General features: G+C 41.9%; 2 protein-coding genes across 2 annotated transcripts; both read right to left on the bottom strand.

The window, feature by feature from the left end:
* Window positions 1-26,517: 26,517 nt before the first annotated feature.
* On the bottom strand, window positions 26,518-119,221 carry Cpe (carboxypeptidase E). The gene is made up of 9 exons (XM_050138692.1): window positions 118,797-119,221; window positions 52,094-52,290; window positions 50,425-50,592; window positions 43,289-43,406; window positions 41,524-41,706; window positions 39,194-39,333; window positions 31,579-31,678; window positions 28,776-28,894; window positions 26,518-27,195 (listed from the first exon to the last, which is right to left on the bottom strand). The coding sequence occupies exons 1-9, from the start codon at window positions 119,101-119,103 to the stop codon at window positions 27,097-27,099; spliced, it is 1,431 nt and encodes a 476-aa protein (XP_049994649.1). The 5' UTR covers window positions 119,104-119,221; the 3' UTR covers window positions 26,518-27,096.
* Window positions 119,222-141,054: 21,833 nt separating this feature from the next.
* Window positions 141,055-141,694, bottom strand: LOC126499470 (60S ribosomal protein L9-like). Its single transcript, XM_050138694.1, has one exon. The coding sequence runs from the start codon at window positions 141,692-141,694 to the stop codon at window positions 141,134-141,136; it is 561 nt and encodes a 186-aa protein (XP_049994651.1). The 3' UTR covers window positions 141,055-141,133.
* Between the last annotated feature and the right edge of the window lie 2,485 nt (window positions 141,695-144,179).

Here is a 144,179-nt window from a genome sequence, read left to right on the forward strand (position 1 = left end):
CTTGGAACACTCAGCACTAAAAAGGATGTCTCCATCAGATCCTTCCCCTCAGGGCTCGGGGAACTCTGGGGAAGAGAATGCGGAAAGAGAGTAGGAGCCAGTGTCGGTGGTGGCTCACGCCTTTAATCCCAGCACTCGGGAGGCAGAGGCAGGAGGATCTCTGTGAGTTCGAGGCCAGCCTGGTCTACAAGAGCTAGTTCCAGGACAGGAAGCAAAAGCTACGGAAAAACTCTGTCTCAAAAGTCAAAAAAAAAAAAAAAAAAAGAGTGTAGGAGCCAGAGAAGATGAAGGACAGCAAGGAATTAAGGTCTTCTATACATACCAGGGCTGGCAAATAGGTGACCTCACAGACTGTAGCATAAAACACAGGGCCTGCACCAGATAATGTCCTAGATCTGAAGGGAGACACAAGTTATCGCCAATTGGTAGACATTTGCAAATGAAAGATTAGCTTTCTACAAGGAAGTCTCACTGGGGAAACAAACTCTTAAGGGCACTGGATGGCCAACAGAAAACTAATTCCAGGGCATTTTTTGAAAGTCCTTTATTTCACAATGTTAAGTTGGGGCTCCAACTGTGAAACTTCCATTGTCTTCAGGTTGTCCCCTTCTCAGCCTTGTTTATGACAGAACACACAGCGTACCACCAGCAAGTCAAGCTGACCCGTGTCTCCACAGGCAGAATTTTATTGAGGACTTATTTGTTAGGCTTGAATGATTTATTGATTGATTAGCTACACAGTAGAAGCTCAACCTTCAGCTTGGCTGATCAGTGACAAAAGTTCAGTCCTCCAACCACAAGGTTGATCTTTCTCGAGTGACTTGACACCATCCAAAGCTGTGAGCCATAGCCAGGCCCCTCCCCAAGCACAGATAGTTTCACCATGTGTAGTGTAGATCAGGGCTTCTTGAGGTCTCCCCATTTACAGTACCTTTCTTCCAAAAATAATCTTTATTCAACCCTGGCATATAAGTATACCAATTAAACATTTACTGATAAAATTAGTCATAAAGAAATTTATTTGAAAATAATTCTTTGGTACACATTTAATTTTACAACTTATTAGAGATTATAGAAAATTTGCATACTAACAAATGCTGTGCTTGTTTATTTTTGCAAAAAGAATTAAATATTGGTTGATATGGAAAAATAATAGAATATAGAGTACCTTCAGTGTTTTTCAGACTTGATTAATATTTTAGCTCTATAATTATTAAGGTTGACAACACTGTTTCATATAAATACATCAGTTCCTAATCCCAAGCCAAAATTTAACAATTTTTATGAAACTAGGTCGGCAACTCTGTCATTTTTAAAATCAAATATTCTAATACAATACAATCCTCCAAAGAGAAATGAATACAAACAACTCTTACATGTGAAAAAAGAGGGTAGATAAATATTTAAAACCCTTGTTTTTCATAATTAAACCAAAATTATGCTTCTGTAAGAGAAGAAAAACTTGTATGAACAGCAAAACCACTGCAATTTATAATTTACCATAATTTCTAAGCTGAGCAGAGGTGTCTCAGACAGTGTTCACTGCACATGAGTGGTTTGGCCCCCATGTACCATGATCAGCCATGTGCTGTGTGCTCAGAACCAAGGCCAAAGCAAAGTCAACACAAGAAGGAAGGGGGAGGGTACATTTGAAGTCCCCCCCGCCCCCCAGAACTCCCAAGTCCCTATACAATCAAAATATTTCAGGGCCACCAGGGCCACCAATTTGAATATTTCATGGTTCACTGGGGAAAAGCCCTTGTGGGATAAGCCTGCCTACCTGCCTTTAATTCCCAGAACACAGAAAACATGGTGGAAAGACTCTTGAAAGTGTCTTCGGGACTCCATGAGACCAACAAAGCTGCACACACATGCACAGACACACACACACACATTGACACACACAGACACAGACACTCACATACACTAAATAAAACGCATCTTTAAAGATGTCTGTTTGTACAAGCCAAGTTTCACAGGCAGTAAAGCCACAGAAGCCATCCTGCAGAACCACTGCACTCCATCCTCAGTGCCCACAGTCTGCTGACATGCCTTCTCTCCCAACCCTGATCTTTACCTGCAGAGAGGATGAACGAGGCAAGAAAAGAGTGAATATGTTTTGCTGCAGGTTTTGCCGTCAGCAGGCGGGTAAACTTAGGACGTATGAGAAGGCTTGGGTGCATGGGATCAGGGAGGCCCTATCCCATCCATTCTCAGAGCCCCAGAACCTCTGATCTGAGAAAATGTTACCCACCTCAGAGCGCTGAAGTGGCTGTTTTGAGCCAACCCAGAAATGCAATTTTTTTTTTTCATTTTAATCAATAAATTTTGAGTGGTGTGATTCTAAATTGCACAGAGGTCAATGTCCTCACCAGGGCCACTGCAGAGGAGAGTTGGTGAGTTTTCAAGGAGAGGACGGATAAAGCATAAAATAATTCTTGCAAGAAAAGCCAATCCCCAAGGCCGTTGCTGTTTCCCTGAAAAGAAACCCAAACACTAAGCAGAAGGCAGCTGTGTGTCTTCACGGGTGTGGCCCGGTGCCAACCTGTCAGAAACCTCATCTGCTCATTTAAGCAAGGGGAAGCATAAATTTGAAATACAGGGTTTTTTTTTTTTTAATGCAATTTAAAGAGACAAACAGACTTCCGTTCCTAAACAAAGGATCCCTGTGTTTCAGCATCATATCCATCAAGGCCTAGCAAAGAGGAGAGAGCAACTGGCTGAGAGACTGACACAAAGAGGCAGATGAAGCTCAGGGAAACAGTTTGGAGGGTGTAGTGCTATGCCGCGGTAGCAGAGCACATGCCTGGCTGGGAGCCGCAACAGAGCCTGTGCCCGGCTGACAACTGCTCAGATGGAGGAACACAGCTGATTCGCAGTAGCTGGCAGGTTAGAACATAGGAAAGGAACACTGTGGTCTCAGCTTCCCCCTCACCTCGGCCTCTAACCTATGCCCTCCCTGAGCCTCACACAGGGAAGTCTGAAGACAGGGGAGGCATGGACACGGCCCAGAGCAGAGCACGTAAAATGGAGACAAGTTAGCACAGACCATCCATATTCAGCGTTTTGTGGGAACGAACACCGTGTTGGCGCTGGCCCTGGCCTGTACTACTAACCACCCAGGCCTGACCTACCTGGGCCAGGGAATTGAGAATCGTTATTGCCATTGGCCAGGCCAGAGGAACAGCAAGTAGCAACTTAAGTTCTGGGTGTCAGCCCACCAGAAGGAAACTCTCTGATGGGTCAGTCTCATTTTGGCCATGCCACAGGACTGCAGACTCTGGAAAGTCTTCTGCTTCTGCTATGCCTTTACATGTTTGCTGCTGCTCTCTTTCTCTGGTGTCTAGCTTGGTGTGAGTGGATGTGGGGAGACCTCCACTGCCTGTAATAGAATGTGTTTATCTCTTGGAAACTTTTACCTGTGGATTGTCAAGAAGAAGACCCGTCCCTAAAAAGTCCTGTCTAATTCGATGATAATAATGGTAGCCTATACAGAGTTTTCATGAATAAAAATAAATACAAGAATATGTTTCACAGTTGGGGCCTATGAGTTCCACCGTAGGGGCTACCGAGTCCCAGAGCCAGGCTGGTTCTGATTCTCTTAATGTTGAAAAGAGATAGTCATGGCCATTAACTAATATAAAGCTTCAAAATAACTTCAGGTTAGATCACATGCCTTGCTAATAGTTTTAAGATAAATAACCCCAGAAAACAAGCAAAAGTTCACAAAGACACTTAGCTGAACTGTCTGACTCATTAAGATAAGGTCGAAAATACAAACGGCGTGATTCTTGCTAGCTCCCCCTACGAGGTCTGGTTGATGACTAAAGGTGATGATTAAATCCGTATACCCATTTCTGCCTTCAGTCTCCTGGTATAAAAAAATTATTGATGAGTGGGTGTGTACCCTAAAGATTTAAGTAGAACTGACTGATTCTTTTTCATATATAAAAGTTTAGGTTTGTAATTTGTAGTGATGAGGCAAGCGGTAAGGGAGAATTATCTGTATTCTGTCAATCATGTATTTTAATAAAATGCTGATTGGCCAGGCAGGAAGTATAGGCAGGTCAACCAGACAGGAAGTAGAGGTGGGGTGATGAGAACAGGAGTATTCTGGGATGCAGAAAGCTCCCTCTGCCACTTCTGCCCAGGCCACCGAAGAAGGAAGATGTAAGCTACCCCACTGAAAAAGGTACTGAGCCAGGTGGCTAACATAGATCAGAATAATGGGTTAATATAAGTTACAAGAGCTAATAAGTAGCCTGAGCTATGAGCCAATCAGTTTATAACCTAATGTATACTCTGTGTGATTTTCTTTGGGGCTTGCCGGTTGTGGGGAACTAGGCAGGGCAAAAACCCCAACAAGCCAACCCCCTCATCACTACAGTGATTCCTTTATGATTCCTTATAAGAGAAACATTCAAGATAAGTAATAAGTAATTAGCCCATTCTTTGTAACTACAAAATGTAGCCCTCCGGTAAAAGACTTGACAAGAACTCCTTCCTTGCCCACACAGTTAATCTATAACAAGTTGCTTGGGTATGAATGCATGTAGATTCTTGGGATAATTTGTTTTTCACCTATAGTATGTAAAATGTTTAATCATGTAAGGGATATGGAAAGCATGTTGATGTTTATTGTTTGTTCTGTATTCATTGTAATCATTCACTAGAAAAACAAAATGTAACCACATTGTAATTCCTACATTCCCTGAAAAACTTTGTTGGAGTGTATAAGCTGTAGAAAAGAAGCACATGGTAGTGAAACATAGAGAAAGAACATAGAAAGAACACGAGAGAACAAAGAACAAAGAAGGAAGCCATCCAGAGAGTGAGTGTTTCTTTCCTAAACCCCCCTCAGATAGAATAGTTTACACGGACTGTGTTGGATTACTTTCGAAGCCTGTGCTACTGGAGGCTGGCCCCTCAGATAGCTGTACCTTGTGCCTCGTGACTATCCTTCGTGGATACAAACTGGGTCATCTTTGAATTGCTGGATATTTTTTAAATCTTCTTTGTTCAAAAGTTTGTATAAAAAAATCATTTTGTGAATTTAAATCTACTAAGACTGGAATCTCTTATATCTGACTTATGTGTGATTTTCTGAGAGGTTTTTTTTTTCTTCTTCTCTTTAACAGACATTTTGACAACACTGATAAGATCAGGCTCCATTAGCTAGCTCCATTAGCTCGATTATGTGAAGAGAGCCCTGGTAAAACTCAGTGAGTCATAAAGCAAAACATGTAGAAAAAGACCTGTGAGGATGAGGGTGGACAACAGTGAAAGAGAGATAAGAGAGGGTGGGATGAAAATATTCAGAATGTATTGCATATATATATAAAATTGTCAAAGAAGAGATTTAATTAATAAAACAATTATAGAATTAAATAACAAAACAATTTTGACCTGCTCTATTTCAAAACTACCGTCCCCAAACCACTACAAAGATATAAACACTTAACCTATTTTTAAATCACATCACCTCTGTAGTGTATTAAATGGGGGTCTTCTAAGAAGATGTGCCCTGTTCTAATCCCTGGGACTCATGGCTGTTACCTTATTTGAAAAAAAGTATCTTTGCAGACATATTAAAATTTGGACCCTAGATATGAAGAGATTATACTGGATTATCCAAGGGGGCCCTAAGTCAAGTGATGAAGGTCCTGGTAGATAGGAAAAGAGAAGGTACCGACATAGAGAGATGGCCACAGGAAATAAGAATACAGCTTCGGTTACATCCACAAATTCTTGTAGCATTTACTCCATGATAAAAGAATGCATCCCAAAGAAAGAAATATCCAAATGCCAGTCTCTAAAGCCTAAACTGTGACCTTATTTGGAAATAGGGATTCTATAGATATTGTCAATTTAGAGTGATGTCATATTTCATTAGTGTGTTCTAACCTAATCCTTATAAGGACTGGCATCCTTACAAAAAGGAGAGAGGGAGATCTAAACAGACAGAGCCAGAGAGAATTCCATGTGCCTAAAAAAGGGGAGGTTGGAACCATGTGTCTATAAGACAAGGAAGACCTGGGTATTTCCAACACCAGAAGTTAGGGTCTTTCCTTTTAGTCTTTGAAGGATTCACAGCCTGGCCAATACCTTGACTTCAGACTTCTAGTCCCCAAAAATGTAAGAGGATAGATTTCTGTTATTTCAAACCTTCTACATCTGTATCAATTTGTTCCAGGTACCCTAGAAAACTAAGATTGTGTATGTAATACACCTAGAACCTGTGTCGGCATCGACATGCAGATGTTACCATGTGTGTTACTTCTCTCTTCACTCAGACAACCAGCAGCTTAGAAGATGAAGGGTTTGTGGAGTCAAGTCTACCACACAGCAGGGAAGGCATAGGTGGGAAATTGTGAACACTGGCCTTATTGTGCCCACTCATAGGAAGCAAGGGATGGTTTCCTGTGCTCCGCTGGCTCTCTCATTTTTTTCAGATTACCAGATCTGCAATTCAGCCAGTGAGATGGTCCCTACTGCATTCGGTGAGTCATCTCAGGTAAGCTTTTCTGGAAACACCCTCAGAGATGCCACCAGAGTATGTCTCCTAGGTGACTTCAAATCCTTTCAAATTGATAATAAAGATGAACCGTCGCATCATCCTATAAAACAAACATCACACATGGAAAAAAAAAAAGTCCCTCCAGGTGCTGTAATTTCTACAGGGATGATTTGCCTTTTAAAAGTGACAAGAGACAATAACACTAAGAGCTACCAGTGTTGAAGCCGGAGAGATGGCTCAGAGGTCATGAGTGCTGGCATCTCTTCCAGATAACCCAAGTTTGCTTCTCAGCACCTCATTCAGGTGGTTCCAGGGAACCTTACAGTTCCAGGGAATTCAATTCCTTCTTCTGGTATCTACACACACACATACATATACCGTACACACACCATACACCACACACACACACACACACACAAGTAATGAAGTCCCCTTGTCTTTGAATTAAGAATGTGAAATAGCACTGAAGACAGGAAAAGAAAAAAACCTAGCATGTGAGCTCACCACAGTTTCTGCGTGTAAACAGAGACTGCCCGCTCATTCCCAGATGTCCAGACCTGAATAATCACACAGAAACTATATTAATTACAACACTGCCTGGCCTATTAGCTCAGGCTTCCTATTAACTAACTCTTACATCTTAAAATAACACATTTCTATTAATCTGTGTATCAGCATGAGGTTGTGGCTTACTTGTAAGGATCCAGCATCTGTCTTCTTAGGCAGCTGCACGGCATCTCCTTGACTCCATCTACTCTCTCTCTCTCTCTCTCTCTCTCTATATATNCCGGCTGCTGGTTTGCATCTGTCTCCTCTAGTGGCTCCATGGCTTCTCACTGACTCTGCCTTCTTTCTCCCAGCATTCAGTTTGTTTTCCTGCCTGGCTTTATTCTGCTAAGGCATTGGCCAAAGCAGCTTATTGTTCTATTGTTTTGTAACCAATGGTAACAAAACATATTAACAGCATAGAGAGGGGACTTGCATATCCCTACCCACAGTGACTCAGCAGTAAAGTTAACTGCTACCATCATACTGTTTTTTGGACTGCTGCCAACTGAGTCTTGGGTTAGTCCCATTCACCCCACCTCTCCTTTGCCTCCAAATAACTCATATCCTTTCTGCCTTGACGTTACTTGATTCATTGAGATCTCTAGGAAGACAAATTTCTTGTTTTAGGTAACATAACCTAAAAACAACTGAAAAACTATTTTCATAAAATATATGAAAATGAAACTAGAAACACTCTCCTTGTATTGCCGAATATGATTACCAAGACAGCAGACTTGTATTCCTCCTCTCTCTTTCTGTCTGTCTCTGTCTCTCTGTATACATGTGTGTGTGTGTGTGTGTGTGTGTGTTAGTTTGAAAAAAATTGTTCCCATAGTCCTATAGGGAATGGCACTATTAGGATGTGTGGTCTTGTTAGAGACTTGTATCACTGGGGGTAGAATTTGAAATTTCAATGATAAAGCCTGGGCCACTGCTATTCTCTTTCTGCTTCCTACAGATTCTGATGTAGGACTCTTAGCTATCTCTTCAGCATCATTTTTGCCTGCATGCCACCATATTTTCCCTCATGACAATAATGGACTAAACCTCTGAAACCGTAAGCCATCACCAATTAAAAGTTTTTCTTAATAAGAGTTTTTGTCTTCATTGTGTCTTTTCACACCAATAGAAACCTTAATTAAGATTAGATAGATAGATAGATAGATAGATAGATAGATAGATAGATAGATAGATAGATAGATAATACATACATAGATTAAAAAAAAGGAGATGGGGCTCTCTACCCCTTTATTGGTTTCCTCTTCATTTGGCCAGAATAAGTTTGAATTTCTCACTACCCAGCCATGTGTCTAAGAAGTACTTCTATTATTTTATATAAAATAAGCTGTTTTCAGGATTGTATAAACATACTTAAGTATGTTTACCTTATCCTAAGACTTTTAAAAGCACTGAAGTCTACTGTCCCTAAACTGTGACTTTGTCTAGGAAAAAGACACTAGTCTGTTGGGCAACTTATTCATTTCCCAGCTGCACAGACTCCCGAAATAACCACACAGAAACTGTATTAATTAAATCACTATTTCACATATTAGCTCTAGCTTCTTACTACCTAGCTCTTACATCTTAACCTAGCCCTATCTGCCTCTGGGTTTGATTGACAGGTCCTGTCTTGTTGAATAAAAGCCATTTGTCTCTTCCCAGTGGATACATGGCATCTCATTGACTCTGTCTACTCTCTTTCTCTCTCTCTCTCTCTCTCTCTCTATCTCTCTCTCTCTCTCNTATTCTAGTCTGGCTATGTTCTGTTAAGCCATTGGCCAAAAGTAGCTTCTTTATTCATTAACCAATAAAAGAAACACATAGACAGAAGGACTTCCCACACCTTTTCCCCTTTTATATTTAAATAAAAAGGAAAGTTTTAATTTTAACATAGTAAAATTACATGTATCAAAAACAAGTATCAAGCAAGAATTACAGTTACAACATTTAATCTATTTTATCTTTTATCATAACTAAGGACAACTATATCTATCTATTCTTCAACTCCATCAAAGACTCCAGAAGGATGTTATATTACCTAAGTAAACAGAAAGTGCATTGTAAGCAACTTCCAAAACTCTAGAATTGACTGAGACATCTTGCTACCTGGACAGTCACACAAAATTTTTCTGTACCATTGAGGCATCCATCTTCAGCCTATAGGCCTGTAGTATCCAGCAGACTTTCCCATGAAGCAGGAAATTTGAAGATCTGTTCTGTCTTATAATGGCAAAGTCTACCAGTTGCTTTCTTCCATGTCCTGCAGAATGTCTGGAAGACTCTTTAATGTAGCAGGAACACTGAAGGATCATATCCCCTTTAGGCAAGTTCAGCAGTTATTTCTCTCTCCAGATTATACAGCATAGCATCAAGCAGTCAGGCACAGTTTCTTACCCAAATGGCTAACCAACACCATAAGGAGCCTCTTCAGTGTCCATCATCCTCTTGAAGTAGCTTGGTGCTACCAAAAGCAGATATGCCTCATTGACATAATAAGTCCTAAATTCTCATAACATTTTTAATACCATATTCTGAAGGTCTCTGAAAAATATAAAGAATGCATATCTAACTGAAATATATCTCTATATATCTAGAAAACCTAACATGACTAGAAGTTTGATAAATGATTATCTATTAACCTATATCTCTTAATTATATATTACATTTTAAATCAGTTGCACAAACACAATACCTTAATCAAGAGCATATATATATATACATATATATAAACAAAATTGACCTTAAGTTTGTATCAGTACACCAAGATCCATGCCAATGCAAGTATTGATCTCTATAGCATATCCCCCTTTAAATATAAAAAACACATATAAACAATGTTTGGGAATTTGGGTGTAGTTTTCCCCAAACTGCTTCCTGCTTTTGTTCAGTGAAGTAAATTTTTAGGATTGTTCACGACAACCTTTCAGGGGCTCTTGGTTTATCAAACAACATTAGTCTTGAAGAATTCCACAGGTTCTCATCCTCTGTAGAAACAAAAGCAGAACCTCTTTTCTAAAACAACAAATCCTTAGACCCAAATTTTGAAGTCAAGATAGCTTTATGTTGGTTTATCTTAGCAGCCCCCAGAATCAAATATCTCTCTGTAGCCAAAAAATTCAAAGAAAACACAATAATATACATAATCCAGACTCTGTCTATATTCCATCTTTACATGGCTTATTTTTCTTACTGTATTACTTTTTCTACAAGTTTAATATTTAATCTATAACTGTCTGTATTCTTTATATTACATTTACTATCTCTTTACTCTTTTTCTTTTCTCTCCCAAGCCTACATACATTTTTTAAACACACTGTGTCTTGTTTAGAGGTCTTTTATGTCCGACTATGTCCTATTGTGTATCTGAAATCCTTTTCCATCCAGGACCGCTTCTTAAAATGCTAAGCTGCAGCATGGCTAGGACTAAGGCTGCTTTGCCTTTTGGCTCCGCCCAGTCCAACAAGGTGGAGGCATGTTTACTGCCTCTGTGAGCTGTGCACACCACCCCAGTTCCAAGTATGAGTCAGGTCTATGAGCCATTAAGCAATTTGTAACATGCTGCTTACAAACCCTGTTTAAATGCTCCTTGGTCAGAAATCTCAAAACACTCAGAGCTGCTTGTGCTGGCAAACCAGGATGCCACCATTTTGAAACCACACATTTTGGTTGGTTTTTTTTTTTTTTTCTGCTACCGCTTAATCAGGAAGACTTCTCTTAAATGAGATGCAGCATGCCGCCAGCAAGCAGAGTCCATCGGGAAAAAAAAAATGCAGCTAAACTTTTTTAGTGTTTAGGATTCCTTTCCAAGCCCTCTCAAGTTTCATATGGATTTAGCTAGCACATGTTGGAGCACCAAGGTCTAGAGTAACTGACAGACAATTTTCAGAGGCAGGAAATTTTTCAAAACCATCTTACCCTATCTTAGCAAGATTTGGCAGTCTTTTTTCTTATATCCTGTTTGTCCTATGTGAACATCATGCATCGATTTTGTATGCCTGATTGCAAGGGAGTTTCAGAACCACCAGGCAAGGCAGGGTCTTTAATTTTGGTTTTTTGAAATTAAGTCTGAGAGAACTTCTGGTTCATCAGGTATCTTTGAGGGCTAAGCAAGTGGTCAACGCTGGATTTCAATCCAGGCGTGGCTCGCTCCAAAGCCAATGTCCTTCCCAGGGCTCTCCAGTTAGCAGTCTGACCCTGGCACCTGGGTCTTTGCTAAGAAAGGACATCTGGAGCCAATTAGGAAACTGTAGGTTGCTGGAGTAAGTAACCCTCATGGACTCTGAGGTTCTGCCCAAGCCTGCTGTGACTAAAACTCGAAAAGGCATTTGCTTCTCTAACCAGAGTCTTCACTTCCCGTGACCTTAAAAACAAATATGAGGTGCAGAAAAGATGGCTCAGTCAGTAAAGTGCTTGTCATACAAACAGTAACCCAGAATTCAGTTCCCCAGAACCCACGTGTAAGTAGTCTGGCATAGTCAACATTCCATCAGGAACTGGAGAAAGGCTCATGAGGCCTCACCCTTGCTGAGAGCTATCAGCAATTGCTAGCTGCTGAGGGAAAGGTTATTTTTCTTCTGGATTGTAGCCACTGGTAAGTTGCCCATGCTCTGGAAGATGACCCCAATGTACATGCACACTCAGGTAACACTAACTGGACTCAGTAGGGTATAAAACCTAAAATTTTTTAAAAGAAGAGGAACTCAAAGTTGGGGTGGTAGTATTTTGGAAGTGGTAAGGTATGCCACACAATCAAGATACATCATACACACATATTAACTTTTCAAGAAATTAACTTTGAAACTCCTTTTAAAAAGAGAAGAGGAGGAAGAGGAAGAAGAAGCACCTAACATTGTGGCACATATCTGTAGTCCCAATATTTCAGGGGCAGGTGCATCCAAGGGGCTCATTGGAAAACAGAAGTGGCAAGATCCAAGGAAAAGTCTCCAAAAAGAAGATGGGAAGTGTGACCTGCAACCTCTACACTCAAGAATTCATATGGGCATGCATGAACACTCAGGCACACATATTATCTGGTCACTCACACACACACACACACACACACACGCACACACACACTTGAACTCTCCCACCCAGTCCTGGTCCTACCACTCCTCTGGCCTTGTCTTTCATGTGCTGCTTGTTTCACATACTCAGCCATCCCTCTAAGTACCGCTTGTCTTAGACATCAGAGAGAGGAAGTCCCTACTGGTTGAATGGGCTCATTGCTCAGAATGGAGATTTCAAAAAGGCCAGTCAAACAAAATCCAATCCAAGGGAGACAGCAGAAGGGACTATCTGTCTTTGTTCCCTCGTGTTCTCCGATGAGTTCATTCTCTCACATCTTAATTTACTTAGGCTTCGAATATATTCCTGACAGATTCTGTTAACACTTTTGTATGTGGTATAATTCACTATTAAAATAATTGCTAAGCTCTGTGACCAACCAGACACAGACTCAATAGTATTTGCTGAGCATGTCACCATGCTAAACACCATCTGTAGACCATCAACACATCTGTAAGATGAGGAGAAAAGCAGAATTCTGAGTATAGCAACTGCAAAGAGCTAAGAGCTACCTGCCCTCAGCAGAGACCTGCTATGAGCAGGTTTACATCCGCAGCCTGCAGTACTTAGTTACAAGTTACACTAGGACACAGTGGGAAACCCTGCAAGGAGGCCAGGCAAATTCTGACATTAAAAAAATTATCTCTTTAGTTGTGAGCCTAGCCTTTAATGGCTGAGCCATCTCTCCAGTCCTCAGAAGTCTGCATAAATGGCAATATACTTTTAAACCTAAAAGGTCACATGCTCTAAATTCTACAAAGTACCTGACCCATGTGGAATCTTTGTGGCCACATGTTCCCACAAAGCAGCTAGAGACAGTGTCCTTTACCTACTTGGACACTGTTACACTTGCTTTTGTCATTGAGCAAAGCAACCAACTAAGAGAAACCCCTCTTTAAATGTAAGAAAACTTTTTCCCCAAGAAATTAAGCATAATCCTCCCCAAGGATCTTAACTGTTTGCACACGAAAATATGTTGGCACATAATCACCTGCGTCAAGGGCACAGGTGCGTCTTCACAGGGTTTGCTTTGTCTTTCAGTAGTAAGTAGTAATACAGTTTCACATGCCGCCAGCCAGGGGAGTTCACAATAGTGCTGTTTTCAGTTTTCACATTTACCCTGAGATTGTTAAAAATGAAAGCTAGCAAGCCTATTTAACACTGAGAAATTTTAAAGACGGCAGCCTACCCCACCTTCCTCTCCGACCTGAGATTCCGGGGAATGGTCCACCCCGGGCTCCAATCCAGCCCACTTCACCCCCACCTCCACGCTTGCCAAGGAAGAGATGCTAACAGCTCCTAGAAATAGTTGCACATGGTTTCATTTATAAATGTTAATACAGGTCTAGATAGCGCTCCTTTCTCAAATATAATTGTTCTCTTTTTTTTTAATTTTTTAAAGGAACTTTTCAAGTAGTTCCCATGATGGCTGTACTCATTTTCATCCCTTCCAACCACTGATAAGAATTTCCATGTCACCCTGCCCTCCGTTTTCAACATTACTGTAAAGATTTTAGATCCAAGGCTGGAGCAATGGCTCCATGGTTGAAGAGCTTGCTGTGGAAATATGAGGAGTATAGCGCAGATCCCTCGGAACCCACCTAAGTGCTAGGTGGGTGTGACTTCCTGTCTGAGTCCAGCCCTGGCAGGCAGAGGAGGGTCCCCAGAGCAAGCTGGCTAGAAACACTAGCCCTATCTGCCTCTGGGTTTGATTGACAGGTCCTGTCTTGCTGAATAAAACGAAAACCGAGATGAAAGATGATTCTCAGCATTTCCCTCAGGGCTCCACATGCATGCATGTGCATGTTCACGTCACCCACACATGTGCCACACGCAGGCAAATATACAAACATATGCCCGAACACAACACGCATGAAAGTGGAGAGCAAGAAAGATAAAATTGAGTTCCCTTTCTATTTTCACTTTCACTTACGTTCCATGGGAAATTTCCTGTATGACTTAGGAGACTACAGGGAAAGACCTTTCATAAGTACCCCAGACTTCCAGATATCCATGCAACACTAAGTACCCCAGACTTCCAGTTATCCATGCAGTGCTAAAGTACCCCAAGCCTCCATCTATTCTTCTGGCAGAGGCACTTACAGCTGAACAACTTGAGTTCACTGGTCTGAGCCCCATCAACTCTCCTATGCTGACTGGAATTCTGAGCTATTCCCCACCCGCTTCTAGTCAATTAGTCAACTAATTAATTAGTAAGTTAGTTGCAGTTTTGCATGTTCTTTAACAGTGAAGGGAGCATCCTAACTCTTTCTTAGATTTCTGTTTCATTAGGAGATTTCAATTAGGCTTGGCAGAACTCGGAGTCGGGACGTTAGCTCCTGTGGTCAGGGCGTGGGGTTGTAGCTTTCTGAAGGTTATGGACAAGGTCAAGGTAGTCTCCAGCAATCAAGCTACTCTGGGAGAGTCTGGAGGTGGAGCAGTGGAGTTCCTGTGCCTATTTGCAAGGTAAATTTAGTTTTAACACAGAGAAGTCTAGAGAAGCAGAGGGAGAGGACACGAGGGAGAAAAGAAGACAGAAGAGAAGGAAGGAGAGATGAAGAAGGGAAGGTATGGAGGTTTCTGGTGAAAAATATACACCCAAGGGCTAGGTGAGTGGGATACGCAAACAAAATCACTACCATCGCACATGCTGCAAAAAATCACAATAATGTGTTCAGGTTTGGATGTGGGTTAGGGAAAACCACAGAGTTTTTTTGTGCTAGACGCTTAGTACTAGAGCCTTAAAGAAGTGGGGAATGAAGCAGCTTAATAAGACCATCGGGAGTGTGCTAGTCTAGAACCTCGAGGAAGTGGACACAGGTGCAGAGTCACTACACCATCGGGAGTGTGCTAGTCTAGAACCCTGAGGAAGTGGAAACAGGTGCAGGGTAGTTACACCATCAGGAGTGTGCTAGTCTAGAACCTCGAGGAAGTGGAGAAGGCAGGGTAACTACATTATTGGTAGTGTGCTAGTCTAGAGCCGGGAAGAAGGGGGAAATGGGTAGCATAGACAATCAGTAGTGTGCCTCAGGAGAAATTTACAAGGACACTCTTTTAGGAGCCCAGTTAGTTCCTGACAGGGGGTTTGTTATAGAAGATCATGATGCACGTCCCACTCTCTGACTTCCTGTTGGTCAGGTGACATCCAGACCCAACCCCCACACACAAGCAGTGCTGCCAGGGTGCCCTCTGCTACCAGGTCCTCTCCAAATCTCAACAGATTTCAACATCTTGCACTTGAATCCCTCGAGCGGTTTAATAAAAAAAATCTGATTTTTACAATAAAGTGCCTAGCATGAGGAATTTTATCATAGCAGCGGTTGAAAGACTAACATAAGACTAGGTTTGAAAGTGACTCCTGGGTAGGAAAATAATGACTTCTCCCTCCCCCTCTTTTTTTCTTTTGTTTTCTGTTTGTTCACTTGGGTGCTGCTGCTGTAAGGCTCACTCAGGAACTGGGGAGGAGGCCTGAGCTGGCAATCACACAAATGACTTTTTTTATGTGAGGAGATAAAACTTAATTTTCTGGGGACATCGAGCAAAGTGGGTAATATCTCTCTCTCTCTCTCTCTCTCTCTCTCTCTCTCTCTCTCTCTCTCACACACACACACACACACACACACACACACACACACACACGCACCTTCAAAATGTTAGGGTCTTTTTTTTTCTTTATTTTTTCCTTACCTCTTTTCTGATGTCTTCCTTCTAGTTTTATTTTTTCCCTTACATCTTACATGCCCCAGCAAAATATTTAAGTCATATAAGAATTACAATGTGATTGCACTCTATTTTTTTGAGTGAATGATTACAATAAATACAAGTAAAAAAAACAGCATGTTTCTTATTTCCCTTACATGATTAAACATTTTACATAGTACAGGTGAATAACAAATTATTCCCGAGAACCCACATACATTCACATCTAAGTAACTTGCTATAAGTTAACAAAGTGTAAGCAAGTATATGTTTCTCAATCAGTTCTTTTACTGGCAAGCTGCATTATGCAGTTACAAAAAAAAGGATCAATCATTTTATTATTTATCTAAAAAGGATAATCTTATAAAAAATCTTAAATCACAAATCTAAACTTTTATTTAAGAAAACAGCCAGGGATTTCTACTTTAAATCCTCAGGGAGCACACCCACTCTTCAACAGTTTTTGATTAAATCATATCAGGAAGCTGAGGGCAAAACTGGATACAAGGTATGAATCATAGCCTTGGCTCACCAACCCACCTTGAGCAAGAAAGGCATGCCAGCCGGTAATAACCTGGCTGCCTTTGTTCTTGTCCCTTGATTTCAATGAGTCCCTCATTCAACTATTAAAAGTGTGCCCTTCTATACTTTAAATTGTTTCCCAAGATTTTCTACATCAAAGCCATTAGTAAAAACAACTTATCTTAACTTCACTAACAATCCACATGTCAAAAATCTTTCTAAGGGTGGTGGTTGAATCACTAATCTGCTCCAGCAGCAATTCTTGGGAAAAGTCAACCACTATTATTTTAAGAACCAGTGGCAGTGCCCAGTGAGGGGCTAGAAACTTCCTCAGAGTTTCCATACAACTCAGAGATTAGGAGGGACTTGGTACCCACTAAGGCAATAAGCAGAGCTATGGTCAATAGCATTTGGAGAGGTCCCCAAGACGAGTCCTCGGTGGTTCTGCCTCTCTGCAACTCCCTTGGCAAGATTTTGCCGTGTTCTGAATTCCAAAGCTGCTTGTTGTTCCTCCCTCATGGCCCCCGACAGTGAATCTCAAGGAATCCAAGTTATGTCAATAGCTGTCAGGCTACCTCTTCACCTTCAGTAGGTCACATGAAGCTCCCTACAAGTCAGCTCTGTCAGCCCTGGCATGAAGTTGAGAGTGCAGACTCCTGTAAGGTGATTTCCAGAACCAGATCCTCCCTTCTATATTACTGAGGGAAAAGAAACATGAAAACCAAGTTAGCGGTGCTGGGATGGAATGCAGTGGCAAAGTGCGGTGTTTGTCTTGTAGGTGAAACCCTCCCTGTGTTCAATCCCAGCACAGCAAGAAAAGAAAAAGGAGGAGGATGGGGGGGCAGCTGGCAGTGTGAGCACAATCCTGTAGGACCTAGTTAAGGATGACTGAACCAAAACGTCCAGCAAGTAATCTGTCTCCTCGTATCTGCCTGTCAGCTCAGTATCCTGAACCCCTCCAGCGGCTTCACCGAGTGCTATCCAGTGTGGAGCTGGAGGCCCCTTCTTGCCTTCGTGACAGACAGTCTTGGCTCCACACTAGTTCTGTGTGTTTAATACACACCGCAGTGCATCTTGGGTTTTAAGCAAAGAATGCCATAGAGAAAGCTTGCAGCTTTAATTAGACCCAAATCTCACAGTAGTGGTTTAAGAGACCCAGAGAAGCCATCGCAACAGTTACACAAAGCCCTGATAAAATGTGATATTTTCTCACCATCTTGCTCTTTAAAGTCAAGATTTAAAACCAACCAAGGTAAAAGCTGAAGAGATTTCTATAGCAAAAGACAGCAGTGGGTGACTGGTGGGGGTGGCTACTGTGTCCCCTCCCTAGATAGCCCCACTGCAGGGAACAGAACTGAGGCTGCCAGGGTAGGTCTGACTTTTCAGAAATTTCTAGAATAGCCATAAACTGATGTAAGAAGAAGGAGCATCTGTAGTCAGAGTCCAGCAGAAAATTCTAAGTAACATTTTTTTTGTTTTTGTTTGTTTGTTTTGTTTTGTTTTGTTTTGTTTTTTGGTTTTCGAGACAGGGTTTCTCTGTGGTTTTGGACCCTGTCCTGGAACTAGCTCTTGTAGACCAGGCTGGTCTTGAACTCACAGAGATCCGCCTGCCTCTGCCTCCCAAGTGCTGGGATTAAAGGCATGCGCCACCACCGCCTGGCCTAAGGAACATATTTTTATTCAAACTCGGGAAATTTGACCCTCAATCCAGTGATTCAGCTGCCCATAAGAGGTCCTATCATTTTCCCTGATGTGTGTTGTTTCAGGGTAATAAACTAAAATTTATTATCTCTGGCTTCCCAGGGATTCACTAAATACAGTGTTAATTTGTCAGTTGGTCCTTGGCTGATTTGAAGAGAGGGAGTCTGTCATGCTTTCACTTTGGGAAAAAAAAAAAAAAAAGCACATGGAAAAGACTAAAGCTCTCCGTTTTACAACAAAGATGACAGGTGCATGCTAGGTGTCACGGGGGGAGTTTGTGAAGTAAAACAGGGAGAGCCGTGGCTGCGTCCGTGTCCGATTATTGGTTGGTGATGAGGCTCTGGATTTATTTAAAGTTCACACTGGTACGTCTTTGTTTAGATGTGTGCTGCTCATCGCCGGCCAAACACTCTTCCAGCACTCACTCTCTCAGCAGCAACTGCAGGTAGACATCACATTCCAGGCACACGGAACATCTGGACAAACTTCCTCCTCTTATACCCGTTCATCTCCAGTGGGTGCTTGGGTGACTGTTCTGCAGAAACACCGACTTATCCAACAATTGAACTCTCTCTCTTTCCCTCTCTCTCTTTCTCTCTCTCTCTTTCTCTCTTTCACTCTCTCTTTCTCTCAGTCAGGGATATTTAAGTAGAAGCAAGAGAGAAAATTGGCTTTTTTTGTTTTTAAGCACGCTCACTCTGTAGCCCAGGCTGGCCTGAAACTCAGTACGTAGTCCAGGCTGACCACAAATCCACAGTGACTAGCCTGTCTCAGCTTGCCAAGCGCTAGGATTACAGGAATGAGCCACATTCCTCTTTTTTAAGACTGCTTCTCTCTTTTTTAAACGTGTTTCTGTCTTGATATTAAGTAGTAGATGACTAAAGAATAGGAAATAGAAAATATACGTCTCATTTTCCAGAGGCTTCCAAGGACTGCTGTGAGTGGTACTTGGGTTTATGACGGAAAGCTAAAATCGTTCTGCATGAAATCCCGCCAGTGTCCTTATGTTGTCCTCACTGCTGTTTCTTCAAGGCTCATGGCAGGCTCATCAAGTGCAGGGCATTGAACTCAAGCTGATCTATAGCAGGGATATCTAAGTGGAACCAAGTACTCCTTATACCTCAATATTATGCCACATCCCTTTTCCAATAAGGAAACATTTACCTCATATGCACGTACTCCCAGCTGTAAGCCTTTAGCATCCTAGATCAGGCCCAATTTCTTAGTATCAAGGCATTTCATTTATTTTTTTAACTATAAAAATGATAGTGTTTCAGGGAATAATGAAGTGGCCTCCGACAACAGTGTGCTTGGCACACAAGCAATTGTATCTGAATTCAGATTCCAAGAATGCACGTTGGAGGAAGGAAGGAAGGAAGGAAGGAAGGAAGGAAGGAAGGAAGGAAGAAAGAAAGAAAGAAAGAAAGAAAGAAAGAAAGAAAGAAAGAAAGAAAGAAAGAAAGCTGGAAGTGCATGTCTGCAACCCCAGGGCTAAGGGCACACAGGAAAATCTCAGGACTGCTACTCAGCTAGCCTTGCTCAGCCAGGGAGCTCCACATTCCAATGAGAGATATGAGGTGGGGAGGGATTGAGAAAGATTGTAAAGTCACACTCCGGTCTCCACTCATTCTCACACAGAGATGCATGCACATCAGCACACACACATGCACACACCATCAGGTACACACACCCAATAGATAAGAGCATAGCATTAAATGATAGCGGCATCCTGAGAGATAGAAGTGCTAATAATAACCTTGATTTCATTTTGAGCACGGTATATGCAGTCCATTCCTAAACGCTTTTCATATACTGATATGTTTAACATGTGTTACACAGGACCCTCGCAGCCAGCCTTCTTTCTAGGTTATTCACTGAGCAGCAGTTTCACTGTGCACAGCTGTGAGAATCTGACTTTGTCTTCAGGTCTTGTTGGCACCAGTTTTCCACCTGATTTAAGACTCCTGTTCTTCATTTTGGGCAGTTTCCCCTGACTATAACTGTAAGACAAGATTTCGACCAATACCAGCATCTGTGTGGCTTCCCAGGAAATCCCTCCCTTCACTTGGGAAGCTGGGAGACAGTGGGAGGGTGCAGTTCTGGGTCTTCCTCTCTTGGGATGATGTAAGTGCCTGGCCTGCCCTGTAAATCCTGAAACATGTCTGTCTTCAGTAAGGGTAACATCTGTGCCAAATATCACCATTTCCATGCGGAAATTGGTTGAGCTAATTAGATTCCCAGAAATTCTCATGGCAAGAAGCTATGATATAAGATATTGCACCTATTTAAATGGTGTTTTTTAAACATCTTCTTTTTGAATAGCTAATAAGGAGTTACCTGGCACCAGAGTATACCCATTGACATCTGTGAAAATGTCAGCTGAATGCATTAAATAGAAAAATAAAATCATGCCAAAAAAAAAAAAAAAGCAAGCCAGGGTAGGCTCAAAGACAGGTTGATGGAACTTTTAATCTTGTACCGCTGTTTACCAACTTATTGAGGTAAGGAACTTCATTTGAAGTTATTTTGTTCATTAGTTACATGAGAATACTGAAAGAGTTCTTACCAGAAAATGTGCTCTGAAAATGGTGCATTTCAGTGCTCTACATGAAATGTGGCACAAGATACTTGCTCAGTAGCGGTGAAGAAGAGAAAGATGGTGAGGATAGTGACAGACAGAAGTGGATGCTCATGAGGCTTCTCCTAATCAGGAAGAAGAAAGTGATGGTGGTGAGGATGATTGAGATGGTGAGGATGCTCACAGTGATGGTGTAGGAGGTTTTTCTGTCTATGTGTTGCTTTCATTGGTTGAGTCAAGAAATTGCCTTGGCCTTTTTGATAGAGAAGCATTTAGGTAGGCAGAGTAGACAGAACTGAATGCTGGGAAGAAGGGTAGAGAGAGAGCCACCATGGAGCTACCAGGTCAGACATGCTGAATCTTTCCCGGTAAGCCACAACCTCGTGGTGATATACAGACTATTAGAAATTGGTAAAATCAAGATGTGAGAGTTAGCCAATAAGAGGTTAGACATAATGGGCTAGGCAGAGACTTAATTAATACAGTTTCTGTGTGATTATTTTGGGTGTAAGCTACCTGGGTGGCTGGGACAAACAAGGAGTCTTACTCCCAACTACACAGTGATGGTGGTGAGGAGACTGAGATGATGAAGATGCTCACAGTGATGACAGTAAGAATGATAATGACAAAAACAGTCATGGTCATAATCCCTCACTTCAGGACAAAGCAATTTTCCAATTACAGGAAGAGAACTCAACACCTAGTAATTACTGAATGAATCTTCGAAAGCACTGGGTGAATGGAGGAAAGGACATGAAGAAAGTACAAGCAGAACCAAAGTAGCTTAAAATCATAAAAAAGAATAAAACTACAGAATCCCTCCAATACTTTAGAGTCTTATAGCTCCTGACAAAGGAAAACTTTTAATAAATTTCATCAGTGTGATTTTTCTCTTCAGAGTCACCATTACAGATTATATCCAGCATCAGCTTGTATCATTCTGGTGGCCTTTACCCTACGAAATCCAGATAATTGTCCTGTTTCACAAACACAGATCCCTGGGGAATTTTACGCTGACATAAATTAATCATATAACACGACACATATCCTGGAAACTAAGTCATAATTGAGTCAATTCATTCACACAGCAATCATTTTGAAGGAAGGGAGGGCAAGAGAGGCTAGAAAGGAATTGCAGCACTTATAAAAAAACCTAGACTGTCATTTATTTTAAAATATCTAAACCAGGATTTTGTATATGTTCAAGGTGAGACACAAAACTCAGAGAACATTCTATCTTGACATTTTTGAGGCAGAAATACCAAATGCCTTCCAATTTTAACCACAGAAGACAATCCTCATGAGAACCTTGAAAAGAGGAGCTGAACAACTTGTATTAAATGATGGGTTTTTTTTTTCAACTTTCCCACATGAAATCATGGGAAGATTTCAAAGACTGTCTGTATAAATAAAATATGAATACCAAAGTTCAGAGTTCTGTTTCTGCAAATAATGTTTCTCTTTGTTTATGTCAAGAACTGGAAATCAGTCTATGTAGCTATTCCCTGCACAATGACGTGTCTGGTTTTCATTGTCCATGAGAAAAAAAGTTCAAAAGTGTTATTGAATTAAAATCAACTTCTCAGGCCCCTCCCTTTCTGATTTTTGGTACCTAGAGCAACATGACTTGGCTGCTTTTAACCCACATGTGTGTGACCCTTCACTTACATCTCCACTAAAAACCACATCGCATATTTTAGTTTGTTTTTACTTATGGTAAGTTTAGCAACAGTGTGGAAAAACATTCCCCAAATGACCTATAAACCAGGTTTATATTTTTTAGTAAGGTTTTAAATTTTGTTTTATTGTTATATTATTATTATTACTATTATTATTATTATTATTATTATTATTATTATTATTATTGAGGCAGGGTTTCTCTACCTGGCCCTGGCTGTCCTGAAACCTGCTATATTCAGACCTGGCTGACTTCAAACTCCTAGAGACCCACCTGTATCTACCTCCCACGTGCCAAGATTAAAGATTGTGTCACCACATCAAGCTCATCCAGGACTATAGTAAGAGGCGTGAAACACTTGAAAGACGGTGATGATGTTTAAAGTTCACTTTTGAAAAAAAGATGTGATGCAAAACTACTGAAATGTTATGTCCCTGAGGAGTTTAGGGGTTCAATACATAAGACCTATATCTTCCATTTCCTTATTTAGAACCAGCTGGAAAATAGACTAGGTGTATACTAACACAACTTTCTTACTAATAAATTATTTAAAGAAATTGTTAGCTCTATTAGTTACTCTATTAATTCTCTGTGCTCATCTGCCTGGCCTCCTTCACCACACCAGAAAAGTCCTCAAAGTTTAGAAGACCTCTCCAGGGGAAAGTTTGCATCTAACTCTAGGAAGGAAATGGGGGTTGGGTACTTAAGGCCTTTGATAAACTTGTTCCCCTTGATTGGCATACCTGGCGTTACCTAACAATTAGATAAGCAAATTCTCAAAGAATGAGTGAAGTTTAAGACTTAAGGTTGGGTGTCTTGTTCCAGTATTGCTACCTCACCACATTGCCATGAAGCCAGGGCAACCCCATATAATCTACCTCCCATTAGGTAAAATTGAAAGACATTAAAACCTTGATAATGAAGGATTGCTTTCAAATCAAGGACAGTTTGGGTTACATAGTAACTTCAAGGGCAATCTAGAAAATACATTTATGTATGTGCATATGTACAAGTATATTATGCATGCATGTGTCCAAAAAGTTTGCATTGAAGTGATGTGCTTGGGCACCCCAAATGATGAAAAGGCACAAGACCACCCAGAATTCACTCCCAGCTTCTTGTATATGTGTGACTATTCCACTTGGTCTCTAGAGGCAGTGATGTTTCTCCATGGATTTGGTTCAGCTAGGCAAGGCTGTGTCACCAACCCCAATCAAGGATATGTGAGCAGAATGGACGCGTTACCTCCAGACAAAGTAATGAGTTCAATTGGTTCTATGCTCTAGTATATAGGGTGGGGCCTCCTCCAATCTAGGTCCTGAGTGAATGGGAAAAAGAGCCCAAGAGAACAAAATTAGTCCCCTCAAGAATAATAACAACAAAAAAAAAAATAGAAGAAGAAGAAGGGAGAAATTTCCCCACAGTGAGTAATCAATTCCAAAACCATGGAATGGTGTTGAAATATTTATCTACACTGCAAATATGTGTCTCTGCATGAGGTCCCACCAGATTGGTTTAGTAAAGAGCTAGATGGCCAATAGCTAGGCAGGAGAGGATAGGGGGGACTTCCGGACAGAGAGAGAGAGAAACTAGGAGAAGGAATCCAGGCATGTGATTTCACAGGCAGACTTGAAGCAAGTCAGACGTGCCAGCCTAAGAAGAGGTAACCAAGCCACATGGCAGAACGTAGGTTTAAAAATATGAGTTATTTAAGTTATAAATTACTTGGAGAACAGCCTAACGTAAGGGAAGCTTTCATAGTTAATAAGTCTCTGGGTCACCGGGTCATTGTGAGTTGGTAGTCCCAAGATAGACCGACAAGAAAGCTTGTTACAAGGAGTGCTTTCAACCCTCAAAACAGTGGTCTATAAAAATGTCTGTCTAAACGTGGGGCGTCTATAACATAAGGCACAGGAAAGATCACGGGAGAGAAGGCAGAAAGATTGTTAAGAAGCAGAGGTCAGGAAGGACGGGGGGGGGGGAACTCTCTTGTGTTACATGGAAACCATGGGCAGCAGAATCTTGATTTTCCTTAGGGTTCAGCCCTATTGTTTTTTCTAACTCTAAGGGCTCCTCGTGGGAGATTATATGTGCTTGAATGGTTTTAGAAAGCATCTCCACAGTGCTGACAAGAGTCCACAGACTACCCAGAGAGCACTGAACCAAATTGTCTGCACATAATTAGTGTGCTCTTTTTCATTCTCACGTGTTCCAATCGGGATGATTAAGTTTTGAGCCCATGCCAGTCACGTCCATATCTCTATGTCCAATCTCAAATCTTTTTTTTTGGAAACTTTTAGCATGGAAAACCCAGCCACTGACTCAGCACCTCCATTTGTCTATCATCACAAACTTGACATCCCTGCACTGAAGTTACTTGCTTCTCACACTTCCCAATCCGTTTCTTTTCACTGGGTCACATAACAAGCACCCAGTTACTCAAGCACCGACTCCTCTCTCATAACAACCAATCCTCACCATTCACACGGGTTCCTCATTAAGACCTGTCAACCCTACTTATGAAATACATCCCAACCCACCACGTCTTTACCTTCACTGTCACAGCCTTACCTGGCACCTCCTTTGGATCCCTACAGTAGACTCCTTCCTGGTCCCTGTTCCTTCTTCTATTTGCAACACGGTAGTCAGAATGTTCTTTAAAGTATAAACTAGGTCATGTTCCTTCCCAGCTAAAGAATGTTCATTTAAGATCAAAATTCTGTTCTGTGAGATCACCTGTCTCCCAGGCTCTACTTACCACTACGCGCATCTCTCTGCTGCTGGCCTTCTTTCTGCTAAGTCCTTCAAAAATGCTGTTCTTTCCCATTTTTCTTTCATCTGTGGGCCCAGCCAACTGACAGACTGTTAGCTCTTCATGCCATCTGAATTCACCTCACCTCTTTAGGAATACTGCTAGATGACATTTCCCAGGCGCCTTTGCAGTTAGGAATATAATTCTAAGCAATGTGTAACAGTATATGCTTTCTTGCCTCTCTAGTTATACTAGTAGACTACAATGCCCAGATTCCCTTGCAATCAGGAATGCAATTCTAGGCCATGTTATTTAATCAGTGCATAGCATCCTCAGGCCTATTGGTGAAACTATACTCATATACCCTTCTGGGTGTTTCCCCCTTTCCCAGTGGCTGTGCTGAAGAAGACCGCCCATGCAACTTTGATAGACAGCACAAGATGATGGCATATCTTTCACAAAAAAGGGTCATGGACTCTGGTCTCACAGAGTGTGGAGAAAGGCCACCTCATTTTTGTCTTCTGCTCAGTTCAGAACTGCTTAATAAGCATTAAACACACTTTTGTTTTGTTTGAGCCACTAAGTATTTGAGTTTTGGTATCATGGCAGTTGCTGGGTTTTTGTTGCTGTCGTTGTTGTTTTGCTTTTGGTTTTTCGAGACAGGTTTCTCTGTGTAATAGTCCTGGTTGTCCTGGAACTCACTTTGTAGACCAGGCTGGCAGTTGCTGTTATTTTAATACAACCCTTATTATACCTGGAGCATTAACCAACCACACCACAACTGTTGCCAGTGGAACACACACACACACACACATTTCTATACTCAGTCTCCACATTGCTCCTACATAGTGTAAGTCTGGATTTGTGTGCATTAAGAGGCCACCACTGACTCCTTTCACCCAATCTCAGCTAGGATGCTATATCGTCCTTTCTTACCACATCCTTTCATTTTCCTCATGATAACACACACTTACACAATAACTGTGTATATGTTTCTTTAAAGTCTGTATCCACAAGTGATCCACTAAGATCCACAGAATCAGGGGGTTTGAGCAATGGCTCAGCAGTTAAGAGTACATATTGCTCTCCAGAGAGGCAGAGCCATATTCCAGAACCTATGTTTGGAGACAGCGACCACCTGTAACTCCAGCACCAGGGAATCTGAAACCCTTTTCTTGCCTTTGTAAACCACTCAGGTGTACAAACCCACACAGACACATACATGTAGACATAATGAAACATAAAAATAAAATCTTTTTTGGTAAACTCTATGAAATCAGAACCTCTCGCTCAACATGATAATGTACTCAAAGCCTGCACACAGCTTCGCATAAATTTTTTCCAATGTAAAAACTAAACAAACAAGAGGCACTGTGAAGGAAATACTTTTTTCACCATGAAACCATAGTGTTAGACAAAACAAAATCATAGAGAAAACAAACACCACGGATTTTTTTTTAAACCTTTATTCATTCACAATGCAATTCTGGGCCAATCTGCAATCAAGACAAAAACCCCAAACGCTGAAGGGGCATTCACAGGCTGACTAATAAAACGACACCACTCTTCGAAATACAAGCAGGAAGTGGGTTTTCATTCTGTTCAAAACCGCTTTGGAACACGTCCATTTTCTTCCCAGCAAAGGTACATTAGCAGGAGCATGCTTATACAAGCGCGTCGGCATGGAGACAAACGACAACTTATATGTAACTACGTGATTCTGGCAGCACAGTGCTCACAACGCCACGCCACATCCGTTGGCTTCTTCACGGCATCCTCCTGGGACGTTGTCACCAGGGACATTAAAAGAGCTCTATTTTTTCAGCTACATGGGGAAGAGAGCGCTAATGGGAGAACAAAGTCGGTCAAGACCGTATGTTTTCGTCTGAGTATACTCAAGTAATATCAGTTACTACTAAAATGATTAAACATAAATCACTGTTAAATATTAACTGCACACAATCTAAAATAAAAGAGGCGCATTGCATCTTACTACATTAGATAGATAGACTGAAGCAATCAGTTGGAAGCCTTTCTTAAAAATTTAAAGTTTCGGACATCATCTTCCACCATTCCATCAATTCCCCCTTCTCCTCCTCTTTCCTCTCAGAGAAAGACTCCAGCGCAAAGTCAACCTGAAGAGGGGAAAGATAACAGATTGCCATCAGATAAGGCAATTTTTACAGTACAGTAGAATAAATGTAAGATTTTTTTTAATCTGTCATAAACAAAATGTACTTTTATAGGAACAAAATTCAGAAGTCAGTTCTGTTCAGAAAGTGCTTAAATGTGAGAGCTTCAAAAGGCTCCAGTTTTGTGAGATCCACACCCATCTTCTACCCTCCAGGATGGCCCTTTATCTCATAAGCTCTGTCTGTCAACCTCGAATTCTGTCCTGGTTGTGGCTTGAACTGATGGAATGCAGCTCAGTGTGCTGGCGAGTTGTCTACAGAACGCTGTGAATGGTGGTGGGGGGGGGGGGACTGCTTCCAGTCTAAAGAGAACCTGCCCACACACAATGAATGAATGCTGATCTGATCACAGTCTCCAAGTCTCCACCCACTCCTCCTCCGCCTCCCATGCTACATGGAACTAAGTGTTCCCTGATACGCCTACTTCAGGTATAAGATTATTTTAGGTATAAGATTACCCTCGCTACATCCTTGGACTATTTGAAAAACTAGGGAGGAAAAGAGTTGAACCTTTCCCAACCTGTGCCTAAATCTGCTTCCTGCCTTTCACAGTACACAGCCCCATGTACATACACACACAACCAAATTTAATAAACTGTTTTCAAAGCTCAATATCCTTTGTTTGCAAAGACTAGTGTGAGCCCTTGCTCAGCAGGTCTGAAGGACAGTGACGTGAGTGCACCACACAGCACACACACAAAATAGCTATGTATGATCTGAATCCCTAGTATGGAAACAAAATACAGTGAAGTTTCCCCCAAGCAAGTCGTATTACTGGAAACTCTGCAGGCTACCATATGGTCCTGGGGCTGACATCAATAGTCTTCCATCGTTCTCCACCTTACTCTCTGGGGCAGGATCCAGAGGCAACTGAAATGCCAGTCTATCTGGCAGCTTGCTGAGGCTCCCTCCTTCCAAGCACTAGATTCCAACAGGGTACCCATGTCTGCTGGGCATGGGTCCCAGGTGGCTGACATGTCTGTGAGACACCCTCTTGGATTTGGGGATACAACTCTGGTCCTCACACTTGGGGAGCAAGTGCTTTCCTGTGAGAGTCATCTCCCTAGCCCTCATCAAGGGTTCATAACAGATGTCAGTTAATGCCTAAGGTTATCTTACTGGCATGTTTTTCCCGTACATATTGAGTAAGTAACCATGCTGGATGCAACAGATAGAGAGATAGCCAGCACAGAATTCCATTTATACTGCAATCAAAGTTAGAAAATAATTAAAATTAATATTTTAAGTATTGCTTTTGTGTTCTTATGAAACTCTTCGAGAATCAAGAGACTATGATCAAGTCACCTAACCTTATTAGACCTCAGTTTTCTTGTCTGTTAAATGGAGATAATAATGGGTGCCTACCTTGTAAGGCTAGAGTAAAGATTAAATATAAATTCTTAAATGAATTAAATAATAAGTAAAAATTAAATATAAATTTCTTAAATGTGTTTGACAGTTGCAAGTGCTGAGTTATTATTAGATTATGGCTATTATTATCAGCTGTTTTAATGACAACTTACCCCAACAGCAGGGCTGAAAGGAACCGCCACTTTCTTGGTTATTGCCAGGTAGCCAGGAGCTGAGGCTGTAAGTTTGTAATTGCCAGGCGCAAGCAATCGCCAATAATCCCCATCCTTGGCTGCAGAAAACAGAACATCAAAGCCAGGCACACATGTGAAAGGGTAGTCACACCAACGAAGGATGTTGGTAGTCACACCAACTCAGGATGGAGTATGTCATTAGTGTGGTTGACTTTCACCGAGGAAATTCTAGGCCAAAGACTGCAAATGTCTCCCCACCAGCCTCATGTCTGAGAGCTAGATCAGAGACACCCATGCTAAATATTTAATAAGCCTTATCATGTATGAATTTTCTCATCACATCAGGAGTAGCATGGGTAAGAAGAAGCATAAATTCCCCAAACGGTAAGTATCACCTGGGCACCATATCTTCATTCTTACCAGGTAAAGACCTCAGGTCCCAAGGGTCTTCTAGATTGATGTTTCACAAAGCATAGCCCAAGATAACCTCGTTAGAATCCTCTGGGTCCTTGACAGTAATCTCAAGTTCAAAAGGTTTATAAAGATGTATAAGACATCGATCTGCAATGTCGTTCAGGAACTGCACTTGGAATTCTTAAGGAAAGCTATGAGTCAATCTCATCCACCCTCCCCGGGTTTCTTCTAAACCTAGGCTGAGTCCCATAGCCCCTTCACTGAACTCATGCATGGACCTTAGCTCATCTGTCTTTCTCCTTTGATCTAAGAACCATGGCAAACAACCACTCCGTACTCTGCTTACATCAACACTGCTGTAAGAAGTTTGGGCAAACACCAACAGTGGCCACTTTCTAACCCTAAACACCACCCTTGCTCAAGCAGATGGTGGTAGCTTTCTCCCACGCCTCTCTGGCCCATCAATCTCCCATTTTCTGTGTCAATTCTTCTCATACTCAGATACATGTCAATCAAACAGGAAAGCTGATTTAAAAAAAAAAATACAAGAGCTGATTGACCAGCTCAGGGCTGAGGCCTTGGACTCCGCATACCTAACCCTCAGGATGATGCTGAAGTCTCTAAGCGGTTCACACTTTGAGTAACTACTACTGGGTCCTCTGGGCAGTTTACACTCTCCATTCTGCCTGTGCCTCTAACACATCCCCCTCGCCCTCACTCTCAATTGGCATTCTGTAAGTTACTTTGTCATTAAAAAAAAAAAATAAGAAAAAAATTCTCTGATTCCTTGTCTCCCTGCATACCCAGCACTTCCCTTCTGTCATTAATGCATTTATCCTCTGCACTTCACAGCAAAGTTTGACTAAAATGTCAATGTTTTCCAGCCCTCACGGCTCTCTCCCTGGTCTGCCCTGGACCAGTTCCACTCACATCACCCGCTTTGTAGATAGAGGTCTAGTCAAGAGTCTCCGTGCTGCCAAATCCAGGGACTGACTCACAAGCTCAAGCTTACTGGACATCTTTGACCACTCTCTCCCTCTTGAAGCATCTCTGGGCATCGAGCACAACACACTTGATTTTCTGGGTTAGGGATTCATTTCTCATTCTTTTGTATGCCATTAGTTTCAAAAGGGCACTATCGCTCCAGCCCAAACTGTAGGATAAAAGATCTGAGCTCACTTGAAAACCCACCAATCCCTGGGCTCAAAATTCCAACAATTCCTAGGCTTGCCCTAAGCTCAGGACTTGAAATCTCACCTTCCCTACCCTGGAAAACTCTTCCCTGAGGGGAAAAAAAAAAAAACAACCTAGAGGCACCTGTCTCCTGCTCGGTTCCTTTCTGCTCCTCACCTGAGCAGAAGCAGCCACCTTCCTGTGTCTTGCCCAGTAAAGCTCTTGTGTGAGGTTTATCAGGAGGGTAACTCTGTGGTATTCCTTGGCTAATGATGGGTAAGACACCTTTCCCTTCAGAGCTGAAACACTTACATAAGGAAATCCTTTCCCCTCAGAGATCCCACACTTTATTGAGGAAGCCACTCCCCTTAGAGCTGTAATACCTGGGTTGGGAATTTCCCCTCAGAGTTCCAACACTTAATTAGGGAAAACTTTCCCGTCCGAGCTGTAACGCTTACAAATCCTCCGTTTCATTCCTTTCTAGGAATTGTTCCCTAGATTAGATTTACCCCCACAGTTTTGCATCCTGGGATGCAAAGAAAAGAGCATCCCCGAGTTAACAGAACAGATATCGTATGGCCCGAGGACATCAGGCTTGGGTCCTACCCTTGCTAGGGGCACAGGGGAGTAGGATCCTGGCATGGTTTCTAGAATGCTGGCTGGAAAAGCATCCCGAGACTTGGTGGGACAGTGATGCATATTGTTGAGTAAATGTATAAATTAATTTTACAGGACAACGGGGCTTTGGAAAATAAAGTAACGGTTAAATAATTCTAAGGACCAAGAAGAGAGTTCTTGTTCCTATCCTTGTTCTGTGGTTAAAGGATTCCAGTGGGTGGTGGTTAAAGTAAAGTGAGCTTAATAGATGTTCATGATGGGTACTCAGACACACCAAATGCTGGGAACTCAACTTCCACAGCTTGCAGCAACAGGGCAGGGTGCAGACAGGGCTGCCTGCTCTGGGGAAAGGGCGCCACCTGCTGGTTCGAGACTTCTACATGCCGCAGACTTCCTGGGTTTCTGTTTATTCTCACAGAAAGAATTGGGGGCTCCGAGGAGGAGAAAAGGCAGATGAATCAATTAACTGCTATGCTTAGAATTAGCACATAATTATAATTATGATAATTAGTAGTTTAGTCCAGATCAAGGCAAAATAACAGTGACAACAACAACAATAATAACAGTAGATACACACCCGAAGTGACATCGTGGTCTATCCCATCCACAGAGATGGTGGCATTGGCAATCGGTTTACCTTGAAGGTCACGGACAAATCCTTTAACTCCTCGGTGTATCTGTGAAGGTCAAAAACAGCCAAAAAATTCATAATAGAAATGGCTTTACAATGCGTTTCGTGTCAATCATCCCCTTGTTTTCTAGTACACCGAAACCTCACTGTTTAAGAAACAAGAACAGGCACAAACCGCCCGCCCGCGAGTGTTTGTGCACACTCTTCTCTGGGCTCTTCCACAAACAAATGAGAAGTCACCTTCTGAGAATGAATGCCACGTTCAGTGTCAAACGAAGATTTTAGAGGACATTCTGAATAAGACAAAAACCTGCTGTGTTGGTGACATTTTAGCCTGCGCATATTTTAGTAGTATCTCTCTATCTCTCTTACAAACAGGGTCGGCTGTTCAAACCTTGTGTAGTGCTGTTAGTTGACAAGCGCGACACAGCCGATTAATGCTACCTGAGCTGGAAGAAAAGACAAGAAGTACGCTGTGTCCGCCTTTGCTTCAAGCTCCAGCACAGTTTTGACTGAAAATAAGGGCATGATAGGTCAGTGAACTCAGACTGAAAACTGAATACCAATTCAGGATGGAAAGGAAAACGCTTCTACGGAGAACAATCCCTCTGAATTAAGTCAGCAGCCAATTACTGCGATGCAAGCTGCAAAACATCTATATTATAATCTTTATAACATGACTTATCTAAGCCTGTATTCTGTATGCATTCAGATGCAAGTGTGCAGACACGCATGCCTGGGGAGGCTACAGGTCCACACCAAGTGTCTTTCTCTGCCGTATTTTGAGACAGAATTTCTCACTGAACATGGAACTCACCATTGGCTACAGCGATTAGTCATTGAGCTCTGGGGATCACCCTGTCTGTACTGCCCCGGCACTAGGGTTCGCAGTGCCAGAAACCTTGCCTTTACATGGAAGATCCAAACTCGGGCATCGTGCTCGCCCAACAGACATTTTACCAACTGCCCTCTCCCTAGACCAATTCAAACCTGTAGGCAGTACAGCTTCTAGAAAATCAAATGCAATTAATTATTTTTGATACTTTAATATCTGAAACCACAGCATTGCATAAACTGGCATAGAGTACACGCCTGTAATCCCAGGCGGAGAGAGGTGGACTCAGGAGAGCAGCTTAGGTCATCTTCAGGAACAAATGGAATTTAAAGGCCAGCCAGGGTTACAGGAGACATTGTGTCACATAAATAAAGTGAAATCCCTTTTCTCCCTGAGATGTTTAAATATTTTCCTACAGAGCATAAACTAAATCCCAGACATCCCTTTTATTATTGAAGAGTAAACCTGGAAGTCAAGCATGATTTTGCAGTTCTCTATAAAAATTTTTTCATTTTTTTAATCTCTGAAGCTCTAAAAAATAGCATGTAGGTTTTTTTTTTCCTCTTAGGGCAATTTCTAGTTTTGTTTTATTTTGTTTTTCTTTTAAGCTGCATTTGTCAGAAAGAACATTTTCAATGGTAGCTGGTTTAGTAAGAGGAGAATTTACAACTTCAATTTTTGTTCAGGGCCTAGAGAATCTCTTACTTTTTTGGTTCTGAACTAGGCAGCCAAAACTGAAATACTGAAAACCATTGACCCTGAGCCAGGAAACAGGAAGGTTAGGTTTCTGAATGAAAAGTGAGCAAGTCATTCCTCATCAGACGGACTGTAGAGAAGGCCGAGGAATATATCCAGACAGCTCCGAGAACTAGACATATCACAAATCAGAAATTTCCCAAGTACGATGAGGGTTTTTCGTTGAGAACCGATGAGCAAAATTTGAAATGACCCCAGCCTGTGAGAGCAGGATTGGATGCCCAGAAGCGCTTTGTCCGTCTTGAGACACTGTGACTTTGACATCCCAGATATTTGTGAAGCTTCAAAAGATGAAACTTTTAATCTCCCTTATCGTTTAAAAGTAGTTCTTGCAATCATTCCCCAAAAGCTGAGATTAGTCTGCAGTAGGCACAAATATGCTGAGTTAAAGTTCATGACTTTTTCTATTTGTATCAATCACACAGAACTTAGAATATGCAGTGAAATACATGATCAAATAATAAATGTCTTTCCCCATTTTAGACTTTTTTAGTGTGTGTGTGTGTGTGTATGTAAATGTTTACAGTTGCAAGCTGTCATATGGGTGCTGAACCTGGGTCCTCTGTAAGAACAGCAAGAGCTCTTAACTGCGGAGCTGTCTCTCTAACCTCAAAAGCCAAAGATGACGCTGAACTCCTTTGCTTTTCTCTAGACAGAGTCTCACCACGTACTTTGCTAGTCCTGGAACTCGCTCTGCAGATCAGGTCAGCCTTGGACTCACAGATATCCTCCTGCCTCTAAACATCTTCTTCTTACATATCAATTATGAGCAATTTTTCTGATATGTCAATGTTTTTACTATTCTTTAAACTTTGTTATTTTTTTCTGACGTAGAAAATTTTCTTGAAAATTCCTGCTGTAGCACAAATAACCGGAAATGTTGCAAGTCACCGTAAGTGCGTAGATGGGAATTCAGACTAGGAACCTCTATCGTTTTATGGTTTTTGCAAAGAAAACCACGAAGCTCGCATTTCACTGCGGCTTGGAGAAACTGCTCTTGTCCCCTCCTGTTTTTCTGGTCCCCTTTTGTGGTAATCTCTCCCCAGACTTCAGGACATTTCCATTCCCCAGGGAGATTCTCCCGGAGATCCTAAGGTCTATTTGTAACAGCCTCTGAAGTGTCGGTCCCCCAGAACTAACACAATGTAAGTTCTGCAGAAAGTGTAAGCCTGAGACAGGACAAAAGCTCATTGTTACCAGGATTCTTAGATGGCTGTAGGGACACACACAGACGTGAGCCTGTTCCATCTTGTCTGGAAGTCAGAGAGTTTGAACTTAACAGATGTGGCTAATAATGAGAAATTCTGGCTCTTTTATAATAATGGGGAGTGGATAACTAGTATTTAGAGTGTGAAGTAGATCTGCTCCTCCAGGACCAAAGGTTAGAGATTTTAAGTCTATTCCTTGTGCCATGCTAATGAAGCCTGTTGCCCCCACTACACCCCATTGGAGTATTTAAGCATGTGGAAGGATACATGAGGGGGATTTAGTATTCACTGGGTGTCCCTGCCGGTACTCTCCTGTGTTCCAGTCTCTTATTTCTCCTATATCCCTGTTCCTTTTGCCTAATAATTCTAATCCGCACGGTCCTACCCTGGAACTTAGACATTTTGTCGAAACTGGTCATCGGCAGATGGTATTAATTCGAGTGTTCCCGGGAGCAGTCTGAGACACTCTTTGAGAATGTTTGAGATCTAAGCTCTTGCAAAGCGATTGACTGCGGAGCTTTTCCAGCCATTGGCTCTAATTATCTTTACACGTTTAGTTCCTGCAAACATCCCTGTTGAAACTCTGCAGGAAATGTCCTCTGCACCAACGGCAAAACCAGACCTAATCACCTGTTTGCCTGGAGGTGGGAACATAGGCCTTACTTAGATCTCAGGCCCAGGTGTTCATTCCCTAATCAGCACCATTGTCAAGAAAGCGATTGTGGCGGAGAACTGCCGGCAGTCTCCATGGGGTTTCATGGGCCCTTGATTCCTAAACCGGAGCATCCCGTGGTGCAACCTGAGCGCTTTTATCATAAGGGCCTTTCTCTTCCTGTCTCTACACAGCTTGCACCATAGCACTGATGCCAGATCGGAGCAAATCCTCCTTCCAGCTGTCCTGAAACGCCACGTGACTCCGTCCCTTCTGTTCTCAGCTGGCTTCTGCCATAAGACGAATCTGCAACGTGGAAAGGACAAATATTCCCTCTCCCGATAGGATGGATTCATGTTTTATTTAGCTTTGGATTATACTTTTTCTGAAGAGGTAGGCATCAACAGAACCTGTTTTTTTTAACTGTGGTTCGACCACAGGGCATCTTCCAAACAGCTCTAAGCCCCCGTGACTGAGTTAAGGAGCCTTCTGTGTCCAACCTTTGCAGTGATTCCTGTAGTTTTCCCTTATTTCAGCATTTACAGCCTCTCGTGATTAGGTACTCACTCGTGTTTATGGTTCCACTCACTACTTCAGACCCTTCTGAAAGACGGTCTCTGCAACTGACACTGTTTGGTCCAAAGCGTCACCTCAGCTCGCTGGAACCACTTCATACAAAAATTCTGGATTGTTTGCCTGGGGGCTTCACCCCAGCTCCTGGCATAAGCTCCCTCCCCTTGGAGTGGTCCCGGTCCACCAAATGGTGACCCCCATCCCTAAGGAGGGTCAAGAAAGCCCGCCAAATGGTAACCCTCCCCAGGGAAGGTCGAGACCACTCCCACAGGCTCTTTAAACTGCCCCCCACACACACACACACCCAGAGAATGAATACATGGTCTCCGGGTTCTCGGTAGTCTCTCCTTTTTCCTCTTCCCTTCTCCATGTTTTCCAGGGGCCACCCAGGAGTATTGTCATCTACTAAACCTCGGTATCTTTTAATTCGATCTGATTTGGTCTCATTGGGATTATTTGCACTGGTGGAGAGGTCTGTTGGCCAAGAAAATACATTACAGAAACCTCCCAGGGTTTCTGGGATATAAAAGTAACTTTATACATTTCTGATGGGGGAAAAAATGGGCAAATGAAATCTAAATGTTTCATCAGGAATGGATACTTTGATATCTAACTAGAGAACACAAAGAGCCCATCTGACGTCTTCTACCAAAATTAATAATAAAATAAAACAGTTAATTTTTGACCTCAGAGAAACAGTTCTCCTGACAAAACATTCTGCAGACTTTTCTACTAGAGTTATTAGAAAGTCAATATGACTCACTATTTTCAAATGTAATTTATCCAAAAACATTAATGGTTAAATGCAACAGAAAAGTCTTTTGATCTCTTTTTAAAAATCTTATATAATAGGTGTTCTTTACCAAAAGTCATCATTGATGGATCTATTTTATGAATCTTGTTTGATAAGGTATTATATTTGATACCTGATATTTGTCAAATAATCCATAAAAAATTTCTTTTTAAAAACCATTGGTTTTTTAGAACATAGTGACACACACCTTTAATTCTAGCATTTGGAAGGCAGAAGCAGACCGATCCCTGAGATTGAGGCCAGCTGATTGGTCTACACAGTGAGTTTCAAGATAGCCAGAGCTACGTAGTTAAGATCCTGTTTAAAACAACAAACAGGCCAGGTGGTGGTGGCGCACGCCTTTAATCCCAGCACTCAGGAGGCAGAGGCAGGTGGATCTTTGTGAGCTCGAGGCCAGCCTAGTCCACAAGAGCTAGTTCCAGGACAGGCTCCAAAGCTACAGAGCAACCCTGTCTCAAAAAAACAAATAAATAAATAAATAAATAAATAAATAAATAAATAAATAAATAGAGCAAAAATAAGCATTGGTTTTATGTGTACATTTCTATATGTATTTATATTTATAAATCACTCTGATCACTAGTTTCAATTGTCAACTTCATGAAATGTAGAATTATTAATTTCATTAAAAATTATTCTCTTAAAGAATTAAGAATCATTCTCTTAATGAGAAATTACTTGAATCGGGTTGGCCTATGAACATGACTCTGCCAGATTTTCTGGATTATATCAATTGATTATATTGATGTAATAAGCCCTAGCCTAAAAGTGGAAAATGCCATGCTGTAAGTTTGGGTCCCGAGCTACCTACAGATGCATGCATGCATTCCCTCTGCCCCTGACTGTGGACATGAGGAGCTGTTTCATATTTCTGCCTCCTGACTCCCTCACAACATTCCATGACCTGGAATTCTGAGACAAAGTAAATTGTTTCTCTCCTAAGGTGCTTGTATCAGGGTATTCGGTCATAGGAACAGAAAAGAATCCAGGGCATAGCTAAATGTTTATTTGAGGATATTTGTTTATAATGAATCCATTTGATGAGTCTAGACTGTCTGAGGTGTGTTGTCGATTATAATAATTAAATAATCCCCTATTAGCTCAGAATGAAGCATAATACAGGCTTCTTTATTGAGGGGTAGACTCACAGATCTGTGGTCATCTGTATGAGCAGGGAAACAGGAACTGAATCCAGCAGTCAAGGGGCCATGCACATTTTTATATCTGTATATATAGTATATTGACCATGGCCAAAATGAGCTGGTATCTTAAAGGCTATTGGCTGAAAGAGTTCCCATATCACCTTCCCCTTTTGTCTAAAATAAGAGTGCTAAGCCTAATACAATACTATATACACTAAGAATAAATATTAAGTATAAAAATGGAAATTACAACTAGCATAAACAAATGAAGCAAAAAACATATGCTAAATGTTTCAATAGTTATCCTATCCTAAGGAGTCAAATCTTGTATTAGAAATAACTTGGTTAAATCATGAGAAGAAAGTAACTACAACGATCTAGTCTTCAACCCCATCAAAGACCTGAGAAGGGAAATAATATTACTTGAGTAAACAGGAAGTGCAATCAAGCAACTTCCAAAAGGTGCAAAACTGACAGAGACAACTGGCTATCTGAGCAGGGATGTGTGAAATAAACATCATTTAAGTGGATTGCAGGTGAAAATTGCCACATGGAGAATAGAATTTGAAGACAGTTGGGTCTCTTGGGCAAGGAGTGATATCCACTATTACTGTCCACTATTATTCCCTGGTACCAGCATCCATATATACTATAGAAGGGATAGAAACGCTAAGACCACTCTGAGTAGGTAACTGATTTCATTTTGACAGACTGAGATACCCTGAAATTCTGTACCAACATTTTGCAATGATATGTAGATCATCTACAATCAGACATGTAGGTGACTCTGATAAAGATTTTTGTCTTGAGAGACAATGACAGCAGGACAATTCTAGAACAAGACTTCCAGGATTCAGGTCTTTAGTGCATAACCTAGCAAAACTGGTCAACCTCTTTGGTATCAGATTCTTCATCTAATTCACAGAAGAGGGTGGTGGTTGTGATCTCATGTGATTCCCAGAATTGCTGCAAGGATCCACTACATAATTATTACGTGTAAGGCATTCAGAACAATGGCTGAGAAAGACTAAGCGCTCCGTAAATTATCACCTGTGATCCAGTTGAGTATACCAAGAAGTGAGTGAGGCATTTGGGGCACACAATCCAGGAGACTCACTCAGCAATCGTCCTACACCTGCCTGACTCATTCACCTCACTTATATCCTGGCTCTGCCCTGCACCCTTCAAAGCCCAAGGTGATCCGCTAAGGGAGTGTCTTAAGACTGTCCTTGCTTGACACAGTATGAATAAAGGAAACCAAGATGTCTCCTTTGTATGTTCTCCCATGTAGTCAGTTCTCAGTGATCAGGCATGAACCATAAGACCTAGCATATAAACCTCTACTGAGACACCACAGACATCTGTTTCTCGTAGTGACATCCCCATTCAGATGGACCAGCAAGAAATCATGAACCATAAGGCCTATGGCATATAAACCTCTACTGAGACACCACAGACATCTGTTTCCCATAGTGGCACCCCTATTCAGACAGACATCCCCAAACAGAAACCATTTGATGAGTCTAACATACTACAAGGTTAAAGATTCCTCCATCAGCTGATGCTGGATGCTGGGTTTACCTGCTCCATGTAGCTGATGAGGGAGTTTTTGTTGTCTTCCCAGTAGCTTTTGAGAGTCTCTTCAGGTGGGAACTTCTCACAGCTGAGCTCCACAGTGATCTCAAAGCAGTTGCTGCTCAGATAATTGAAGTCTTGCATTCCTGCACAAGCACCAGATGGGGAGTCAATATGTACACATAGTGGTGGTAACTCTCCATGTGCTGTCCTGATCAGCTAAGAGCTTGAGTTGAAGACTGGCCCTGTAGGAATCTGCACAGAAATGTCCTCCCATGGAGGAACCGAAAACATACTTGGCAGATTCTTGTTTTAAAAGAACAACCTCTTGTGTCTTAAATGATCATTTAGCTTAACGCATCCACATTGTAGGGTGGGAGCAAAAGCAGATGCCCTCCACACCCCACAGTTCTCAGTAGACTTCAGGAAAGACAAGCTGAAAGATTGTATCCCTTGACCTAGTAAAGAAATGTGCGCCCCTCTAAGCTGCCTTCCTATGAGGCAGGAACTGGGAGAGTCTAATGAGGCAACATGGCATGCTATTATTTTCTAAACCCAACCAACATCAAAGTGCATTCCTGAGGGATTAGGACTATATCATGGTGTGTGATTTATAAGATATATCATAGTATATGATATGTAACATCATATATTAATTCAATAAACATGGCATATCTACATTGTATTAGACATAATGTGAATTGTATTGCAAACCAGACAACAGACAAGATTTGATATTCAGAATAATTTTAATGAGACTATCGTTCAGATTCACTGGGTATGTTGTTGCCTACAAGACTGCTTTCCTGAAGCCAAAGTACCAACCTTCAAATTGCTGTGTTGGCTTTTAAGAATTGACAATTGTCCCAATCCCACCCCCACTTCCTGGAGAATGGCTGATAGCAGCTCCCAGAAACAATGGAGCAGCCCAAGATGTCTCTCTTCTCTAATAGAGATGACCTCCTGTCTGGGCCCTTTACAGAGAGCATCAGGCCAAGGCTAGAAGCATCTCTCTGCTCCTGACAGGGGAAGTGATGCTTTAAGCTCTGGCCTGGACTGCCCACAATAATGGGCTGCAACCCAGAACTGTAAGCCAAATGAACTCTCTTCCCCGGGCTGCTTTTGGTCAGCAGATCTGTCATAACAATTGAAATAAAATGACGACAGGGAGCTAAAGATCTTCCAAGCTTTCCTTGACTGTTTACTGCGGAGTGTAATGATTGGCTAATGCATTGCTATGTTTACTGTGAGTATTATCAGTGCTTTACTAGTGCATATTAGTTCATATTATGCAGATGATATGCTACTAGCTTAGCAAATTTGCTCCAAAGAAATCATTGAAGATTTCTTTTTTAAAACTAAATGAATCCACCTTGTGCCTGCCGAGTCTCTTAGTTTTCTCCTGTCTCACCTATCTCAGGACTCTCCATCTTGGGAATATCCCACCCACAACAGGATGGATCTTCCCACATCAACTAAGAATCCAGACAGTCGCCACAGACACGCCCCCAGGCCAATGTGATCTGGACACTCCCTCAATTGAGGTTCTCTTCTCATGCGATTTATGCCAATTCTCATCTCGTGAATAAAGCCAGTATCTGGGGTCAAAGTACAAAATTACTTACAAATATAAAATGAAGATATATCACTCTCCACCAGATGTATTTGATGTACTTCAAATCCTAAATTTCACGTAAACCATACTTCTCAACTTATCAAGGGAAGGAGAGGAGACTATACCAGATACACCAGATCTTATCTGTCCAAATGCAAAATATATGAGTGAAAACAGAAGAAATGTGTGCAATGGAAAGCTGGAGAGCATGGACATTTTCTTAGGGAATTATGAAATTCTCTCTCTCTCTCCTCTCTCTCTCTCTCTCACTCTCTGTGTGTGTGTGTGTGTGTGTGTGTGTGTGTGTGTGTGAGCTTATGGAACCATACAATGGTTCCATACAAGGAACCATTAAAGCCACCCTACAAGGTCTGCTAAAGACTGCTGCACAGTCTCTAAGATGCACACGTGCTTGCAATGAAAGGCATAATTAACCTGATATAAAGATGTTCTCTTACCGCAGAAGACGGAACTTGAAAAGTGGCCCCTTACCACCATTCTCTTTCTAGTTTCTCAGCGTACTCCTTTAGATATTAGCACACCAATTTTAATTCAATAAAAACAAGGTAATGTGTAACAATGACTTTGCTGAGCCACCTGTCAGTTTCACCTACTTAAAACAGCTGGGGAACAATGAAAATTCTATAGATGGAAATCCCTTTCTGAGTCTACATGGTAATGAAAGGAAGCCAAGTTCACATAATCAGAGAGCAAAACTCACCCCCCGGGACACTGTACCATGCACCCCCATTGGTCGTTCCATCGACAAAGCTGCTGTCATCGTCATTCTTGCGACAGGGAGCTCTATTGGGGTTAGACATGACGGGGTTGAAAGAAGAGTATGCGCGAGCCAGGCTTTGGAAGATCGCATCGTCAGGGCAGGAGCTGTATTCGTGAGCGGTACCTAGAAAATGAATTCACAAGATGGGAGAAGTGGACAGCGACCGAGAGTGATGGTTGTTGACTGAGAGCCCTTTAACATTGAACTCTTGCTGATGTAGCTCTCGGGAAGGTAGAAGCTTTCAGGAAGATGAAAGTTAAAGTGTCAACCAGACACACTTAGGTTTCAGGCTGTATGACTTTCATCCCTAACACGAAAATATAGAGATCAGGCAGAATGCCTATGGCCATACCACCCTGAATGCCCCTGCCTCAGAGGCTAAACAGGGTGGGACCTGGTGAGTACTTGGATAAGAGATGAGATAGAGTACACACCCCACTGAGAGCCTCACAAGAAGAGCTGATGAGGCCACAGTAGACCTGAGAGGATAGAAACATTTCTGTTATTAAAATTGTTTAGTTTAATGTTTGCTAGTAGGGCACAGTGCCTGTGGTACCAGGACTTAGGAGACAGAGGTGAAAGGGTCAGTAGCTCAAGGCCATCCTTGGATTCATCAGCATTATGAAGTATTGACACCCAGACCAGCCAGTGTTTAATTTCAGGTGTTTCTAAACTTTCCCTGTGTGTACTGTAGAAGAGGATATTTCTTTTGATACCCTGTATTCTTACTCATGTGTTGTAAAATATACCTGGCTGACAAGTTGCCCAGGTAACAACAAACCACAGAATCTCAAGTTTATCTAATAATACCCTCCAATCTGACTTTCTCCAAACCTGAGTTTTCGGTCCCTAAAACTACCATCCTGTACAAAGATCTTACCCTTATGAGTTCTCGGCGAAGGGATCGAAGCAGGAATTTCACTCACTCACTTGCTGTACCTCAAGCCTGACTGAAACACCTTAGAGAAAAGTCAGAGTGCTGTTCCACCTCTCTGGCACTAGCAGAAGAGGACCCCAGGGCTGAAACACGAGAGCTGGCTATGTGTGTGGATTTGCACAGCAGGGTGAAGTGTCAAGGGCTACCTCCATTATTAAGCCATGTTGTGCATGAATCTATCTAATGTCTATATGCGGTCCACCTTACCAGAGGCCAGGACTGGCTTTACAGTGCTTCTCAACCTCCTTGTCCTGTGACCCTTTAATACATACAGTTCCTCATGCTGTGGGGACTATAATTTTGCTACTGTTATGAACTGTTATGTAAATATCAGATATGTAGGAGATCTGATACACGCTCCCAAAGGGGACGTAACACACAGGCTGAGAATTACTCTTCTAGGGCTCCTATTCTATTTCCTCCCTAAGAGTTAATTAAGCTTCTATTTTCCTTCACAAAAAAAAAAAAAGCATTATAACCACTTCTGCTGCTTTCCTCTCTACGCCATTACCATGTGAAATGCTCATAAATGCAAGCACTTATATGAGCTGGTTCCCTAATAGAGTATGGAGCATAGTGGCACACACCTATTATAATGCCAGCACCCAGGAGGCTGAAGCAGAGGAATTGAAAGTTCAAGGCCATCTCAGCTTGCAGAGAAAGATTTTGTTTTAAAGAACAAAACAAAGAGTAGCATGGAAATCATGCTGTGATTCCTGTCTGGAACCTACAGGCCTTAAGCCACTTAGAGGAGAGGGGACTACCTACCGCTTCTTGTCTCATCATACGGGTAATTGGCCACGACGTCTCCTCCATGCAGGTTGGCCGACAGCACAAAGGGAATGTCCATAATCCAATGGATGACAGCCTTCGTCTCGGGGGCAAGCTGCGTCAAAGAATAAGGGTCACATGGATCAGAAGCTGATAATTGTCATTGGTGACATCCCAGGAAAGACACAGAAAAGACAAAGTATCAGAAACTGCTCATAGTTCAAACATGTTTGGGTTCACTTTACAGAGGGAGAAAAGTTTGCATAGGAACAACAGTCAATATTTCCACATTTATTATGAAAAATATTTTTGTCACGTTTACATTTCCTTAAAAGATCTACTTTGGGGAAATGCACATGTTTCTCTCTTAGGGTTTGAAAATAATATATAAATCACATCAGGACCCCTTCTTCTGTCAGCCATAAGCATTACAGACTTATAGTAATCCTTAGCAGATGGAAAAATCCTGTTGAACCAAAAATCAATGCTTTTCTCCCTCAGTGGCTCAAACACATGATAAATTTTATTTCCCATTATTTCTTATTTTTTCCCATTTCCTTTCAACCATTTCAGACATTGTCTTTATGAAAGAAAATAGATCAAGTCTCACTGAGAACTAACCACAAAATGTCAGTTTACTTTGGAATGGGCATCTTAAAATGTAGACAGAAGCCCAAGTTTCAGGAATTCATGATATTTTCAATGATTCATGGTCTTTCTTGGAAGAAAATTAAAAGAAGAAATTATTAACAAAATAATCTGGAGCAAAAAAGAAAGAAAGAAAATAAAAACAAAACAAAAAACCTTGATTTTTTTTTTTATGTAATGTGATGAGCCATTAACAACAAGTAGACGGACCTCAGACCTCCAAACACTCTGATGAAAAGGCAAGGGTTTACTGAGATGCACTCTGTCCTGCTCTTTCAGGATGGAAAAATCTAGTTGTATTGCTTGTTAAACTTCTGCATTTCTGTACTTTTACACTGGGTGAAGATATGCCACTGTGATTGAGTTAATAAAAAGTAAATTAGCCATTTACTAATTAAAAAGTAAGAGAGGTAAAAGCCATGAGCCATGTGACAGGATATAGATGGGTTAATTTAAGTTAAAAGAGCTAGTTAGAAACAAGCATAAGCTATCAGCTAAGCTTTCATAACTGATAATAAGACTCCATGTTGTGATTTGGGAGCTGGTTGGCAGGAGGGAGAAAAACTGGCTATAAACGGTATCCAACACCTGGGCACATATTTCCACATAAGACCTGAGAAAGCTTTAAAAGAAAGGCTTCAAGCATACAATAAAAGAGCCAAATGCATGCTGTACAGAGATGGATCTCTCATCCATTGCCCTTGGGCTTGAACAGCCGGCACACCATGAGTTAAACTGTGTCACTATTTGAGATTTTGCTCATGCAGACAGCAAAGGTTACAGATAGACTGTAAAGCAGGCACAGATGGAAAAAAAACTGCAAACAGGTTAGTGTGCTTAACAATGTGTAGAGGCTTTAAAAAAAGAAAAAGGATATAGACAGTCATTAAATAAATCGTTAAAATAATAGAGTAAAGCTTTTAAAAAAAGAAAAACTAATTTTTTAAAAAAAATGAATAAGCCACTTAGAAATTGAAAATACTTAGGGTTCTGGATTCTGTGTGTTACTGTGCTGCCTTTGAATTGCGAGCTTGATCATTATCCTAATTTTCTCAGGGTCCCTTAAAGATGCCAGCACCCTAAACAACGGGAAGCAGTCTAGAAAACACAATACCCACATTCCTAAAAGGTAGGGTGGGTGGTTTTGGTCATTTGGTGGGCTATGGATGTTTGTCCCTATTTGGGGGGGGGGGGAGTTGGCTACAAATTATTTTTGGTCATGGTCAAAATAAACTGAACAAAGGAGACTAAGAGATCTCTTTCTGAAGAGGAAAAAAGGAGGTATAGTATGAAAATAATGAGATAAAGCATAGATTGTTGAGTCTTCTTTTGAATAATTACTAGTCTCAAATATTTTACATTGGAATAGACTTTTGTATATTGATACAAATTTAAGGTTATTTTATTAGGACATATTATACATACATGTCTACTCTTATTTGACATAGTGTGCCTATGCAGCTAATTTAACAGTATAGTGTAAATTTCTAGTTCTTGAAGGTTATTATTATAAACTATTTAGGATAATAAAGAAATGCAGGTTAGTAGTTAGTCACCTATAACAATATAACTTATAGTAATTTTAGATATGTTTTCAAGGTTAAACAGATATATTTAGATAGATGGTGTTTAAACACTTCAAAGACCTACAGAATACGTAGTACTTATTTACTTCATAGAAGATGATGGGCATCAGAGAAGTTGCATATGGAATCTGATTTCCATATGGCAAAACTAGCCAGTTGGGCAAGAACCTGCCCTTGCCTTGACTGTTGACAGTATGCTGTACAAACTGGACAAGCAGATCAAAAAGGGAAAAAAAAACTGCTGAACTTTGCCAAGATAAGGCAAGACAGTCCTTCAAAATACCTGCTTCATAGAAAAGTCTGCAAGACATTCGGCAGGACACACAGGAAAGTGACCATTTAACTTTGCCAAGACTAGTGGTACAGTCCTTCAAAATTGTGCTTCATAGGAGAATCTGCCAGATATACTAGGCCTGTAGGCTGATGATTGGATGCCCCTCCATTGCAGAGGAACCTTGAGTGACTAACCAAGTGGCCAAATGTCTGCCATTTCTATAGGTTTGGAAAGCAGCTTACACTGCACTTTCTGTTTACTCAGGTGTGAAGTCTTTGATGGAGTTGAAGACCAAGTAGTTATAATTTCACTTTTCCTCATTTGTGATAGAAGTAAATTAAGTACAGAGCTTTGGACTCATCAAGATAGAAAAAACAATGAAGTATTTTCTTCAAATATGCCAAATACAAATGGACTGGACATTGTAAATATAATTCTTACCTGAAAATTGTTTTTATTGTTTATAGTTTTATTACATTAGAGTTAAAACTGTTTCTTTTTATTTAGACAAAAAGGGGGAAATGTTGTAGAATATTCCTTTACACTGTGTGAAGATATGTCACTGTGATTTTTAATAAAAAGCTAAATAGCCAATAGGTAGGCAGAATTTTCAGGGCAGAGAGAAGCTGGGAAGAAGGTAGAGTTACCAGCCAGATGGCAAAGAAGCATAAAATGTAGATGAGTCACATGGCAGCATGTAAATTAATAGAAAAGAGTTAATTTAAGTTATAAGAGCTAGTTAGGAATAAGCCTAAGCTATAGACCAAGCTTTCATAACTAATAATAATTCTCCATGTTGTGTTTGGGATCTGGCAGGCAGGACAGATTAAAAAGTCCCTCCATGTACTGTTTATGATGATGTCTTAGATACAACGCTTTTACTGAGGACAGCAGCATCCTCACTGGATGTGCAGAAACTGATTGCCATTTCATAGCACAGAGTGTGAAGACCAAGTACAGTTAAGTAACATATACATCCAAGTTCATTAGCCAAGGATTCAAACCCAGGCTGCAAAGTTTAGGGACCACACTGACTTTAGATTACCCGTTGTTCAGTCTTGAATATATTCTGATTTCCACATATGAGAAAGTACGATTTAGAAGAAGATGTAGTTAGCTGATACCAAAGGATATTTAAAGAGGGCAAATAAGTTCTTGTCCCCAACACACAACCTCCTGTAACTCCAGATTCAGGGAATCTAACACTCTTTTTAGGCCTCTGTAGACACTATGTGCATATCACACACAAAAAGTATAAATAACACTAATAAATAAGAAAATTTTAAAACAATAAAAGAATTAGAAGAGTGATGCTTAAGGATTCTCATGACAAAGAGATAACAGAGGTCTAAGGAGTGGAAATGCTGATCACTCTCCTTGATCACCCCACAAATGCAAAATTATGTGTTAAAACCAAAAAAAAAAAATTGTGCACTATTTTTATTATTTGGGTGGTTGGTTTTATCTGCCAATAAATTTGGGATGTAGAAAGTATAGTAAAGACATATATGCGCAAAGTGGAAAATTTAAGGGACTCCATAATTTTGCCACCTAAAGACTCCTACTGCTAACGTTTTGTGCTAGATATGTCAACTTAACACAAGCTAAAGTCATTTGAGAGGAAGGAACCCCACTTGAGGAAATGCCTCCATAAGAAGACCCAACTGTAGCAAGCCTGTAGGACATTTTCTTAATTCATGATGGATGGTGAGTCCAGCCCATTGTGGGTGTGGCCACCCATAATCTGGTGGTCCTGGGCTCTACAAGAAAACAAGTTGAGAAGCCATGAGGAGCAAGTCAATAAGCAGCACTCCTCTGTGGCCTCTGTGTCACCTCTTGCCTTTAGGTTCCTGCCCTGTCCTGACTTCCTTTGATGATGATATAGAGGAGTAAGATAAATAAACCCCTCCCTCCTCAAGTTGCTTCGGTCATGGTATTTCATCACAGCAACAGTAACCCTAACTAGGACACATTTCATATATGTCCTTTAAGGGTTTTTTTTTTTAAACAATCTATTGTTTTATTTTTGAGACAGGGTTTCACTCAGACCAGGAACTCACTATGTTGCTGATGATGACTTTGAACTTTTGATCCTCCTGCTTCTACTTCCCAAGTGCTGGAATTACAAGTATGTCAAGTTTGTGCAATGTTGGGGATCAAACCCAAGGCTAAGGCATACTTGGCAAGCAGTCTATCAACTGCACTACATCTTACACAATATTTATACCTAAGTGATATTTTAAATGTGATCGTTTCTATGTGTGATTTCTTTTCTTGATGCATACAGATAACAAATAACGTTTGTCAATGAATACCATTCTAAAACAGTAGACTTAGTGGATGAGTGTGGGTGGGAGCTATTTACTGAAGCATGAGCAAGACCAAGGACTCACATTCTCCCTCACATAGGGACCCTACATGAATTGTTAGAGTATTGTGTATAGAAACGCGTTTAAAGAACACAAACCAACGTGTGAATCGGGATTACTGAAAACTACAACACTTGGGTTATTTTTCTTCTTATTTACATCTGCCTTATCCTTTGTAACAATATATTAATTTCAATACTTAAAACCTTAAAAAAGCTCCAATGTTGTCATGAACACCCTAAGTTTCATGCAGTTGCTAGATATTTCCATAAGCTCTCTTGCTATATGTACACTACGGCCAACGTGCATGTTACTGTTTACAGCAGCAATCAACAACAATCTCTTTGACTTTAAACAGAGTCGTTCAGCCTGATTAAATGCTGAGAGTTCCTGGGTCTGTCTAATCGATCCACTCTATGGAGCGCCCCCAAAAAGCAAGAGCCTGGAAAATTTCAGAACTGTTTGTGACTTATCTTCAAAACTTCTGTCAACGTGCTAGCAAGATGGCTCAGAGGGAAATGGGCAGGGGGACGACTTACTGCTGAGCATGATAATCTGAGTTTATGCAAAGAGCACACAAGGCAGAAGAAGATAACCGAATCCCCAAGGGGTCCTCTGACCTCCATGCACACATGTAAGCTTGCACACACACACACACACACACACACACACACACACACGTAATAACATTTTTAAAACTTCTGAGCCTTCCCATTTTACAGACTTTAAGTAAAGCTCGATGACATGTTCTATAATTAGATGGCTTTAACATTTAAAATATGCTAAAGCTGTGTTTTCTCAGATTCCTTCACAACTCCGGCCATTAAAGAAAAGCATAACACTAATAAATTATCGGAAGTATTTTAAGCCCTGCTGTTTTCAAGCAATTCAGGCCAAGGCTCAGATGCTGAACTCAAGTAACCACGGAGGCAGCCAGGCGGTGAAGCTCGGGCCAGATGAGAAATGATTTAGAAGAAGAGCTCCGAGAAGCAGGTGAAGATCTTTATTCCCAGAGTCTCAGAAGAACGCTGTGTGTTCACCTCTAGCAATGTGTCTCAGTGGAACGTGCCAGCATCTGTAGGACTCCCTAGGGGTCTCCTCCTACCATTTGACGGTCATACACATACCCCAAAGACCCTGAATCTGTAGCCAGAGACCTCTCCATCCTTAAGCCGTGATTTCTGATACACAAGACAAAATAAGCTTTGAAAATGAAAGTCGTTTTTAAGGGGTAAAGATAAGATACTGTGTTCAAAAATGGGAACTTGGAAGTGAGGGCTAAGACCATTAACTAAATACTTGCTCTGAGTCTAAATGCTGTGTCTTTCTTAATGTCAAAAGTGGAGAGGAAAAGAAGCAGACATGGGCAGTTTGTGTATCAGTTACTTCTGTATTGTGATGAGACACCATGGCCAAGGCAACTTGTAGAAGAAAGAATTTATTTAGGTCTTATAGTATCAGAGGGTTAGAATCCATGATCAACATGGTAGAGAACACAGCAGCAGACAGGCATGGCCCCCAGTGATACTCTCCTCCAACAAGGCTACACCTCCTAATCCCCAATCAGTTTCACCAACTGAGAACAAAGTATTCAAATATATGAGCCCGTGAGGCCTGTTCTCATTCAAACCAGTAAAAATTTACCGTTACAAATAAATTCTGCCTATATCTCAGGGAATGAATTAAGTTGAATTTTTGCATCATTCTCTTTAATGTAAAAGTGATGTTGAGGTTTTAAGTGCAAGCTCTCATTTTAGAAGTGCATAGACATGTCTTTTTAAGATTTTTTTTTTTTTTGTAATTATGTGTGCCTGCTGGAGAACCTTATACAGCAGCTGACTGGGACAGTTTTGAGAAGGGTGTGCATGCTGGGAAGTACGTAATCATAAGGTGGAACTGGGTGGAAGGCTGTGTTGCATCTGAGACAGTAGTGAAAGAAACTCATCTATGTGAAACCCCAGGAAAGCCAAGCATGTGAGATGCCGGGAAAGCCAAGCATGTGAGACCCCAGGAAAGCTGAGCATATGAGATCCCAAGAAAGTCAAGCATGTGAGACCCCAGGAAAGCCCAGCATATGGGACCCCGGGAAAGCTGAGCATGTGAGACCCTAGGAAAGCCGAATATATAAGACCCCAGGAAAGCCATGCATATGAGACCCTAGGAAAGCCGAACATGTGAGACTCTGGGAAATCCATGCACGTGAGACCCCAGGAAAGCTCTGTACATGGGACCCCGGAAAAGCCATGTACGTGTTACCTTTGCATTTTGATCCACAATTTTCTTCAGGTTCTTCAGCAGATGGTTGTTTGGACCACCTTCTTTCTCATTAACATACACGATCCTATCCAGGTCTGGGAAGTTCCGGTTCAGATCTATTCCCTGGGCATTGCTGCGACCTACAAACCAGTCCTTCAGCTCACCTGGCTAAGAAAGACAATATAGAAGCCATCACTCTTTATTACAGCCGTCAGTCCCTACTTAAGGTCCCATCATTGCTCTCAAAAATAGTTTACTGAGATTATCTGTTACAATATCCTCCCACACTGCTGTGTTCGCTATTTTATCATTGTACTCCTGAAGGCACCCAGTTTAAAATATTTGTTATAAGCGTTTGGGGGGGGGCGGTATTTCAATGAATTTTTTTAACTAATAATAGTTCCAACCTCTTTAACATCATACCACCAATAATTAGAATTAAGCGAAATTGCCTCTGTGAATCACAGCACCCTGATTTTTAAATATACTAAATAATTAATAATTAATACTAAAAGCTAAGATGGATATGGGTCTCACATATTAATAGCTTGTATACCTCTCGCAGGCGTCTTTAAAAATATGCATTCTGTTTCAAAATCCAGAAAAAAAGATTCTAAATGTCTTTATGATAGAAAAAAGATCAGCATAAGAGGAAATAAATGTATTTATAATGCTTGTTACACAACATGTGTCAAAATTTTACATTTTACACCATAAACAGTAAACTTAACAACCATGTCTCCCAATCTTGTCCAATCAAAATGGAAGCACACACATAGCCTCTTACAAGGCCATTAGTTCCAGATAGAGTGGTGCACGCCTTTAATCCCAGCACTCAGGAAGCAAAAGCAAAAGGATCTCTGTGAGTTCAAGGATAGCCAGATCTACATAGCAAGTTCCAGGCCACCTACATCGTGAGACTCTGTCTCAAAAAGAAAGTCATTACTTTTTTATCATGACACTTAAAATGTATAAAATTATTTTATTGTAAACACGGAGAACTTGTTTTGTTTTGTTTTCTTCACTGATCTTTAATAAAACCAGCAGTTAATCCCCTATATTGATCTAGTTGCAAGTCATTCTTCCTTTTTTCCAGCAGAGAGCGCTATGACACCAACTCACCCAGCTGTTACACACATGGCAGTAAGCATTGCTTGCAGTAGCTCTCAGCCTTCCTAATGCTTCCTAATACAGCTCCTCATGCTGTGGTGGCCCCGAACCATAAAACTGTATTTGTTGCTACTTCATAACTTTAATTTTGCTACTGTCATGGATCATAATGTAAACATCTGTGCTTTCTGATGGTCTTAGGCTACCCCTGTGAAAAGGTCAATCAACCGCAAGAGGGTCGCGACCCAAAAATTGAGAACCACTGCTTTAGAAGCAACTTTGCCTACTCGCAAATACGGACTTATCAATGTTATTTATTTCACAGTCCAGCAAAAGATTATTAATGTATTAACTTATTTACAAAATTCTTCAGCAAAGCTTCTGCCGAAGAAAAGCATCCTTTACAGCAATAACCTTTTCTTAGCAGCAAATGGGACTGTCTCTCTGGCTCTCTGTGATGCTTAAGCTCCACACAAAGCTGTGGATAGACAAGTACATGCGTACTAATATATCAGAAGGATGAAGACGGCAGGTCACATTGACCCTGCCTGGCTCTCACCTGGGATGCGGCCTTCTCAAAGCCATCGGGGTTCAAGGAGGGCATGATATGAATTCGGGTACTGTGGATCAGATTGACGATGGTTTCGTTCCCCTTCTGGTACTCGTTACACAGGTACTGGGCCAAGAAAATGAGCAGCTCCCGCCCAACCGCCTCATTGCCGTGCATGTTCCCAATGTACTTAAATTCAGGTTCGCCTGAAAAAATAGACGGTAAAAGATATTTTCAGTGTCCACAGAGAGAAGGCAGATGACACACGTGCTGTGCTGGCTGACTTTTATCAACCTGACACAAACATAGGCATGTCTGTGAGGAGGGACTCTCAATGGAGAAATGGCTTCCATAGCATTGGCCAATAGGCAAATCTGCAGGACTCTTCCCTGATTAAAGATGGATGTGGGAGGGACCAGCTCACTATTGAGCCACCCTGGGATGTTGGTCCTCAGAGGTACAAGAAAAGAGGCTGAGCAAGCCATGGTGCTCAAGTTAATATACAGCGCATCTCCATGGCCTCTGCTTAGCTGCTGTCTCCATAGTCCAGCCTTGAGTATCTGCCCTGTTGATAGTGGACTGTTGAATGATGAAGTGTCAGCCAAATAACCCCCACTTCCCCCCCCACACACACACCCAAGGTGCTTTTGGCCATGAACTTTACCACACGAATATAAAAGAAGCTAAGATGGCCACCCAAAATATATATTATGTATCTATTAATTTATCATGATTAACCCTCTAGAAAGGGAGTCTAAGAACTCCACCCAGCATGTTAGAGCTAACCAAACATCCTATGGCTCCATCCTTCCAGTCCCTCTCCCTACTGACTACCTCCTACAAAACTGTGTCCACACATGTTTTGGGTGTGAAGACTTGACACCTGGTGTGACTGCATTAGAAAACACAGTCATCAAGGAAGCAATTAAGGGTCAATAAAGTCCCAAGATTCTTCCTGAGTTAGATCTGTTGTCCTTACAGGAGCATAAGGTTGCAAAACTCTCTCTCCTCCCTGAGGGAAGACCCTGTGAGGACACAGTAAGGAGGTTTCTGCCTGTATACCAGGAGAAGAGTCTCAACTACAAATCAATTCTGCCACACCTTGACCTTAGGTTTCTAGCTTCCAAAACCCGGGGAGGGAGTGATCTCTGTTGCCTAAGCCACCTTTGTAGTCTTATGTGATGGAAGTCCAACCAGGCCCACGTACTCATACCAATAAGGTACGTGTGATGGAAGTCCAACCAGGCCCACGTACTCATACCAATAAGGTACTCTGTGCCCTAGAAGGCTTTGTTTTCTTACACAATCCTCAGCAAACATCTTAAAGATATTGTTACCCATCTCCTATTTACAGATGGATGGACCAAAATCCACACTACTTAAACCTGATGAAGACAGTACAGCCCATGAGCCCAGAATTCAAATCCTGGCCTTCTGCACTAGTTAAAGGTTTATACTCTCTCTTTCCCCTGAGTTGTAAAGATGAAAGGGAGACAGACTGTGTGGGATCAAATCTTGGTACCAGTTCATACTGGCTGACCTTCTGCAAGTCATTCCGCTCTCCTTTTCTCTGCTTCCCCATTTAAAAACAGAGAAAATAGAGTGTACCTCACAGAGAAGATAAGAAATAATGACTGCAAAAGCCTAGCCCTGTACCGAAAATAGGAACTGCTGTGAGCTTGTTATCGTTATCCCTACCAGTATTATTGTTAGTGTGACATTATCTTGTCACACTGAGATACTTTGTTAGACAAACCTAATTTGTTCCTTATAATTAATTACCCAGAATAATGTGGGAGATAGAGATTTCTACTATCATGATGTCACAGATGAAGCCCAAAGAAAGAACGTAGACTTTGAAATGGAACGCAGTTGGCCATTTCTGCTGTCCTTGGTTGCATGCTGGGAGGAGTCAGGACACTGCAGAGCATGGTGACCAAGTGATCGCCCATAAACTACATCATCTGCCTCAATTTCTGCAGTGGAAAAAAATATTCCCACCTATAAAACCATGAGGACCACTCCTCTGGATATTAAAAGAGACATTTCAATTCTCTGTCTCTGTGTGTGTCTCTCCCTCACTCTCTTTCTCTCATACGTATTAATCAAATAATCTTTGGCTAAGATTTGAAGCCATCTGACCGCAGGGACTCCTTACCGTGCAAGCCTACTCTTCTGTGTCCTTGTCTGGTCTACCCCTGGGTTTATGCTAATCTTAATCTAAGGATCAGGTAGGAAATGGGTCAGTGCTATTTATATGCAACTCATTTTGTTTTCCTTTGAGGAAGAGTCTATAACTAAACTACCTGCTAGGGACTGGTCTAGGGGCATGGAGGGAGGAAGAAAGAGGGGAGATGTTCCCTTTGCTTCTGGCCTTAAATCACACCTCTTTTCTTTCTGTGAAAAGCGTGCACTTGCTACGTTCTTTCCAGTGTGTAACATCTGCACTAGACACTTTCCCTTACTGTATGTAACATCTGGTTGGGGCACAGAAGAAACTGATGCATGAGAAGGAACCAAAAGAAATGAGATAAGAGAATGGAGAGAGAGGAGAGGGGAAGAGATGGGAGCAGAGAGAGCAAGACGGACGAAAGGAGAGGTGAAAGAATGGAAACCAGGTCAGAAAAGAGAGGAGAAAGAAGGTGGAGAATGGACGGAGAGATGAGATAATAGAGACAAGATGGTACAGAGAGGAGAGAGGGTGGAAAGAGAGAGGAGAGGAGAAATGGAATTGAGATGAAAAACTGGCAAGTGATGAAAGGGGAGGGAGAGGATGGAGAAAGAGGAAAGGATGCGAAGCCATCCACACAGCTGTGTGAGAAGACTGTGGGAGGAACCCTGGTCCTCACCCTAGCGTGGCCTGAAGCTTCACATCACGGGGAGGTGTGAGCTCGTCCCACATCTCAAAGAAACGATGACTGCACTGAATGTGTTAAATTAATTCTCTGAGTTTCCGTTTTTAATTACTTAAAGGGAAAATATGAAATTTACATCACTTAGCCAAATTGGCCCCATCTGCTTCAGCTGGGCAGTTTGCACTTGAACACAAATGCTTTGGTACTCAGCATGTTCTCTTCGGTTCTGCCGTGGGGGTCGCCGTTCTGTTCCCTGTTCCACACTTGCTTGCAACTTCTAATTTCTCTGTCAAAAACTTTCACAAAGGCCTCTGGCTTTCAGCTGTGCAGGAGACTCCTCTCCCAGCAACTCTCCTCCAAAGCATCTATCACACTTGTGAGAAGGTAAAAACTGAGTTTTGGGTGAGCACAAGACGAGGCAGGCGCAATGTTGAAGACACAGCACAAGCAAAGGAAAGTCAGCCCTGACCACAGAGACAACTGGACCTCCACACAGCACTAGCACCAGAATATGAGAAGCTGAGTTCCTCCCAGCGAGCTGACATGACTTGAGTGTTGGCGAGCAGCCACGATGCTTATGTGCAACATACGTCGGATAGCATATAAATTCCTTTGTAGGAGAGATTACAGGGGACCCTGAAGCCAATAAAAACTTCCTAAATTCAAGTACTGTAGGGTTTGAGGACACGGCTGTATGCATGAACTATGTCTGAGGTGAAGCAATGTTGACAGAATGCTGGATAGACCATGACCCTGCTTCAAGGTTCTAAGCCACACTACTCTTCCCAGCTCTTTGGCTTCTTCCCAGCTCTGGTCCCACCTAAAGCCACAGTGAACCTTTTTGTTAAGAAATAATTTTCTGCTATCATTGTTGTACATATGCCTCTGTGTGTATGATGTGTGGGGGCCACGGCAAATGCATGGATCTCAGAGGATGACAACATAGGATCAGTTCTCTCCTTCCACCTTTACATGGGACCAGGGACTGAACTCAGGTCACCAAGTTTGTGAAGCAAATCCTTTTCCTGCTGTGCCATCTTGCTGGACCCAAGTTATCTTTTAAGATTACAATTCTCATAAAATCCCACCAAATACTACCCATTTTCTTCTCATGACCATACCAAAATTCTCTACGTGACCTCGCTTTGACCCTTGGACATCATCAATCCCTTGGACGTCGTCTTTTCTCTTCCAGTCATACTGCCTACGGCCACCGTGCTAGAATACTCAGTTTAACACACGTGCACACTGCTTTGTCTTCACAGCCATCAACTAACATCAATAGAAATGCCCTGGCATGATTAATACCTCGATTTAAAATTATGCATAAATCACTGGGATGCGATTCTCTCCTCTCCCACACTAAATCTGCGAGGTCTACTAGCGGTGAAATAATATCCACGGTAGCTTGTTAGTCTGCCAGCCATACTGGGTCCAGAGCCTATAATATGAAAAGAGCGTAACAAATGGTAAGCCAGGGACATCTTGAGTAAGTGGTAGGTTAAATGTCCCGTCTTCCCACACAGTCAAGAGAGTAAGTGAGAAACTGACGGGAGCTTCAGGCGTGATTGCGCCTGTATCCCGTGCCGAGTATCTAGAAGCCTCCAGGTCTGGCTGCCGTATCCAACATCTCCAAACTGGAACGGAAATTCCTCTTGGTGGGAGTGGAGACAGCAGTGTTGCAAGCAGCTGATTTCCCAAGGAAGAGATTAATCTCCATGGTCACCACAGAACCTTGCCAGGCAAGAGCTCCCTAATCCCTACTTTTGTTGTGGAGGCTAAGAAGAAACTGGTCCTCCGAACCCTTAATCCCAAAATAGAGATTCAGCTGAAGGCCCTGGGGTGGGAACGGATGGTCGGCTCAGTGCCGGAGTGTCTTCAGGGCAGTGAAGCTTTCAACGGGGCTTTTCTCTTCCGCGGTGAGGACAGGTGGTGGCGTTTGTCCTTCCTGTTTACAGTGTGTCCTAGGTGCCCAGTTCTCCAGGGCTGAAGCTACCAGGTGCGTCAGGGCTAGCGGATGTGATTGGTGACGCACACACAGTCACCAGGGCTCGCTTCGCTCTCTCCCAGCAACAGGAGCAAAGGGCACCAGGAAGCTCCATTCGCCTAACACTCGGGAATAGGCGTCTTCTAATCATCTGCTTTTCCTCGCTCACTATCGAGTTCATTCTCATCTTTACGTAACAAATCCCGAGCTCCACCTTTGGCAACTGAAGATTAGCACAAGCGCAGACAGATAACACCGGGCGGGGGCGGGGGGGGGGGGACGGTCTCAGAAAGCCCTCCTTTCCTGTTCCATCAGTTTCCACACAGGCTTCCTTTGCTTTTATTTTTGCTGTTGTTGTTGGCTTGGTTTGGCTTTTAACTTCTCAGAATTGCAGTTTCTTCACAAGTTCTTTCCATCAGGAGGACGGTTAATAACAGGCAGTCATCTCGAGAGCCCTGTGTAATATGATTGGACCTAGTTATTCATGTCATCTCTAGCACAGAAGAGCGAATCTGCTTGGTTGGATTTGCGTTCTCATTAGCACAAGAAAAGAGCAATTCCTCAATTTTAAAAATAGGATCTTTGGGTTTGGGGGTTTTGTTTGTTTGTTTTAGATAGTCTTGCTAAGTAGCCCGAGATGTCCCCACATGCCTCCTCCCTGAATTGTAACAGGCAGATGCTACCACACCTGGCAAGAACCCCAGTTTTGGTAAAGGCAGAACGACCTCATAAATCCCAAACCAGAGCAGCAAAGGATTTTAAGTCTATCCTTATTATCTTTATTTGCTGAGCTGTATATCAGTATTGCTTGAAATAAATATATCAAAAGACACAATTTAAGGAAAGTTTTATTGCCAGAAAGGAAAATGCTAATATTTTACAGCTGAGAAGCACACCCATTAGGCTTAGCACGTACATGCGTTTGAAGCAGGACGCAAGCTAGCAATGCTTTCAGAGGTAGACGGCACACTGTGACATGATCAGCAAGATCTTAAAGCAGAAGCCCAAGAGGCTAGCCTAAAAGAGTCAATAGGGGCCAACGAGATGGCTCATCTGGAAAAGGGGCTTGCTGTCAACCATCAGGATCCAAGTTCAATCCTCCACATACATATACAGGAAATGAATAAAATTTTATCTAAAAAAATTTTAAGGTCATGGACAACTAAGAAGATATTATTACCTACTATATTTCATACAAAAAAATGACAGAAGGGAGGAAGAAAGAAAGGAACGGAAAAAAGGAGGGAGGGAGGGAAGGAAGGAAGGAAGGAAGGAAGGAAGGAAGGAAGGAAGGAAGGAAGGGAAGATTAGGATGGTTAATTCAGCCCTCTCAGAAATGCCAGACAGGCTAACTAAGCATTGCGCAGGGCGGCAGTTAGAGAGCTTGAAGAGCCACAGCACAGGGAACATTCCTATGAAAATGAGACACCGAATGTACAAGTGGGAAGCAAATTGTGAAATTCTACACCGATGCACTCTCTTTGCTTAGGAAAAATAGAGGTTAAAGGGAAGACAAGCTTGAGTTATGGTAATCGAATCCTCCCCTGAGTCAGCCCGAACAGATGAAACACTCACCGGGATGAATCTATTTGTCCACCAACATTTTATTAAAAATGCATCTCTGTACACTCACCACACAGTCACAGAGGGAGGTTGGCTGTAGAACACTCCAAAAAGAGCGAAATCGGGGAAACTTAAGGCCCTCACGTATAACTCAGAGTATTTATATGCACCCTGCCCGCTTTCTGTTCCATCCTTTACATCACCCGGACCACACGGGATGTGCAACACAGAGCAGTTACCACGCAAATCTCTGTCTGTGGAGTGCCGCCTAGGGGACAGGGACCAGAAAAAGTCTGCACATGTTCAGTGCATGTGAAGTTTTAAAACATATTTGAGAGAAGAGAGATGGCTCAGTGGTTCAGAGGACCAGAGTTCAGTTCCCAGCACCTTGCTCCAGGGGACTGGACCTCTGACCTCCATGGACATATATAAGAACATGGCATATACACACAGAGACACATATGTGTACACATAAGTGAAGACGATAAAATAAATTTAAAAAAAATTTCAGGGTGGTGTTGTTGTACACCTTTAATCCCAGCACTCAGGAGGTGGGGGGGGGGCAGGGGCAAGCAGAATTCAGGGACAGCCAGGGTTACACAGAGAAGACTTATGTCCAAAAAAACAATAATAATCATAAGTAATAATAAAATTTAAATATAAGATTTTAATAGAGTCGATTGGGTATGCAAATACAGAATGCTAGCCTATGGAGTTTGGACTGTGTACATGTGCACATATGCACGTGTACATGGGTGTATTTAAGCCACTCGCATGTTTCTCTCAGAACTGGTGATAACTTCAAAGTAGATACTCCCAGTATTTCTCTAAATACACTGCTGAATAGCACAAGTCCATACACAAAATGCCACTTGTCAAGGGCACTAAAATAAAACAATGACTTTGAGGACTGGACAAAGGCCATGAAAGCAACTCAGTCGTTAAGCTGGTGGGGCTCACAAATGGCTGGCAGGTAGTGGGGCACCTGCGGAACAGATGGGCCCTCTACTCAGTGAGCTTCTCCCCAGTGCTGAGTCTGCTGTAAGCACATGAGGGCTGCAATCACCTCCATTTATCTGATGACCTACACTGTTGCGGCTCTAATCACCCTAGCAGGAGCAAAACCCCTGTGAGTGAGTTTACTAGAACATCAGTAAAGATGTCATTAATTGGCTGGTGGTTTAGCACGCTTTTAGTTTTAAAAAAAAAAAAAATTTAATACTGAGCATATTTCTGAAGGAAATTCAAAATTCCAAGGGTCAGATAAACAATGCAAAAAATTAATTTACTCATAAAAATAGATTCATCTTCTATACAATAAATGATGAAAATAAAAAAAGGAAAATAAATTTTTAAAAAGTCAAAAATGCAAAAAAATAAGAGACCTAGGGAGCATAATAGTCCCCCTTTGCTTCTTACATCATTTAAAACCACATTGAAAAGAGCAAATCAATTCACTCAAAGTCTTTTAAGAAGCCTTAATTAATCTGATTTTTATGGCCAGTGAAACTAGAATACATCGCACAATTATTTTTATCAGATATAGATTGTTTCTTTAAAGATTTGGTTGATATTTTCAATTATGTGTACATGAAGGGTTTTGTGCCATGTGGTGGGGGTGACCATATGTGTGCAAGTGCCCTTGAAGTCTAGAAGAGACATTGGATCCCCTGGAACTGGAGTTATCTATTGTTCTGAGCTGCCCAATGAGAGTGTGGGGAAAAGAACCCAGGTCCTCCGAAAATGAGTATTCCCTACTAACCACTGAGCCATCTCTCCAGCCCCAAGATGGTCTTTGAAAATGTTAACTATAAACTGGGCATGGTGGCGAATCTTTGAGTCTAAGGGCAGCCTGGTCTACAGAGTGAGTTCCAGGACAATCAGTGTCACACAAAGAAACCCTGTCTTGAAAAACCAAAAAAGAATGGGGGGGGGGGTGGAGGAAGAGGAGGAGGAGGAGGAAAAAGAGAAAAAAAAAGAAAGGAAATGTTAATTATGTATTAGACGTTAACATTTCTTTATAACTCTCTTACATATAACATCTAAACCCTTCTAGTTACATCCTCATTGATGAAGGAGGGGCTGACCAAACCAGCAGATGGTCCCTTCTTCTTCAAAAGTTCATAAAATAAACTCAGTGTTTCAAACATCAGATATTAACAGAACTGAGCTCAGTCTTCTCAAGGGAAATCATTTGGCATCTTCCCAGACGACACGGAGACTCATTACACGTCCACACACAGTGGTGCGCTGGCACATGCTTAACCGTCAGCCCCAACATTGACCGCTGGTATTGTGTGCACGCTTCCACCCCTAAATGAGACGTCTGTATTCAGCCCTATCCCCAAGGCAAGAGGATAGGAGGAATAGTATAAAATATTCTCTTCTAGACAAAACAGGGCTGCATTGCCATTTTACCCATGAACTCATTGTAGCTATGGTTACCTACACAAGTGGAAGCCAATGAGAGCAGTCAATATTCTAGTAGGTAGCATTAATTAGACTCAGTGGACTAAAATTTAAAAAAAAAAAAAGCGGAGAAGGCATAAAGATTGGAAGGTGTTGGGAGGGTGTCTAAGAACAATGGGAGAGGGGAGCAAGGCAGACATGTATGAATTTATCAAATAAAAATGATTTTAAGAAGAGTAGGAGACACTGGCACTAAACATGTGCTTCCTTTGTTTCCGTCCAATGGATGTTTATTGAGCGCTTTGTGAGAACAAAAACTGATTTAACATTCGATCAGGATACACAGAGGCGGGAGTAGGCTTTCCAGTAGGATCTCATATAAACTCAGCAGTCACACTAATAACAAGGGAGATTGTCATTCCTATTTATGTGGAACTCCAGACCATACTAGGCTCAACTCCTGTGAGGTCCGGATCCTCCCTCGCTTGCTCTCCCTCTCTCTCCTTTCTCTCTCCCTTCCTTCTACTCCTCGCACATTATTCTCTCTCTTCCTCTGTGTCTTCTTGTATAAGGCATGATTTTAAAATACACAAACAAAAGAAAGATTAAAAAACACAGGACTAAGAGTATGGCAAAAGTGCTCCAAAGGTTAAGTTTGGTTCCCAGCACCCAAGTCAGATGGCTCACAACGTCACAATGGACTGTAACTCCAGCTCCAGGGAATACAATCCCCTCTCCTTGACTGTGTGGATACCCATAATCACACAAGCACACATACACACACACACACACACACACAATTAAAGATAAAATAATTTCTTAACTTTCAGATAAGTTAAAAATAAATAAGTTTTTTAAAAAGTGTGTAGGAGAGACATGTGAGTAAACCATGTCTGTGAATGTGATTTGGGTCTTTACAGACATGGGGTGTGTGTGTGTATGCATGTGAGACTGTATGTGTGAATGTGTGTGACAGAGTCGGGGGTGTGCATGTGTGTGTGTGTGTGTCCGTGTGTGACTTTATACATCTACTCAGGAAAATCATTTCATGAGGATTTACTTTCTGGCTTGAGTTGAGAATTTTGGGTGGCACTACCCAGTTTCTAAAGATTGAAGGTAATTTGTGCTTTTAAAAGTCGTTATGTAGCAAAGAATTGGTTCTTTCTGCAGAAGCCCAGAGGCAAAGCTAGAATCGGTAACTAGGAGGTTCAGAGACAGCAGTTAGCGCAGCAGCGGAAGAACAAACTTCTTTTCAGTTAGAGCCACTGGAAGGCAGAGGAGATGCTGGGAAGTGACTAATTCCCACAGAGACAGAAAGGTCTCTAGGAAACGTTCTTTGGAGTTTGGACTAAAAGACCTTTTAAAGTCTATACAAGTGGGTTCTAAATCCTTTGTTTGCTTAACTATTGGTAGTTAAGCTTCAATATTGTCCTTTACAAACCACTGTCCATAAACGTTGATAGATTTGCTAGTTTTCCAGAACAATGAGAAGGCTATATAGGTCAGTGTAGTGACTTAAGACGGGGTTCTAAGATGCAATGGAAAATCACTAGTGCATTTCCACTCATCGCCTCTCTTCGTGCCCATGAATGAACAGCTCATCTACCGAAAAGGGTACAGACAGGGGATGAGTAAAACTGACATCATCAGCACCTGTGTGGGAGGGAATCAGTCCCGGCAGACCGGGATGAACCAGAACAAAGCATTCCATTTGCTGATAACCTGATAAAGAGGAAGTAGGATTAACCACGGAAATCAACATGTAAAAGCTTGTCTGAACTGCTCCTCAAATGATCCTCAGAAATGTTTTGCTTTTTCTCTCAGAATGAAGATAACAGAGTGTTTTCAGGATGTTACATTTTCAACAATATAACTTAGAAACTGTGTTAAATGTCACAATGGTTCCAGAAACAGTAGGCAATATAATACATTTGTTTAAACCAGTAAAGAGCCTCTGAGTATGAAGCTACATGCCTATGATGCCAGCACGTGGGAGGTTGGGCAAGAGGATTACAAATAAGGCCATCCCGGATTTCATAAGGAGACCATGACTTCAAGGGTGGGAAGGGTCAAATGGAGTTCTCTGGTTCACAATTGTTGGTAATGAGTAACCCCTGGGAAAGCTGGGTCTATTGACCACCTCTTCTTGGGCAATCCCCACAGGGCAGGTGATTCCACACAAAACATCCCCTTTCAAACCTGTGCAAAGTTCAAAGTTAAAACTGTGCTGATAGTAGTCTTGACTATACACATTGTTACACACACAGATTTCCCAGCTCCACTCGCAAAGACTGTCCTTGAGAAGGTCTGAGCTCCAGCACTCTAAAGAGTCTATAGGTGATCACAATTGCTGCCAGGGTTGAGAAGGAACAGATGGGAATTGACGTCTGAAATATGTAGGGATGAGGGATTCCAAGGTGGCAGCTGACAAGTGGGAATTTCAGTATCCAAAAATTACTGGCTTGAAGGCTGAGGAAGATCATGTTTACTGTTCAGAAATTTTGATTTCAACAAAAGTACGAATTCTTTTCCCTTGTATGTGCTCCCCCAAAGTTATATTATTTGGAAATATTACATTTTTAAGGAATCTATTCTAGATGTTTACAAGGCAGAATGAAGAAAAAGTCATCATGGCCGCCTAGGAATATCCACAAGCATAGATTATTCATGCTTGTTTTCTGATCTCAAGCAGACAGGAAACTCCCCATGCCATCTCTTACTGTAAAGATGAACAAAATATTGGGTGAGCAATATACCACTGCCTGCGAGCTGCAGGCCTAGTGAGGTCCCAGGGGCCCAGTATTCGGTGGCACAAACCTGAACCCAGAACCCTAGGGGTGGAGGCAAGAGGATGGGCAGCTCAAGTTTACCCTCTTCTACAAACCAAGTTCAAGGCCAGCCAGGGTTACATAAAATGCCATACTCAAAACCAAACAGAAAAAAAATGATCTCTCAGGGGAGCCAGGGCTCTTACCATTGAGTATAAAAGGTTATCTGAAGCTCCAAATTTCAGAGCAGAGCAGAACAAGGAGCAAGAGAGGTTTAAGAAAAGGAGGGAGGTAGAAAGAAGGCAGACAGGGAAAGAGAAAAGCACAAAACCTAAAAAGTCAAGCATCTGTTCTTATTCTTGACTATTCCAACCAACTTGAGCATCCACCCAGCCAAGGGCATTTACTGAAATGCCCGCAGTGCAGTGCCCCTGAACTGTTCAGTTAAGAGACTACACTGCTCTCCTTGGCTTTCAATTCAATGTTTAAATTTTAAACATACATTAAAAAATTATGCATGGCATTACATTTTTAATGCACTCGTGAATAAGTTATAAGTAGCTGTGGTTCCTTACGGGAGATTGATCATCATATTTGCTCCATTCTCTCACTGAACGGCTTTCAAGAGTTTTACTGATCATAGCAATTCCAATTTTATCTCCCACTCAGTGGGAGAAGATAGGTATCGTCTGCTTTATTTCCTCAAAGACCAAGACAAGAGAAAATTTAGAAAATTGATTTCCCAAAGAAAAATAAGTAGTACAATGAGAAGGAAATCTCAAACAAGGTCAAGTATATAACTAAACAGATTCACAATGACCTAAACAGAGGCTTCAGATTCCAGATACTGAACACTTACTAGTTTCCACAAGTATTTTATCTGTCCCTTCCTGTAAGAATCTAAAGTACTAAAGACTAAAGTACATTCACAAACAAAAGTAGAGGATAGTGAAATGTTTTGCTAATTGAAACATAACCACTTCAATAAAGAAATTAACAACTACAATTACTAATTAAATTTGTTGTTTGCTATTTTATGTGCCCCCCAAATCAATATTATCTACAGACCTAAAGTGGTAACAAAAAAATGATATTTGCTTTAAAAAGTCACAGATTTTTAAGATACTTAAGATTCTGAATCAAATGATGATTAATATGTGATGTCTAAAAATTCTTTTTGAAATGTTTCTTCCCTTTGTCTTTTTATAGGGTCTCCCTATGGAGCACAGGCTTGTATCCAGGGGCGAGCCTCCTGCATGCCACCTTTAAAGTATTTATTTGTGTATGTGTATTTGCTTGGTGTGTGTGTATATATTGTGTCTATGTGTGACTGTGTGTGTGTGTCTGTGTCTGCATGTGTGTGTGTCTGCATGTGTGTGCCTGCGTGTGTGTGTCTACGTATGTGTGTCTGTGTGTGTGTGTGTCTGTATGTGTGTGCATCTGTGTCTATGTGTGTAGCATACAGACATGAACAGGTGCCTTTATCACTCTCCACCTTATTTGACAGAGGGTCTCTCACTGAACCTGAGAAGTACAGATTCACCAAGACTAACTAGGCTGCAAACCCCAGCTTTTCTCCCATTTCTGCTTTCTCAGAGTTTGAATTACAGGCATGGGCCACCACACCCAGCTTTTTGTGTGAATGCTGGAGACTGAAGTCAGGTCCCCATGCCTGTACAGCAAGTATTTTCCTAACTGAGGCATCTCCACAGCCGCATGGAAAGTATCTCTTTATGAACAAAGCAAAAAATTTTCTAGTTAATGCTTAATAATAAAAATCATCAAATGGACATATCAAGTTTCCATTTCAGATTTCCTTTTTTTAACTTTCTTTTTATTTATTTTGTGTGTTCTTTTCCTGACCTCAGTTTCCCCTCACTCCTCTCCTCCTGTTCCCTTCCAGGCCTCCAATCTGCCCCCCAACACACACACACCTTCTTACCTAGGTTCAGAAAGGGGCAAACCTCCCGTGGGCATCAACAAAGCATGGCAGGACCAAGTTGAGGTAGGATCAAACTCCTCCCCTGCATCAAGGCTGGGCAAAGCAAGCCAACATGGAGAACAGGTTCCTGACAAGTTCCCAAAAGTCAGATCAAGTGCCAGGGACAGGTCCTGATTCCACTGCTTGGAGCCCCATGAACAGACCAAGCTACACAACTGTCCCCCACATGCAGAGGGCCTACATTGGTCCCATGCAGGCTTCCTAGTGGTCAGTCATATGTCCCCAAATCCGTGACCTCCCACAAGCCCAGGTCAGCTATGTCTGTGGGTTCCCCTGTCATGATCTTGACCCCCCCCTCCCCTTGCTCATAGAATCCCACATCCCTCTCTTCAACTGGACTCCTGGAGCTTGGTCCAGTGCTTGACTGTGGATCTCTGGCTCTGCTTTCATCAGTTACTGGACGAAGGTTCTCAGATTGTCTACGTGCTTTTAACTGTTCGGGAAATAAAAATAAGTACAATTCAAGTTCAGCATGAGATAAGAATTTCTCACCTGGGAAGATAATCAAGAGATACAAATGGTCAAGGAAGTTCTACAAGCCAAAAGAACAAACAGAAAGCATGTAGCTCTTCACCTATCTGGTCATCTCAGAACCCTGAAAACGGGAAACACTGCTGCCTTCTGCGGACGCCTGTTCCGCCTGCACCACTCAGCAAACACCTCGCTGTCTTCACACGTACTTCACGTGCATCTCTCCTGTCTCCAGCAGGCCAGTAGAAAGACCATCAAGGTCATCACACTCAGCGCCTTCTACTGATTCTACATCTTTCCGCATGGACGTTTCTATGTCTGACATTCAGAAGATGGCCACACTAGCGCACACTCACAGACACGTCAGCCTCAAAGTGTCCCTTAGGCTCTGCCTCATCTCTCCCTTCTTTAAATTGATGGTGAAAGTCAGATGGTGAAAGTGCCATTGTGTCCTTGCAAACGGGCCGATCGTGTTCAAAGCAGACGATCATCTAGAACCTAGAGCCTAGGATTTGGTGTCGTCCTAATAGTTAAGAGTACAAAGCACTCACTGTGTCAGGGACTATTCCAAGGATCCCCTGTGTGCTCAGTCACTTACTGAGCACAGTCACATGCGCACACACACACACACACACACACAAACACACTATACATGTGTATACATACATACACGCACAGAGGCACGCACGCACACACGCCTCATGGTTAGGAACTACCTCACCTACAGTTTACAGGCGAGGAACTCAAGGACCCTAGGATATGCTGGGAGACTAACTTCCTCTGTATCCGTGACGTTACTTGTGGTAGTATCAGGATTCCATAAGATCTGAGCTCACAAAAAAAAAAATGAACTTAGTTCTTGGGTTTGATAGGGCGTTGTGTCTTGAGACATGGATGTCTTACTCTGTACTTCAGGCTCAACCTCACCATGTGACTAACTCGGGCGGGCCTTAAACCCAGAACTCCTGGGAAATATTATAACTTTATGTTTTTATTCTCATGAGACAGAGTCTTATTCCAGAAACTCAATTGGCCAGGAATTCACTTTGTAGCCATAGTGGGTCTCAAACTTAAACCTACCTGCCTCAGTCACCCCAGTGTCAGCCATCTGTCTGGCCTACCTTTGCTAATGTTTCATGAAATCTCATGTATAATAAACACATTATATTTCCAATTGTCATAAGTCTTCTGTTTTCTCTAAACATATTTTTCTTTTGTCATGCATTCTTCCATATAGAAGCTCATAATTTGTTAATAAAAACCATCCAACTCATTTCTTAAATGGCATCTGGTGTTTTCTCTCTTTAAAAGAAAAATTAAGCAAATAAAAAATGAAAATTATATTGTATTTTAATTTTCAAATTCACAGCTTTGTGCCAGTGGGGGGAGCTAGGATTCTATTGTGCTAACTTCACTTTCCTTGTTTTTTTTTTTTTTTTCAGAGGGAGGGGACAGCTGATACAGTCTCTTATGAAGTCTAGACTGGCCTCAAACTCACTATACAACAATCTAGGTAGAGACAGAGAGACATTTTAGTACCTAAGCCTCCCCACCTTTCCTTCCCTCAGGATGTTCTTGGCCTTGGAATGTTTTCTATCCAGGGGCATCCTGGGAAATATAAATCAACAGTTCATAGTATTGCTATTATTAAGAGTAGGACATTAGACAGTTTCCATCCTGTTAACATTTGCTGATGCTATACATGGAAAAAGAAATACTCGCTCCAGCATCTCCAAACCTCTAGGGAACATTCCAGCACTAACGAGCCAGCTTCTGGGAAGAATGCACATACTGCAGAGGGAGACCCTTCAAGACAAATGTTTCCAACTTTGAGAAATAAGGCAGAGGCAGAGCTTTCCAGACCACTGCTTGGAATTCTCCCAGCACTGATGCTAGGGATGGTTGGGGACTGGGAACTGTTGAAAGGGCACAAGAAACAGATCCCATCAGGCAGATAGACTCAAAGTACCTAAATTGTCAGACGTTTCTCCTGTTCATGGCTCTGAAACATGCAATCTGTATCATTTCCCAGAATCCTGCAAATCAGGCTAGCACCCCAAGAACCGTCACCTGAAAGAGGTTCAGCAGTTGCAGAAAGAGCTTCTGAAGCTGACGTCTGGTTCATCTCTGTTGCAGATGAACCTGTGTAAGCCATCTACTTTGTACAGTAGAGCATCATCTGTGCTGTAAAGGGGACTCGGCCTGGACTGATTAGAATTTTAGATGATTAAAAGAGATAGAGTTGCTAGGTGTTCTAACCTTTAATCCCAACATATAGAAACAGCAACGATGCAAGTCCAGTTCAAGCCCAACATGGGTTACACGGTAAGACCCTGCCTCCAAATTTTAAAAGGAAGCAGAAAACAAACAAACAAACAAATGCTCGAGTGATTCTCTGTGATGATGAATGTGTCAAAGGCACCATTCTTGCTGCAACCTCGTGACGCATCACTAGCCAAGGAACGCCACAAGTGTTTTGGTGTAAGGCTTCACAGCACAACGGGCATGGTGAGACTTTGGAAAGGGTGCGCAGAGAGGAAAAGCAGAAAACAAAGGGGCATGCCTGTTTTCAGTAGATAAAAACCTCAATGGAGGGCTGGAGAGATGGCTCAGTGGTTAAGGGCACCAGCTGCTCTTCCAGAGGTCCTGAGTTCAATTCCCAGCACCCATATGGTGGCTCACAACCATCTGTAATGAGATCTGGCGTGTGTGCATACATGCAGGCAGAATGTTGTATACATAATAAATAAATAAATCTTTTTAAAAAAAAAAAACCTAAATGGAAGAAAGCTGAAGAGAAGCACTATGACTGAACAGTGCGTTGCGCAAAGATTATCTTTGATTCAAGGGGATAAAATCTAAAAATTCAAAACAGCGGCAAAGTCATCTTCACAAACAAGTACATGGCCTATGTCCTTTCATCTGAATATGAGTTGACCCGAGGACACCTCTAAGCCCTCATACACGGGTCAAAGCCAGGGAAATGTTCAATACTTGAGTCTTCCCCTCTTGCCTCTCTCAGAATGTGCCTTGTAGCTGGCAAGTCCCCTACTCAGGATGTCCCTTCCTCAGAGGTAACACTTTCTTTATATGACTGTTATTAAGACTGGGTATTTTAAGATTTGTTCTGACTGTATCCGTTGATGTGATTCCTGAAAGAAGTGTTTTTAGTCTCTTGTCTCACCGGGGAGCTTTCCTCTAGGATGCTGGCGTCCCCGCCAATGGATTTCTGGTTGAATTTCATCTCCACTGTCTTCCTACAGAGGGATGTGTCATATAACTACATCACATACGTCAGCAGCACTCATGACCTTCTTTGATTATTTGTTTCCCTGGGGTTTTTTCTCAGTGTCAAAATCACACATGATCCCCCACCACAGTGAGACATGTGACCTGTTTGAAGCTGAAGAAAACCTTTAAAGTGACACAAGTCCTATTCTGAAAGTTGCTCCACCACTCACTCCGCTGCCACAACAACACTGCTCCTTTGAAGTGGAAAACTGGCACCAGGGAGCCCAGATGGCTCTCCTGTGAATAATTTATTTCTTACGATTTCACAAGGAAATGAAACTTCTGCAGACTTATAAATCAGAACAATAAACAACAATAGTCTGGCTGCCTCTCCTCGCAACCCCTCAACTGGTTTCCCTTTTCTCCGTCTCTTCTCCCTGATCAATTTTTCTTGCATGGGTTCCCTGTGCTGCCTTACCGGGATTTAAAGCTGGCCCAAATGCAAGCCACCTTTGGGGAATTACCAGGCAACCGGATTTTGTGTTGTTATTGTTATGCTGGTGCTGGTGTTGGTATCACCAACAGGGCCTGTTGCTTTTCTAGCATGAAGAAGCCTGCTTATCCGAGATCGTCTTCAGTGTGCTTGGCGCACGACTGGTTTCTCACTGTTCCTTTTCTCAAGCAGAATCGTAGGAGCCAGAGTCTCCGGAGCTTTAATTCTCTTGCTGAATGTAAATCAGACACTTGTGAAAACAACGCTCTTAACACGCCAGCACACGTTCCAGTCGGAAGGCCCTGGGCATCAGACCCACCTTTGTGTGGGCTACTCAGCGTTAAAGGGACTGGTCTTGCGCTAGGGCTCGTTACCTGCCCTTTTGACCCTGGGGCTCATGTGTCTTGCAATTCTGTGAATTCTTCCACCTATGGTTTCCAAGAAATCCTAGGGTGTTTCCATGGGTAGCCCCAGTACAGTGACTGGCATTAACCTTTACAGCACTTGCTAGCCCTGAAGCCAGGGTAAGCCTTATATCCCATTAGAACTGTCTTCTCTTTCTCAATCCATTTTTATCATTTTATCATTTTCATCACTTATAACACCCATCATGCTTGACGCTGTGCCTTTAAAGTCATCATTTGTCTCCCTCCAGACACTGTAGGCATGCAGACAGGGGTTGCTTTGTTCTGCTCATCCTAAGTATCTCAGTCTTGAGACAACAGACAGATGTTTGAAATGAATGGAGGTGAAAACTCATTCCGCATAAATGTCCTTCAGATAAAGGTTAGATGCTGCCCAGGTGGCTCCCGATTCTTTCTTCGGGGACTTTTGTGTACTTTCACATAACCCTATGGATTGCCTAGACTAAAGCATCCTTCTGATGCCATCCACTTGTATCTGGGAGAAGCCCTGGATTACAAACAACACCACACAGTAGATCTCATCTGCAAACTTCACCAATGTGTCTCAGATCTGTTCTCTTTCCATTCACTACCTCATTATCTCTCGGTAGTTTATAAAACATTCTTCTGGGCTTCTGCCTCCAGAAGCCACCAGCCGACTCCTCTCCCCCAGGCATCAGAGAGATTTTATTTTTCAAACACGAAGCAGACTATGTCCTCCTAAGTTATCGTTTCCCCACAGAGCTTCTCCCTCAGAAGTCTGAATCCTTTCTCTCGAACTCATCCATTGGTATGTAGCCTGTGCCGATTTCCAACACCTGGCTCTCGTCTACCACTCCCTGATCCACGCCTCATCCTCAAGCCACGGAAAATTATTTAGAGCTCTGCTCACCTCCACACGCGTGCTCTCCGTGGCCTCTGCCTAGATGCCTCATCCCCCTACCTGGTGCAGAATCTCTTACTCATCCTGCTCAAGTGTTAGCTCCTTCAGGAAAAAAAAATCTCTTCTTTGAATTCTCCCTCCATCCCACATCCTGCTCTCAGATAGTCAGTCCCCTCTCCTACCTGCTTCCTTGGTACTTGACACGTTCTTCTGTTTGTCTGTTCTCCAGCTGGAATTTACCCAACCGGCTACAGATGAACCTCAAAAGAATTGGCTTTCCTAAGAGACCCTGCTTTGTTCCCAGCCCAAGCCTTCATCTACCCATGGTTAGTTGGAAGCCAAAGAGGAAGGATGCTCAGCCAGACCCCCTCTCCAAGACCCTGTGAACACAGGTGCCCATAATTGCAAGCATCATGACTGGATCTAGCATTTGAGCGTTCTATACCAATATGCATTTTCATGTTTAAAGCGGGTTTTCTTTAGGTCACTGAAGTGCCTTTAGACTGTTGAAATACCCCTAGACATATGGTCAATTTCATTGTAAAACTACATTTTGAGAATAACATTACCATGTATGATTGGGCCAGAGTTTTTCAGAACCCAGCTGTTTCTTATTTACTCTATTTTAATGATGCAATGCAAAGAGGTTTTACCAATGTGTAGTGTAGCACAAGAATTCCAGGTTTTACACAGTGAACTCTTCCTCCTCAGATCTGTCCCAAAGCATTTTGCTTGTCCTTCCTTTATCCCACTTTTTTCTTTTCTTGCTTTTTTTTTTTTGAAGCCTGAAAGATTGAAAGATCCTGACATTTGTGTTCTCTCAGAAAGCTGTTATGTGCAAAGCCATACTTCTTTCATCTCACGGACTCTATCATGGATGTGCAGCAATAGTCTCCCAACAACCGTGACCAACCAGCTCCAAAGATCTGGCTAACACATCCCTAGATATCAGGTGTGCCTGCAGCTACTCTTCCTATGCACAGCCTCTTGACGGGTAGAGTCTCTCTTTCTTACTTCCAGTAGTTCACAGCTATCAAGAGGTTATTAAATTCAGCATTCAGGGCTATCAAGACACAGCACACATAACATGCATGCCCCCCGACACACACAAATCAAGCATGCTTACTCACACACAATAATAACAAATAAAATTTAAAATCAGAATTCAGGGCAACATGTGCTCCATGGGTGCTGTGTTTCCTACCCCATCAAGCATTCAGGTACTGGGGGAAAAAAAGCACTGAAAATATAGAGTCCCCAATATCTAGAGCTGAAACAAACGGCATGATATTGTATGCGTGTCGCAAGTAGTCAAACGTAAACAATTGTGTGTGGTTCAGCCTGTTTTTCTTGTGAAATCATTGTGTCCTCTATAGCTACAGTTGAACGCTGTGTCTCTATTTTCACTGTGATTCTCCAATTTAAAAATGTTTCTCTCATATCAATCATTTTTGGTGTGTTCCGGAACAACTGGCCCCTTGTCAGTTTGACACACACTTAAATCACTGTTAAGCCACAACCTTTCTTTTCTCAATCATCCCCAAAATCGCACATTAAAAATATAAATTTCTTTAAAATTTCCAGTTTTTACAAATTCAAACACATCAAAAGTTCAGTCTCTTTAAAATTGCCAATCTCTTTTAAAATCCAAAATCTCTCAACTATGGGCCTCTTCAAAATAAATTAAAAATTTGTCAAGTTGTCTCTTACTTCAAAAGGAAAGAATCAGGGCATAGTCACAACCAAATCAAAGCAAAACCAAACTCCAAAGATGTAAATAACCCAACGTTCAATGTCTGGGATCCACTTGTGTTCATCTGCAATTCTTCTTGGGTCGCTTCTCCAGCTCTGCCCTCTGCAGCACACAGCTGTCTTCTAGGCTCCAGCTGGTACCCACCCCACTACGGCTGCTGTTCTTGGTTACCATCCCACAGTACTGGCATCTCCAAACATATGAGGATTTTCTGCTGCAACTTTGCTATACTTTCACCAACGGCTTCTCATAGGCTCTCTTCATGGTACTAAGCCTCAATTACTCTGCATGATCCCTTCAGTTCTGAACCTTCAATTGCCAGTGAGCTGTACCCTCACCAATGCTGTTTCCTGGCTTCTCATAGTGCCAATCCTCATGACCCCTTCATACCTTCAAAACCAGTACCGCCTAAGTGACTTTTATACTTCCAAGTTTGGCTGTTGGCATGAGGTACAACCTTGACTACCTCTGGAACACAGCTTCTGTGTGCTGAGTCTCAAAAAAAGTTTCCCAGATTTCATCTCAGTGATGCTGGTCTCTTCTTAATCACCACTAATTTCTCAGCTCCAGCCAAGCAGCATAAAGTGTCCCAGAAAAGGAAAGGTTCACTTCAGTAGTTCTGGAATCTCGTTAATGACAGCTGATTCTTCTGAGCCAGCTAACCAGAGCCACAGAATTCACAAGCGAGGCTGCATCTTCTGCATTGCCTTCAGCATTCTTAACCTCCAAGCTCCTACAGAAGAGGTTACTAAGCATTGAACACTTGGTAAGTTTCCTTTCACAAAGTTCCAGAGTTTTTCCACAGTCCTCTCCACAGCAACATGTTCAGATCTGTCACAGAAATACCCCACTCCTGATACAATGTGTCCTAGCTAGGGTTTCTATGACAAAATGCCAAGATGATTAAAAAGAAAGTTAGGGAGGAGGAAAGAGTTTACTCAGCTTATGTTTCCACATCTCAATTCATCATCAAAGGAAGTCAGGACAGTAACTCACAGGAACCTGGAGGCAGGAGCTGATGCAGAGGCCACAAAGGGGTGCTGCTTATTGGCTTGCTCTCTATGGCCCATTGTGCCTGCTTTCTTATAGAACCCAGCAATACCAGCCCAGTACCTCATCATCCACCATGGGCTGAGCCCTTCCTCATCAATCACCAGTTTTAAAAAATGCCCAATAGGCTTGCCTACAGCCTGATCTTATGGAGGCATTTTCTCAATTGAGACTCCCTCCTCTCAGATGACCCCAGCTTATGTCATATTGGCCTAACATTGTCTAGAACATAATGGAAGTAAAAGTTACAAAGGTTTATGGATATAGCAGAAGCACCTAAGTCAGCATGGAGGGACAGGGGAAGTTTCCTTCAGACAGTGCAGTGGCATTTCAGCTGAGAACAGACAGTTGTGTAGGAGTTAAGTTTTTCAGGAGAGGAAAAACAGCCCACTTCAAACATAATGGCAGAACTTTCAAGGATCTGAAGAAAATAAGGCCAGCAGGCTATGCCAAAAAGAAGGCCAGCAGGCTATGCCGGAAACAAGTCAACAGAATTTGTGTGAACAGAGCAAAAAAAAAAAAAAAAAAAAAACAAAGGGATCAGGAGAAGCAGGAACAAGGAGTATCATTCTCCTGAGCAACTTGAAGCAACTAATTAGCTTTAAGCAATAACCTGACAAGAGCCATTTGTAAGTCAGAGGAACCATTTGTAAGCAGGGAGCAGAGACCTCTAGCAACCACAGCTAATGCACCAAAATCCCACCACAGTTTGCTTTGTGAGCAATATTGTTTTAGAACACAGCCTTGCGTGTTTGTTGTCAGCTATGACTGCTCTGTCTTCAGCTAGGAGGAAGGGACTCTGAGATACCATGGACAGTGAAGCGAGAAACCTTTAGCTGGCCCTGTACAGGTGTTCGATGACTTGCAGTTTGAGGATTCTCTCAGAAGGCTAAGACAGTAACCAGGAGAACAAGTCAGGGACTACTGGAAAAGCTTGTGCAGGAGACCCATTGACTTCAGCCAGGATGGAAAAGGGGGTTGTGAAGAGCAACCAGCACAACTGAAAAATAAATAGACTTGCTGGGCGGTGGTGGCACACACCTTTAATCCCAGGAGGCAGAGGCAGGCGGATCTCTGTGAGTTTGAGGCCAGCCTGGTCTACAAGAGCTAGTTCCAGGACAGGAACCAAAAAGCTACGGAGAAACCCTGTCTCAAAAAATCCAAAAAAAAAAAAAAGAAAAGAAAGAAAAAAGAAAAATAAATAGACTTGAACCAGACCTGGTGACACACTCTGAATCCCAGTACTCAGGAGGCAGAGGTTGGTAAATCTCTGTGAGGAACAGGCCAGCCTGGTCTACAGAGTGACTTCCACAACAGCCAGGGCTACATAATAGTGATCTCCTGTCTCAAAAAATAATTATTGTAATTGTGGGATTGTGGGGCTAATTATTCTTTGGCAGAGCTCCTACTTACCATATTTTAAATGTCTTCATATTCAAACAAAAATTGTGTTGGCTTTCATACATCACTGCCAAAATTTCTCAGTTCCTTTGGGACTAAATTTCAATTACCACCATTGTATCATACGTATAGAAAAATACAGATGTGGCATTTTCATATATTACATATTGTTGAGGGAGCAGCACATTATGGCAGGGAAGGCATGAACTTGTCATAAACCCTCCCGCACTGTCGACTCAAGCCCTACCTAGATGGTACCAATCGCCTCACAGAGAGCTGTGTCATGGAAATGCGCTTCTGTATGGAGAGCATCTGCTCTGGGGCCTGATTGGGTTTTCTTCCCTCTCCCCTTTTCTACTTCCCTCACCAAGATAGCTAGCTCTGCCAACCATTTTATAGAAGCACTGTTTTGTAATAGTAATATACCTAAGCCATAGGCAGACTGCTATAAAGACACAAAAACAAGTACTGTTTCCAATACACAGTCCAAGATTTGGACAGTAGAAGTAAGAGACCATGTTAGGATGGAGGGAGTTTGACTGGAGTAGCAATTGGGAAACATGGAGATAAATCAACCACAAATCCCGAGACCTTGTGCAATAGGCAAAAGACAACTGAGACAAGCAAGTCAGGAGGGTGGTAAGAGGCGGGGCATGGTGGGAACTGCAAAAGTAAGGCCCAGGCAGCTCAGTTCCAGAGCCAGCTGCCTCACAGAAAGCTGGGGCTGGTGCCAAAGCCTCCTTCGCAATGGTCAGCAAGTCTCTGTGCATTGACAGCTAGAGCCTGGAACAGGCTGGAAAGCAGGGCTGCTTGCGAGCAATGTCCAGATGGTTTTTCCTGAAACAGAATGTGCTGGGCCACAGGTAAATGCAAGCATCACCCCTCACCAGCAAAATGTCTCTTTGCAACAGACACCATTACAGAAAACCACAGCCAATCAAACTGCAGAATCGTAGGGTGTAGACTCAGTGGATATGCCTACAAAGCAACCCTGAAGCTAAGGCTCAAGGAACATTGTGGAAGAGAGGCAGAGCGACTGTAGGAGTCGGGATCATGAGTTTGCTGTGTCAGCGGGTCTCCTAGGATCATCAGAAGTTACCCTGTAAAGTCTCATCAGCATAACTGCCTAAACACAAGCTGAACAAGTTCAACAACAGACATGCTAACATGGACCTGGGGGCAGGGAACTGTGAGACCTCAACCCAACACAAAGAACTACATGCAACTAAGGAATACCAAGGGTGGGAGAAACAATCTTCCCCAGAGAAGAGCACACCAGCTGGCTATTTAATCCCAAACCGCCAGCCCTGAAAACAAACATGCCAGCAAGATTATTCAGATTAAGCAAGTTATATTTAGGAATGTATGTATATAATTATATGTATTGATATGCATATAACAACAATTAATGAAAAAAGAGGCCATGACCTTGAAAGGCAGCAAAGAGGGGTATCTTGGAGAGTTTGGAAAGAGAAGGAAAAAGTGGTGTAACTGCATCATAATCTTGAGAATAAAAGAATCCAAAGGGGAAAAAAACAAAACAAAAATCTCTGGGACAGTAGTACAGCTATGACTGCCAGGCCTTGTTTAGAGCATCCCTCTCTGACTAGTTTCCTCTGAACGGTGCCAGTGGTGGTCAACTTTAGTGTTTTCAGACAATCCAAATATTTAACTCTAATCATTTCCTGGTGGTTCTTCTTAGTTTTTCTGAAATACAACATCAAATAATCTCACCCTAAACTTCACTCTCTCTTTATCAGCTTAGAAAGTAGGTACCAGTTAGTAACATTTTCACAATTTTGTAGACAAGATTCATTTACATGATGTGTATTAAATATAAAAAAGTACTTCCATATATATGGAAATATATGTATATGTAAATATATACATAGATTTTTTTAGATAGACTCTCATATATCCCAGGCTAGCCTTGAACTTGCCATGGATGGCTTTGAATATCTAATCCCCCTTCCTAAAAGCAGCTATTGCTCCCAGTTTGATGGGATGCTGGGGATCAAACCCAGGACTTTGTGCATGCTAGATGAGCACCCTAGCAACTGAGCTACACCCCCCAGCCCTTAGCTTTATATGTTTTTCAAATACAATATGAAATAAAGACTATATTTTAATACCTAAGAGTTTCTCACCATCAATTACAAGCTCCAGACAGCCCTTGATATCTTCCTGTGGGAATGCACACCAGAGATGATGCAGTTTGCATATTAATTAACACAAGTTTAATGTGTTAACTTCAAAGCACTCCTGAAATAGAATCTTGAGGGTCGAAACAAACATCACTCAGAAACCCTACTCGAGCCCTTACATTGAGAAAGTCAAGCCCCTCACCAAAGAAACTTCTATATTACTTTGCTACACAGTTTGTTTTGTACTACTTTGAGAAACTCTGTGCAAAATTCCCAAAGTGACATTTTCCTTGGAGAACACGACACCCTTGTAGCAAGTATGACTAAGATTATTCTTCCAAAAATTGAGTCAACACATGCAATCAATTTAGGCACAGATGGCAGTTTATTACTTACAAGCAGTAACTCCTAGGCTGAAAGCTGTCCTCAGAATATGGGATTTCTACAGCTATGAAAAGGTTATTTTAAAGACAAAGACTCTGGGGTGACAGAACTGCTCAGTGAGCTCAGATTCTGGGGTTTGGTCCTCAACACCAGTGTGCGTATATGTGTGTGGGGTCCCAACCAATCATTTTTAAAGAGCCTTCCAACAATAGTNCAGTTTTTAAATAATTAAAAAAGAAGAACTCTAGGTTCATGAGAATTATCTACAGACAAGGTCCTAACCAAGTCACAGCTGCCCAAACAACAACCTGATTTCCCTAAGGGTTAGATGAGTTTTACCTATCTATTAGTCACGCACACAGTATGAAAAGCAACCCCTGAGTCACAGACACAGGATAAACAAAGGCAAAGAATGACTTCGTCTTGACTGGTTATGGTTTTTACATCGTGTGTTGTTTACTTAGGTCTCATAATTTTAAAACTATGTTGAAAAGAAAAAAAGAACCTCTTCATTATGCTTATTGTAGGGATACTTTTGTATAACTTGGACTGGCAAAAGTATTGAAAATGGAAGAAGCAGGAAAACCCTGCACTAACAGTCTCCAAAGGGAACACCTTGCTGGACCTTCTGAGTTCATCTGTCAATCAGCACAAGGTACAGAATGGGGAAAAGCTCTGGGAATAGTCAGCTTCTAACAAAGTGCTGAGACTAACTCCAGAGACACTTGGGCCCTGTGTGGGAGTCTGCCCTTAATACCAGCACTCAAGAGGCAGAAGCAGGAAGATCTCCTTGAGTTTGAAACTGGCCTGGGCTACATAGTGAGTTTTGTCTGAGCAGGCAAGAGTCCTAAACTCCAAATGCAGAGAAGCTTTTCTGTAAAAACTTACTGCTGCCTTCTTCAAGTTGCTCATGAAGGCATCTGTAGGTATCCCCCAAGCTCAAACAGGCATCACCTTGTTCTGTTGGTACTCAGAACCAGAACATTCTGTGTTGCTGGGAAGCCACCCCATGTGTCGTACGGTGTTCAGTGGTGTCTTCTACCTCTACCTACCAGAGACCTCTTCAGTAACCACTGTCTGCACCTAGCCTCCCCTCAGTGTAACAACCAAAACCACCTTCAGGCACAGACATTGGCTGTGGGAAAACTGCTACAGCTGGGAACCCTGCTTCTGGAAACATCTTTGACTGTCTAGAAATGTAAGTGGGTTTTCCAGGAACAATTTTCGTTGCTTATGGATCTGACGTTAATAAGTCTGGGTGATTTGTTGTGGGCATCTGATAACTGGAAGATTTTCATTGAAGCTCCTCTTTCTTAGACAGGTAGAATGTGCTCATTTCCAAAACAAGAAAAAGGAAAAGCTGATTTTATCACACCCTCTCTATCTAAACACCTTGAGAAGACATCTGGCAATGATTATATAGTCCTTAGTCTATTGAAGTGGGATGATGAATGCCTGTAATCCCAGCACTAGGGTGATGTGGGATGTCCGTCTGTATATGTGTGCTTTTATTGGTTAATGAATAAAGCTGTTTTGGTCAATGGCTTAAAAGAGTAAAGTCAGGCAGGAAACAGAGTAAAAGTAGGCAGAATCAAAGAGACGCCATGTAGCTGCCAAAGGAGACAGACAGTGCCTAACTTACCAGTAGACCGTAACCTCATGGTGATACAGAGATCAATAGAAATGAGTTAATTCAAGATGTAAGAGCTAGCTAGAAATATGCCTGAATCATTGACAAAGCGGTGTTGTAATTAATGTAGTCTCTGTGTGATTATTTGGCTCTGGGTGGCCAGGAAATAAATGTGCAGTCTCCACTTACACTTGGGAAGTGGAGACAAGAGGATCAGGGGTCAAGGTCATTCTTGGTGACACAGAAAATTGAAGGTCAGCCTGAGGTATGTGATTGGTCTGGGTTGTATGAAACTATAAAACAAACAAAATATAAAATAGTGAAATAATATTTAGACTGAAGAGATTAACCTAAGAACTATAAGTTATATAAAAAATCACTGGTACTTTTTTGACAAAATAAACATACAGAGGTTTAAAAATTGGAATTAAAATATCAAATACAAAGAACCATCAAATATTGAAAAGTATATTCTCATAATAACAAAGTTTTAATTTTATATTGTTTTATAACATGCAACAGTGGAGTTTAAAAGTTTGGGTTTGGGGTATTTTGTTTCCTTGGTTTTTTTTTTTTTGTATTTTTTAAAAATAATTACAGAAATCAAAAGTAAATGAGAAATATTGAGATGGTTCCATACGTCATTTGCACAAATGCCTGATGATCTGAATCCAAGGTGGCAGGAGAAAGCTTCCTCCTGAGAGCTGTCCTCTGAGCTCCACAGCAGTGAAATAAGACAGACACTGCTGCATGGGCATGCGTGTGCACACATGTATCTCTGCGAATTAAAGGCTAGTAGAGTCTCCACGATGAGTTCCAGGCCAGCAGTAGCTACAAAGTAAAACCCTGTCTCAAAAAAGAAAAGAGAAACCAAAGAAAGGCAAAGAAGGAAAGAAAAGGAAGAATTATATACTGAAAAAAAAACTGAGAGTTGGACATTTTAATATTTTAAATTTATTAATTATTTATTGATTTGGAAAGAGGACCTGAGGACCTGGGAGAGGCCAACCTTATGCATCCAGGACATATGGAAGTCAGAAGACAACTTTCAGGACTCAGGTTTTGCCTTCCACACTGTGAACTCCAGGGATTGAACTCAGGTCATCAGTCTTGGCAGTAAACCTCCTTTACTCACTGAGCCATCTCACCTCCCCCCCCCCCCCCCACACACACACCAAATGAGGTGCTTGACTCAGGAAGGCAGATTTCTATGAGTATGAGGCCAATGTGGTTTGCATAGCAAGTTCCAGGCTAGCCAGGACGACATAGTAAGACTGTCTAAAAATAAGGTCAAGGACAGCAATTAAAATATTTTACAAAAATATTTTTATTTTTTTTAAATTATATTATTTTTATTACTTTATGTTTATTGGTGTGAGGGTTAGATGCCCTGGAACTGGAGTTACAGACAGTTGTGAGCTGCCATNGTTTTTAATTGGTACGAATGTATGTGTTGTGAGCTTGCTTGTGTAAGTTTTGTGTGGCTATATATTTTCACTTGTTTTGAGCTTATGTGGATTGATACTTTTGTGTTCCTTTTCAAGGTGTACTTTTCAGCAGTACACAGAGGTTCTAGTTTTTCCACATTCTCTTGAACATGAGAATGCCTGTATTTTATGCCTGTGTTTTAGTGTTCCTAGTTGGTGTGAAAGGGTTTTTCATTGTGGATGGTTTCATTGCTTACTGATCATTTGTTGTCTCTGAAGGAAAAGCTATTCAAGTTCTTTTTTTTTTTTAATTATATTATTTGTATTACTTTATGTTTATTGGTGTGAGGGTTAGATGCCCTGGAACTGGAGTTACAGACAGTTGTGAGCTGCCATGTGGGTGCTGGGAATTGAACTCAGGTCGTCTAGAAGAGCAGCCAGTGCTCTTAACCGCTGAGCCATTGTTCCAGCCCCCAAAAATATTTTTAAAGAACAATATGTTTAGGGAGAGCTGAATAGATAGATACTCAAAGAAAATGTCATAGCTTCAATTGTTTTTCCAGTTTGAATATAAAAAATAAATGAAACAAACAACTTTTATAATAAAAATTGGTGGGAAAGTTTCTTTTCAAAGGTAAGTCATGTGGTAAACAATCAGAAGAAAAAACAATGGCTTGAATAAATAAATTACAAAACTCTTTGTTTTAAATAATAAAGAAATAGACCAGCATTCCTCAAACTGGTGTTGAAGAAAAAAAAATCAAAGGTGGTTGGTGATTTCAATAACTAGAGAAAAGTCTTCTACACAGTAAGTTCTTACTTTTGAAGTTCTTGGAATCCTTAAATCAACTTCAAAAGTTCTTTTCTCTTTCACTTAAAACCCTCTCGATTCTTTTCTTATGCTAATGTGTACTTTGAATCCTCAAGTCGGGTGTTTGGTACAATTTCCCAAGCTAATCCGCTCCACTTTTTTAGTATTCTGCAGAGAACGAGAACGCATTTTCTGCTTGGAAAAGGCTGAGTGAGGCAGATAAGCCTCTTACAAGGCTACAAAAGAAAAAACACTGAAATAATTAATTAGGTTAGAGACAATAGAAAGGAAATCAGGGATAGACAGAAAGAGTATAAAATACAGTGTCGCGCAGACGTGCACACATCTCCATGTGGGAGACGGATTCAGAGAAGTAGTGGTTGTCCAGACCAGCTCCCCCATTCACAGAGTGTGCCCCACTTCCGATAGAATATTAGGTGGGGTGACAGGACCGTTCAGAAAGCAAGCACATGAAGTCTCCAGACCGTAGCCTGGGAAGTAGGGAGGAGAAGCTTCCCCCCAGACCCTCAAAGAGCCGTCATTGAACCCGGAAAAGAAACCAACCACAGACAAGTTAACAGGAGAAATGGCTGCAGAGTAGCTGGTAAATGTCTGGGAATCCCAGAGAGTGGGAAGCCCAAAGATGTACCAGATGGCTGCCACTCAAACAGTATTCTGAGCTATAGCAGCAGAAAGCTCTGGTTCTCTGCAGGGCAGTGGTAGAGGAAGGCCTGTCGGGGACATGGCTCCTGAGGTTGCTAGAAAGAATATCACAGCTGGCATTGTTTTCTGCAAATAGGCTGGCTGTCCCACGCAGTGGGCCTCAGTGAAGTCAAGTGTAGATGGCTGCACAAGGCAATGGAAAACCACAGCCTTCTGTCTGGAGAAACTCCTTCTGATCTTGGGCATGTTAAAAATATCTCAGGAGTTATGAGGCCAGCGAACTCAGGCCTTGAGCAACCCAGGCAGGAAGAACATAAGTGTGAGGCAAGCTTGGACTATGTAATGACCTCAAATTTAGTCTAAGATACAAAGCCTCTAAAGCAATTGTGGGGCGGGAGCGGTAGTAAAAAATTCATCCACAGTAGCAATAAAAATATAATTTGCATAGGAATGACTGAGACATATTACCACATTAGCAAACCTGCTATATTCTTCTAAAAGAGAAAAATATAAAATATTTCCATTTTCCCAAAACTCATACTTTGGCATATCTTATTCAAAATAATAGAGAAAAAGTTGTCTCATGATTAAAGGCATAAGCCACCCAAACTGGCATTCCCTGTACCCTATTCTAAGATATCTTTCTGAGGAGGAATGGATGGAGTAGAAAGCAAACACTGTGCAAAGTATTTATTCCTATAGTTAGAAACCTGTCATTTCTGCCTTAGACATCAAGCAGGATGCTTTGTTGCATGAAAATGTGTAAGAAGCACGCTTAATGCAAATCCAATCGCTCTTACGAGCAGCACTACACTGTACGATTTTAGTCACGATCTTGAAGCAAAACTTCCATCCTAACAGAATGCGCTAGGCCACAGTTCTTTCTTCAGACACAAATACTGGTACTTAATATTCCGCTGCTGTGTTACCACCCTTCCTTGCTGTACTAGCAAAAGGGCTTTAATTTCCTCACAAAACCTCCAACTACAAAGAGGTAATTTCATAGTCTGTAATTTTTATCACAACCAGCCCTCACTGAACACTCCCTGCTACCATCTGCTTCTCTGAGGGCCAACACTCACTTTCCTTGGCTTGTTTTTCACCAGTCTGTTGTCTGGCATTTTCTCTCACCACCTTCTGGCCTTCTGGGATTCTGGAGAGCCGCTCCTGTCTGAGTCACCTAAGCTCCTCCCACTCCCCTGTGTCCTAATTTTCCCAGTTGGTCTGGAATGCCAACCAGGAGGCTGAGTTCTCATTCATACAATGTTTGCATCATCATTAGCTGATCTCTCTCTCTCTCCCTTCCTCCCCTCGTGTGTGTGTGTGTGTGTGTGTGTGTGTGTGTGTGTGTGTGTGTGTGTGCGCGCGCGCGCGCGCGCATGGAGGTCAGAGATTAATGTATTTTTCTCTATCACCCTCCAGTCTCTCACTGAATCTGGAGCTCACCAGTCGGTTACACTAGCTAGTCAATGAGCCCCAGAGACCTTCCTGTCTCTATCTCTCCAGCCCTACATTTCTCTGGGTATTGGGGTCCAAACTCAAGTTCTCATATTTGCACAGCAAAGACTTTGCCTTCTAAGCCTTCTCTCCGCCCACTGGGGCTTTGAACACAGCACCTTTCCAGTCTTCCTCACTACAGTTCCCAGTGATTATTGCAATGGTGATCATTGGTTTCAGGAAAGGCTCAGAGGACAAGAGACTCTCAGATCCCTTAGAATTCATTTCCAGTGCTTCCTATAACAGCAGCTCAGGAGTTGGATCCCAGAAGTCTCTCATAGTTTACACTTAGTGAAATACTCCTTATGTAGAAAAACAACCAAAACTGCCAGGCTCTGTTAATCCAGAGTAAATGATTCACAGTCCTCAAGTCTCTCATTTACTGTAAATCGTTCCTTAGGAGGTTGTGGCAGTTGGAATGCAATTGGCCCCCATAATTTCATAGGGAGGGGCAGTATTAGGAAGAGTGACTTTGTTGAAATGGGTGCAGTCTTCTTGGAGGAAGTGTGTCACTGTACAGGCAGGCTTTGAGGGTTCCTATGCTCAGGATACTACACAGTGTCCATTGGTTTCATGTTGCCTGCAAGATGTAGAAATCTCAGCTACTTAGCCACAATGTCTGTGTGAAGGCTGCCAAGATCCCCGACATGATAAAAATGGACTGAACCTCTGAAACTGTAAGCAAACCACCCCAATTAAAAGTTGTCTTAATAAGAGTTGCCATGGTCACGTTGTCTCTCCACAGCAATAAAAACCCTAATTAACACATTATGGTCATCATGTCCTAAGTATGGCTCCAGGAACTGGGAATCCAATGATTCAGTAGAACAAAGATACAGGGGCTGCCGAGATGGCTCAAGGGTTAAGAGTGCTTGTTGTTCTTGTCAAAGACATGGTTTTTACCATGGAATAATCCTTCTGTACACTGTGCACAGATGTTGCTCTTGTTGTTAATAAAAAGCAGATTGGTCCATGGCTAGGCAGGATTTGGGGGGCGGAGAGAATGCTGGGGAGAAGAAGGGTGAAATCAGAGGAGACACCATGAGACTCAGAGCAAGCAGGATGGGAACTGTGTACATGAAACAGCACATAGATGAATAGAAACGGGTTTGTTTCAGTTATAAGAACTAGCTCAAAACAAGCCTAAAGTATCAGCCAAGCATTTATAATTAATATTAAGCCTCCATGTGGTTATTTGGGGAGAGGCTGGTTGGACAGACCCAATCAGTGGTCCAGAACTAGACAGAAAACTCTGCCTACAGGGTTTGGTTTGCAGGATCCACATAGTGGCTCATAACCACCTGTAACTGTGGTTCTAAGAAATCTTGATACCCAGTTCTGACCACCATTGGCAATAGGCATAAATGTGGTACACACACATACATGCAGGCAAAATTCTCATACACATGAACTACACAAAATTCTCATACACATAAATTTTCGTAAAATAAAATACATAAATCTAAAATACTTTTTTAAAATACAGATGAGATACTAAGATTCTAGTAAAAAAAAGAACTGGATTTAAAGCCTACATGCTTGTATGTNGTCAGCCCTCATGCTACAGAGGCAAAAGTCTCCTAAACAGAAATCTCCACCCCTTCTGCTTTGCCTGAGTCCTAAGTGTGCATGCTGGAGTAGCAAGGAAGAACAAGGGAGAGAGAGAGAGAGAGGAGAGAGAGAGAGAGAGAGAGAGAGAGAGAGAGAGAGAGAGAGAGACCAGAGGTCAACATTTGATATCCTTCATAGTTGCTCCCTCTTCACTTAAAGTGGAGCTGCTGATTCAGATAGACCAGCTGGCTGGCAGCTCTGGGATCCAACTGTCTCTATTTCCCTGGTCCTGATGCATGTCACTATGCCCAGTTTTTCCATTGATGCTGGAGGTCCAATTTGCATGGACCTCCTTTACTGAGACATCTCCCTAGCCAAAGCCAATTAAGTTTTGAATGAGCAAAATGATGAAGGTTCTCATTTATTCTGAAAGGATTTACTTAATTCGGTATTCCCGCCTACACAGACTTCTCTGTGTTGCCACTGAAAAAAAGAACGGCATGATGAAAACATTTTATTGCCAATAAATATTTGAGAAGGGGACAAATGAATGTCTTTTGTTCAGTTTGTTAGTTTTACAATCCTGAAATTAATTAGTCCCCCTGGGCGGTTTTTCTTAACTATAATGGAAATGTAATTCTCTGCTTTTTAAAGGCTAAAATCTCCACAAACACCCACAGAAATAGCTCAAAAAGGAGAAATCCTTTCTCTAAGTCAAATGTTACTTTAGACTATCAAGGAAGTCACATTTAACTTAATTAAAATAATTTCATGTGGCACATTTGACATCTAAATAGTTCTTTGGAGGGGAAAAGAAACAAACTAAGGAAAAATGGACAGCTTGTGAAGTTTGATAACCAATGGCCACACACATGGCACCTCTTGATTATCCACTCCACCCACATAACCCATCCTATGTCGCTAATCTATTCTCTCTGTACTGAGAAAGTACCACTTCTCTGTTTCCTGGGCCTAGCCAATGGTTAACTTGTGCCTCCAAAGGAAATCTTTCAGGTTGTTGTTTTAAAGACCCCAATCCCAGTCCTCCATGGTTATGATGAGAGAAGAGCCCTATGGTAGGGTCAGAAATCTGACTCAGCTTTCTGGGATTCCATCCACTCACTAACACACTCTTTCATCCAAACGTGTTTGTTGAGAGCCCACTGTGTGTTTGGAGCTGTCCGGGGTGCTGATTACGGTACTGAGAAACACAAAAGTTCCCATCACTACCATGACGTAAACAGATAAACAGCTGCAAATTCGATAAATGAGGAGGCACAGCTGGGATCCCTAGACTGTGCAGGGACAAGCTAATCCAGGCCTGGGAATGCAGCGAGGCATAACACCATGCAATCTAAGGAATGAGGAAAAGAGAGCCAGGCAGTGATGCCGGAAACTGGTTCCCTGGAGAAGACATGCAGAGAGCCTGGAAATGCGGGGCGGGAGCTGGTGATTTGTAGATCAAGGAAATTACAGCAAACAGCCCGATGTGTCTGCTTCACTGGCTCTTTGTGCTGGTTTTGCTTGTTCCCAAGGAGCCTCCAGTCTCTTTGCATAAGGACTTCATCTTGCCATGAGCTATGCTTTCAGAAATTTAAAACCATATCACACCCCCTCCACAAACTGAAGCTTATTAAGGGGAATTGTTCCACCCAAGCCCAGCTAATGTAGCTGTAGTAATGAGGGCTTCCTAGGGCAAGAAGTAAAAGGAAACTGGACAAATGCAGGGACGGAGGGCAGTTAATCCATTTCCATTGTCAAGCTGGGAAAGTCTAACTTAGCCTTGTTAAGGAGACCAGAAGGTGTCCTTGCGCTTTCATTTAAGGTAATGATTCAGTTTCATTTAAACTTAGGCTTGAGATGTTACGGGAAGATGAAAAACTGTGACTTAATAAGAAACTATAGATAGGAATACCCTGTCTTATCTGGGGCCTAAATTTGGGAAAACATAAAAAGCTGCTTCCCAAAAAGTCTATAAATCCAGCAGTCAGGAGTCTAAAGTAGGAGAATGACAGGTTTCAGGGCATTTTGGATTTTATAATGAGATCCTTTCTAACTATCATGGAAGGAAAGGAAGGGAGAGGAAGGGAAGAAGGAGACAGAGGATGGGGAAGAGAGGGAAGAAAAGGAAAGGATTTGATGCAATGTCTGGAACTGGAGAACCAAACCTAGACTCCAGCTCCATGATTTATATTTAATGTTTATTCTTAGTGACTATACATCCTTAAAAAAGCTAAACAAACAAAAGTCAACTTTATTTAAGAACTGGATGCTTTACTACACAGGAAGAAGGACCATAAATGACAAACATAATGTGTCACATGTCACAAGCTGTGCTTGTATTAACTTTGATCTACGTGTGTGTACATACTTGAAGTTACCCACTCTTGCATTATGAAGTAATATGGAAACGAACAGGAATAAGAGAGGCATGTGGAATATATGTTTACCAAAAAGCTTTAACTTGGGGTAAAAAGTTATCTATTGCTCATTATTATTTGTCCCAAAACATACTTTAAGGAAAAATAATACTCAGAAAACATTAATGAGTGTGGTGACAGCCCTGCTGAATAATGGCGCTCTCATTTTGCTGCTCTTAATCCAAATGACGCCAGAATTTATTAAACTACCCTCCGCTGCCGCAATTTCCTAGGACAACGCCAGCTCTGTCGACACAATTGATCCCCAGAGAACAACAGATCCTGCATGTGACAGGAAGGAGCACAGCCTCCGCTGCCTCTTATTGGGAAAAAAGAAAAATTAACTGCCTACCGTGGGAACCTGTAAAGAGCCTTCTCAGCAGGTTTCCCCCACTATCCAGAGACTATCTTAGGGTTGGTATTATTAACATTTCAGTAATTTTCTCTATTAACCAAGTGAATACCAAGGATAATTGTGAACTAAGATACAAAACCAATGTCTCATTCAAACATGAATGAAATGTATGCCCTGGCCAGGCTGAAGCGTGCATGGGCAGCCCGTATATGGTGGTTCTGTTGAACTTATCCATATAGGGTTTCCTGGTCTAAGTTGATGAGGACGACTGACCAGGTCTCTTCCTCAAGAGGACACCAGATCTCAATATAGATGTTTGTGAGCCACCATGTGGTTGCTGGGAATTGAACTCAGGACCCTTGGAAGAGCAGGCAGCGCTCTTAACTGCTGAGCCATCTGTCCAGCTTATTCAAGCATAGTCATTTGAAATTAATGTGGAAAAATGAGGTAACTGTGAAAACAACTCATGTCGGTAGTGTTCATTATATTGTAAAAGAAAGAAAAGGCTCACTTCCTGCTCTTCCATTTCAGCATTTCCCAAGGTCACTGCACGTCACTTGCAGATGCAAATGTATGCTAAGAAAACTGCCAATCACCCCGGCAATCCTGTCACATGCCACTTTTCAAGCTCGATTTTATTTCCAGGTGCACTCTTAATGCAAATTATTTATTTATATATGTATTCAAAATGTCTTCAAGTAAATTGCTTTAACTGGTTTGTAGTCACCAAACTACTTTAATGATGAATTAGAACTGCATGACATGTTACAGTTTCGATGTGAAATGATCCCGCAGAGGCTCCTGTGTTTGAACACCGGGCCCCCAGCTGGTGGTGCATCTTTGGAAAGGGTGGGAGTATGGACTCTGTAGTATAGGAGGCATAGTTGGCAAAAGGAGGTCACTGCGGGCAGGTCTTGGAGGACTGTAGCCTGACGGACTGATTCCAACCCAACCATCTGCTTCCTGGCAGGTGCCACATGAGAAGCTGCCACTGTGGTCAGTACCACACACTGACCCATTCCAGCAGCTATGCGTCCTCTGCCTTGAAGGACTGTCCCAGCCTGGAGCCAAGATAAAGCCTCTGCATAACCCTTAACTTGCGCTTCTCTCCTCTACTGCTTCTTTCAGTTACTCAGACTCAGCAACAAGAAAAACAAAAGCCTAATACATGACAGAAACATACTCTTAGCCTCTAGGCTATATACCATTTGCTTGTTTGTTTGTTCGTTTTTTCATGTGTAAAAGCTATTTTGCAAAACATATGTGGCTTCAAGGTTTGTGCAAATATTAACACATTATTCACGTCTTTCTCTGAAACAGATTCATCACCGTAAAACATCATATCTTATTTTTTTTACCTGTCTTAAAACAAAACTTTCTTTCAGAAACTGATGTTATTGAAAGATGCAGAACTCTCTGAAGATAAATGCAATTTGATATGCTATGACTCCCCGAATAGTAATTCCTTCCGTTATTTTAATAACTCTGAAAAAGAAAAGCTTAAATCATGGATTATACAGCTTTGATAGTGCTAAAATCTACACAGACTTTGCTTTTCTCATTACACAGCAGGGGGAAAAATAAACACTCGGAGAAAATAATAAAACCAAGCTACTTATCCCTGACGTCTGTAAGTGAGCTTGGTAAGCACTTAGACCCGGGCATTCCTCTTGTTTACATTATAGCAGAGTCTTCCTGAAAGGCCATTATGAATCATTTAACTCAGTAGAATTGTAAATGGACAGATCACCTGCGCAGCTCTCAGTTCAAAAAGACCTTTGACCGATCACCGCCAGAAAGATCAACAACTGCCCAGTTTTCAAATGCCTCCTGTCTGTGCCAAGAAACTGAGAAAGACAAAGACGGGGCTTCAGTGGGATCTCCGTGGACCCCTTAAGCACTGCCAGTTACCCCTTCCTCTGTGTTCCCACAGATCGTGAGATCTACTCCATGAGATAAACTAAATAGAACAGGAGCCAGGGAGGGAGGGAAGTCTGCAAGTGGAAGGGGAAAGAGGAGAAGGAGAAATGAAGACAAGAATGAGAAGATGAAGGGAAAAGCGGTTTTCACAGGAGCCTTGTCTTTTAGACGAATACTGACTCTCAGTCCTTCTCCCACCACTGAAGGGGCCTTCCTAGCAACCTCTCTAGGCACAATAACTTCTTTCCATGGACAAGGAAAAACTAGCCCCTTTGGTGAAGAGAAAGAGGCAGACTCTCCAAAGCAGAGAGTCAGACTTCTATCTTAAGAAATCCCAGGGTGAGAGTGTGATCAACATCCCTGGGGCAATACTGACATTTTCATCCATTTCTTTAGGGACTGGGAAGATAAGGTCCCACACTCCCCTTTTCCTCCTCTCTCCCATATAAATTCTCCAGCCTGAGTTTGTTGACCAAACAATCCAGGAAATGATGGAAATGCCCCCTCCCACCTTCTGTGATCCCTGTTCTACTTTGCTTATCTTAAGCAGTAGAGCTCACACACACAGGCAACCATCTGGCAGGTACAGCTGACTCTGTGAACAGTTGGTTAATCAGTACCAAATGATCGGTGAGAATAGCTCTGATCAATGGATGCATCTTCCTCTTCAAACTCACGGTTGAATGAAGATAGAACTGAAAAGAAAACAGCTTCTCACTTGTTTTTGGACTTGGTTGCTCTGGTTTTTATCTTCATAACACACATGGAAACCTTGTGGAGTACATGGGCACATGACAGTCCCTGGGAATGGGCTACCCGCTGTGTGGTCCTGAATCACATACAAGAGGGAAGCCCCCCCCCCAGCATATGTGCCCCCAGGCTGACAGGAACTATGCTCACACACCCTCCCTCCCTCATCCTAGGATGCACAGCAGCACCGTAAATGGAAAGAAGAAAACCAATGGGGAGATAGATGTCCTTCTCTGCTAAGCCAAACTCAACGTGCCTGCGAGATCTTTCAAATGCCTTCTACTGGATTATTCTACTTCCATCCGATAAACAGAGCAAGCCTGAAGACAAACATCATCCTTCTTCTGCCTTCTTTTTAAAAATAACCCCAAGATTATACAACCCTTGCCTCTTAAGTATTAATGAGTTTCTATTTCAGCATTTGCGAGGATGAGAAGACTGTAAATGTGTAATAAAAAAGAAGTGGCCATTAATAGCTGGGTGTGTGGCTGCTGAGAGAACACTGGCCCTGGCGCTTACTCACCTGGGCTGAGCGTGACTTTCTCCTTTGAGCCTGCCATGACTAAGACCCTGGATAATAAAGCTGGGCACAAGAGGTCGTTCAGAACTGTGGGACTCAGAGAATTGTCACTTTCCTTCTACAAACTGAAATTACTCATGTGAGTGAGGGCTTCATATAACATGGCCTGACAGGACACAAAGTGTGCAGGGAAAAGGGGTGAATCTGGAAAGATTGAGGTTAAATGAAATGATCCAAACTCAGAAAGACAAAAGCCACTTTCTCTCTCATATGTGTCCTGGTCCGGAATGCATAGGCTTATACACATGAGTATAAATGTGGTTAAGTCTGAAAACTAGAAAGAATATCAAGAGATGCTAAGAAGAGATGCTAAGGATGGGTAGGACAAAAAGACTTGAGATATGAAGGTGGAAAAGAGGGTCATCATGAGGAAGGACAGGAGAGTGGGGGAGATTAGTTGGAGGGGAATTTACTAAAACACTTCATTTGAAAATACCATAATGAACTGGGCAATGGTGGTTCGCACCTTTAATTTCAACATTCAGGAGACAAAGGCCCGTGGATATCTATGAATCTGAGGCCAGCCTGGTCTACTGAGTGAGTTCCAGGATAGCCAGGGCTACACAGAGAAGCCCTGTCTCAAGAGAAGAAGACGGAGGAGAAGGAGCAGGAGGAAGAGGAACCATAATGATACTAAAACTTTGCATGCTGAGATATTTTTTTAATTAAATTAAATTAGGGTCAGTGAACTGGCTCAGAGTTAAAGGCAGTTGCAAACAAAGCTAAAAACCTGAGTTTGAGCACACACACACACACACACACACACACACACACCACAATAAATAGATAAATGTTTACATTTTTAATTAAGTTATATTTTTTTAAATATTGTTTGGTCATGTTCTCTATTGGGGGTGTGGGAAGAGGAGTCCTCTGTGACTGACAGACAACTTCCTAGAGAGGAGCAGCCACTAAACAATCCTGAGGCCCACCAATTTCATGGACACTGATCCTGCAATGTTACAGTACAGAATCCAGGGACAAGTAAGAATTCCGGGTGGTCATTAAGCACCAACCAACCGTAGTATAACATGAATAATAACTGGTATTTACATCTCTTCCCAGGTAATAACTACACAGTATTTCATAGACTCTTAGAAATTCACTGACATATAATATTACTGCTATTTTTTAATATATATACATTGAAAGACCCACAGGGCTAAAGGAAATGGCTCAGTGGTTAAGAGCACTGACTGTTCTCCCAGAGAACCTGGGTTCAACTCCCAGTACCTATGTGACAGGCAGCTCACAATTGTCTGTAACTCCAAGATCTGACACCCTGTCAAAGCCATACATCTAGGCAAAATATCAAGCACATAAAATGAAAATAAATAAATTCTGAAAAAAAAAAAGAAAAAAAGACTCAGAATGGAAAAAAATTGTGTGGAGCCAAGAATGTTGCTCAGTCGGCAGGGTCCTTGGTCAGCACAAACAAAATAATTTAAGCATGGAGCAAACACTTACAATCCCAGCCCCCTGGATGTAAAGACAAGAGGATCAGAAGTTCAAAGACATCCTTGGCTACATAAAGAGTTTGAGGCCAGCCTTGGGTATATGAGACCCTGTCTCAAGAACAATTAAATATTAAAACCTATTATTTAATTTTGTTCTCTCTTCTAAGGGACATCAACTTTCCCGACCACAGTATCTAAGCATAGCTAGAAAAGTCTAGCAAGCTTCCCTTGTGTTATATTCTTGTACTTGGTGTAATTATCTTTCTGATCTCTCTGCATTCCTTGCCCTAGGCAATCCAAAATAAGCTTCCATACACAGGTAAGAACTTACCTACAATAGGTATGTTTGTGACATGTCAAATGTCAGGAGGGACAGTAGTTCTTCCATCAGTTCACAGTGAGACGGAAACACTTGAGTTGATGTCAGCAGTCTGTACCCACAGTGTCTCCTGCAGGACAGTGCCCTTCCTCCTCTATACACTCTTAGCCCTTTAACCAGAAAGTCTTCTGATTATTGGGAGTGATACCCAGGGAAATGGGTCGAGTGTCCCTGTGGATTCCGGGGCCTGTAATTATCCCCGAGTCTACAAGATAAGCATCCCTGGGAATGCAGAAATACAAAATTTCAGAACCCACCTCAAACCTAATTAATCAGAAATTTATAGTGAATGTCAATCAATCTGTTCTAACAAGGGCAATGACGTGGACTCCAGGTTGAAAGACAGATATATTGAAACAAAGGTGAAGCTTTGAAACAGAACATGGACAGGTTTGTGTTCATATGACACTCTTTCTGAGCTGTCAACCTTGAACAAATCAGTCTAAGCTGTCTCTCCTCATCTGTGAAATGAAAGAACATGAAACAGTTCCTGACAGAAGAGAACTCTCCGATAAATATTCCTGCCTTGACATTTTTATCCTCCATCCTGGATATCTAGTCAGCATGTAGAAAATACTTCATCCTCCATGCTCACATTCTCAAGTGAGCCCAACAGAACTGATTAGAGGAAGAACACACACAACCATTTGGACTCGAACCTTCATGTACAGAGCTAGGTCCTTTACAAGAGCAGCACACATTCCTAAGCACTGAGCTAGCTCTTCAGACCCAGGTAGTTCTTCTCCATGGTTTGCTAATACATTACATGGAGCAGGAAAGACTGTAGCAATCAAAACAGTGTTCATAATTACTGTTTACTAGCCGTAGATGTCTAGAGGTGACCTCTAAAGCCTGATCTCAATCTGGTGTGCCTGTGTAGTACGAAAGATGGCCCAGTGTTGCATGCCTCAAATCTCTAAAAATGGAACAAGACTCAGCATTCCGCATTTCAAATTTCAAAACAATCTAGCCTGCGGAAATGGGCCAGTCCAAAACATGCTTGCTGTGTATCTTAAAGAGCTGAATTCTATCCCCACAAAAACAACAACAACAACAACAAAAGCCTTTATGGGCATGCTGGTGTGTGCCAGCCCTAGGACTCATTTTCCAGCCAGCCTAGACTAATCATTACACCCCAGGCCCCAGTAAAAGACCTACCTCCAAAACCAAGGTGAATGGTTCCTGAGGATGGCACCCAAAGTCCCTGATCTCTGTGGTACACCTGTACACCCCCTATACACAATAACAGATATGTATGCACACATACTTATCCTCCTCAAAATAAAATTCTATTCAAAACAATCTTTAGACCATTTTTTAAAAACAAATGGTTTTCTCCTTTCTATCCTCCAACCTACAATTTTTCTTAGGGCTTTCTGATTTGCTACGTCTTCTTCGATAGAGAATAAATCTTTTTGTAATATGTTTTACATTTATCAGGCCAGCATCCACACAGGCAAAATCATCCACCAAGAGTAACTTTATGTACATCGGGAGGATTCTCTGTAACACTGGGACCAGTCAATTTCATAATCCACCCAAGGATGTAAAGAGGTAAAGGGACTGAGCATACACTGAGTGAATTGGCAGAACGTGTTTGCCACCATTAGCATTATCAGATTCTCCTTTTGTATTGCAAATAGACCAGCTCATCCAGCCGGTCATCACAGGCCCAACCCTTTCTTGATATGCCACGAGTTCTGTGCTACTAATGCATGGCCGTCTGTCTTTCTCTGCCTCTTCCTCTCTGCTCTCTTCTGACTACTGCAGTCTTTTTTTTTTAATTTATTTATTTATTTATTAAACATTTCTGTCTCTTCCCCACCACCGCCTCCCCTTTCCCTCCCCCTCCCCCAACCAAGCCCCCCTCCCTCGTCAGCCCAAAAAGCAATCAGGGTTCTCTGCCCTGTGGGAAGTCCAAGGACCACCCACCTCCATCCAGGTCTAGTAAGGTGAGCATCCACGAAACTGCCTAGGCTCCCACAAAACCACTAGGTCCAGTAGAATCAAAAACCCGTTGCCATTGTTCTTGAGGTCTCAGTAGTCCTCCTTGTCCGCTATGTTCAGCGAGACCAGTTTTGACCCAGGCTTTTTCAGACCCAGGCCAGCTGGCCTTGGTGAGTTCCCGATCCCCATTGTCTCAGTGTATGGGTGCACCCCTCCCAGTCCTAAGTTCCTTGCTTGTGCTCTCTCTCCTTCTGCTCCTGATTTGGACCTTGAGATTTCAGTCCGGTGCTCCAATGTGGTTCTCTGTCTCTGTCTCCTTTCATCGCCTGATGAAGTTTAATATTCAGGAGAAATATTCAGGATTTTCTTTGGGTTCTCCTTCTTATTTAGCTTCTCTAAGAACCCAACTTATAGGTTCAATGTCCTTGCAGTCTTTAAGGTACTGGTGAGGCTAAGGTTTTGTCCTGAAATACCCTTGCTTCCCTAGCTAATCTCTCTCCTTTAGTGGCTGATCTGCGATTACCATTTTACCTTCACCAGCCAGGCAAAGGTTCCTAAAGAGCATCTTGACTCAAATGAAGATCTTTATTTCAAAGTGATGATCAGACATCTCCTTCCAGGTGGCTGGTCCCAGTGTCTCCCTAAATCTACCAGAAGCATGTGCTACTTGCTGCACAAACCAACAACTAGGTTAAATCCTCAGCCTGGCATTCAGGGACGTTCATAACATGGACAAAGTCCATCATTTGAGATTGCACTCCCCCTGCCTGTACTGCGAGGTCTATGCACAAAACCTTCTATGGCTGTCCACTAAAGAGGATCTGGTAACCATGCCTGCAGAGGATGGACTTAAAACCTGGATGAGAGCTCTTCTTCTAGAATTCTCACCAACACTGGCCACAATTCAGCTGAACAGACATCATTCCCTCCACATCTCTTCTTCCTCATTGCCCCCACTAAATGGATATCCCTCCATTCTGAACTTGGAACTTTCAATTACTCTGAAAGTACCTGCCATGTTGGGTCTTGCTTGTCATAACACATGTATGTGTCTTATCCTCACAGCTACATAGCAGAAGCTTCTTAAAAAATAGTAGAAGACTACATATTTTTAAATCGATGCACAACATACATTTATCATTTATAATTAATAGTTACCACCTTTACAAATCTCACTTGAAATCATTAAATTGAAAACACTGATAATTACTCATATTCTGATACATTAATCATCACCAGTAATCGTTAGCTTAAATATATACATGTAAACATAATACAATGCATACTTGTGTAAAAATATCTCATTTCCCCCATTAATATGCACAAATAATTTTTGTATCTTTTTTTTAAAAAAATGCTTGGTGCCATACACGCCTATAATCCCAGCATTTGGGAAACTTAGGCAGGAACATCAAGAAGGCTAACCTGGACTACCGACTGAGGCCTTGTCTTAAAAAGCAAAACAAGAATAAATGTAATTAAAAGTACATGTATAGCTAAGCATAATGTCACATGCCTTTAATCGCAGCACTCAGAAAGCAGTGGCAGAGGCAGATGGATCTCGGTGAGTCTGAGGTCAGCCTGGTCTACAAAGTAAGTTCTAGGACAGTCAGAGCACATAGTGAGACCCTGTCTTTTTTTAATTTTTGTTTATTCTTCTCTCATATGATACATTTTGACTGCAGCTTCCCCTCTCGCACATCCCCCCAAAAAAGAGGAGCCTTCTCAAAGACATCAACCAAACACAAGACCTTGTTTAAAAAAATTAAAAAACAAATAAAAGAAAAGAAAAAGAAAAAAAAGGAAAGAAAAAAGCATGTAAAAGTATTTGGCTTGTGGACATATAATGGAGAAGAATGGTGTCCCAAATGAATCTTTTTCTAGGTAAATCAAGATTAACGTGATCATATAATGAAGAATATTTAGGCAATTCAATTTTTATTACATAAATAAGAGCAAAAGAAAAGCCCTTTAAATCCTAGTGCCAAAATTTAGGTCCAGGAATTAACTAGTTGTAGCAATGATGGACTAGCTGATTGGTTAAAACATTGATTATCTGCCATGTCTATGCCTAATAACTAGGTGTATATTGCCTAGGGTTCTCTGACAACAGAACTATACATTTAAATAATGCCAGATGGTCTCCTCAATTAAAAAAAAAATAACAGGAGGGGATATAGGGATGCTGTGAGGTGACACTCAGCCAATGAGATCAGTCTTCGGTTGCTAAGCTGTTCTCTCACCATGGCAACGCTACTTCAGCAAGAGTGCTGGGTTTTCAAGACAAATTGCCCATCTAAAAATTTCAGATCACTCAAGCTATGATCAGCAGACACTTCAACAGAAATAACAGTCACAAATATGGAAGCAGCCTCCTTGAAGAAACTGTTCTTAACGGTTAGTTTGGAAAATAGTCTCAACAATTAATTTCCTGTATTGCCAGCTCCTGTAGACACATGAACAGGTTAACACAGGGCTGGTTTCTTCATAGAAAGCCCTCTAAATATGGGTTATTTATTTTCACTTTCTAACCTCTGACAGCACAATGCATGTCTTACCCTGCACGCAACAGGAGCTGTTCCCACAGGACCTTCCCAAAGGGCCTCTCCCATTTTTTGCTTTCCCCTGGGACCAGGACACTACTTTGGAAAACACAACTCAGGAACCTTTTAAGAATTATCCTGGCTGGGCAGTGGTGGTGCACACCTTTAATCCCAGCACTCGGAAGGCAGAGGCAGGTGAATCTCTATGAGTTCGAGGTCATCCTAGAATACAGAGCTAGTTCCACAGCAGCTAGAGCTGTACATGGAGAAACATTGTCTTGAAAAAAAATTCTGATGGAAGATAGCCAACTTCAATTCTTTCTATTTATCCCCCCTAAGTTAGTTTTATATATTTATTCTAACCAGTGCAGTGGTCCAGGAGAAGCTGGTCCTAACTGTGTTATAACTGAAAAATAACTTGCCATTTTGGTTTCTTGTCTCTTGCTATAATAAAATAGCTCTTGAAAACTACTTATAGAAAAAACAGTTTCCTCTGGCCCAAGATTTGTGGATACAGTCCGTCATGGGGGTGGCGGGTGATGGCAGCAGGAGGCTGAAGCACCTGGTCACATTGCATCCACAGTGAGGACAGAGGAAGACGAACACCTGGATTCAGCTGACTTTCTCCTTTTATGAAGTCTGGAACATCGGTCCATGAAATGCTGAAAACAGGCTGGGTCTTCCTACCTTAGTTATTCTAATTGCTTTCTTCCTAATTTAACTTTGGATTGATCCTTTGTGGATCTCACATCATCTCGATCCCATTCATCTTCCCTTCCACCCGCATCCACCCTCTGCCCTTGCAACCTCCCCAACCCTGCAAGATAAAACTAAATAAAATTTTAATTTGGTTTTTTTTTTTTTTTTGGTTTGGTTTGGTTTTTTGACACAGGGTTTCTCTGTAGCTTTTGATCCTGTTCTGGATCTAGCTATAGTAGACCAGGCTGGCCTTGAACTCACAGAGACCCGCCTTCCAAGTGCTGGGATTGAAGGTGTGCGCCACCACTACCTGGCTTAAAAGAAAAAGGAAGAAAGAAAACTCTCCCCCTGGAACCTGTAGTGTGACACAGTGAATCACACAGTATGCTCTTTAGTTCATGCTTCTTCACTTGCAAGTGTTCATCATGAAGCGTCATTGGTTTGCTTCAAGGCTCTGGTTTCTGCTACACTATCAATATTGGGTCCTCGCTGGGCTCCTCTTGGATATCTTGTTGTTACCCTGTGTCATGGAGATCCCGCAGATTTGGATCTGCAGGATGAGCCCTTCATATGCTCCAGCATTTCATAGATGAGGTGGATGTTAGGATGGGCCAACTCATAGCCCTCGTCTGGGACTGAGTGTTTGCTGAGTTGGTCAGCACACCAAGCTCTCAATTATCCATTACTAGGAATCGTCACTAGCGTCACCCTCATAGATCCCAGGGACTTGCCACTGCAATCAATTTCCACAACATTCCCAAAATGTCCTTCAGTCCAGTCCTCTCTCCACTCTCTCTCCATCCATTTCTCCCCGAACCTGATCCTGCTATTCCCATCTCCACCTACCCTCAGTCTATCCCCAAAATATAGTCTATTTCCCCTTCTCAGTAAGATCCATGTGCCCCACACAGAACCTTCCTTCTCACTTGGCCATTCTGGGTCTGTGGGTTGTGGAATAGTTATCACTTACTTAATAGTTAATATCCACTTATAAGTGAGTACATGCCATGATTGTCTTTCTGGGCCTGGATTGCCTTACTCAGGAGGATTTTTTCCTAGTTTCCTGCATTTGCTTTCAAATTTCATGATGTCATTGTTTTCAATAGTTGAGTAGTAGTACTCCATTGTGTAAATGTACCACATTTTCTTTATCCATTCTTCAGTTGAGGGACATCTAGGTTGTTTCTAGTTTCTGTCTAGTATGAATAAAGTTGCTATGAATATAGCTGAGCAAGTGTCGTTGTGGTAGGATGGAGTGTCATTTGAGTATATGCCTAAGAGGGGCATAGCTGGGTCTTGTGGTAGGTCCATTCCCAATTTTCTGAGGAACCGTCATATCCATATCCATATATGATATATATCATCCATAGTTACTGCACAACTTTCCACTTGCACCAGCAATGGAGGAGTGTTCCCTGGCTCCGCATCCTCACCAGCATGGGCTGTCACTTGTGTTGTCGATTTTAACAAGTGTAAGGTGGAATCTCAAAGTAGATTTGACTTACATCTCCCAGATGCCTACGGATGTTGAACATTTCTTTAGGTATTTCTCAGACATTTGAGATTTCTTTATTTAGGATTCTCTGTTTAGATCTGTTCCCTGTTTTTAAATTGGATTATTTGGCTCTTCGGTATCTAGTTTCCTGAGTTCTTTATATATTTTTGGATATTAGTCCTCTATTGAATGTAGAGTTGGTAAAAATACTTTCCCATTCTGTAGGTTGCTGTTTTGTCCTGTTGACAGTATCTTTTGCCCTACAGAAGCTTTTCAGTCTCATGAGGTCCCACTTATTAATTGTTGATATTAGTGTGTACACTATTGGTGTTCTGTTCAGGAAATTGTCTTCTATTCAAGGCTATTCCCCACTTTCTCTTCTGTAAGATTAGTGCTTCTTATATTGATACTTGGCATTGAACCTAGAGCCTACTATATTCTTTAAAGCACATGATCTATCACTAAGCTCCATCCTCAGCTACTGCCATACGTATCTTGAAGCAAGATTAAATCCTTCACCCCATCTGCCAGAGTCATCCATTCACAAAGCATGATATCGTGATTAAAGTAAACCTGCTAATCCCCAGTATTTTCTTAAATCCTGGCCACCATCAACTCATTCTCTTTCTCTCCCTCTCTCTCTCCCCTCCCTCCCTTCCTTCCTTTCCAGACTCCAAATGCATGTTTCTGTTTTTTTATTTATTTTAGTTCCTTTCTTTGCCCTGGAAGCCCAACCCTTCAACAAGTGCAGAGAAGTCTTCCAACAAAAGCTTGTTTCTTTCCAGAGAGTGGATTTTACAGCCAAGGAAAATAACATCTTCTGCATGTGCTTATGCTGAGCTAGAGTGATGTATGCAGTCCTTTCTTGACTTTCTTCTACCCCAAGCCGTGCCCATTCACCTTCGGCATTCACATCACACAGGTCGGAAGGCACTTCTCAACAGAACTGCGCACACTGATATGTCACACTCCAATCAATTCTGTAGACAAGTCCGCACCAACAGTTCACAGCCGTGAGAGACAGCATCATCCACTCCCCAGCTCTATCAGGTCCAGACGATCTAGGCTTCACAACATAGCACAGGGTGTTTCACTTCTCTCGGTCCCTTACTACAACCATCCATAAAAAGAGAGTACATTTTTCAGCCAGAAAAAAAAAAAGCTATAGTTCTAATGTTTGACAGTTCTAAGGGATGCTAATGAAGATTGGATCCAACATTAGGAGTCATTCAAAATAAATTTGCCCTAATCAAAAACTTATAATTGGAAAAATTAGCTAAATGCTAAATATTTCCAAGTAGTGAATCTCTCCCACCAAATCATCCGACAGATCACATGATCATTATTTGAGGGTTAGGTGCAGCTGGGCCAATGTTCTGTAGCAGCTGCCGCTTTGGAAAGCAACGCCAAAGGCTGGGTTCTCCCTCACCTCCTCAGCTACATCACCGCTTTGGTTGTTTCTATTTGTGACACTTTTTTTAAAAACACGTTCATTGTGTTACTTTTGAGACTGGGTATAGACACGTGAACCAGGCTGACCTTGAATGCCTGGCCTTAAGACATTCGACCATCTCTGTGTCCTGAGTATCTGGACCTGTGAGCAAAGCCGCTCTGCCCAACACTAAATATGTTTTGTTTTGTTTTGTTTTGTTTTTAATTTCAGGGTGAAAACAGAATGTTAACTGAGGTATATTTAACTGGTAGAAATTGGCTTAGCAAAATCAAAACTATCTAACATGTTTTTTACTCTATGAATTACTAGAAAGTCTCTAGCAATCCAGACATGGTAGGCCCACCTTAATCTCAGCACTCAGGAGGCAGAGGCAGAGAGATGCCTGTGAGTTCAAGGGCAGCCCGCTCTACATTGCAAAAGGCCAGTCAATCCTCCATAGTCAGACCCTGTCTCAAAAAAGAAAGTGTCCAAAAGCTACTGAAGGAATAAAGATCAATTGCCGCTTATTACAGCAAATTATTACCTAATTACTATGTCTATAATTTTATAATACAGAATAATCTATATAATCATACAACCATAATAAATGTCTAGGTTTTACTAAGCAAAATTTACTAAATAAGATGTTAGTATACGCTTCATCAAAATAGCTCTGCTTCCTCGATGGAGGAAAGAGACTCCAAAGAAAAACAGCTCCGAAACTGTATTCACTGGCATGATAAATATGTGAGAGCATGTCAACACACTAGGAACATGAAGGACAATATTTAAGAAGTATAGTAAATGGGGCTGGAGAAATGGCCCAGTGGTTAAAAGTGTTTTTTCCCCAGTGACCCATGTTTGATTCCCAGCACCTACATGCAGCTCATAACTACCCATGACTCCAGGCCCTGAGGTCCAGGCCCCCTTCTGGCTTCCTCGGGCACCAGCATGCACATGGTGCACACACATATGTAACAGGCAAAACACCCATACATGTAAAACAAAAATAATCTTTAAAACAATGTATTATTTTTTAAAGGTTTAGAATTAACCTCTTCCTCTACTTTCAAGATTTTATTAGGATAGGTATGTTGTGTCTTTAATCCCAGCACCCAGGAGGCAGAGGCAAGTGGATCTCTATGAATTCAAGGCCAGCCTGGTCTACATAGTGAGTTCCAGAACAGTCAGAGCTACACAATGAAAAACTTTGCCCCAAAAACAAAACAAAATAATTTTTTGAGACAGGGTCTCTCTGTGTAACAGCCTTGGCTGTCCTGAAACTACATTGTAGCCCATGTTGGCCTTGAACTCACAGAGATCCACCTGCTTCTGCCTCCCAAGTGCTGGGGGTAAAGGTGTGTGCCACCATCACCAACCCAAAATAAAAAAAAATTTAAATTCATCTTTTAACCCTACCCAAACCCTCAATTTCTTCTAAAATGATCTTTCAAAAAGTGCTGTGTCCATTGTTCTAATTGCTTAAGTAGCATATAAAGCAATAGGTTTCACTATGAAATTTCACATGTATGTACTATAAAAACAATGGGTTTCACTGTGGCAGTTCACACGTATGTACTATAAAAACAATGGGTTTCACTATGACATTTCACACGTATGTATATATTATAAAACAATGGGTTTCACTGTGACAGTTCACACGTATGTACCACTGAACTTTCCTCATCGTCCCTCTATCACTGTCCCCTGTCCCTTCTCCCTCACTTCCCTGATTTCCTGCTTCAGCATAGAGCTCCCTTCCGCTTTAGCATTTGAAATGTGGATTCTACCTAAAGAGAAAACACAGAATAGTTGTTTATCTCGCCCCCCCACTACCCTGTCTACCCCCTCCCTCATCCCCTTTGGCCCTTTCTTCAATGCTCATATACCCATTTTTAATATATATCAACATATATCATATAGTAGATATAAATTAGCCCTGTATCCCTTAAGTCCCTCTTTCTTTCCCTCCACACTTCCCACCCTCCCTTCAATCCTTTATTATTAATTACATACCAACATACTATTGTTTGTTTTATTTCTTATTCTGCTCCTTTGTTTTTATTTGGCCACGGAGACAAGGTCTTGCTCCGAGACCAGGCTGGTCTCAAACTCATAGCAATCCTCTACCCAGCCTCCCGAGTGCAGAATAAGAGACATGAGCCACCATGCCACCAGGTTCTGTTCCTGACTCTTGAAGCATCTCTTTGATTTGCTGACTGTCACTCACAAAGCACTGAATTATTATTGCTACATCGAATCTGAGGTGGATACAGAGACACAGACATGAGGTAGTGCCCTCTAGGATGTGGAGTTTTATTTCCAAATGAGAACAGGTTCAAATGTGTTTCTCTGTGGCATTGCCAAGTACCTCATGAATGAAAGTCATTCTTTTCTTCTGGTGATCTTTCCTATTAGGGTGTTTATACCTGAATGTTATTAACAGGGCCCTTTGATACCACAGCATATGACCTGGGTCTGAGAACATCATGGAAAATATTACATGGTCTACAAAAGAGAGCCTTCTCAGCTTGTGGCAAATGTTGGCTGAAGTATGAATGTTTTCCTTATGCTACAGTCTTTTTAGAGTCCACAAACACACTAACTTCATCCAATAAGTTGTTGAGAAAATACCAGCAAGCCTCACCCTCCTGCGCACTCTCCTAAGAAACACATTCTCGTTCATCCTCTCCCCCTTATGGAATTGTGGCAACCAGTGAGATCAACCTCAACGTTAAAGGAATAGCAGCAACAAAATAAGAATTTTAAATGCTTGGGAGAAGTAGCTCCGAATTCACTCTGACTTATACTCATACATGCCACACAAGATTTAAAATACAGTGTATACAAACTGAAACAGAGCTAAGTGAGAAAGGAAAACACTTTCAAAATTAAAAATCATTAGGGGGCCAAAGTCCTCTCCAGCAACATGACTTGTTTCATGGTTTTCTTTATTTTATTTTCTGTGTGTGTTGGGACACATGTAAGTTTTTGAGAGAGGGGAAAGAGAAAGAGAGAGAGAGGGGGAGGGAGGGAGGGAGGGAGGGAGGGGGAGAGAGAGAGAGAGGGAGGGAGGGAGGGAGGGAGGGAGAGTCAGAGGACAATTTTCAGGACTTGGTTCTCTTCTTCTACCAAGTAGTTTCCAAAGCTCGAGTCCAGGTCCCCAGACTCAGTGGCAGGCTCCTTTATGCACTGAGCCATCTCATTGATTCTCTGAAGCAACTATCAACAGCACACCCAGAAGCCTAGAGACAGTAAGGGAGGCCACAAAAATACTTCTCAGTAATAATCACAGTTCACGGAGTTTTACTGCTACAACAGAACTTAGAGCAAGCCTTACCACTTTCAATACTGTTAAAAATTTTCAAATTAAAAATATCACAAAACTGGAGCCGGGTATAAAGGTGCCTTTAATCTCAGCTCTTGGGATTGGGAGGCAGATCTGTGAGTTTGAGGTCAGTTTGGTTTACACTGCAAGTTTTAGGACCGCCAGAGCTACATAATAGAGAAATCTTGTCTCTAAAAATTAAAATAATATATAGAGATCAGAAGACTGACTAGATCATACCTACACTCTCAAAAATAAACAAACAAACAAACAAAACAAAACAAAACAAACCTCACCCTGGAGCTGTGACTCCTTGGCAGGCTTGTCTCACTTGCAGAGCCCTAGTCCAAGCCTGTACTTCCAACGTTTGTGGGTTGAGACGAGGTCAACCTCAGCTACACAGAGAACTGGAAGCCAGTCTGAGTTACATGAGCTCCTACCGCACACACAAAACTTGATCAATTACATGTTTGGTTGGTTGGTTGGCTGGTTTTTATCTTACTAGGTTAACTTCTAGACACTACAATATACCAAATTCCATTAACTGTCATAAGGTTTAAATGTAATTAAAATACTGAGCAGACACATAATTTTGTGGTGGGAATTGAGTCCAATAAGCCAATGGTGTTGGGGTGGTGTAGCCTTATGAGCGCTGTCTTCTCTGAGTACGTGACAGAATAAGAACTGAGGACCAGCAGAGCTATGGCTTGGAGCTCCCTTGGCCCTTTGGGAAAGAGGTTACAGCCAGAGAGCTGGGTCCCCCGAGGGACAGTGAAGTACCTGGAAATGTGACCCGGATTTCTCCTTTTGTCTTGTAATATCATTGGGCATTAGATTTGATTTAATAAAAGGTAAAACAGTCCCCAGATTTCCTGCTTTGTGTTTCTTTTCTAAATTTTCTTGAAGCTAAAGGTTCTTCCTCCAAAGGCACACAGTATGTCAAGGCTTGCTGTGTTAGAGATATCTATGCACACATGGAAGGCAGGGAGAGGTTAGGAAGAGACTGTGTCAACTCAAGTTCCACCAAATATGACACCTGAAGCCACCGACAGGGCAAACTTTCTCCCTTCTAGACAGGCACACTGAACACGCTTTATAGTTATTTATTATTTATTTATTTATTATTTCCCATAGACAAAGAGCATGCTAGTGATTCAGCCCATATCCATGGGTTTATGTCCTATTATGACTTAATTTTCAACATGAGTTAGAATTGCCAGTTCCTCCCAGGTGACAGTATTTGGTGCTATACTTCCTTGGTATACTTAATAACCAATTGTTCTTCTTGTTGCAAAGACTTTCTCCTCATCGCCACCCTGCCTGACAGAGCCACATTACTCTTTTTTTATATTATTATTTTATATCTTTAACTTTACTGTGTGAATGCTTTACCTACATGTAGGTCTATTCACCATGTGGGCGCCTGGCCCCTGTGGAGTACAGAAGAGGGCATCATATTCCCTGAAACAGGAGTTACAGGCCACTGAGACATTGTATAGGTGCTGGGAATTGAACCAAGGTCCTCCGGAAGAGCAGCCTGTGCCCTTAACACCTGAGTCATCGCTCCAGCCCCCCACATTATTCTAAACAAATATTGTAATGGTGTTTAATTGGAAATTAAATGTCACACGTGGTTGTGTAGGCAAGCTAGAACGCTATAGGAATAATGTAAAGCATATGCCAATTTAGGCAGTGTTTTTTTTTTTTTTAAAAATTCAAAGGCAGATGTTTTCCCTTTTGTATTTAGAGAAACACTTGCATTTTTCCAATGTGTGCTTTACGTGGATGTGTTTTTCCGGCTTGTGTGAATGGAGTGTAGTTTGGATTCTGAGCTTGATCTGACACTCTGGACATGAAAAGAAGCACATCCAATGTATCTTTAGTTACATTTTTGGGGCTGCACGATGGTTCAGTGGGTAAAACGCTTCCTGGCAAGTCTTGACCATCCGACTTTGGTCCTTGGGGAAGGAGAGAACTGACTCCTGGAAGAATATCTTTGACTTTCACATGGGTGCCATGACATGCATGCAACTACACCCGTGATAAATAAATAAAATATAGTTTAAAAATTAAAATTAAAAAAGACCTCCCACCTCCTTCCAGATCTAGTAAAATGAACAACCAAATAGCCTAGGCTCCCACAAAGCCAGTATGTGCAGTAGGATCAAAACCCAGTGCCATNAGCAGTCCTCATTGTCCACTATGTTCAGCAAGTCCAGTTTTATCCCAGGCTTTTTCAGACCCAGTCCACCTGGCCTTGGTGAGTTCCCGATAGGACATCCCCATTGTCTCAGTGTGTGGGTGCACCCCTCGCGGTCCTGAGTTCCTTGCTCGTGCTCTCTCTCCTTCTGCTCCTGATTTGGACCTTGGGGTTTTGTTATTGCTTTCACATTTGTTTGCTTGTTTTGTGTGCAGGAGTGGGTAGGTGTGTAGGTATGGCTGTGTTGTGGAGAGTGTGTGTGTGGAGGGCAGAGAACATCCAGCAGCTGATTCTCTTCTTCCATCGTGTGGGTTTTAGGAACCAACCTCAGGTTCTCACACTCAGTGGGGGACACCTTTACCTGCTGGGCCATCTCACCTGCCCAGAACGATGTCTGGAGAAGAAACAGATCTGAAGGTCCATGTGAGTGAGGCCTTTATGTATAAAGTACAGGATAAGAAATAGGACCAACCTAGGGCATTACCGCAGGGCCCTACTGGTGATAAAATTATGTGTGCCAGACACTGTGAATATAACAATAAAGCTCCCTGGGAATATGGGAAGGAAGACAAAACTGTGCACTGACATCACTACTAGTTTGCATACTCACAAGTAATGACTGGCAAGAGTGGGCACATCTAACATGTTTTGTCGCTCATGTTGAAGTATTCATTCATGCACTCAGTGAGAACCTACTACAGACCCAACAGACACCGCGGATCGTCCACCCTCAAAACATACAGTCATTATCCAGGATCCAGAAAACAACAGATCAGTTAGGAAACCTATTTTTAAGAAATGGGAAAGAGGCAGCAAACTGGCTCAGGAGGTGAAAATGTTTGCCAATAGTCTGGATGACCTGAGTTCAACCTCCAGAACCCTCACTGTAGAAAAGGAGAGAACCAACAATATCAAGGGGTCCGCTGACCTTCACATGTGTGCCGGGATATGCATGTGTCCATACATACTCACACACACAAATAAGTAAGTAAAAAATAAAACTTAAGAAAAAGCAGGAGGGCATACCAATACATAACTTGGCAACATGAAAACTTAACACTGACACAAAATGTGTCTCAAACTGTGAAAGCATGGATTTTGCTAGGTATTTAGACTTGCTCATTTATTATCTTGGTGACATTTTAATCATGCTTATTTTTCAGACAATTTTAGAAAACTTAATTTATAAATGGCCATGCATCACTACAGTCTCCTGGCAGCCTTAGTATGTTTGACTAAGAAATTAAAGGAAAGGATGGCTCTCCAGAAAGAAGAAAGCTCCAGCACAAGCAATACTCAAACCGTGGACACTCGGAGGATTTCAGAGATACACTCTTAAAGTCCTTTTCAGAGCTCTGATTTCTGTCATAAAAGAACAGAGGATTGCAAGGATGTGGATGACAAGTGGAAAAGCTCCTTTGTGTAGCCTGCCACAGGCTATCCTTGTCTAATGAAAAAGAAAACATAGACTTAACCAAAATATGACTATTTTTAAGACATGGGTTTCTATAAATTCTCCTAAAAGTAGCCACTAGAAAAATAAATACTGCAAATTACCTAACTTTCTTAAAATAAAACTCTTAATAATTTTAAGATTTATTTACTCTTTTACTTCATGTGAGTGAATGTTTTGCTGAATATGTATATGTACATTTAGCTATAAAATGACAACAGAGTGCCTGCATTGAATAAAACCATGTGACGATATCCTTTAAAAGAAAGAAAACTCAGGTACTTTCTCTCTTCTCTTCTCTTCTCTTCTCCCCCAGGGCTTGGGACTGAACACAAACACTCAAGTGAGTGCCCCACTACTACCTGAATTGTATCCCCAGCCCCTGATTTTTCTTTTCAACCTTTCCACAAAAGAAGGAACCTTCACACTCCAAAGGTTCTGAAGGTAAGCACTAATTCCTTCTGTGCCATTGACACAAAGATTCTGCTAATTCAGAACCCAACGTGGAGGCATCCCTAGAGAAAGACAGCTATGGACAAATGACTGGCGGCAAATGTACCCACAGACGCAGATGTATGTGGCTGAGCATGGGGATACACGCCTGGGTGTTTGTGACTCAAACTAAGCAGACAAAAGCCACAAATTAGGGTCCAGAGAGTTGACTCAGCAGTTAAGAGCACTTGTTGTCTTACATAGGACCCAAGTTCTATTCCCTGTACCCAACGGCAGTTTGCAACCATCTGTCACTCTAGTCCCAAGGGATCCGATCTCTTCTAACCTCCATACCAGACATGCACAACACACACAAGCAGGCAAAATACTTATTCACATAAAATAATAAAAGAAGTAAGATTTAAAGATAGGACTACTCTTCTCTCCTCTTTTCATAGCCACAACTAAAATGGAGTGAGAGACGAGAGAAAGATGTGTTAATATTCCCCAGCCTCTCCAAGCTGATCCCAAGGCACCCAGTGAGCACTCACCCAAAAGCGGAGGCAACTTCAGATCAACTACTTAAAAACCTTGGGAGAATATGTGACCAAATTTTAAGGGAACAATAGCCAAAGAAAATTCTTCAAATAAATAACAATTTAAAAATGATTACTTTTTACCTTTTAAATTAGTAGTATGCAACATCTATACATATTGAAAACCAATCTGAAAATGTAAGCATTTAAGATGATATCTTCTCTAACAATTGTCTTGCCATAATCAAAACTTAGACAAAATATGTGTGTCTGTCATATTCTAAAGTGTGTTTTTGCACCTACGCCTATACAGCAAATGCATGAGAATTATTTTATTGTTGCTTTGTTAGTTTGCACAAGCAGAGCTGAGTCTTGAGAAAATCCGTTTAACCCACTGATTTTTCCTTGCAGGAGTGTGTGATGGTCACTGGATTGTGCCAATTTTTTAAAGCTGTTTCCAAAACTCAAGGTGTCTAATCCCCCAATGCTGGAAAGTCCAGAATCTGGGTTAACATTTACTGAGTTCCCACAGTAATAAGTCTGATTTCCTCTAGTAAATGTAAACAGAAACCATCTGTGCTAACATGACAAATGAAACTATTTTGTTAGGACCACTGCACGTTAAAACCAGAAATTGAACCCCTGCTTCCAAGAACACAAACCATTTCATTCTGTAAATGCCTTTAGCATTTCTAACAGCTTCTCCTGTGTCCTGTGTCTTTATGTTTGCCTGTCTGGGATAGAAGGGGGAAGGCCATAACCATGGAATCTGTATGCAACAGACATTTCCCAGAATGGAGAATGTTATCGGAGTGTAACAGTGAATTTTATCTGTAGAGGATAAACCCAAGGCAGGATAAACAAAGGGCTGAATGCAAGTCTCAGATCTATGTTCTCAGCAGGTGGGAGACTAAGGCAGGAGCATCATTGCTATTTTTGAAGACAGTGTGAAGTATACATAGTGAGTTAGCAGTTATCCTAGATATGTGATGAAACGCCCCTGTACTGTGGACGGAAGGAAGGAAGGCAGGAAGAAAGGAAAGCATGAAGGAAGAAAGGAAGGAAAGAAACAAGGAAGGAAGAAGAGAGAGAAAGAAGGAAAAAGAGGAAAGACCAAAAAAGACACCTCCTAAATGGCTTAGTGGGTTAAGGCACTTGCTATCAAGTTTGAAAACCAGTGCTCAATCCTAGAGATCCATAAGAAAAGGGAGAATGCACAAACTGTCCTCTGACCTCCACATTATGCTGTGGCAGAGAGAGAGAGAGAGAGAGAGAGAGAGAGAGAGAGAGAGAGAGAGAGAGTAAATGCATACATGCAAAAAAATTTTAATGTGCAAAGGGTTTATTTCAAAGGACCTGATAAACATGGTAAAAAACATATATATATATATATAACATTTATTAAGTTATGCCTAAATTAAAGTGGAAGTATTATTTGCATTATCAGAGATACATTTTCTTTTCATTTTTAAGAAATCCATTTTGCTGTGAAATGACAGCTATACTCAAAAGCTTAAAAATTAATTAATGGCAAAATAAAATTATAACTCAATTGCTGTTGCAGAGGACCAAAGTTTCCAGCACCCACCCAGAGGTTACAACCATCTGAAATCCCAGTTCCAGGGGTCACAGCGCCCTCTTCTGGCCCCCACTAAGAACAGGCACACACAAAGTGCACATACATTCATTCAGGAAAAACCCACGAACACATAAAATAAAAACACTTACTTAGTCCTCAAAAAAAAAAAAATACTGGTTTACTGCCCTAAACATGATCAAATGTATAATTTGTGTCTAGTGGTAGATCCAAGATGCTTGTTGGGGAGAGGGAGTGGACTTGAAGTAAATGGCATTACTGGGTAGAAGTGAATCTTTCTGGTTTACAGTCAGTATGACACAGAAAGAGGAACTGGGAGAGGTCTCCAGGACAGCATCCCTCCTAGATCTGAACATGAGGGAGTCATCTGCCATGAGCAAGCAAATCAGATAAATTATGGGTTTATCCCAATTCTGGTGCCAAGCAAAACCACAGCAAGGCATTTATTTTATTTTATTTTTTTAGCAATCTAAGTTTAAGTTGAAAGCTCTATTTAGGTTCATTTTAAAAATACATGATCTACTCCCCTTTTTTGTAAAAAAAAAAAAAAGGCTTTACTTGAAATGAAATATACCTAAATGAAGATTTTTAAGCGATTGCTGTAGGACCAGGATGCTTTTTACAGTAAACAAGTTTTTATAAAAAGCAAAATATTTACTAACCTCAGAAAGTTTTTCCTGAGTGTACTGTCCTAGGCAGCTGTCTGGGCTTTTGCCCTGTAATAGTCTACATACTCCACTTCTTCTTTCAGGATAACTCATCTGGGGACAGTTTAAGATGTAGGTGATCATCTGAAAATAATTAAAAGTTCTAGCAATATAAGCAGTTCTTCTCTTTGGCCAGGTGTTGTTAGAAAGAGTCATACCATGAATTTTTAAAGAAACAGAAACATTCACAAATTGATGGATCCCTGCCATCCCAATAATTACTGGGAATAGAAGAACACGCTTAAACATCTTTCACATTTGAGTTCATTTGATCTACCAGCCAGCTTCTGGGCGGTCTTCCGTGTGACATTGTCAACATCATGTACTGAAAGAAAATAAAATTAAAGTCTGGAGATGCGCAGCTTCGGTGTCTAAAACAAGTGTGTGTTTCTTCTTGTGCAACACTAATCCCTGGTGCATGTTTTATTCATTTCTGGTTTGTTTGTGTGAGAGTACATGAGCGTGGGCATGTGTGTTATCACTTTGAGTGTAGAGATCAGAGAACAGCCTGAGGGAGTCAGTTCTCTCTCTCTCTCTCTCTCTCTCTCTCTCTCTCTCTCTCTCTCTCTCTCTCTAGTATGGGGTGGAGGGTGAACTCATATCTTCAGGCTGGCTGTAAGTATCTTTACCAACCAAGCCATCCCACTAGCTACTCATGCATATTTCTTTTAAAAGTCAAAATTAGCTAAAGAAATTTTTGCTGATTACGTTTTAAACTTTAACTTTTCTTCTAATGGGCAATTTAGCTTTATACAATAAAGAAGCCCCCAAAACGAAGTGTTTCCAGTTCAACAACACAGCAAGGACATCCTTGCAACTTGAGAAGACAGTAGTTGGCGATTTCTCCATTATAAAAAAAAAAAAGTATGTAATGAAATATAATTAGAGGCATTCTTGTGGTTCTTTGTCTTCACACTTCTGGCATGCTCACATGCACTATGGCATGACGTTCTTTGTGACCTTGTTTGGTAGTGAGCATTTTTGCCTGTTTGAGAAAGTGCGTATTTCTTCCACAGATAACCGTTGAGTAACCGTGTGCCTGAAGCACTGCCGCGTTTAGCTTCTTTGCTGCTTTGGCCACCAAAGCAGGTTAAGGAAAGAGGGGTTTCCTGCAGCTTGCAGTTGGAGATCTATTCCATCGTGGTGGGGAAGGCATGATGGGAGAAGCAGCCAGCTGGTCACACTTCGTTGGCACTCAAGAGCCAGAGCGTGAACAAGGAGTAGGACCGAAGTACAAATCCTCAATGGGTGCCCCATGACCTTCGTCCAGATGTGGTGCACCTCTGAAAGGTTCCACGCCCTCCCTAGCAGTGCTACCAGTACACTGGTGTTCTAACACGTGAGCCTACAGGGGACATTTCATATCTATACCACAAGAACTGTACTAGACACTTAAGATAAAAAAAAAAGAGTAAAACCTTTAAGCTCATAGTTACTAGAAGAGCACACAGGCCAACAAAAGAATTGTCATAGCAGAGGTGACATTAACTGTTACTACATATTGGATCAAGAACCTAAAATTTATCATCTCATTTACTGTGCTATTCTCATCTCTCAGGTGACAGATATGTGGACTGGTGAGAAGGTAATTCATCGGCTCTCTCACGAGCACTCAGCTGAAAACAAAACACAGGATCTGAACTCCAGTTTTTCAACATCAAAATCGTCACTGTAGTCTTTACCCTGTATTTTCCAAAGACTCGCAGAAACACATAGAATGAACCCCAGTACAGAAATACTTGGAAAGGCATGGAAAAGCCAGTTCCAGATACCTTTCACGTGGGCTGAGATGGACAAACAGGTCATGACCTTTAGCAACTCCATCATAAATTCTTTAGGAAAACAAGTTAGATCGCCAATGAAAATACCAGATTTACCCTAGATGTATTTATTCGCCTAAAGGAACCATCATGAAGGTAGTCTCAAAGAAGAAGCACTTTGTTTCTATTAAGTAAAATAGTCTGTCAGACTGGAACAAAAGCAAGACCCCACACTTTAAAACAAATTAAAGGCAAATGTCTGTGAAGAAGAAAATTGTAGGATCAGGAGGACCGTCAAGCAGGTCAGTATAGCACTAGCAGTAAAAGGTGGGCAGCGGGCCTGAGCAGTCTGGGTCAATGGAGCACAGTTCCAGAGCCGCCAAGGGAAGGGAACGTCTTTAGTTAGCCGGTCTCCTAATAGACACGAGCAACTTCAGGATGACCTTTGGTATAGACCATGCTCCTCTGGCCTCCTGCCATTCCTGTGAGGTGTGAGTCTATAACAAAAGAAAGCAAGGGGAGTTGAGAGATGGCTCAGGAGTTAAAAGCACTTGCTGCTTTTACTGAGGACTTGAGTTCACTTCTCAGCACCCACGAGGGATGGTTTGTAATCAACCCTTAACTCATGCTCCAGGGAATCTGTTGCCATCTTCTGGACTCCTTGGGCATTGCTCTCATGGGCACAATGCCACAAAGAGACATACACAGAATAAAAATGTGTATATAGCCTAATAAGAAAAGACAAATTACAATGACTCAGTCTTACTAGCCTTCTCATTAAATTATCCTATGCTTCATGGTCTCAGAATCTTCCTCATGTTTCTGTAATCAATGTAATGAGTAAATAAATAAATAAATCGCTATACTAGGTACTTATGAACAACAATAACAGAAACGATAATCCCATGTCCCACCTCCTGAAGAGCTTTCCTTATGAGGCGCTCTGATGAAGACTTACAAATGAATCCTTAATAATAAGATAATAAATGCCAATACTGTGTCTTATACACCCAACCGGACTGGGGATAATATAGCTCAGTAAAAGAGTGCTATTAATTATTAATGATCCTGAGAAATTTTTAAACAGACAAACCTGGTTTTCTTATGTGTCTAATGCCTGTGGAGCCATGCATCAATGCTGTATTGAATTGTATAGGAAATGTCTGGGGTGACATGTCACCTTTTCTAAGGCGCCTCTGTATTCCTTAACATCTTTCCAAAGAAGATGTGTGTGAAGGGCAAGGGACCTTATCCCTTAGGTCAACCAATGTGGCATGTGGTAGAGATGATGATTCTTTGCGGCTTCTCATGACGGTTTCCATAAAAAGCTGTCCCTTTGGATTGGGGATGTGCTGGCATGATTACACCAGCCCTGGGTTCTACCTCAAAATTGAGTAGTCTGAGCATTAAATAGAAGGCTCTAGGCCAGATTCATCTCTCCCCCACTTCCACTGGCCAATCCCAAGTCTATCAAGAATGTAGCTTCTGGCAAAAGTCCTGTTGACTCACCCAGTCTAAAAATAACTCTTGACCTTGTGTGATTTGGTTCAGATTCTTCTCTAGAATCTAACATCTATCTTCACTGACAGTCAGTTCCTGCTCGGTTGTAATCGGTTCACACTAATTCATACCAAATTTGCTAGGCAAAAAAAAAGAAAAGAAAAAGAAAAGAAAGGGGAAAAAAACACATGTCATCAAAATCTCTATTGCTTGTTTGTTTGTTGTGTTTTCAAGCTTTGTAGGAATTTTGTAAGAGAAACATGTTTCATCACAACATTTGGCAAATGCATACTGGCACTCAAGAACTTTAAATTTTTACAGATTTGGGGGGAATAGGCCCAAAATAATCATTCCAGGCTGTAAAAGAGAAAATCCGTGCTCTCAAGAATGCATTTAAAATGGAATTTCAGCTGTGAATCAGGTTGACTTTACAAAAGCAAACCTGAATTACATGTAAACAATTATTGTTCCAAACAATGGGTTTTTAACCCTGGAAAGCATAGTCTGCGCATTTGGATCCTACTACTTAGATATAAATTAATAAAGGTTTCTTTCGTGTATATTTTAGCAAGTCAAAAACCAAGCTGGTTCCTATTAAATCATCACATAATATGTATAGATGTTTTTCACTGATGATTCCGAAGTGGGATTTCTTGATTGTGCATGCATGCATGAGTGTGGACATGTGTGCATTCTTGCTTGCTTGCAGACAAGAGGGAGGGTACAAAGCCAACATTGGTAGCTTCCACAATCACTCTCCACCTCACTCTTTGAAGCAGGACTCTTGCTGAACTCGGAGCTTGTTGATTGGTTGGATTGGCTGGCTAATAAGCGCCTAGGGTCCCCTGACGGCATCCCTAGCACTAAGTGCTCTCTGCTCAGCTTCTTCCTTGAGTTCTGGGGGATCCCATTCAGGCCTTCATGCTTGGGAGAGAAGCACTTCACTGACTGAACCATCTCCCCAGAAACATATCCCTGACGTCATTTCCCTTTGGATGAGCTCAAAGGGTGAATAAATGAGGACATCATTTGGGGGAGATGCTAAACTCGGTTCACAGATTGTGCCAAACAGATACCGAGATTGCTTCCTTCTGTCCAAGAAGAAAGCTGGGGGTTTCGACAAGTGTCTGCCCCTAAAATGCTAATCTAACCAAAGGAAACTTTCAGTTGTTGCTGTCATTGTTGGGGTGGGGGGGGGAATGTTATTCTGTGCTCCATTACAGCAACTAAATCCTTAGAAATAGACACATAGTTTTTTCCGTACTGGGGACCCAACACAAGGCCCTAAGAGGGTGCTCCGCCACTCAGCTACCTCCCAAACTGTCTAGATCAAGGAAAAGAAAGAAAAGAAAACCAACAACTTGACTCTTCTTTCATGCTGGGAAATAAAATGAATATTCAAACAGCATGGAAATCTTTCATCAAGTCAAATGAACTTAAAGAAGAATTAAAAGTGTTACTTTACTTCAGAGCCTGTAAGTGAAGGCATTTGTTGCCAAGCCTGACAACCTGAGTTTATTCCCAGGACCCACATGTTGGAGGCAAGAACCAAATTCTGAAAGTTGTCCTCTGACCTCCACCCATACACCACGTCATGAATCCACATCTGCACATACACACAGAGATAAAGAAATAATAAAGTCTTTTAAATGTCTAGCATCATTTCAAACAAATCTCCGATATACTTTTGAGATAAAATTAGTTATGTTGCCTTCAAAAGAGGTCTGAGCAATATTAGAATTTGTAAATTGCAGTAATTTGGGCCTCTCCTGATTACTGTCACGTACTCTCCAGTCCCCCTTACCTATGATTCTCCAGTCTCACCAGACACTTACTGCCTCATAACCTTTATGCCAAATGTCCCACTCACCATGCCCCTGAGGGCAGGAACCACCTTGTGGATAATTCGTGTAACTTAGCTCACCCTGAAGGTGTAAGATTTCAAATAACAAAAACACTGAATGAACCCATTTCTGCCTCAGAAGACGTGTGGCTATTCCTTGTTTTATTTGTTTAACCTAAAAGGAATTTGAAGGACATTTTAAAAAATGATCATTTTCAGCCATATTTGTAGATCTTAATGTACTACTATCCATTCCACATCTTCAAGAAAAATCATTCGTTTTCATTTTCAGAACCTATCATATCTTACAATAATATCATCCTATCATTTGTCTCCACATAGGAAGCCGCATAACGTTAAACCATAGCTTTCATAAAATCTCTCTAAATAATTCAGGAGACTTGGAACAGAGGATCGTGAGTAAGCAGCAGAATCATGTAACTGTCAGGGACAGCCAGCTTTGACTGCGTGACTTGCTTGAAAAGAGTCTTCGCGTTAGCATGTTCCCTTAATTTCCCAAGAACTACCCAAACACAAGCCATCGAGTTTCTGGTTTCCACGCTGAACCCGGCTGCAACCCCGTGTGGATGTTTTCTAGGACCTGGCTTGAGGATTCTCAGAGCGAATTCACTCACATCCTCTCATTTCCCTTATTCGTAGGCAAGAAATGTTTTCTAAAGGCTTGTTATTTATCAACACGAACTCTCCACATTGAAAGACCAAGGTGTCTCCGTTAGCGCCTGTTGTAACCCCGTCTCAGATGGGTTCGTATATACCATGGGGAAACTGCTGGCCGCTGAATGCATGGCTCAGCGATAGAGGCTTACTCAGCCTTCGCAGATTTCATCCTACAACGTCAAAGAAACACCCATAACCCATAATTCTTTTAGGATTTGGAAGCTGGAGGGAAGATCAGGACTTCAAGGCCAGCCTCTACAGCATTTCAAATTCAAGGCCAAGCTAAGCAACCAAGAGACCCAGCGAGGAAAGAAAATTTTGGGAGGGGGAGATAGAGGAAGGGAGACTTTTCAAGTCCTGCATGGAGAATTTTTAGCCTAGCTTTTGTGTTCCCTTCGCCTTTAAAAAAATAAAAATAAAAAGCATTCCATACTGATTTTAGTGCCCAGATCGCTCTAGCAGGCTGTTATTATCAACAGAAAGCTCAGGCCTAAATCATTTCTAAAGAGCACAAACATAACCCAAAAGGTCCCGAAACACGGCTTAAAATATGCCTGTTATACTAAGCCCACAGCCTTTAGCATAAATCAAAACGTGCTTTATTTAACATACTTTGAAGGAAAATGCCTAACACGATGGTTACAGGAGCTGAAAGCCGGTCATGAAAATCTCGGAGTGGCTAAAGCAGAGCCACTTTATAGAAACGTAATGTTCTATTTTTCTCTCAGTAAGGCCATCTGCAGTTTCAGAATTTGTATGCCTGATAGAGACCCCTTTTCCACTCTGGTAGGAAGAGCGATATATATGCACACGACACGACACCTAGATCATCAATATCCTTTTAAATTTTGACACCATCCACAGCCGAGAGTGCACCTAATGCTCACACAAACGTAGAGGTGGATGCGCAGAGCCTGCGGCGCCCAATAAGCTGATCCTTTGGAAATTCTCGAACAAATGATCAATGACTCTTTTTAGTTTCCTCTGAGACCCCGCCTTCTGCACCTTATTTTCCACTGGTGTCTGCGGGAAAGGTGTTGGCATTCCTGAGAACTCACAATTTCATTCTGTTTGGAGTTCGACCCATATGTGAGGGCGAACACCCTGGGAACGAGCTCTGGGATTTGCTTGCCTATTACTCCTGCCCGCATCGTTCCAACCTCCCTTGCCTGTGTTCGCCAAAAAGGGGTCGGATATAAGAACGACGGGGGAGACATTGGGCGCTTGGTTCCTCTCCCACTTCCCACCTTCCATCCAAGCATCTTCCACCGGGAATCACCTCTCCTTATGGGCACCGGGGTCCCGCAGCAGGCAGGGTACTTACCGGGCTCATGGATCCCGGGGTTGTCCGACAGTTCGATGACCAGGAGCTCCCGGCCCTCGAAGCTGCGTCCCACCGTGTAGATCCTGCTGATGGCGGTGCACTGCAACCACACGGACACCAGCGCCTCGCGGAGCTCGGGGTAGCGGTGGTACTCGAAGGAGATGCCGTCCTCCTGCTGCAGTCGCCGGCGCCGCCTCATGCCAGCCGCGGGTGCCCCGGGCTCCTGGGCTTCCGCAGCCAGCAGCCACCCGCAGGCCACCAGGGCAGCGCATAACGCCAGCAGCACCCGTCCTCCGCGTCGGGCCATCGCGTCCCCCCGCGAGCTGCACCGCAGGCCTTTTTTGTCTGCCCGGGCCCGGGTGGAGTTGGCGAGCTCAGCACCAGCCTCCTCTCTCCTCACCTTCCAGGGCTCAATGAGTGGTGGTGCACGCTGGGGCCACCCAGAGGACAGCGGCGACGCGGCGGCTCTGCGCGCTGCCCTACCCTCCCCGGAAAGCGGGAGCCAGGAGGCCCAGCACAGGGCTGGCAGCCACCAGGGATGCTGGCGTTATTCCTTGGCTCAGACCCACGTCAAAAGCCAAATGGCGCCAGGGACCGGGCAGGTGGAATGACAGCTAAGGCCTTGGCTCAGGAAGGCTGTTGTCAGTGAGACGGAACCATGACCCAGGACCGTGGTTGTAGAAAACACATTCTTGGGTTGTTTATAGAGCTTTTAAAGGTTGCATCTTCAGGATTTCTACCTGGACGCAACAGAATGTGGGGTGGGGTTGAGAAGCTGCTGCCTTCTCTCCCGTATCATCGATGCTTCAATAGTCCAGATTTAAGGGTTGTGATTTCATCACAGCAAGGCTCTGATTTCTAAATCAGAACACTGCATTTTGATTTAAAGATGCTCCCTATCAATTAATAGATACTGTCTTTAACAAACATACTCCTGCGTCCCGTAGGGGGAGGGGGAGTGAGGCGGGACAACATCCTTTGCAAGCCCGACCTATACCAGATGTCTTCTGTGACACCCTGAAAAACACAAAATCAGACTCTGCTTCTGAACGAGACATAGGATTTAGTTTGGTGTTATGATTAAATCCTGTACTGGAGGAAATACAGGCAAATGGCACCTCCATTCCTTTCACAAAGTGACTGCAAAAATCTAAAAGCATGGGCTTAAATGACCACCCTTGGGTAGGACTTGCCTTTTTAGAGCAACATCTGCAAAGGTTGCCATTCGGATTTAACGACAGCACGGATCTGAATAAATAATCCATTGAGTATGGCCACCAAAAAGAAAGGCTGCACACGCTGACTAATGTTTCATGTTGAACTTTTTTTTTTTTTTTTTTTTTTGCTCGGATGTCTCTTTCTCCACTGTCTAATAATACACTGTCCTGAATAAAACCTGTCACCTGGAAAGGAATCCAGATCTATAAATAGCTTCATTAGGGCTTTTTTTTTCTTTTTTAGTGCAGCATGAAACACTGGCTGGACCTACCTTCTCTTCCAGACAGTTTGGTCTCAGAAGCAGCTAGAGGACAAAGGGAACTCAGATGCTTGGGACGTGACACCCGTCAGACTAACAGGCTGTGTGGTCTCTGTGGCTCTAAGAAGGCCCACTGCCTTCCAAAGTCGACCTGTGGCAGATGTGGCTGCCATGCTCACACCCCACACCGCATCCCACCCTCCACCCCTGAGAAATCATAACCGGAGTGCCACAGCTAAGGCACGAAATTTTAGGGGCGCTGGTGAATGAGGCTCCTAAAAAATTGTCTGTCACTCATTCAAGGAACAGCCCTAAGCCAAAGAAGGCAGTCGTTGTAGGCATCCAGCTCATCTCGAGAATGTCAACAATCAGTCCTAAAATAAATACTACTGTTCCAGGGGCTGGAGGCATGGCTTCACAATAAAGAGCACATCATAACACTCTTGCAAAGGACCCAAGTTCCATTCCCAGCACCCAAAACCAGGGGATCCCAACTGTCTGCATCTCCAGCTTCAGGGGGTCTGATGCCACTTTGAACTTCTTTGAGCACCCTCACATACACATAAGTAAATGGGGACACGCACACATATAAATTTTACGGGAATCAAAAACCAAGTCAGGATAGTGTACACCCATCGTCCTGCATTCAAGAGCCTGAAGCAGGAGCAACACCTGCAAAGGTTGCTATTCGGATTTAATGAAAGCACAGATCTGAACAAATAATTCATTGAGTATGGCCAACAAAAAAAAAAAAAAAAAAAAAAAAAAAGGCTGCACCCGCTGGGTAATGTTTCATGTTGGACATTTTTTTTCTCAGATGTCTGTTTCTCCATTGCCTAATAATACTCTGTCCTGAATAAATAACCAATTATAATACTATTACTAGGGGCTGGAGAGATGGCTCAGTGGTTAAGAGCATTGCCTGCTCTTCCAAAGGTCCTGAGTTCAATTGCCAGCAACCACATGGTGGCTCACAACCATCTGTAATGAGGTCTGGTGCCCTCTTCTGGCCTTCAGTCATACAGGCAGGAAGAATATTGTGTACATAATAAATAAATAAATAAAATAATAATACTATTACTAATAATAGTAATTAATAATAGTGAGAGGCTGCCTCAAATAAGTAAATAAAAGTGAACAAATAAAGACAGGCATATCGGCAAGATGCTAGCAGAGAGGATAGCTTCACATCCTGTGTCAAATCTCCTTCTCTTCAGATGGGGTCTCATGTAGCCCGGGCTGACCTCAAACTCCACATCTGAGACTAGCCTTGAACTCCTGATCTCTTATCTTCAAGCTCCCAAATGCTGGTGTGTATTATCATTCTGTGCCTCCTTAGCCAGCTACCACAGATTTGGGTGGGGAATGTTTGGGGAGGCAAGCTGCCATCCAACTTCCTCCTTAAAGTAGACAGAGCTTTAGGAAAAGCAGCAACACCAAGAAGAGCCCTCTATGCTTCCCACTATGGCCAACCTGGGTTTGTTCCTTAGTTCAGAAGCTTGAAGGCAAAGTTACAATTACACTTCTAAAAACTCATTCCCCAAAGGGCAACCTTAGAAAACCAGAGAAAAGAAAACAATGTGGCTAAAACCAATGACTTCGAAATTATAGAGTTAAGATTTTCTTGTTAGTAATTTACAGCAACCTCACTAATTTGCGGCTGGGTGGGGGTGTATTGACTCGTAACTACACACAAACAAGACCCTCTCATTGAAGTCCTATCTTGTTCCTTGGCTGACTTTTTTTAAAATGTTGTTTATAGGTCCTAAGGAATTTTTTGTTTTGTTTTTACTTTAAAGGGGAAAAAGGTGGGATTACACTAGCTATATAATATTGCCTCTGACATCTTAGACGTCTGTGGCCCTAATATGTTAAAAAAAAAGTGGCTCAATTATCCATTTTCTAGTGTTTAAGTATAAAAGAACCATCTAGGTGACTTACTAAATGTCTATACTGTTGGGACTAGAGCAATGGCCCAGTAGTTAAGAGCACTGGCTGTTCATCCAGAGGACCCAGGTTCAATTCCCAGCATCCACGTGATAGTTCACAATGGTTGGTAACTATAGTTCAAGGGGATCCAAAGGCCTCTTTTGATCTCTGCCAGTAGCAGGCAGGCACAAGGTGTAGAGACAAAACACATATACACTTAAAACAATGATAATAATTAATAATAGATTTTCTGTTCCTCCCTCTTCCCCATAGTATGTTTCACTGTTGATACAGTAAGTCAGATCGAGACGAATTGAAGAAGTACAAGAACAGGTTTATTTGAGCGAAGAAACTCCCAAGTGGGTTCTCCAGTCCCAGAGATCCAGGCCAGAGAAGCCACACCCACAAATGAATGCAGAGTGACTTCATAGGTTGTAGGTGAGGTCTGGTGACCTGTGAGTCACAAGCTGGGTTTGTGCCCACGTATGGTCAAAAGATGAGCACTTTAAGTGGGGACTTGGGCAGCTGGCAGTTTCAGGAAAGAAGCTGTAGTACCCACCAAGAATTCAGAACTGGGCTTATGGCTGCCTTTCCTTTGTTTGGAGACTCTGAGTGGGCAGAGTTTGGGGGAGAGAGATTCAGGAATCCAGCTTTCCAGGGGTGAGCAGAAGGTTCCACCCCAGCAATAAAAATAACAAAAATTTAAAAGACATTGTTTTAAATTCTCAAATAATTATATATACTTATAGATATGTGTGTATACATATTTGGTTTTGCGAGATAAGGTTTCTCTGTAGCTTTGAAGCCTGTCCTGGACCTAGCTCTGGTAGACCAGGCTGGCATCGAACTCACAGAGATCTGCCTGCCTCTGCTTCCCGAGTGCTGGGATTAAAGGTGTGTGCCATCACTGCCCGGCCTACATATTTTTTTTAAATGCATGTATTTTCAAGTTTTCAAATCTCAGAGTTCGAGGTGAGTTTCAGGCATTAATAATATTCATTCTTGGCTTAGGATCTGGAGATTAAGAGATCACTGATTAAGAGTGCTTCCTGTTCCTCCAGAGGACCTGAGTTTGATTCCCAGTACCAATGTCAGGAGGCATATGATCACTTAGCACTCCGGCTCCAGGAGGTATGACATCCTCTTCTGACTTCCTTGCACACTTGCACACACATGGCAGACACACCCACAAAAGTATTAAAAATCTTTTTTGAAAAGACAATTTTAAAAAAAATTCTTGATTTTTATCAGGAAATGAACCAGGTAGGGTGACTTAAGGCTATAGCGCCAGCACGCGGGAGTGAAGCGAAGAGAGTCAAGAGATTCATCCCAGAGTTCCACTGTAATGAGTTGGAAACCAGCCTGGGTTATGGGAGACCCCGTCAGAAACAAGCAAAAGGACAAGGTGGGGGATTGCAATTTTAATATTTGATTGGCAAATATGTCATATCGGCTAATTCTCTCTTACTGTGATGAAATAGCTTGTTCTCAAGAAGCTTATAGAAGAAAGCTAAGTTTGACTTCCCGTTTCAGAGGGAGAGTCCATCACAACAGCGGGCAGGCAGCAGGTGCCTACGGGGCCAGAGCAGGGAGCTGAGAGATCACATCTCCATCCACCTGCAAGAAGCAGAAAGAGAAAACTGGAAGCAGGGCAAAGCTATGATCTCTCAAAGCCTGACCCTGGCCTAGTGATATGCTTCCTCTCATAAGGTTCTACCTCCAAAGGGTTCCATAACCTTCCCAAACACAGTCACCAATGGGGACATTTCTCATTCAAACCACAACACATAGCCGGGAGGTGGTGGCGCACGCCTTTAATCCCAGCACTGGGGAGGCAGAGGCAGGTGGATCTCTGTGAGTTTGAGGCCAGCCTGGTCTACAAAAGCTAGTTCTAGGACAGGCTCCAAAAGCTACAGAGAAACCCTGTCTCAAAAAACCAAAACANAAAAAAAAAAAAAAAAAAAAAAAAAAAAAAAAAAAAAAAAAAAAAAAAAAAAAAGAAAATACCCACAACACGTGCTCTAGGAAATAATGATGTGTGCATTAATGTTTGCTAAGATCTATTACAAATCTAAAATGCTATGATTCTAGAAACTTTCTTTCTCAGATGATTTTCCACAAATCTGATGGCTGGCATACCACATTCACTAAAGCCTTGATTTGAAGGAATTAAACCTTGGGCCTTGCACTTCAGGCTATTTTACCTGGGGCCAGCTGCATCCGTTCTACTGGGGCATGCATTACGACTTTGTTTCATAGTCATGTATGTGCTTACTGGTCTTCATTACAGAATTTTAAAATATCTTGAATTCCAAGTTTCTGGTAAATTCAACATGCAGAACCTATTTTGAAGTGTACATACAAACATGGAAAAGAATTTGAAAGAGACGGTGCTGGTTTTTGTAATGTCGCTTCTAGACATCGTTGTTGCTTCACCTCTGTTCTCACCAAGTTCAGAAACTCTTTCTATGTATGCAGCTTTGATTCCTGTCTTCCTCAGCTCTGTCTACAGTCTATCTACCCCCACAGAAATCCTGTGAACATGGAGCTCTACCTCTGATTTGCTGTGTGCCGGAAAAAATGGCTAAGAGTTCTCTGGTAGGAAAAGGATTGATTTCAGAGTTTTTGCTCAGTTACATGATGCAAATATTTCCACCATGGCAAAGTCTCCAGTAACCAACACGACATTATCAAAAATGCTACTGAGAAATGTGTAATAGCAAACTACTATACTACTATACAGAGCAGTGATGGGCACCGATTCTGTATTCTCCTCCACTCAAAGAGATGCAGTTTAATTTCGTTCCATCAGGATGTAGGCAGGACTTAGTAACTCACTCAAGTGAACATAATAAAGCAGAAATGATGGAAATTTGGGCTTAGGGTTTAGCCTGGTGATAAATTCCCTGTCTAGCATACATAGTCAAGACTTAGCTCTCGAGAACTTCAAAAATAAAGCCAAAAGAAATGATGGGATATATCTTCCAAAGCTGTTATAACTTCCATATTTGTTCTCTGTTTCTCTCTCTCTCTCTCTCTCTCTCTCTCTCTCTCTCTCTCTCTCTCTCTCTCTGACTTTCTCTGTCTTTCTGTCTCTCCCTTCTTATATGACTTATTCTAAGATAGCTGGTAACCATGTTGTAGAGAGCTCCAAATTAAAAAAAGGCTTTATCACTGTAACAAAATACCTGATATTAACCATTTATATACATACATACATACACACACACACATACACACGTACACACACACGTGCGCATTTGACTCGCCATATCAGGGATGCAGTACTAGGGCACCTAAATCCATTGCTTTTGGCTATGGCATGGCAGGAACATGATCCTGGGACAGTGTAATAAAGGGAAGCTGCTCATCCAAGGTGACCAAGAAGCAGAAAGAGAGAAGGAATGGATCAAGGACTCGTGCCCTACTTCATCCAACTGGAATCACTTCCTATATCCCACTCAACTATTACATCATCCATGAATTAACCTATTCATGAGATTAGAGCTGCAGTAATCCACTTCCCCCCACCTCCCCCGCCATGAACCCTGGACACACCAGTGGTCAAGCCTTCAGCACGAATCTTTGATAAACTTCGTATTCAAACCATGACATGAGGCCTCCAGAGGACACCCTAAAAAGACCTGACATCTTCTGTCCCATAATCGGTGAAGAACTGAGGACAACTAACAACTAATCATGCAATTGGGCTTAATGTGAATTTCTCAGTCCAGCTCCAAGAACTCCATCTCTGACATCTATAATAGTAGTATCAGTAAGAAGGCAGAAGGAAAAGTCCTACTTCTTATTTTCCCACAGAAACACAGATTCAATTACATTACAAGTCTAGAATTAAGTGTTTAAGATGTTAAAGTACCCAGGCAAGTATAGAGTCAAGGTTAGCCACATTTGGAAGCTTTTACCTATTTCAACCCCTACTTAACAAACCCACATAGTTCAGAATCCAGAGGGATTGCAACTTCTCCCTAGGATGGGGAAGGGGTGATATGTTCAAGGGGAGGGAGTCAGCATCTAGCTTGTCTCACACAAAATGGTGGGGGGGGGGGTATAGGAACATGTGTACCTCTAGAAGGTGAAAGAAAAGATGCCCAGAAAAACTAGAGGAAGTGAATGCAGGTATTCTTTGATTTCCAAATTTCAGGATACCTTTCCCTTCAGAGCTGTACACTTACAGTGAGCACCTTCCTATGTCTTGAAAGTCTCTCTAATGCAGAGCCTTCTGAGGGTCAGAGAGATTGGGAATGAGAAGCAGAGTCTGTAGGAAAAACACACAGACTTCTTTTTCTGAAAAATAAGTTTCTCTTCTCTTTTATTATTCCTTCTGTTATTTGTTCTACTCTATTCGCTTTCTGTTTTGTTCTTCTACCCTACTGTCTCTGTCTCTTTCCTGATGTCTTCCTTCTCCATCTTCTCTCCTTCTACATCTTTCCTGATGTTGTTCTCCTACCTTTTTACTTTCTCCCTTACAGTTTATGTACCCCAGTTGAATCTTTCGAGCAATATAAAAATTACAATGTGGTTACATTCTATTTTTAAGTGAATGATTAAAATGAATACAAGTAAAAAGCAACATGTTTTCCATATCCCTTACATGATTAAACATTTTATGTATTAGAGGTAAAAAAAAATATCTTGTAGAGCCCACACACAGTTAAACATTTATATTTTACACATCTCATAGGTCAGAAGCCTTTCAGCCACAGCCATTTACATAGGCAGCAGTTTTTATACTTTCCAGAAATACAGGTTTCTAGTTTCACTCTTCATGTTTTAGAGTCCTATCCAATTATCTTAACTAACTATCCAATTCTTTGTTTTCTAGTCACATGAAGCCAGTTGTTTAAAATATTGTCTTAGCTATGATGTGCACCAAAACACACAAACACATTTCCCAATATCAGGAAGAACTTGAGCTAACTTCTGGGAGTTGATTGATTTTCTTCATCATTAACCTAAACCATAGTCTATATTGCTCCTCAAGAGAAATTCCTAAGTCCCTGCTGTGTGGCACTTCTTAGTCCTATTTTCTATCCTCTGCAGCCCCTGTTTTATCAGGTGTGGGGGTAACACCTTGAACAGTGCAGTTTAAGAGGAAAGCATCTTCATAATAACCACAGGTAAAAATGCCCGGTACAATGGGATCTTTCCATGAGCTAATCACACTACATTAAAAGCAGTGGGGCTCGAGCCGGGTGGTGGTGGCTCACACCTTTAATCCCAGCACTTGGGAGGCAGAGGCAAGCAGATCTCTGTGAGTTCAAGGCCAGCCTGGTCTACAAGAGCTAGTTCCAGGACAGGCTCTAAAACTACAGTGAAATCCTGTCTCAAAAAAAAAAAAAAAAAGCAAAGCAGTGGGGCTCTCCCCACATCCATTTGTACCATACCAGAGGGGAAAAAAATGGCAGTGGCAAACAGATGAAGGCACAGCAATGGCAAGAGACACTCTGGAGCAGAAGCCTTTGGGGTCTTGCCTGTCTGAGATTCCCCACCAGTGTCTTGCCTTCTGGTGGGCCCATCTCCTGAAGTCAGTTGCCACCTCTGCCCCTCTGGCATGGCTACTGTTACTGTAACCTTTAGAGAAGGCACAGAATAGAGGCTTATTCTCCAAGAAAGCAAACAAGGATCATGACTGTGATGCCCTAACCTTTCATGGGACTTTGTAAGGTCCTAGTTCCTGTCTCAGCTCCTGTAAAGCACTACCGCCCTGCTCAGACTCATTGCCATGACTCATTTTCCCAGTCAAAGACAATCCTGGAGAGGGATTGCCTCTTCAAGGGTTGTTTTTATTGAAAGGATCTCATGTAACAGCCCAGATCAGCCTCAAATCCTCTATGTGGCTAAAAATGACCATGAACTACCTCCTACCTCTACTTCCCAAGTTCTGGGATAACAGGCATGTACCACCACACCCAGTTTATGTGACGCTCTGTAGAAGGGCACAAGGTCCTCGTGGTCACAGAGTTAGAAAAACAAGGAAGTTAAACTTGCAGGCTTTTCTCTTCAGTGGAAAGGATTTACACCCGTCTTCCCCCCAGAAGTTTGGAGTGGATGCTGTTAGTAGCCTGGAAATCTTTGCTATTCTGTAGGGCCAAGTCTCATTTGAGTCCCCCAGAATCCTGGGCATGGTTTCTCAGTCAACAGAACCCATCCTTATAAAATGGGTCCTGAATATTTTGCAAGTCTACTCTTATACTACCCCAGACCTTTCCTCCCTAGACCCTGATCTTGAGCATTGTTCTCAATCAATAGACTCCATTTTTGTGAAGGATGTCACAGGTATTCTGCAAAAGACATGTACTTTGCAAACAACTTTCAAAGGACTCATTCCTTAAGCTTTGTGATAATGGTCGCAAGGAAATCTTTATTCAAGATTGTATTGCTCCTAAATATGTCAAAAATCAACTTCTCAGTGTCCAACTCTAGAAGCTTGAGCCAGCACCGGCTAAGCTGTGCTGAGATGGCTTTCCTTCTTGCCTCTTGCAGTTCATTTTTCTGCCAACAGTGGTGCTTTCGGGGCTTCCCCGTCCTCACAGTGCTGGGGATTGAATCTGAAGGGGTTAAACTCTCTCACTCTCACAACTGAACTAAGGTTTCAGTTCTCTGAGATGGGCCATTTATCCATAATACCCTTGCACTCAGGGATGAGGGAGAGAACAAACACAAGGCCTAAGCCAGCCTCACAAGGTCTCAAGGACAAATCCAGCTGCCCCTTCTGAGTCGCGTCCAGACTTGCCCAAGGTTGTGCAAGTTTGTCCAAAGTGATGACTAGGCCTCGGCCAATTCAAAGGACGCTAGTGTAACTGTTGCTTGCTTAGCCAATTATGTATGAGATGACCTGTCCCTGAAATTCACCTTAACTGTGCTTCAAAGGAGTCTGCACGCTCCTCTCAGGGTCATTACCGTTTTGTACAGGTGTCAACCTTTCAGGCATGTTGGAATATTCATAAACACTCTTTGCTTTTACATACTATTTGAGTCTGAAGGTCTCCCTTCAGCATTTCCTCGGACCTTTACAAATTCAGGACTTCCTGCATGCTAGAGAAGCAATCTACCACCTGAGATACATCTGAGACCTTTTCTTCAGTTAGGGACATATCAGTGCCAAGATGCTAAAAATTCCAAGAGCCAAGGAAACAAAAACACAGTTGAAAGAATAAGGTAAATATTAACTAACTAACCCTACACAGATAAAGAGCTATAAACTCTCTGACAAAGAATTCCAAGTGATGGTGTAAATGAATGTCCTGGTGGCAGCTTCACCCATGTCCCTGGCATTCAAATACCCAAAGAGTCTGGGATGTTCTGGTGGAAGCTCCACCCCAAGCCCCCTCCCCTATCTCTCTCCAGATGCATCTCAGAAAGCCTGACAAATGATGAGCGCTCCCCCAGAGACGCTCAAGACCACTCCCACAAGGTATTTAAACTTTTCTCACCCCAGAAAACAGACATATTACTTTTCGGTCTCTTTTTTCCATCTCCTCTCTGGGGCACTGGAAAATCATTCAGGAGTATTTTCCCAATTAAACCTGGGCTTTTTCTAATTCGGTTTGATTTGGTCTGATTTGGATCACTGCGTTGGTGGAGATGCTTATTGGGGTACAGAAACTTTTCACTGAAGTTCAATAAATTATAAAGGAAACCAAAAAACTTAGGAAAAATACATGAATAAAAATATTGCAAAGACAGATAGTTAAACAGAACCAAACAAATTCAAAAACTAAATAGTTTTTGTAACTTCACCAAAAAACTAACCAGAAGGGTTCAACAATAAACTTAATCAAGCAGAAAAATTAACGAACTTGTAGAATGTTTATTTGAAAGTATCCCATCAAAATGAAAAGAATGAAAAAGGATAAATATAGTTTAAAGAAATTATTAAACACCATTTTGCAAATCAAAACAACTTTTGTAGGTATTAGAAGGACAATGGAAAAACAAAGAGTGAAAAGTGGTTTGTTTGTTTGTTTGGCGATTTTGTTTTACTTTAAGTTTTTTATTTTATTTACTTTTTTGATGCAGGGTCTTTCCATTTAGTCTTGTCTATTCTGGAAATTGCTGTACAGACTAGACTGATCTTTTAATTCACAGAGATCTACCTGCCTCTGCCCTCTGAGTTCTGGGATTAAAGGCATGTACTACCTTGTCTGGCAAGACTTATTTTTATTTTTATGTACATGTGTATTCCTGTGCATGTACATCATATGTATGCATTGGGCATTGGGTCCCCAGAGCTGAAGCGGGGAGGATGATGGGTTCTGTGTGTTTGGGGGATGGAGTGGTACTTGGAGGTTACATAGTCCAATGGGTGTTGGGCATGGTGGAGTAGCCTACCTGCAGGAGTCTTACCTGCTGACTGGCTGCTTGGGCTTGTGTCTTTAGTCTTGTAGATAAAATAATTTTAAAACAGTCACAGGAAGGACAATTTACAGAAGTTTGGAAGAAAGATAATAGGGCAGGCAAGCTATAAAACTTGGTGGTTTCTGGAAGAAGAGAAATAGATTTGAGGAAAAGAGATAGCCGTGGCTTTGAGTAAGGGCCTAGGAAACAGGGATGTCCATCAATGGAGGCTGGTAAGCGGTTGCACAGAGTGGGGTCTCCAGAGAAGAATATCCAGTGTCAGCACACACATATTTAGGATTTTAGTCAGTGCAAAGAGCGGAGAGAAATTGGAGGAAAAAAAAAAGATTCTACGTTTTGAATTAGAACTCTGAAATGAAAGTCCATTTAGTAGTGGAACTCTGCTAGCAAGTGCATAAAGGAAGGGAATTCTATGGGGAGGGAGGTACTAAGTACCTTATCTCATTAAGGGATTATTTATTCAATCCCTCTAGTAAATTTTAAGATGATTCACCTTCCCTGAGGGGTTGGATCCTAGCCAGGTGATGGACAGGTCTAGCTGGATTACCTCTTAAGGGAAGAGATAATAGTACATAATGTTTTGGGAGCTGGGAAAATCATATCTTCACTCAGTGCCAGAGGCAAAACCCAGATCTATTCTTTCGACCAGGCAACATAGTTGCTAGTGGGTACTTAGAGAGCCCTGATACCTCTATCCTTTTCCTTTTCAAATTTTAAGGTGAAGTCCATCCTGAATGGCCTGTGTGTAGTTTGACTGTTAATGACCCCCCCCCCCCCCCGTAAGCTCATAGAAAGTGACACTATTAGGATGTGTAGTTTTGGTGGAGTGGTAAAGGCCTTATTGGAGAACATATGTCACAGTAGGGAAAGGCTTTGAGGTTTCCTATGTCAGGTACTGCCTAGTGTCTCAGTCGACTTCCTGTTGCCTTTGATCGAGATGCAGCCAGCACCATGTCTGCCTGCCTGCTGTCATGCTCTCTGCTATAATGATAATGAACTGAACCTCTGAAACTGTAAACGAGCCACCCCAATTAAATGTTTTTCTTATAAGACTTGCTGTGGTCATGGTGTCTCTTTATAGTGATAAAAACCCAAACTAGGACAGTCTTCAAGACTGCTAATGCCTGCCTAGCTACTTGACACAGTCATGTGTGTATGTGTGCATGTGCACACATGTATATTTTATATACAGTGCTGTTCAAATCTGCCTCTTTTGTATTAATATATCAGTCTCCTGTATTATGTCTGGATGTTTCATAGTGTTTGGAGTGAGGTGTTGAAATATCCCGTTATTGTTGTGTTTTTATCTATTCTTCTTAGATCTCTGATGTGGGAGTCCCCTCTGTATTCTCTGATTACCATTAATGAATAAAGAAACTACCTTGGCCTGTTGATAGGGCAGAACTTAGATAGGCAGGGAAGATGGAACTGAATTCTGGGAGGAAGAAGGCAGAGTTGGAGAGACCCCACCGGAGATAAATGAGCTGAAACTGTGCTGGTAGGCCACGATTAATAGAAATGGGTTAAATTAAGATGTAAGAGTTAGGCAATAAGAAGCAAGAGCTAATGGGCCAAGCAGTGATTTAATTAATACAGTTTCTGTGTGATTATGTTGGTTCTGGGTGACCGGGATGAACAATCAGCTCCTTGCATAATATAGCTGCACAGCCAGAAAGAACAAGTGAGCCCCCTCCCTCAAACAGATCTCAAAGTGCTTGCTTTGTTAGTTTTGGTGCTCTGGCATTGGATTCATATGTAAATGTATGCATTTATATAAATATTTATAATCGTTTCATCTTTCTAGGAATAACTCCTTTGTTTTTAATTATTATTTTTTTAATTTTTTATTTATTTAATAAAGATTTCTGACTCTTCCCCGCCACTGCCTCCCATTTCCTTTCCCCTCCCCCAATCAAGTCCCCCTCCCTCATAAGCCCAAAGAGCAATCAAGATTCCCTGCCCTGTGGGAAATCCAAGGACCACCCACCTCCATCCAGGTCTAGTAAGGTGAGCATCCAAACTACCTAGGCTCCCACAAAGCCAGTTCATGCAGTAGGATCAAAAAACCATTGCCATTGTTCTTGAGTTATCAGTAGTCCTCATTGTCCACTATGTTCAGTGAGTCTAGTTTTATCCCGGGCTTTTCAGATCCAGGCCAGCTGGCCTTGGTGAGTTGCCGATAGAACATCCCCATGGTCTCAGTGTATAGTTTATATATGTATGTATTGGATTTTGGTCATATTCCATCCCTCGATTTTCTTTCACATTTTACTACTGATGAAACTACTCTTTTCAACAAGTCCCCTCCTATTTTCATGACTTTATTTGTAACCAACTGAGTTTAATTAGGGATGCTTGCATGAGTATCTTTCCTAGAGCATGGATAACTTATCAGTGCTTATACCATTAAAGAAATGATGTCTTCATTCTCCAGCAATCATTAACTACCAAAGGCACCTTAGGACCAGATGGGACTTCATGAGCTTCTGGTCCACCACAAGGAAGTGCTGGCAGGCCCTGTCTCATTCAGATCTTGTACAGGCAGTCACAGCTGCTGTGAGATCATGAGTGTAACAGTCAGAAGGCTGAGTTTCACCCCACACCTTTCCATTCTAAGCTCCTACATTCTTTCCATACACTTTTGCATGATATTCTTTGAGCCATGGAGGAGAAGACACCAATATCCCATCTAGGGCCGAGCATAGGTAGAACTGAATAACAGTCAGTTATTCTTGGTACTTTGATCAGTTATGAACCTCTATATTATCTTCTGCCCATTACAAAAAAAAACTTCTCTTATTAGATAGCTAAAAAGGGATCAATATCTTTAAAAGTCTTTGAGGATGGACTTCTCCCTACATTAGCTTTGAACCCTAAATCCCTCTTTGATAATGTAGGCCTATATTTCTGTATGGCACAAGAGCCATAAGCCCGGTCTGAGGTGGTCACGAACTCTGCAGACAAGCTGTCTCTGTTTAACAATAGCCAGGATGTGCTGCTCCTAGTTTCTTTTGTTATAAATGTAGATCACCTGAGAAGAGATGTTGGCTGAAGCTGATGACTTAAGAGTTAGGAGTTTTGGTGCTTCCTTCCTTTGTAATTTGGAGAATGTCTTATAGAGATGCTAACTCATGGCCTACATGACAGCTAGCATACAGGTAGATGCGGACGTGACTTGAGCCCATTCACTTGGTTGTCTAGGAGACAGCCTAATGTGTTTTCCCACTCAATTGATGTGATGATATATAAGGTGTTTGGATAATAAAGGAGAGATCTTGCCCTTCCATGATGACCATGTAAGCTGCGTCGGTTTATTCCTTGCGACTCTGTTCCAGTCTAGTTAGGGAATCTGTGTTGGACCCACACGGGCTTCAACAGATATCACTAGAAAAGAAGACATCTGCCACCTCTGCCTTATGGATAAAAGAATGAAATATTTCTGGCCCTGGGTAGAGATACATTCTGCTGTTTTAAAGATTAGAATGCTACATTTGATTGTCTACTCCCTTAATAGTTACTTCAGCTAGGCCTGTCAATTATATAGCCAGGAGATCACTCCACTCACCACCACCCAAAGAAAGTTGACTTACTTAAAGGCATACTAAAAGATGGAAAGAAGAATTATCCTCTTATGGAGACAACACATTTATATTTTCCAGCAACCCCTTCCTCATGCAGCACTTACAATTTTTCAGCCAAGTAGCCTGGTGCCTTTCGTGAGTCTTACTCAGAAAAGTGTAACCCCCTGTCTCAGTTGGGGTTTCTATTGCAATGAAAAGACACCATGACCACAACTATTCTTATAAAGGAAAACATTTAATTGGGATGACTTATAGTTCAGAGGTTTAGTTCATCATCATCATGGCAGGGCATGGTGGCATGCAGGCAGACATGGTGCTGGAGAAGGACCTGAGAATCACACATTTTTATCCAAAGACAACAGGAAGTGAATGAAGACACTGGACATAGCTTGAGCATCGAAGGCCTCAAAGTTCACCCCCACATTGGCACACTTCCTCCAACAACCTCCTAATGATGCCATTCCCTGTGAGCTTATGGAAGCCAATTCATTCAAACTACCAACCCCCTCCCCCATTTAGATACTGACCAAAAGCCTGAGCTTGCTTTTTCTGATGCCCCAGGCTCTCTCTGTCGTTTCCTGTAGATCCTGCTCCTTTTACCATGCATCCTTTTGCCAGCCTCCCTTTTTAAACATGGCAGCTTTGTTGGCCCTAACTAAAACACTGACTTTCTCCCTCCCTCCTGTCTATCTCCCTCCTTCCAGCAGCTTTCAAGACTGACAGCTTGCTGGCCTTCTTGTTTTCCTCTCAAACGCTAATAAAACTGCTCATGAACTTCTTTCTGAGGTCAGTTTTAAATATTTATTGGGAGCTAGATAGATAGTTTTCCTCTCAAACTCTAATAAAACTGCTCATGAACTTCTTTCTGAGGTCAGTTTTAAGTATTTATTGTGAGCTAGATATATAGATCAGTAGTTAAGTGCACCAGATGCTCTTCCAGAAGACCTGCTTTCAATTCCCAACATCCAAGCAGAGCTCATAGCAATCTTTAACTCTAGTTCCAGGGGATCTGATGCCCTCTGCTGGCCTCCCTGGGCACCAGGCACACAAGTGGTGCATAGACATGCATGCAGACAGAACATTCATACACATAAAAAATAAAAATAATAAAAAATACTTTATTAATGTGACCAAAACCCTATCGGTGAACCCCTGATTTCCATGGTTACACTCTGACAAAAAGTAAGAGCAAAACTAACCAATGCCTAGAAACCACCAATTTATCTCTCCAATCCTGTATACATATGTATGTATATATGTATGTGTATGTATATATGTGTGTGTATATGTATATAGTATTGTAATATATAATATACAGAAATATAATATATAAACAAACAAATAGTGAAGGAAAATAAAAATAAAGCCGAATGAGCAATTTTTGAGAATATCAAAAGAAAAATGACCTGTTACATACAGGAGAGCCTCCATGAGACTATTTGAAGATTTCTCTACAGGAACCTTGTAAACCTAAAGGAAGTAGATGACATGTTCAAAGTGCTAAAAGAAGAAAATTGTCAGTGTCTACATGTCTTCAGAAATGAGCAAGAGAAAAGAAAGACTTTTCCAAACAAATAGATGTTAAGGTACCCATCATCACTTGTGCTTCCTTGGGGAAAAAGGGGAGGGGCTTCTTTAAAGTTGACATGAAAAGAGGCCAAAGTAGACATGAAAGCACAAGGGGCCAAACAGTACAAACTGAGGAAAGGGATAAGAAAAAGTAAACCTTTCTGTGAAACTGATATTACATCTCCATCAATTTAAAACAATCTATTATTCCAAATCATAATCCTTGATTGAAGAATGTCAGAACAGATGATCTCAGCTAAGACTCCTAGCAACAGTGGAGAGGGTGCCAGGACTGGCCTTCTCCTGTAATCAGATTGATGTCTACCTTGTCATCATAGATTTTTCATCCAGTAACTGATCAAAGTAGACAAGAGATCCACAGACAGGCACTGGGCTGAGCTTCTGGATTCCAGTTGAAGAGAGTAAGAAGGGATTATATGAGCAAGGGTGTCAAGGTCATGATGGGGAAGCCTACAGAGGCAGTTGACCCAAGCTAGTGGGAGGTCACAGACTCTGAGCCTACAGCTGGGGAACTTGCATGGGACCAAACTGGGCCTTCTGCTCCTGGGTGACAGTTGTGTGGTTTGGTCTGTTTGTGGGGCCCCTGGCAGTGGGACCAGAATCTATTTCTGATACATATGCTGGCATTTTTGGAGACTATTCCCTATGGTGGGACGCTTTGCTCAGCACTGAAGCAGGGGGTAGAGGCTTGATCGTTCCTCAACTTGATGTGCCAGGTTTTGTTGACTCTCCATAGGAGGCCTTACCCTTTCTGAGGAGTGGATGGGGGAGTGGGGGGAACAGGAGGAGGGAAGGGAGGGGGAACTGTGGTTGGTTTGTAAAATGAATAAAATAAAATAAAAAAGACTAATGACCTACAAAATGAACTCCTGTTCCCCAGTAACACACACACACACACAGAGGTGAGGGGGGAGAGAACTTGCCACCCAACAGCAAGAGAATAGACATATTTTCAAGTGTATATGGAACATTTCAAAGAAAGATTGCATATTAGCTCACTATGGTAGTCTCAGTAAATTTTAGAAGAGTAAAATCACACCATGTAATTTTTCTAACCAAGTGGAATGAAACTAAAAATAAATAGAAGGAAACCTGGAAATCTCACAAATGTGTGAAAATTATACAACACTCATAAACAATGGTAAACAAAGACAATCATGCCTGATTTACATGGTCTGGGGAGCAAATCCAGGACTTCATATATATACACAATCATTCCACCACCTGAGCTATATCCTCAGGAAAAAAAGTTGACAAAATTCAGCACTATTTTATGGTTAAAAAAAAAAACTTTTAGCAAACTAAATAGACAAGAATTCCCCCACAGTACAATAAAATAATGCTCTATTTGAAAAGTTTATAACATATTATATTGAACAGGAAAACAAATGAAGGTCTTTCCTCTAAGACCCGAAGGAGACTAGAATGGCACACTTACAACTTCTACTCAGTGTGGTGCTGGCCCTGAAAGACAGAGCACTTAAGACCATCTAAATAGAAGAAGAAGAAATTGTAAAACTCTAGGATAGCTCTGAAGCCATTTCTGACAACTCTGAGGACTCTCAGCAGTAGTGCTCTTCCCTCCCCTGGGAACCGAGGACCTAACAACTTCACATGCATGTACTGGAATGTTGGGGATTTTCCATATCCCTGTGCCCTGTGGATGTTCTCCAGACAGGACTCAGTTATTGGAAATGGGGCAAGATAACCCTTAGATGTTGACTCAATTCCTCCACCTTGGTCAGGGGATATTGAGTCAGTTCCTCAGACACAGTTAGGATGAAAAGCAGTCCCTGTTTCTGTGGCTTTTTGCTTTAAAAGTAGCCTGTACCAGCTATTTGGGGTCTTTCTGGCTTCTCGAATGCTGAAAGACCCTGTCACAACAAAGTTAATTAAATCCTCTTGCTTTTACATCAACTGTGGTGTGTGAGTGGTCTCTTGGGGAGACTCCTCCTCAATGATTGGACTTCAGGGTCCAACAAAATAAAATAGGTCCTTTGTGCAGATGATATGAAAACACATAGAAAATCTTAAAGATATAACAAAAACGTATTAGTCTAGTAAATTAATGTATTCAAGTACAGGAAACAAAATCAACCTACAGAAACCAATTGTTTTTTAATATAAATGCAAGCTACTGAAAGAAATGTGAGGAATGTAACCCCACTTATAACAGCATCAAAAGGTATAAAATACTCAGGAGCAAACTTAATTAGAGAGCTAAAAGGCTCAAACACTGAAAATCAGAAGACACTGATGAAAGAAACCAAAGAAGATACAAATAAAATAGACATATTGTTTAAGTGGCCATACTATCCAAAACAATCTACAGATTAAATGTAAGAGCGCTCACATTCTTAATGGCATTTTATAGAAAAAGAAAAAATCCTAACATTCACAAGGAACCACAAGAGACCTGCGGTAGCTGAAACAAGTCTGAGCAAGAGTTTGTTCAAAAGTATCAGTTCTTGACTTCAAGATAAATATAAAGTGAGCAATGAAAGTATTTACACTTTAGTGAGACAACTTAGAGGGCAAAGAAGCTTGTTAGCTGACTATGTAATCCTGATAAAATAAGTTAAATCCTCAGAACCCAAGTGAAGTCAGAAAGTGAGAACAGACTACATAAAGATGCCCTCTGACCTCCACATGCTCAGCATGACAGGTGCCCACAAAGTGGGGGAAGAGGAAAGCAGGAGGGAATCATTTATAATAATAATAATAATAGTAATAATAATAATAAATTAAATTTAAACATTAAAAGCAGCATGGAACACTGAAATAACAACAAAAAGCCCTGGGGGTGTGTTTCAAGGGTAGAGTGTTTGCCTGGCATGTACAAAGCCCTGAGTTCAATGCCATAGCACCATCAAAACAAGACAAACGCCAGACAGTGGTGGCACATGCCTTTAATTCCAGCACTTGGGAGGCAGAGACAGGTGGATCTCTGTGAGTTCAAGGCCAACCTGGTCTACAAGTGCTAGTTCCAGGGCAGGCTCCAAAGTTACAGAGAAACCTTGTCTTGAAAAAAAAATAAAAACAGAAACAAACAAACAAAAAATACATGACAAATTAAACATACAGACCAATGGAACCAAATAAAAATTTCAGAATGAACCCACATATACAGTCATCTGTTCCTCCCAATGGTCTTGGTCAAGAATGGTAGAAGTATATTCTCTTCAGCAAGCAGTACTGGGGAAGCAGTCACCCAAAAATTAATTCAAGAAGGATTAAAGGTTTAATTGTAAGACCTGGAACTATAATTACTTAGAACAAATCAGACAAAAACCTTTATGACATTAGACCAGGTAGTTTCTTAGATATGATTCCCAAAATACAAACAACAAAGGAAAATATCAACCATCTGAGACCAAATCAAAGGAAATGTCTCTGCAGAGCAAAGAAAACAGTCAACAGAACAGAGAAACAACCTACAAGGAAATAAAAAACAGAAAAACAGCCTACAAGAAAACAGTCAGCAGAATAGAGAAACAACCTATAAGAAAACAGTCAACAGAACAGAAACAACCTACAAAAAAATAGTTAATAGAACAGAAACAACCTACAAGAAAACAATCAGCAGAACAGAGAAACAACCTACAAAATGAGAGAAAACTTTTGGAAACTATTTGGCATATGAGTGATATTCCAGAATGTGTAAGAAACCCAAATAGTAGCACAACTCAAAAAACCCCACTTTAAAATAGGGAAATGATCTGAATAGGCATGTCTTTAAAACAGACACACAAATGTCCAAGTGTACAAAAACTACATTCATCATCATTTTCCCCCTGGATGGTCACAGCAAAGCCACGCCATGAAGAAACAGCACCACACTCACTTAGACTCGGTCTTCCCCAAAAAAGACAATTCGAAGTCGCGCTTGTGCTTCTTGTCGCACGTCTCACAGTACAAGGTACAAGCTTAAGTCGGGTGCCCTAACCTGTTTTCTGTTCGTGATAGGCCACCATGACCAACAGTCACTTGGGGAAGACAGAGTTTATTTCAGCTTAGATTTCCAGGTCGTGATCCAACATTGAAGGAAGTCAGAGCAGGAACCTGGAGTCAGGAACTGAAGCAGAGGTCATGGAGGGATATTACTTAATGATTTGTTCCTCGTGGCTTTCTCTGGTGGCTTTGTTATACAACTCAGGCCCACCTCCAGTGGGCTGGACCCTGCCACATCAATCCTAATCAAGAAAATGACCGATAAACCTGACTTCAGGCCAATCTTGGAGAGGCAATTTCTCAACTGAGGTTCCCTCTTCCCAGACGACCCCAGCTTGTATCAATTTAACAACAACAACAACAACATCAACAACAGTAATAATAAATCAATCACATAAACATTGCACCAGATATGTCTACAAAGATGACTGACTTGCTAAAAGAACTGTGATGTACAAACAACAGAATATTATTCATTCATAAAAACAAGATACAACCACAAAGACTGAACTAGAAAATGTCTTAAGTGAAACAAGTCAGGTATGGAGGACCACATGTTCTCACATATGTGTAGAAGTTTAAAAGTTGATATTGGAGATGAGGAGATGGCTGAGTGATTAACAGTGCACACTGCTCTTGCAGAAGACCTAAGTTCCCAGTACCATGTCAGGCAGCTCACAACTGCCTGTAACTCCAGTTCAGGAACTCTAACAACTTCTCCTGGCCTCTGCATGCACACCTGCACACGCACACACATATACACACATACACGTACACATCACACACATGCTTGTGTATGCATGCTTACTCACAAATAAAAATTTTTAAAAAAAGTGTTAAAAATTAAAATCACAGTCAGGCAGTGGTGGTACGTGTGTTTAATCCCAGAATCGGAGGTGGGGGTGGGCAGCAGCTCTCCGAGTTCAAGGCCCACCTGGTCTACAGAGCTAGTTCCAGGATAGCCAAGGCTACACAAAGAAACTCTGTCTAGAAAAACCAAAGGGGGCGGGGAGGTGCGTTGAAATCACATAATTACAGAATTAAATAGTGGTCACCAGATTCTGGGAAAAGAGACAAAGAATAGTTAACTGCACAGGGTTCTGCTGCATGGGAAAACTGTGTTGTAATGTTCTGTAGCACAATAGAGTAACTATGGTCAATAGCAATGAATTTTATATTTCAAAATAGCTGCTAAAAATGGTTTTGAATGATCCCAACCCAAAAATATCTGTTGAGGTGACACATGTTCCAATTAACTGGTTTACACATTGTATATATGTAGTGAAATGTCACACTGTACCCTGTAAATATACAATTACAATGTGCGAATTAAAATGTATATGTATTTTTTTTAATACAAGTCTTTTATTGTCCCAAAAGACACCCCAAATTGTATTAAAATTCAGGATCTTGTTTCTGGAACTGGTAACTTAGGTCAACTCATCAGCCTGCTGCACTGTTCCCTTTTCAGACACATAGATACCATCCAAAAACTTCCTGATATCTTTGTTCTTAACTGTTGTAGCCTGCTGTATCAGAGCCGCCGAGTTTGAAACAAGTTCAATGTCATTCCCTTCAAGGATTAATTCATCCTTCTGGGCTTGAGAGACAGAACAAGCAACGCCTGTCCTCATCCGAACCCTGCGGATGTATTTTTCACCCAAGAAATTTCGGATTTCAACTAAAGACCCATTCTCCTGAATAACGACGTTGATGGGGAAGTGAGCATACATGGACCTCATCTTATAGCGGAAGCCCAACGTAACACCCTTGATCATGTTTTGAACGTGGCTGCAGATGGTTCTGACGGTGGCCAGTTCCTTCCTGTTGCCCCACCATTTGTCAACCCGGAGCCTCTTCTTCTTCCCAAGAAGGCTCAGCTCTACGTTGATGTGATTGAAGTCCCTCCAGAGGGTTCCTCTGGGGCCCTTCACAATGATGTCCACATTTTCTGGAATGTCAACCGTCTGATTGCTGAGAATGGTCTTCATCCTCGCAGTAGACGGGGCAAAGAGCTATATGTATTTTTTTTAATTCATGGAAGAGTTTTCCAAGTTTAAACTCCCTGCTCTTCCAAAGGTCCTGAGTTCAATTCCCAGCAACCACATGGTGGCTCATGACCATCTGTAATGCCCTCTTCTGGCCTGCAAGCATACACACAGACAGAATATTGTATACATAATAAATAAATATTTTAAAAAAAGAGGCAAGTCCAAGTTTAAACTCTTTCCACCACAAATTGATATATTGATTATTTGACTTTGCTATGTTTTACTTAATGGTTGCAGAAACCCTGACAACCCACCACTGCCCCTTCTTAATCAGTTTTCTGTTTCCTGGGGACCAGCTTTTTGTTCTGTGCAGACTGCCTCTATCACCTCCCCGTCTGATATCCATTCTACCGCCCCTCCTCTCCGTGTCTTTGATGAGCTGGTGTGGGACTACCCAATCAACAAAAATTAAGTAACAGCACCACAGAAAAACCCAAAGGGTGCGTTATACAGCCCGCATCTGCAAGACAGGAAACAGGAAGCAACTGGGGGCTACATGACAAACGCTCTGACGGAAAGAGGCCACAGAGTCCCATAATCATCTCTCCACCTCAGTTTGCTTCTTTCGCAGAACCTTGGAACAGAGTAGTCTCAAGGCTTCCGAAATGAACTTCCCAGAACACTTTGACTTAGTTTGTTTTGTTTTCCACTCCCTGCCCCACCATCTCCCAGTCCCCGCTGCGAGCTTCTTTTGGTCTGATACAATCTGTGTTCTTTCTTACAGGCGGATCTCAGCACACATTGTTCCCTGTTCCTGCATGGCTCTTCCCAACCAGCCCACTCACTTCTGGGGAACTCTTGGTGCCGTTCTTCTCAAAAGTTATTCATTATGGAAACGGTCCCTAACGGGGGCTGCCAGAGCTCTCCGAGCCTCTCTGTCAGAGATTTTTAATAATTATCTACTCAATTAGTGATAGTCTTCCTCTCACCATCGCCTGTGTGAGACCACCTAGTTAACTTAGAATTCCCTAAAGTTTGATCACTGACACATTAGGTGTTTACGGACGAAATAAATATCTAAGTGCTCAATATTAAAGTGCTCAAACCACACCCCTCAGTGAAATCTGATCCTTTGCTCTTCAAATCGATATTCAATAGTGAAGGAAGGAAGGAAGGAAGGAAGGAAGGAAGGAAGGAAGGAAGGAAGGAAGGAAGGAAGGAAGGAAGGAAGGAAGGAAGGGGGTGTCAGAGGACATGGCTTCATGGTGAAATGCTTGTTGGGATTCTTTAGGCTGAAATCATTTCTTTAATTACTGGGAACAGCCGGTGACTGTGGACATAGGAAGATCTAGACGAGCATTCTGAGCTCACTACCTACTACTTCTGTACCTTCACATGGATTCACGTGCTGTAGCCACGGGGACCTGCAAAGTCCATGGCTTTGAAGTCCTATGTGGTAAACCAGTCAGGTCTTGTTTCACTGCAACCAAAACAAATAGCAATGGCTCGCACACTAAGAAGGGATGGAAGCAAGGAAGGGAGAAGGATTTAGTTTATTATTTTGATGAAGACCAAGAAATCGGTTTTCTTTAGTTCTAATTTGTTCCTTATTTGGGCAGAGAATCTTTCTCTTGGCCAGCAGGAGTTGTTATATCTGCCAAGTTCTCAGCCTGGGACTTTTTAGGATGTAAACAATTAAAACTGCAGGACAGGCTTGCTGCCACGCTAAAGGGTTAAGAGTGTGACATCAGCACTGCCGCCATCTTGTCCTGTCTTCCATGAACCGAACAATTGACTTACAGAGTTACTTTCCATCTGCACAGGACTTTCTAATGTGTGAGTTTAGTGGAGCAATCCAGCATGACCAGAAAAACACTCCTATCTGAATGATCAAATAAATAAATAAATAAATAGGGGAAATTTTAAGATCAAAAGATCACTTGGTAAACTAAATTCTCTGGGAAATTGTCACCTACACTGTCTAATTCCATAGTTACTTGACTTTTTCAACCCAGTATAAGATTCCTTACAACAGAAATTCAGTTATATTTTTGGAAATGTTTCTAGGAGAGTGGGAGAGGAGAGAAGAATGGGAAGAGAGGACAAAGGGATTGTGGAGTGAAATAAGAAAGATCACTGGGAGGTGGTGGTGCACACCTTTAATCTCAGCATCAGGGCCTAGAGGGAGATGGAGCTTTAATTCCCAGGCCAGCCCAGTCTACAAAACTAGTTTCAGTACAGCCAGGGATACACAGAGAAACCCTGTTCAACACCCCCCAAAGGATAATATATAAATATCATTTTAATGTAAAGTTTTTAATAAAATTAAAAACAAAGCTGTTAAGTTTTTCTTAACAAAATTACTGTGTATTATTAATTAATATATATTAATTAATATGCATTAATATATATTAAGGCACACAACACACATATATATATACACCTTAAATATAAATGTGTATTTGGTATTTATATCAAACCATTA

This window comes from Alexandromys fortis, unplaced genomic scaffold, assembly GCF_014885135.2.
Source record: "Alexandromys fortis isolate MF-2015 unplaced genomic scaffold, M_Fortis_MF-2015_v1.1 scaffold_11, whole genome shotgun sequence".
NCBI lineage: Eukaryota > Metazoa > Chordata > Mammalia > Rodentia > Cricetidae > Alexandromys > Alexandromys fortis.

Coding starts and splice junctions, on each gene's coding strand:
- Cpe (XM_050138692.1), bottom strand. CDS start 119,103: ATGGCCCGACGCGGAGGACGGGTGCTGCTGGCGTTATGCGCTGCCCTG. Junction 52,291..118,796: donor CCCCGGGATCCATGAGCCCG/GTAAGTACCCTG, acceptor CTATTTTTTCAG/GCGAACCTGAATTTAAGTAC. Junction 41,707..43,288: donor GTATGATGAGACAAGAAGCG/GTAGGTAGTCCC, acceptor TTCATTTTCTAG/GTACCGCTCACGAATACAGC.
- LOC126499470 (XM_050138694.1), bottom strand. CDS start 141,694: ATGAAGACCATTCTCAGCAATCAGACGGTTGACATTCCAGAAAATGTG.